Source organism: Hemibagrus wyckioides, linkage group LG03, assembly GCF_019097595.1.
Source record: "Hemibagrus wyckioides isolate EC202008001 linkage group LG03, SWU_Hwy_1.0, whole genome shotgun sequence".
In the NCBI taxonomy this organism is placed as follows: domain Eukaryota; kingdom Metazoa; phylum Chordata; class Actinopteri; order Siluriformes; family Bagridae; genus Hemibagrus; species Hemibagrus wyckioides.
In genome coordinates, this window is record NC_080712.1 from 22,183,877 (window position 1) to 22,303,137 (window position 119,261).

Sequence of the window (119,261 nt, forward strand, 5' to 3'; positions counted from 1 at the left end):
CTTTTCCCTAGGAACAATTCGAAACACAAACACACATGATTTGGACCTTTACCTTTATCTCTGTTGTTCCACCGAAGATTGTGCTAACATTGTGACTCGTATTTCATCTGGTATATTTTGTTTTTTTTATCTGAACAGCAAAATTTCTGGGGTGTTTTTTTTTTTTAAAGTCAACTTTGTTTCGAGACAAAAAAAAATAAATAAATCGCTAGAAATATATTTTCCTGACTACCAAAAGGTGGCAACGTCTCAGCAAAGCAGGCTTCGTTTCAAACCACCCTTAAACATCCCTTACTCACTTTCTCTACTCCCCTTTTGCTTACTTCTGCTGTCGTCACAGAAACTCTAACAGACTACTTTTTTTTGTAGTACATGGTTTAATAATGCGGTTTCTGAGTTGTTTACCGCTAGCATGCATTAGAAATAATAATAAAAAAAAAAAAACAATACTGCACGCCCTTTATACTGGGTTGTTCCAGGTACAAGACTACAAGAAGTGAACGAGTAGTTTTGGAGACGGAATCGGACGTGACTCATTTCCCTTAACACAGGAAGAAGACGCGTTGACATAGAGCTGCTGTTTGCGGTTGTTCATACGTTAGCGTCCTGATATTATTTTACAAAAAAAAAAAATACAAAAATAAAAGAAAGTAGAGTGTAAGTTGCAGTTTGACTAAACTAGCATGCGAAATCTAGCTTGCAAACTTAACGCTTTATCTGTGAGAGCGCAGGCCATGTAGAGTGTGATGATAGGCTGTAGCTGAAGGCTTTTAGCTTTCACTGTTCTTCCGCCACGCATGGCACAAATGTCTTATTTTAATCATTGTTAAGGCTTAAAATAATCCAAACCGAATCACGGATCACTGTTCATGTGAATAAAGAGACCATTAGCTGGATTTATTCATTCGGAAAGCCAGTGACAAGCAAGTTAAATCGCTTTATTTCAAGTTAGCATGAAATAAATACTAGGCAAAGGGACTGGATGAAGTTTTTCGGCTCCACATTAACACATAGACATTGCTGTGTTCGGTTCATGAGGTGACACACAGAGTCCCTCATTCAATTAGGTCGAGACAATGCTGCGATTAGAGGACGTGGCTAATGTGTTGCTCAGGGTGCCCAGTCTGTTAGTCCTGGATTTGCTTTACAAATGCGACATCGAGAGCTTCACACATCACATCAGGGCGAGCAGCGAGGACATGCTCTTCAAATACAAATACCTCCTCTGGAACATTTACTACTTAGGTACAGTTTATACTCTTAGTGCAAATGGTTATTGGACTTACCCAGACTGATACACAGCCTACAGACACGGCCTTCACGTGCTCTATGTCCGCAGGTCACTTTGTGAGCACCGTGGTGCTGTTACTGCCTCTCGGTCACATAGTTCAACTTTACCTGCATGTCCTCACTGCGCTTCTGCTCTACATGGGACATCAGATGTCCAGGTGAGCACACCTATTACACACCAGCAAGCAATGTTCAGTCACATTTACGTTCACGCATTTGGCAGGACACTATCCAAGAACATATTCACAGTTACATTTCACATATACACTGATCAGGCATAACATTATGACCATAATATTTTGTCGGTCCCCCTTTTAAAGCCCTGACCCGTCGAGGCATGGACTCTACTAGATCCCTGAAGGTGTGCTGTGGTATCAGGCACCACAATGTTAGCAGCAGATCCTTTAAGTCCTATAAGTTGCGAGACTTACAGGACTTAAAAGATACTTACAGGTCTTAAAGGACTTAGAGGACCTTTTGATAAGGATACGTTTGATAGATATTGCCCACTGCAGACCAGGAACACCCCACAAGAGCTGCAGTTTGGGAAATGCTCAGATCCAGTCATCTAGCCATGGAAAGCAACACAGACACACGCGCACCCGGCCATCCACATGATGTAAAAGAAAACGTTATTTATCAGACAAGGCCGCCCACTTCTATTGCTCCCTAGTCCAGTTCTGATGCTCACATGCCCAGTGTTGGTGCTTTTGGGGGTGCAAAGGGTCAGCATGGGCACCCTGACTGGTCTGCGGCTATGCAGCCCCATTCGCAACAAACTGTGATGCACTGTCTATTCTGACACCTTTTTATCAGAACCAGCATTAACTTCTTCAGCAATTTGAGCAACAGTAGCTCCATGCTGGTTCACCACTGTTCCTTGCTTTGGACCACTTTTGATAGATTCTGACCAGTGCAGACCGGGAACACCCCACAAGAGCTGCAGTTTTGGAGTTTTGGCCCTTGTCAAACGCTTGCCCTTTTTTTTTTTTTTTGCTTCTAACACATCAACTTTGAGGACAAAATGTTCACTTGCTACCTAATATATCCCACCCACTAACAGGTGCCATGATGAGAAGATAATCAGCGTTATTCACTTCACCTGTCACTGCTCATAATGTTATGCCTGATCAGTGTATCAGCATTCAAGAAAACTAATGTGTCTTTTACCGTATCAGCTTCCACATGCGGCCACTCAGTTCACTCAAGTGAAGTTTGCTCTTGTTTACCTGCAGCTAGCAGGTGTGGTCATCTGAGCTTCACCCCGTACCCTGATCTGCGATCCTTAACTGATTTTAAACAGCAAGAGCTTACAAATTGCCCACTATTCTTTGGAAATGTATGTGCTAAGATTTCCAATCAGATAAGTGCTAAGTTTAGAAATTGGTTTTGTTTTCCTCAACAACTTCTTCAGTCTACACTTGTATGTTCACAACCTATCAGCATTCCTTACTTTTTTTATATAAATGATGTGCTGCTTTCCATTAAATTGCCTTCAGTGGGTTATAGAGGGGCATTCATCTGTTCAAACAAGTCTCTGTTTATTTACTTCTTTTTTTTTTGTATTAACAGGGAATATGTTGTGGGTGAGAGTCAATACAGGTATGATGGAACACTCTTCCTGCATCCACCAGCCTTGACCCGTTTTGTGAGGGCACTTACATGTAGGTACAAAACCTCCACCCAAATCATGTAATTAAAAAAAATTAAATTAAATTATTAATTTAAAAAATAAATTTAAATCCTGGTCAAAAAATAAACATAGCCTTACATCACATTTCCAATAAGATTATCATATTGCACTTTTGCTTTCTTAGAAAAGCAGTTTCACTTTGTATATAAATTTAATAGCATTTAATCTAATTCCTATTAGTCTTTTTTAATTAACATTGAATTGGTGTCACTATGGCTGAGTTTGCTACCTGCTTACTTTGCTATTCTTAGTACCTACCTAGTTTTTCTTTGAATAAAGTTAAGAATAAAGCCTTCTGCTGAGTGACAGTTTCCTGTTTTTATCTTTGACATGAAGGTGCATGCAAAGCAGAACCCACAACTATTAATTTATTTTTTAGATAGCTGTCTACCAGAAATTGCTTTTCTCAAGAAATTCAAAATTAATGACTAGAATGTAATCGACGTGTTTGCTATAATCACAAGAAAAGGTCACATTCTCATAGGTCTCACTGGATCTTCTGTGGAGAGCACTAATTAAGACAGGTTGATGAACAATCCATTATCCTAACCTTTTCCGGTTCATTTTGACGCCAAACCAGATTGCACTGATTTTTATTTTCATTCCAGGGTGATGCTGAATAGCTGTAATTAGATTGCAGTTATATGTATATGCATCAAGTACAGGAGTGAATAAATTGTGGACATTATTTTGCGAGGGCCAGGATAGCACACTATATTTTTAACAGACATTTTGTATATGTAAAAGATGGGGATTATTATTATTATAAGTTATTATAAGTTATTATTATTATAAGTAGTATTCATTTTGTTGTTTGTACCCGTATGCTTATATATTTACAGGTCAGATTATTGTTGCCACTCTGTGTGCATTCCTCATGCGCACTCGCCGTGTATGGCTGTTCTCAGCACACTTGCTCCCACTGTTTGGACGGGTGTGTTTAGTTTCTCAAAACAATGCCCTGACACTCACTACTGTTTCCATGGGGATAACTGCAGCAGAGGTTGCCGTCTTCCTCCTCATGAATCTGTTTGTGCCATATAGATTGGCCAGGGCCACTTATCAGCAAATAGCACAAATAGAGGTAAACCTACATGTTTTTGCACTCATGAATCTTTTTAACTGTCTGCTACAAACAAACCAGCAAACTGCTATAAAGTAAATCACACATCTGTATACAGTGTACTCTCAAATTCTCCCCTGCGTCTGTTGTCTGCAGGTGACTGATTTGTACCGGCTGTTAGCAGTGGGCATGTCTTTCTGGCATCATTTTGCTGTGCCTATGTTATTCAGTGCATTCTGGTTTGTACTATTTGGAGTTCAGCTTGTCTCCAATGTTGGCAGCTCCTCTGCCATCCAAGAGGGGCTGCTGCTCTACCTCCTCACCAGGTAAACACTCAACAAAGGTCACTGTACTCAATATTGCCATTTATTTAGTTGGTGTTTAAGGTTGGTGAACAAGTTGAACCAGAACAATAAGCATTGATTTTTTTTTCTTCATTTATATTTTTCTGTTTATTTATGATATTACCCACTGACTTTTGTATTCTGGAAAAATATTTTTGCGCTCAACTGCAGTTACAGCTAATTGGAATTATTCTCTTGTAATTTTGATTCTGCTTTGAACAGTAACCCAATTCAGACAGTTTGCACATTTGTTTGACAAATTGCTCGTTTGTTAAATTTGTGCTGCTGTTTTTGTGTGTGTGTGTGTCTGTGTGCAAGTGTGTCTGAGTGCTGTGCTAGTCCTTATTCTCTACTGGGTTTGACATTTGTGGTTTCTTATTTGGCATTGGGCCTCCTGAATCTCTGCAAATTCTGCCTGGGAGGATTCACAGCACTGCAGAACCACAATGTCATGCACAGGTATGTGTGCAAATACATGTTTATTCTAGTGAAAATGTAGTGAATATAGGTAAAATGTTTTATTGATAAGATATGTATGTGTGCACATGTGTATATGTTGCAGGGGTGTTACAGAAGGTGTGACTCTGTTGTTGTTGGCACTGCAGACTGGCTTGTTGGACTTGCCAGCATTGCAGCGCTGCTTCCTCCTCTTTATCATACTCTTCATCGTCCTCACTTCCACACTTCAGAGCATGAGTGAGATCACTGAGCCCATCGTGCTAGGACTTGGGGCCAGTAGAAACAGGTAAGATGTGGATCCCCCTTATGGTAATTTTTGTAACACTGTTAACAGGTCTGAAAGTCACTCAGGCCACTTACAAACTCAGTGGGAAATAAGCATAGTCAGGCAAAGCATTAATTATAATACTTATTTAAATTCCTGTGGGGATTTTGTCATTCTTAAGATGGCTGTAAAAGGTTGTATGTGGAACAAAGCAATCCATGTATACGTTGATCTAAACCTCTGGGTCCACAGGTGTGTGTGGAAGCATGTGCGGGGCCTGAGCATGTGTGTGTTCCTGCTGCTGTTTCCTGGCTTCATGGCATTTAAGATATCCCAGTTCTTCCACATGGATTTCTGGCTTCTCATCCTGGTTTCCAGCTGTATGCTTACATCACTGCAGGTATCACTGATCCTGAAAATGCTAACAATACACTTCTTTTGCTTTTTCAGAGTATTGGAAATGATTAAAAACCACCAGGCACCGATGAGGTCTGATTTGATGAGCCTAATTTGTGATTTTGTATGTGTTCCAGGTCACAGGGACCCTACTAATCTACTGTCTGTTCATGTTGGAGGTGTGGCGTGGTGCAGCCCTGCCCAGCCTCGATGAGGTGGTGTATTACGTGAACGCCATGTGCAGGGCACTGGAGTTTGCTGTGGCACTGTGTGTGGTTGCGTACGGGGCATGGGAGTCACTGTGGGGTGAGTGGAGCTGGATAGGGGCATCAGTTATCATCATCCACTCCTACTGCAACGTGTGGCTACGTGCCCAGGCTGGATGGAAGAGCTTCTTGCTTAGGCAGGAAGCTGCACGAAAGATCAACTCGCTCCCACGGGCAAGTGCTGAACAGCTGCAGGAACACAGTGATGTCTGTGCCATATGTTTCCAGGTCAGCATTGGGTTTGGATTGTCAATATAATGACATGAATATAATGATATAATAGACCAGTGAGAAGCTGATTTTTGATACTGTTGCAAAATTGTCCCACAGAACAATTTTAGCAATCCTGAGCTGATACAAAATGTCAGCCTTTTATAAGAAATTATAGAAAAATCACACTACAACTATACAAATGTCATCAATTGCTAAGTTATCAATCATAATGTGCACGTTCAACTATCAAGGAAGTACATGGTTTATGTTTGCCTAAAGGCAAGCTAAACCTGAACTGGTTAAACAGGTACTGAATTTTCCTCACATTTTCTTGGGTTCCAACAACACAGTAAAAACAATGCTTACTGAGCCGTATTTTATGAGTTGCAATTTGTGAAACAGATTCTCATAACATTAAAATGGTAATAACCCACTTCAATTATTGTGGCTGTGCTCCAAGAAAAGTTTAAAAGAATGACCATGGCTAAGCCGTTTGTAGTGTTGTTACCAACTAAAGTGATGAAGTTTTAGTTAAAAACTAATGGATGCTCATGAGAGTTTTTTAGTTGTTATTTAAATGACCCTGGCAACACACAGATTTACTTATAAACACAATAAAAGTTTAAGTACAAAGTAAATTGTGTTGTAGGCTCTATACACCAATCAGCCAAAACATTATGAGTAGTCACAGGTGAAGTGAATAACACTGTTGTTGGGTGTTCCTGGTCTGCAGTGGTCAGTATCTATCAAAAGTGGTCCAAGGATGGAACAGTAGTGAACCGGCGACAGGGTCACGGTCGGCCAAGACTCATTGAGTGGGGAGTGAAGGCTGGCCCATGTGATCCGATCCAACAGACGAACTACTGTTGCTCAGACTGCTGAAGAAGTTAATGCTGGTTCTGATAGAAAGGTGGTCATAATGTTATGCCTGGTCGGTGTATGTGTGACCTGACCAATTCACCCACATGTGCGTGTTGAACATCCTATTCCAAATTACAGAATACCCTCCACTCTTCTGAGAAAACCTTATTTAAGATTTTGGAATATGGCTGAAAGGCGCTTGTGCTTATTTACCCATAAGATCCTTAGTGAGGTTGGGCATGTAGTCACCATTCTGGTTCATCTCAAAAGTGATCAATACGGTTAATCATATAATACATATTGTGCAGGAAACTCAATTTCTTCTGGACCAACCTTGGCAGATCACTCCATTATGGAGACACATTTGTGTGTGTAAGGTGTCCACATACCTTGGCCATATAGTGTATACAGTCATTACATGTTGAAATTGTGAATTGCAACAAAAATAAAAAGAAAGGCTGAAAGGACTGCTATGGCATGTAAGTGCTCTGGTATAGGCACTGCAGTTTTATTGCTACCTTAGGTAAGAGTGCTTGTATTTGTGTTTGTATATTATACTATTTTACAGAATCAAAATTAAATCTCTAACAGTATGTGAACGTTTTCTTTATTTGGTGCTCTTTATGATCATGCTACTGTAGAACACTTGATCATTTTAGCTCTATAAAAAGGGACACTTCAGAGTTCTCAATGTGGCAGGCATATAGAGCCTATAGAGGGTCTAGAATCTAGACCATAGTCTTTATGTCCTATAATGCACAATGCTCACAGTGAATACTTTTGTATAAGGATGATGTCTGTATTTTGTTACCTAAATATGTTTTTATTATGTATTTCTGCTGTTAGGATATTGAGATTTCAACGGAAACATCTACAATAGTTACTTTTTCAACAATTTTTCCAAAACATCTTGCATACCAGTTCAAGTATTCATTATCCTTATTGTTATCCTTATTGTTTTGCAGGATATGACTTCTGCTGTGATCACCTACTGTGGTCATTTTTTCCATGGAAACTGTCTTAGAAAGTGGCTATATGTTCAGGAAACTTGCCCTATGTGTCACACTCCTATCAAACCATCCACATCCATCCCAACACCTGCTGCTGGTGATGCCCAGCCAAACCCCGTACAGACCCAACCCCACCCACCACAGCAAGAGCCAGCTGCTGAAGGGGAGCAAGCTCCAGTGCAAGATGAATTCCATTTACCAGATAAGCAATCTGTGTCTGAGGCACTATCCAAAAGACAGGGTCTATTAAACTGTGGTGCCAGTGGAGACTCTGCTGGTCCTAGCTGCTCATTAGGATCAGGTCCCTGCACCGAGAGGGACTGGGAATCTGAGCAGAGGACTAACCAGCCCAGAGAGGCCAATTCAGCTCTGGACTCAGACAGAGAACCATGACTGTGCCACTCGGTCTTTCAGTGGTATTTATGGAGCCAAAAAAAAACAAGGAAAATTGGATCACTAGAACACAATAGAGAGCCAGTAGGTCACTGCCTCTCTGAAATCTGAGTAACAAAGACAACAACCCAGTTTTCTGGTGGAATGAAGCTACTTCTAATCCTCTCAAGCATGTGTTGGTATCTTCTTATCACAGCACTTCTTCAGGCAATACAAAATGTCATGTTTGTTATGGCTACAATTTTGTTGCAAATGTTGTGAGGATGATTGTCCTTTAAAGAAGGGTAAAAATGAAGTTGACATTATTTTTGCTGTCTCTTTTTAAAGCAATGTATAATGACTGGAGAATTGAGCTTATCCTGCTTTCCTTAAAAAAAATCATTTGTCCTATTTCAATACAAATCACAAATCTTCTATATGTTGGGGTCAAAAATGCAGGAAATGTTAGAGAAAAGCTCTGTGTAGAGCACATAAATATCAGACAGTTCATCAAAGTTCTGTTTCACTCAGCCATCCTTTTCACCATGTCACTTTGTGCAAAGCATCCTGAAATCAAGTATATATTTTTGTTTATTAAATAGTTGTTTAATTATTGCAACCTTTTGAACTATGACATTTATCAACAAATTACCTTTCAACTTGAACTCTAAGAGATTTCATGCACCTGTCATAATCTTGGGCCTGGATTCTATTTCTGTGACTGCATATCTGTAAGCATGCTCACACACGTTTACGGGAACTGGAGCAAAGAACTGATTGTCTGACATTCTGATGGTCTATGTGAATATATCCTGAAGCTGCCAACCTAAACTTACATGATTTTATGCATTGTACTGCAACCACATGATGGGCTGATTAGTTTGAATGAGTAGGATATACAGTCAGTCTTCAGTACATAGATATAAACCAGTCCTTACACGTGCAGCACTCCTTTCTGCCAGGAGTGCTATGAATCACCTGAATGTCTTGTCATGAGGAACTAACACATCATAAGACAACTGGAAAGGTTAAAGTTGGTCTGAGGATCATTGAATCTAGCTTCATGCCCATGAGCTGTGTGGCCTATTTGAAATAGTCCTTAATACAAAACCTAAAGTCCAGAAGGGGTGGAGCTGGATCTGACCCAATTCCTATATACAATACCGGGAACAACATAATTACAAACTACACACATCCAGGCTGAAACACACCATATTGTCCCCTCCCCTTGGATACTATAGAGAAACTGGAAAACATACAAGTCTATGTTCACAATGTTGTTGTATACATGTTCAAGATGATGATTTACAACTTGAAACGTATAATTGCTACATAGCTCAGATGCAATGAGCACTGCACCAACAGAGCTCCTTGGACCAATTATCCTCCCTAGTTGCCTGTAACTACAGCCGTCTTCCAGTTCAATAAAGTGGTAAAAACATTATAAACATTTCTGATTCTGACACCCAACAGCACAATACATTATTTTAGGAAAAAATGCTGTCATGTTCTTAAAAATCAGTATAGTCTCCTGCTATGTGTTTGCAACCGGGAGGCACGGCTGATATCAGAGTGATGGGGATCTATGGTGAATATCATGAAATGTGGGAAATTCCGTCTCGAAATGAAAGGAATGAGGGGTCCATTATGTGAAGGGAAAGCTGACTCTGATCTGAGTATTAGTGGAAATCCAGCTTACATCCTGTGGTATGGAGAGGAAAAAATGACTCGCCCCTGTTAAAGTTGGAGAGATTTGGAATACTGAGAGGAGAAGAAGGTAAGGGAAAAATCATCTTCTAGGGAAAATAAGAGGAAGGCACCACTTACAGATCAGAGGGGGAAAATAACCCAGTGTAAGAAATGTGTTCATTCTGTCTAGGCTCTATCAGCATTTTTGTGACATAATAAACATATATATACACACGTACAATGGACATAAGAGGTCTAAAATGACAGGTTTTTTGTAATGTAAAGAAACCCTAACCCAAGGTATGTTGTTGAAGTATCTGTTGATTTTATTACACTACTTAGTATTTTTGGGTAAGAGTCTACTGGCATGGCACATTTTGACCTAGCAATAATTTCAAACTCTTTCTGGCAAAAATATTCTAGTTCCATTAGATTATAAAAGCACAGCACATTTCAGATCATCCCACAATTTTAGTTGGACTCAGGTCTGGACTCTGGCTAGAGCTTTCAAAACCATTGATCTTCTTATAGTTAAGAAGCTGTTCCTTTATTGATTTAGATGTATGCTTTGAGTCATTGTCGTGCTGAAACATGAAATTCCTTTTCTTTTCTTTTCTTTTTTTTTAGCTTCCTAGCAGACACGTTTTGCTCTAAAATCAGCTGCTATTTGTAGCTATTCATAATTCCCTTGATAAAAGCCACAGTTCTGGATGATGAAAAGCCCTAATGCATGATGTTGCCACCACCATGCTGCACCAGGGGCATTTTTTCTCTTTGGTGATGTGCTTTATTTTTTGCATGAAACATACCTTCTGGAATTGGTCTTATGAGCATAGCACATTTTGCCACATGGTGTGGGGTGATTTAATTGAGTTTGTATGTTTTGTGTGAGAAAGGGCTTTCATCTGGCTTCCCTACCCCATAGTCCACACCTGTGAGGAATATGAGAGGCTGTTGTCACTATCTGTACTTGTCAGATAATTTCTGCAGCTCCTTCAGTGTTGCCGTAGGTCTTTTTGGCAGCCTCCCTGGTAAATTTTTATCCTTTTGAAGGAACTCCCTGTTTTTATTGATGTCACTGTGGTGCTCCATGATCTCTATTGTTGATGACGGTCTTTACAGTGTTCTATGGTACATCTAATGTTTTGGAAATTCTTTTGTACCTCTCTCCTGGTTGATACTTTTCAAAAAGTGAGATGGCTCTACTATAACGATGACATTTGAAGTTCCTTTCAATTTGCTTTTGCTGAATAGTTCCATAACCTGCTCAGATCTTATGGGAATTCGACAATGGGCATACATATTTGTTTCTTAATATTAGTCAAGTCAAGAAGTTTTTATTATCATTTCAATTTATTTGTTTGACAATGGACATTGTCTCAAAGTGGCTTTACAGAAATATAGAAACATACAATAGAAATTATAAAGTTAATATTATTATTTAAAGTTAGGTTACTATTTATCCCTAACATTTATCCCTAATGAGCAATCCCTGAGCTGATATAAGGAAGAATCCTTGAGAGGAACCAGACTTAGAAGAGAACCCAGTTGGGTGAGCCTTGGCCACCCATGACCCTGTCACCGGTTCACCACTGTTCCTTCCTTTGACCACTTTTGATAGATACTGACCACTGCAGACCGGGAACACCCCATAAGAGCTGCAGTGTTGGAGTTTTGGCCCTTGTCAAACTCACTCAATTCTTATGCTTGCCCATTTTTTTTTTGCTTCTAACACATCAGCTTTGAGGACAAAATGTTCACTTGCTGCCTAATATATCCCACCCACTAACAGGTGGTATGATGAGGAGATAATCAGAGTTATTCACGGCACCTCTCAGTGCTCATAATGTTATGCCTGATCAGTGTATAATAATGTATGTCTGAGATGAATGCTGTACTGTTCATATCCTGTGCACTAGGTGGCAGCAAAACATTAACGTCCTCCTTTTATGCGTCATTAAATCGGAAGACTGGTCACTGGAAAGGACATCATACCGCTTGTGAAATTACTTTTAAGTAACTGACTAAAGCCGGATTATTATGTATGTTAAATGTTATATCAGACTATTGTTTACATAGCCTATTTTTATTTCGCTGTATTTAGAAGTTGTTAAGCAACTTCAAGTAAATACATGAAGCTTGGTAGTTCGCTAAATTTCAGGTTAGCTTTCAGCATAGACTACATACAGACTGTTATTTTGTTTCCTACCTGTATTCTGGCAAATTCCGCCTAACACGTGTTTTCGATTGGCTGTTTATCGTTGAGTGTGAAACACTAGCCAATAGCAGAGCAAAATACAGGCCTGTTCGAGCCAATCAACCACTGCGAAAGTGGTGGAATACGGGTGTGGAAAGTAATGCAGTAAGACTCGGTGAGCATAGCAACAGTCCGCCAAAAGTTCAGCGCGCTAACAGCTATTTGGTGCGGCGGCTTTGGAGTGGAGCTCCGCTATAAACCACTAGGGCAGTGGTAAGATGGCGCTTAAACGAATCCAAAAGGTAAGCGCAGAACACGCTAAAGCTTTTACTGAAGCGTTTTGTTACATTAAAAACAATGCGGTTAATTTGACTCAGGGAACCTATTAACAAGTGCAGGCTAGTGCCTGAGTGATTTAGCTCGAGAATTTACATACACAGCTACATATAAGAGATATAAACTTGTCTATGGTGAGTGTCCACTCGGTGTACACATTTATATAAAAGTATATACATTAAAACAGGCCTGTGAAGAGAAACGGATAAGCCAGCTGTTCGCTATTTTTGTATATAACAGGTCAGCAGCGCGTGGAGAGCACACACACCTGTCAGTGCACGAGACTGCACACACTGCAGGCCTGCTGGAGATTTCATTTACACTCTCAGAGTTTGTTAGATAAAGGTTTAACACTACTCAAGAGTGTGTAAGCTGTGTGTGTGTTCTCGTTAAACCTTGATCCACTCACACACACACACACACACAGCCGCTGGAATCTCCATGTTGAAAATAGTCATGTCCCTTCAGCTCCAGCTCGGATTAAAATAGTAAGAAGATCATCTTTCCTCATTCACTCCGTGTTCATCATAGCGCGTGATGTCGAAAAGTATTAAGTATATATATAAGTAATATTAAAACTCCATGTGTTTTAGTTTAACGCTTGATTGAGTAATATTTTGAGACTTGGTGGCATTTGGTGAAGAGTGAAAACATATCACTGAGTTGTTTTTAGTCCAAGAATGTCAGTGCATTTGCGCAATGCTCTAACATGTAGAGTTGAATAGTTATGGGTTTCAGCCAGGGTTGCCAGGTCTGTAAAAATATACAAAGGCTTAATAAAATAAGCACAATAGCAAAACTCAAAACGTTTACCTTTCCAAAATGTATCTTTACATTTTGTAAATGCTTTTTAATGTTTAAATTTACAAACTATATCAAACAATAGATTTTAATGAAATTAGTATAAACAGCTAATTAGTCGTTTCATGTGAACAATTATTTTAGAAATTGTCATAAGTAAAAGCAAGTAAATCAGTAGTCCAGTTCATTTACTCAAACTGATCCTTAGACTTATGCTTAGGAATAACAATCATAGTATGAAATAGAAGAGACCAGCTGTGTGTGTGTGTGTGCGCGCGCGCTGGTGCAGGTGCTAATATTTTCTACTGTATACAGTATTCCTAAACTAGAATATATTTCTCTTTTGTGCATATCTTTATTATATGTTTACTATGGAAAATAAGTTTTCACTTCGATCATTAACATCATCCACCTCGTTCTCCGTCTCATCATCCAAGGTTAAAGTCACTTGTGGCATTTAAATAAAAAACAAAGAAAAAGGTTTATTGTCATTGTCACAGACAGCAAAATTGCAGTCGTATCTCTAAGAAGTGACGTTAAAACCCTGATCTCTGTTCACCTTGGTGGGAAAGTGAGCACTGATCCGTCTGTTCACTGCTTTGATGAAGTGCAGGTCCATCATTGAGTTGACTTATTGCTTGTAATCTCCTTTTACAACCGTGTTTTAAAAAAGTTTTTAAAAATGACATTTGGACAAATAAAAACTGTGTACAGAGTTAAGTATGTTAATGGCAGAAATACACAATTTTGGTAAAAAAAAAAATAAAAATTGAACACCAGAAATTCAAGTGTCCCAGTTGCATGGGGAATCCTTCCATCTGGCAACACTAATATCAGCAATCTAACTCAGTGACCTCTAACTCCAATCCTATATACTTCAGGTATCTTGCCACCCACCAGCAAAAATAAACGTTGCACTACTGGCTCTCCACTGGAGACAGACATGCATGTGGACTTGCTTAGGCTCTATCCTACCCCTCTCAATCCCACGTGACCCCCAGTAGCTAAATATACACTGATGCTAACACACACACAGGGCTCATATTGCTACAATCATACCACAATTATCATGATGACAGCATGTGTCTTTAGTGATCTTATTGGATCTTAGTAATGCATTATTGGATGGCCATAAATTGTGTACAATGTACATCTCTCTCTTTCTCTCCCTCTCTCTGTCTGTCTCTCTCTCTTTTGTGTATTTTCCACCTCTATGTCCCTTCTTCTTTTGTAGGAACTGACTGATTTGGCGCGTGATCCTCCAGCACAGTGTTCAGCAGGTCCAGTTGGAGATGATGGTGAGTTCCCAAGCAGCAAACATGTCCATATTTCTAGCAGCTCCATCAGTTTAACAGAAAAATGTCTTTTCTTTTGTTTCAGTATTCCACTGGCAAGCTACAATCATGGGTCCTGTAAGTATACCTACATCTAATTCTATAAAAAAAGCCTTCTGTGGGGTTTAAAAATAATTTTGATAACAGGCGGTTCAGTAAGAAATTAAAAACAGAAGCTGAACTCTTTTGCTTGATTTCTAAATGCAGAGCATGATCAGTCACTTAAACTGAAGATATGATTAGTCCCAATTTCTCTCTGTTATCATTGTTTGTCAGTGACTGCCATTTTGATCTGAAGTGAAGGTTTGAAACGAGTATTTGCAGAATAAAAGTGGGCATTTCTTAAATTATAATTGCCAAATCAAAAGCCATTGATAGAACAGAAGACACAAAGATATAATGTTGGATGCCATGTGAAAAAATAGTTTCTTTTGACTCTTAGATTTGACTCCTGCAATGGATACAACTCTTATGCTCTTAGCTTTTTCCATAAAAGAGGTTACAGTTGAGATATTTTTATTTTTACCACACCTTGTTTATTGCGCTTATCAGATGGAGCATCTTGAGTAATTATTTTTTCTAATCTTGAACTGTATAGACATTCTGTTTGTGTAATTTATAAAAGGCAGATTCTTGTATGTTGCACAATTCAGCTGCAATAAGGAACACACTTCATGACTACATCATGACTAAGTATGATATGCAGCTATTACTGTTTCGATGGGTGGCAAGAAGAAAGATTTGGTGAGGCTTTTTTTTTTTTAGGCAGTACTACACAGAACATTTATTCAGTGCATTGCTTCAATGATGTGCATTATAAATACGTAGGTTTATTGTGACACAGTCCAACATCTGTATGATTAAGGAATGTCCACTTTTGTTTTGCAAAGATCACATTTTTTTAAGGGCTTAGTAAGTCAAGTCAAGAGTAAAACATAAGTCATGCAGCTATGTGGACATCATTGACCTAAATTTTTAGGAATAGCACAACTAAAATTCTGATATTGGTTAAAAAAAAAGAAGTAGAAGTTCTATTAGATATTAATTTAAAAAAATTGATTTATTTGTTTGGTTGAAAACAATTACTTAGAGCATTTACATTTTGATTCTTTAAAATATGAACACAACATTTTGTAGACTATATAATATAGTAAAATGTCTGTGTTCTTTTGTTGGAGCTATATTGAATCCTTATTTCAGCCATTAATATAAATAACCTGACCTGTTTGGACCTAGAACGAGAGTCCCTATCAGGGTGGTGTTTTCTTCCTGACTATACACTTCCCAACAGACTACCCCTTCAAACCACCAAAGGTAAAACTCAGACATTCTGGTTGTATGTTCAGTATGCATGTCTAATATTGCGATGTGCTGACATTAAGTTATTGGTCTTACCTGATTTCCTGTTCTTTTTATCAGGTTGCATTCACCACGAGAATCTACCACCCAAATATTAACAGTAACGGCAGCATCTGTCTGGATATCCTCAGGTCCCAGTGGTCTCCTGCACTTACAATTTCTAAAGGTACAAATGTAAAGATATGATTACAGGTTAGATATAAACTGTAGGATTATTGGCACTTTTCTTGAAAAGTGATGAGGCAAAAAGACATGGCTTCTTTTATGTAACCCTTTCGAACAGGTTGTTATTGAGGAGATATCCTGGAGTTGATTAGAGACCTGAACTATCAACTATAACTAGGCTAAAACCTAGTCGGCACCTGAACATCAAAGATCCATTCCAGATTTTACTCCACTTTGTTGTCATAATAACCTCCACTCTTCAGGGAAGGCTTTCCACTAGATTCATGGCTTTGGGGCTTTGTAGCCATTCTGCATCAAAAGATCATTAATGAGCAGAGGGCTGCTGAAGCACAGTCTTTACACCAGTTTATCCCAAAGGTGTTCAGTGGTGTTGAGGTCAGGGCTCTGTCCAGACCACTTAAGATCTTCCTATCCAACCCTAAGCCATTTCTTTGTGGATCTCACTTTGTGCACAGAGGGAAGTCTCATGCCAGAACATGTTTCGGCCTCTTAGTTCCAGTGAAGAGAATTTGTAATTCTACCAAGATATCATTCACGATTGTATGATTTTGAATTTGTACACAGTTTGAAGGAGACATATGTATGTGATGTTCAGGTGTCTACAAACTTTTGGTCATAGAGTAGGTGCAGTAGTTTTTGTCTGTATCCTTGTGTGGCAATAATTCAGGAACTGGCAAGAAATTTTATATAATATACACACACGAGTTTTGAGGTGCTTTATAGTGACTATTTCTTGTTTCTTTTGGTAGTTCTCTTGTCCATCTGCTCACTCTTGTGTGATCCAAACCCAGATGATCCTCTTGTACCAGAGATTGCACGAATCTACAAAACGGACACAGAAAAGTATGTACTCTTTTTTTTTGTACACTCATAATGAGACTCACTGACAAAAATAACACATGCAGTCTTGTTACCCACCTCTGTGGAGTACTAGATTCTGATTGGCCATTCAAGTTATTGGTCAATCGAGGTCTGTTATTTCTGGTATTATTAAATCACAGAACATTGAGTCTGTTGTAATTGCCGATTATTGTCATTGTGCCATATCCTTTATCACACACAAAAGTTCGATTTTTCTTGTGTCACTTTCACATAAAATGAAAAATCCTGTGTAGCGTTAAATAGTTGCTTATTCAGTTCTGCTGAACAATTTTACTTCTCGAAAGTTTCATGTCAAATAATTTCAGATACCTTTCATTTTTACATTGTGTATTCTGTTTCAAGTAAATGATGACGTGGACTGAAGCGAAATAATAACCGGTTATAATACTTTGAGTCCCTGTAGTCTCTTGAGGATTGTTTAGCGGAAATGTTCATCTGTCTGTAAATTTTTGCTTATACAAAACACTGCCTTGGCAGGTACAATAAAATGGCAAGGGAATGGACAGAGAAATATGCCATGTTGTAGGTGAGGGGTAAGAGCCTGTGCATTTTGAGGAGATATATAAAGATAAAAGAGAGTGGTGTGCTGCGTTGATACTGCTTCCTGTATGGCACTGCATGAATGTGTGGACAATGCTAATACAGTTTAATGCAAATCATTTAGTCTGAGCTGAAAACCAATACCACTATGCCTGGTCACTTCCTATTAGCTCTTATAATTATTTATTATGACTATAAACCTGTAAGAATGGTCTTGTGTTCAGTAAGCTAACTCATTGACTCAATATTTACAATTTTCATTTTGTGTTATGTAATTAATGTTTGTAATATTATTCATGCAAATTACTTGGTGCCTAACTGCCAGTGGCATACACTATATTGCCAAAAGTTTTGGGACACCCCTCCAAACATTGAATCATTGAATTCAGGAGCGTACCAAGACATTTTGGAAAATTTAGTGCTCCTAACAAGTTTGGGGATGACTCCTTCCTGTTTCAACATGACTGCACACTAGTGCACAAAGCAAGGTCCATAAAGACATGGATGAGCGAGGTTGGTGTGGAGGAACTTGACTGTCCTGACCTCAACCTGATAGAAAACCTTTGAGATGAATTAGAGCGGAGACTGAGAGCCAGGCCTTCTCGTCGAGCATCAGTGCCTGACCTCACAAATGCGCTTCTAGAGGAATGGTAAAAAAATTCCCATAAACACACTCCTAAACCTTGTGGAAAGCCTTCCCAGAAGAGTTTAAGCTGTTATAGCTGCAAATGGCGGGCCAACTCCATATTAAATTCATGTTGAGATCAGGATTCTGTGCAGGCAAGTCAAGTTCCTCCACACCAAACACTCATCCATGTCTTTATGGACCTTGCTTTGTCATGTTGGAACAGGAATGGGTCATCCCCAAAGTGTTCACACAAAGCTGGGAGCATGAAATTGTCCAAATATACTGAAGCATTAAGAGTTTCTTTCACTGGAACTAAGGGGTCAAGCCCAAACCCTGAAAAACAACAACAGCTGAATTCAATGATCTGGAGGAGTGTCCCAAAACATTTGGCAATATAGTGTATTGTAAAATCCAATTTAAGAATTGCTTGTGATTGTAGCAGGTTGTTTTTCATTTTGTAAAAGGTTTGGCTTAACACAGATTGTTTACAGTGCAGAATATGAGATTTAATGTTTAAAGACAAACAGCTGCTTTCTTCTGCTTTTGCCTGTTGGATACCTAGACACAAGCAAAATCAACTGCATGAGATTACAGCAGGGCAGTTAAAAGGATTTGCCATTTTACTTGTTACCAAACTAATTGACAAACACCATGATGTGCACAAACAAATATTCTTTTTTTCTATAGTGTTTCTATAATATTGAGGGAATATAAACAGCACTTACTTGTAACTTGCACTTACTACCATAATAATTTGCCAATATGCTTTCAGTGTTTTTTATCAGGTAAGCATAATCCTTGTTGTGCATTATGCAGTTTGGAATATGAAAATAGTTTTTAAAAAATGGAAAAGATGCTCCAGCGTTTAAGAGAATTCAGTATGTCAAATTTGCTTTCACAGGTATCAGTTTAGACACAATTTCTATGCCAAATTTACCCTGTATGATTTGACTAACTGGTATATGTTAATAAAGTATATACAGAATATATGAATACATTTCTTACCTGTAAAAAATTGTGAAAGGACAATTTTCTACCTTTTTTTTAACAGAAAAAGACATGAAAATAAATTAATTTTCTGTTAAAAGTTAGCTGATGGTTTATATCATTTGTGAGGAATTTGGAGGAACCACTTGGATTTATATCGGATCAACATGGTGTACCTTAAAAACTGTTAAAGTACAGCTAACATTCAGGCTGATTATTCTGAACATTGTGGCACAGAATTTATCATGATTTTGTTCTTTTTGCAGATACAACAGAATAGCACGGGAATGGACACAGAAGTATGCCATGTGATGTTGGCAGGACACATTTACAAACTGTCGTTAATGCTCTTGTGTTTGGTCACTGTCTTAAGGCCATTTCATCAAGTATGTCTCTTATGGAGAAACAGTCTGCAGTTGTTTGCTCAAACAAGACTACAACATGACCTGCAGGAGTTGCCATTTTCTAATACCATGTGGACCTCATACATCAAGTGGAGTCTTTTTCTCTGCTTCCTGCTTTTTTGCCTTGTGGTCAGTACATCAGCTGTTTACTCTGACCTCTTGCCTCATGCAATCTTTGTAAGAGCACAGTGCTGGCCTGATCAGGCAGAGGACTGTAGGCTGTGTTACTGCTTCTTCCAGCCTGCGCTGCATGTCATCACAGAGTAAAGCTCGGTTGTGGCACAGCACTGGGATTATCAGATGCCTTCTTTTGTTTTGCTCATTCTACAAATCTGAGATCCTTTTTTGGCCCAAGCTTTAACATCTGTGGCAATGAAATGCACCTCAGTCAACTAGTTTAAATGTCCTGCTTTTCATTTTTTCCCTTAAATAAAGTTACATAATTCATTTGTGTTTTTGTTCCATGTTTGTGAACTCAACTATGAAACATAATGTGATTTATTTTTAATTTTCCCTTTACCATCAGATTGAATCTGTACCTTTTATCGGTTTTATCAAATAACTGTTCCTCAGCTTGGGTTTGGTAAATTCCTCCTATATCAGCAGTAGTTATTCCATAGATATTGACTAGAAGGATAAATTGAGCTGACAGTTGTGTTTCTGCTGTTCAGCTTTTTCCACTTGGTTGATTTGTAGTCATTACACCAGTACTGTATTTATACAATGTACCTAACAGTTATTTTTATAGTTATATTTTATGCACCACTATAGCATCTGATATTTTGTAGAGTTTGACAGCTAATGTGCTATGTACAGAATACACAGTATGTCTCAGAATTGATTAATTTAACAGTATAAATCTTTTAAATATTGTGGTCTTGTGTGAACAGCAGTATCTTTCAGCCGTTTGCTGTCACAATGACTGCAGCCAGAAAGTACTGTACTTTGTACTACTGTTTTATTAATGAAAATTCCCAATAGTAATCATGTAGTGATGCTGACTGTCAAGCGAAACTCCAAGAGGTCCTTGCACCGCAAATTTTATGCAAGTATGGACACATTCAGTCATTTGCACAACAAAACATTTACGGAAAGAGCTTTAAGTGCGTAATATAAATTCTGTATCATCAGCAGACTCATGGAGCAGCACCAGTTCATGTCCATTCAGCTCCCATTCTGAAACTGGAACAGTTTGGTCATTAAATCATTTGTCATCAGATATGTCAACAATAAACGAATGGCAAATACTGAGAATGACAAAAAAAAAGTAAATAATTTATATTTATTCCAACAATCTAGTATGTACGTTTTAGTTTGTTTTTATTTATCCAACTTGTAAAGACTGTCCATGCTGTCTGCGTAATTCGAGCGCATCCACCACGTTCAAAAGGCTCCAATACGTAAACATCACGCGGATCATAATTTGACCGTGTACATTTCTGCACTCGCGCTTTTAAACACTTTTATATTATTTTCACACCGTAACTATGAAATGCTGCGACTTTATTTGTCTCCCTGTTTGAAGAACGGGTAAAACACACGCAAAACTGGAGTGTTATTCGGCTCTGCGCAGTCGTTCATCAGTCAGCTGACTGCGCGTGTGATTTTTAACATGAACCGGGAAGTTCTGGGCCGTTGCAAGTGCTAAGACTTTTAAATCCTAATTATTGTACAAGTAAAGTCTCGGGACTCGCTATAAACGTTATCATGATATCGCGTGGTTAGCATTAGTATCAGACATGAACCATGTGGAACAAGTCTGGACCTGTGTATATGTTTGGCTGCGTTTTGATATCATTTCCTGCAGTGTTTCTGTGCATGGTCAGCTCTCTCAGTGTGGGAGTGTATGAGTTAGTTCTGGACGGAACATGGCACTTACACAACTCTAATGGATCCCTGTCACTCAAGGCACAAGTACCCGGATGTGTCCATACAACACTGCAGCAACAGCATCTTATTGAGGTAATGATGCACCAGTGAGCCTACATTTATATAATCAGTTTAGGTGTTGCTTTAGCTGTATGAAACATATTATTGAACCCTAAAATGATTTGCATAAAACTGGTGGAACACATACAGCAAGTCAGTATGACAAAATGCTGCTCAAATACAAGCAGAGTTTACTGATCAGATCAGTCTAAGCTTGGTCTAATATTATAATGTGCATTGATTGGCAGCCCCCCTTGTCCAACCAACCAGTCTGCCAAAGCAGAATCTGAGTTTTACTAAACGATAAAACTGTCAGTTTAGAAACCCAAGACAATGTAATCTGCATGTAGTCAAGGCCTTGGTGTCATGAAGGATCAGGGGCCATATGCTCCAAATATTATTACTGTGATATGAAACAGTCTTACTTTAGGCTTTAAATGCAGACTTTTTTCTTTTTTTTACTGTATACAGAAAAGGCCATAGTGGTAACTTAGTGGCTAAGATGTTGGACTACTGATTGGAAGGTTGTGAGTTCATATCCCAGGTCCACAAAGCTGCCTCTGCTGGGCCCTTAAGCAAGCCCCTTGAACCTCAATTGTTTAGTTGTATAAATTACCTTAAGTTTATTGCATTTGTGGCATTTAGCCCTTATCCAGAGCGACTATTTATAAGGTATACATATTTATAAGGTAATTTTCCGCTGCTTCTCTTTTATGGCTAGAATAAATGGGTTGAAGGAAATGACTCCATCATATTTTTGAGGGCCTTGTCCTATACATAGTCCTGTCGATCATCAATTTCTCAAGTAAAATGTACAAAATTAATCAAAAGCATGTGTGCATAATTGCAGTTAAAATTGCTTGTTAAAAAGATTTGTTAGTGGGCATTTAAATAGTTATGCAGGATACATCTTTGTGATTTGTTTTATGCTGATACTGCGCTACTTAATTTTTTATTTATTATTGTAAAGCCTGCTGTGCTGAAAGTCTAGTCTGTTCTACCCAGACTGTTTGTTTGATGCTTAAGAAATAATCATATACTACTTTAAATGCCTTGTAGGATCCATACTATCGGTTTAATGACCTGGTCTACAGATGGATCTCTCTAGATAACTGGACATACACCACTTCGTTCTCTGTCCCTGACCATGTGAAGTATGTTACATTAATGTACTATTAGCCAGCTCAGTATTAACTGAATACAATGCTACCAGTTTTTGATTACTTTTATGTCTCATATTCCGTTCTTCAACAGAGAGAGTAGGAGAGCTGTTCTCATATTTGAAGGTGTGGACACAATCTCCACTATATCTCTAAATGGAGACGTCATCGGAAAGACAGACAACATGTTCCAGAGATATGTAAGTAAAAACGTACTCTCATACAAATCCTCCAAACACTGAATCCTCTCCTATCAATTGTTTTCAATTTAACACCCTGATAAGATGAGTACCTGATATTTTAAAATACTGACACATCAAACAAGTGACTGAACAGTACAATATTTGTACATTTGTTCCCAGGACTTTGAGGTTGCTGGACTACTTAAGGATGTTAATGTTCTGGAAGTGCGGCTCATGTCAGCCGTGACCTACGCAGCAGAAAGAAGTAAAGCTCACACTTCATACAAAGTCCCCCCGGAATGTCCTCCTGCTGTACAGAAAGGAGAATGTCATGTAAACTTTATTCGGAAGGTATTATATATTAAAACTTAATGTATAATCGTAACTCATAGTAGTTTGTCCATTACAGTAAGACACAACTTTGTTGATTTTGTGTGTTTTCAGGCACAGAGCTCATTTAGTTGGGATTGGGGGCCATCTTTCCCCACTCTTGGCATCTGGAAGGGTGTTCGTCTCCAGTCATTTGATACCCTTAGACTGTTGAGCTTTATCACCATTCCAAAATATGGTACAGGGATCTTTTTGTTAAAAATGTTTGACCACAATTTTCTGTTTAAATCCAAACTACACTACAAACTCGTAAACTGAGACCTTGAAATCAGTGTGGTGTTATTTGGGCAAATATAGTACTCGTAATCATAGTCCATAGCACGAGTCACATTACAGGCTGGCAGGGAAACACACATATGAATGCGACTTCACCCTGGCACAAGGAAACGCAAGGGCTTAAACACTCAAACCAATCAGTCACTTAACATGGAACAGGATCAACACCATGGGTGTAATCAAGACTCACATCAAAACAAGTAGAACTTTACACCAGTGATGTTGACAGGGATTCCTCTACTGTCGAGCCATTCTTGTTATTAACTTGTATGAAATACACTTTAAATATGAAGGAAAAACTATTTCAGTCATTTGACATTAATGTGACCTTGATCCTTTCTGGATCAATTCCAGAATCTAACTAGTTTATCTGCTAGTAATGATAATTTCACATAAAACATTCAATAAATCATATCATGGGATATTGAACTAACAAGAATCTTAGCAGTCAGACAACGCATGCAAATGAGGCATATCTCATGCATAGAACAGGAATATGTTTGACAAATTTGATCTTGAAATATCAAGTTACTTTAATCAGCTGACACAGCTTTTTGTGTTTATTTACTATGTATACTTGCATAGAAAACTTACTCAAATGTTGTATATAAATTTACTCAAAGGCTACTTTCATCCAATTATCCAATCTAACTCATAAAATCATGCAGGAACAGGTCAAGAGTTTCAGTTAATCTTCATATTAAATATCAGAAATGGGGAAATGTGAGCTCAGTGACTTTGGCATGGTTGTTGTACCAGATTAGGTGGTTTGTGTATTTCAGAAACTGCTAATCCCCTGGGATTTTCACATAAAACAAATCACATTTTCCTCCATTCTGGTGTTTGATATGAACATGAAATGCTCTTGAATTGGCTTCTGCATGATTTTATGCATTTTGCTGGTGACCCATGACTGGCTGATTGGAATTGCAGTGTTTCTTTAAAGTAAGTTCTCTCTATCTCTTTCTGTCTCTCTGTCTCTGTCTCTAGACTCTGTCCTATCATGCTGGACTGTGGAAGTAGAGTTGTTCTTTGATGCTACAGAAGCGTCAGTGGGAGTCGTCCATGTGTCTATGCCACAGTTAAAGTCGGAGGAGAAATTTTCTTTTTCTCTCACACCTGAACAAAGCAACATATCTGTACTGCTTCACATCAACAAGGTAAGCAAATAACTTTTATATTAATTAAATCTGTATCATATTTGGATAAGCAAATGAGCAGCGGATTATATTGTGTAAAATCAAAGTATTTCAATAAAATGTAATGCAAAATCTGTTTGAAGAATGTTACAGTTGATCTGTGGTGGCCCTTTGGACATGGACAACAAGCTCTAAAGGATCTTTTCATAGATATCAGTATGGAGGGTGGAGAGAAATTTCACGCACAGAGACTGGTAAAAAGATCATAATCACAAGTTTTCATCCCTTTCACTCAAGTTTTTTCACTCACTTTGGTTTCTCAGTACAGGTTGGTTTCCGTACTGTGGAGTTGATACAGGAACCTATTCCTGCTTCTCCTGGCCTCAGCTTCTACTTCCGTATCAATGGGCAACCGATTTTCCTGAAGGGCTCAAACTGGATCCCGGCTCACGCCTTCCAGGACCAGATTACTGCAGTCAAGTGAGACTTTTCACACTTTTATAATCCAGTCTCACTCAAGAATCCATCTTATCATGCTATATTCCCTATGATAATCTATTTAGTAGATATGAGATATGCCCAGCTAACATCCAAATGCATACGAGCTCTTTTATTCTAACCTTCAGATTATTTATTTCTTTGTTTGTTAGTTTGACTCAACTGCTCGTCTCTGCACAGATGGCAAACATGAATGTTTTGAGAGTGTGGGGAGGTGGAATCTATGAACAAGATCTCTTCTATGTTCTATGCGATCAGCTAGGCATCATGGTACTCATTCTTGCATTATGTTCGAAATCTACTCTGCTTGTTCCTTGTTATTTGAGATTCGTCTCTGTTTGAGGTTTTGGTTCTATGTCTGGTTTTAGGTTTGGCAAGACTTCATGTTTGCATGCGCACTATATCCTACAGACCAAGATTTCATTGAGTCGCTGCGAGAGGAGGTCGTTCAGCAGGTAGATACACACTCACATACATCCGAAAACACAGCAATCCTTAAACCTTCAAATTTGCTTAATTAATGGACTCATATGGTGTGGCTCAGGTAAGACGGCTCAAGTCCCACCCCTCTGTGGTCATCTGGAGTGGAAACAATGAGAATGAGGCAGCTATAGCAACCAATTGGTTTTTTATTCCTCCCGCTGAGAAGCTGCTCTATGTCAAGGACTACGTTAAATTATATGTGGAGAATATCAGAAAGATCGTACTGCAGGTGAGGAGTGTGTGAATATTTTTGAGTTTCTAGTTTTGTTAAGACGACTGCAATAAGTCTCATTTTGAGTAGAATGCTTTTTCATTAAAATATGATAAATATGAAAACACGTACACTACCAGTCAAAAGTTTGGACACATCTTCTAATTCCATGTTTATTTCTTTCTACATTGTAAAACAATGCTGAAGGCGGCCGAAATACACAATAACGTCGTTTGAACAGTTGATATTGAGATATGTCTGCTACTGATACTCTGTAAAGCCTTCATAATGGCTCTAATCTGAGGTGCTGTTAATTGGTGATTTCTGAGGCTGGTCACTCTAAATGAACTTCTCCTCTGCAGCAGAGGTAAGTTTTGGTCTTGCTTTACTGGGATGGTCTTCATGTGAGCCAGTTTCATCATGGTGCTTGATGGGTTTTGCAAATGCACTTGACAATACTGTTCTTGCAAGAACTATTGCAGAACACCTGACCTTCATGTCTTAAAATAACAACTGACTGTTTTTTGTTGTCATTACATATGGATTACTTAAGTCCATGTGTGTTATTTCATAGTTTTGAAATCTCCAGTATTGTTCTAGAATGTAGAAAATAAATCCCTAAACAAAAAACATTGAATTAAAAGGTGTGTCCAAACTTTTGACTGGTAGTGTACCTAAAAACATGCCCTGCATGATCAGCAGTTTGAAAAACAAGCAGTTGGCTGTTGCTTCATGGGCCTCACACTTTCCTGTTGAGATCTGGCATATGATGGAGAAGGGTAGGTGAGCAAAGTTGAACCTGTGATTTGTTTTCTATGTAGTTCACTAGAGCTTCTAACAAGACAAAAATTGTGAATAATGATTCAATAGCGTAACATTTCATTTTAGGAGGACAGCACAAGACCTTTTCTGGTGTCTAGCCCAACCAATGGTGTGGAGTCTGAGAAAGAAGGCTGGGTAGCCCAGAACCCATACGACACTCATTATGGAGATGTCCACTTCTATAGCTACCTCACTGACTGTTGGGACTGGAGGAAATTTCCCCGCGCACGCTTTGCCTCGGAGTACGGCTTTCAGTCCTGGCCCTCACTGTCCACCCTCAGTAAGGTAAAGCTTCTGTGTACACACAGAAGACACTGGAGACACTGTGTGCCTGTGCATGTATGTACTCAGTAATGCAGTAATGTATGTGTTAACAGGTGTCAGTTGCTACAGACTGGGATTACAACAGCGAGTTCTCACAACATCGACAGCATCATGAGTCTGGAAATCTGCAGATGCTTCAGCAAGCATCATTACATTACATCCTTCCTAACAGCACAGACCTAAGGCAAAGATACCGAGACACTATATATCTCACCCAGGTCACAATACAAAACACATAATGCATTTCACTCCCGGTGGGTTTATATAATAATTTAAATAATATAATATAATAAAAAATAATATATATTTGGTCTGTGCAGGTCATGCAGGCCCAGTGTGTAAAAGTGCAGACAGAATTCTACCGGCACAGTCAGAGTGATATTGTTGAGGGTGAAGGACACACCATGGGTACCCTCTACTGGCAGCTGAATGATATTTGGCAGGCACCCTCCTGGTCCTCTATAGGTCAGTGTGGCACACACACACCACACTTATTATATACATATATGGAAAATATGTATAATTAATCATATTAAATGTATAACAATAGAAAGGATAACAATTACGCATACATATTCATAAAATAAGGGCACAATATTGGTTGGTGTTTTATATGAAAAATAATATATATATATGTGGTGTGTGTCTTTTGTAGAGTTTGGTGGAAAATGGAAAATGTTGCACTATTTTGCCGTCCGTTTCTTCAGTCCTCTCATATCAGTGGGGGTTGAGGATAAAGGAGATTTGCTGATCTATGCTGTCTCTGATAGGAGCACAAATTACACTCTGAAAGCTACTGTAAGATCCCTTTCTTTCTTAATCTCTGTGACTTTAAATCAAATGAAAACATTACATTTTTAACATATCGATCAACAATTTTTTCTCTCCTTGAATCTGGGAATGTCCATGTTGGCTGCCTGAAGGTGAAATTGTACCAGTGGAACAGTTTTACTCCGCAGTGTTCTCTGCAGTCTGATCAGGCAATGGTGAAAGGAGGTGGGGTCACAAAAGTGTTTCAGTCTCCGATCTCCACGGTGCTAAAGAACTGTGGAAATTGTACTCTGAAATCATGCATCATCACATTTGTCCTCAGTGGCCCAGATGGTATAACAAGTCCCTCCAACCACCTGTTCCTCAGCTCACCAAAAGATGCTGAGGGCCTTCAAAAACCCAACATCACGGTGAGGATCACACTGAACCTGTTACACTCAATGTCAAAATGTTACCTACATGATTCTTCACACACACAGATTTAAATCTTTATCCACACCTTGTTTGTGTATGCAGTTCACTGCGGACGATACTGGGAAGAGGATCATGGTGAATCTCTATTGCTCGTCACCTGCGCTGTTTGTATGGCTGGATGTGGACGACATTCCTGGCGTCTTTGATGCAAATGGTTTCTTGATGATATCTGAGAAATACACTGTTTATTTCACAAAATGGGGAGCCACAACTGTTCAGGAGTTCACTACCAAGCTTCGCATTACCTCCCTACGAGACATCTACTGAGTGTGTGTTGTGTTGGTGTGATTTAGAGGACACTTATGCAGTGTGTGTGGGTTTCCTCCGGGTCCTTTGGTTTCTTCCGACCTCCAAAAATATGCCACTAAAAAATACCTCTAGGTGTGAATGTGTGTGTGTGCATAGTGGCGTATGAAATACTGCCATCTCATTAGTAGTGTAATGTTGTCTTGCACTTGCACCTTGACTGTTTCTGGGACAGGCTCCAGATCCACTGATAATAAATAAATGATTCTAAACAAAAATATTCTCCAACATTCAGTGATTTTAGCTTCCTAAATGGGCCTGTAACTGTTTCTTTAACCATGTTTGTTTTATTTGCATGTTTCTTGATTTTGTATGTTTTGTTATTCATATTAATAAAAATACCACACAAGCACACATAATTACTTTAATCTTCTTCTTTTGGCTGCTCCCTTTAGGGGTCACCACAGCGGATCATATTTCTCCATCTCAATCTGTCCTCTGCATCTCCCTCTGTCACATCAACCCCTTGCATGTCTTCCATCACCACATCCATAAACTTCCTCCTTAGCCTTCCTCTTCTCCTCTTTTCCTGGTGGTTCCATGTCTACCTTTCTCAGCTCCATCATATCCGCCAGCTCTCTCCCTTTACCAGTCATAGTGCCAACATTTAGAGTTCCAACTCTTACCTCCACACTCCTACCCTGGAATTGCCTTCTCTCTCTCCTTCTTCTACTTCTCCAGACAGTAGTGCAGTTTACACTAGTATCCTGCTGACCAACAGTACCCGGGCCTAGACTGATCCAGTATGGTAATCTGGTTTATGATCCACATATTTGGCACAGGTTTTACGCCGGATGGCCTTACTGACGCAACCCTCCTTATCTATCCATGCTTTGGACTAGGACACATTGGTATGTGCAACCCCAGTGGCTGGGTTACATACTTTAATAAATGGCTTTTGAAGGGCAGTGTTAAGGTATTTCGAAGCACAGGGAGTAATTTACCTGTAAATCCTGCATGCCCAATAGAGTTGGCCCATTCATTCTGTCAGCACGGAGCATGTTACATGAGAGAGGTAGGCAACAGAGTAACAAAGAGTCCTTTGACATAGTCCAGCCGAACTATAGCAACCGCCATGAAGATTTACGGGGTAAAGGAGAGCAGATGGGCCACGAGTCACTGATCTTTGAACGTCTCCCAATATTGGCATCGCTGACAGGATCCGAGAGGGGAGCGCCCGAGGTGTAAAACTCATTTATTGTCGCTCATTTCGAAGGAGAGCTCAGACTTTGTTCTACCTCAGAGATAACAGAGAGGGAGCTGCTTAAATTCCTGGATTGATACCAAACCACCAGACTTCGTAGATACGGAGAACTACTGGATTTTGTTTTCAAGTTTCAAGCCTTGGAGTCGGCTGTTTTTTACTGAGCGCGCTTTAAGACTCACCAAACAAACAGATACAAAACAAACCCAGAAAATGGGTGAACGCTTTCTTCGAGACGTTTTGAGCTTTTACGGTGAAAACAGTTCGCTCTCGACGACAAACCTGGAGAACTTTTTAAACCTCATCACCTCCCGCCGAGCGCCAGCATCCATAGACAGCCAGGCGAATCCGCTTAGGAATGCTGAGGTAAGACTGTTACAGTCTCTATCTGTATATCTACATTATTTATTACTCCCAGCTTATTTCCATATACAAGAATATTTACTTCTTTTTTTAAAGATTCTCTTTGACTAATTTTACAAAGTTGTACAGTGTTTATCTGCCCCAGATCTCCTGGATGCCTTTGGGCTCTCTAATGTGTCTGAGCTGACTGTAGATCAGCTAGAGCTCATATGTCCAGCTGTTATTACTCAGGTTCTTCTCCCTTCCTGTCCTTACACGACCTCCTCGGCCATAACCACAGACCCCCAAGGTGAGTAAAACCATCTATAATTTTACATTTCTCACAGTGCACTATCATCATCAGTGTTTTCTTTACTGTCCCATATAGCAACATGCCCATTTGTCCTCTGCTTCTTAATGGCTACCATTTCAGGACTGTGAGAATGTGGTCATTTTTTTCCTAATACTTACTGTTTTACTCATACATTTCATTCAGTGAGGCATGCATGAACATTTTAAAGACCACCATGATTCTTATACATTGTTTCAGTCTCTGAATAACAGTTAGGAGTTATTTTTTTATCGTTGGAATACGTTTAGATTGACATTGCTATTGTTGGCATACATTTACTAGAATTTTTTTTTTATCACATCTAACACCTTTTCACCTGAGAGTAGAGTACATGTGATATGTACCTGTGGAATTTCCATCACCTTCTCAGTTCTCACTAAATAGAGGGACCTCTCTGTCCTGTAACCAATTCATATGGAGATTTCCAAGTCTCTAGTGGATTTTTGTGCCAGGATGGTCATCTAATGTCAATTTTTGAACAAGCTTTAGAGAAATCCCATGTAGTGATTCCAGTTTGTGCTTTAGATCATTTCTCTAATCTGTATGTATCTTTCTTCAGTTTGGGGCTATAGTTTCTTGGCTGTGACGATAATTAACTTGGCTTCTCTACTGGGGTTACTCTTAGTTCCCCTCACTAAGAAATCCTACTTCCCAAAAGTGCTAACCTACTTCATTGGGGTGGCCATAGGAACGTTATTCTCCAACGCTGTACTGCAACTTATCCCAGAGGTAAGAGATAAGCAGAAGAATAATCAAAGTTTAGTCGAAGAGTTAATAATTAGTTACAGTAAAAGAATCAATATAGACACTGGGTCAAATGGGGAATGGGGAATAAAATTGATCCAGACCACTGTATTGTATGCTATAACTTGAACATCCATGTCTCTTTTTTTTTTAAATAATTAAATAGGCTCTAGGATTTGACCCGAAAGTTGATAACTACGTGTCACATGCGATTGGGATTTTTGGAGGGTTCTACCTGCTGTACTTTACAGAAAGAGTCTTAAAAATAGCACTGAAAGCAGATCCTGAGGTAAGAGTCCAACTACCTCTGGACTGAATAGCGCTTATTAGAAGAAGACTAAGATCTCACTATGCTATATGTTTCTATCTTTACGCAGCACAACCACTTCCCTTCACTGCAAACAAATGATGTAACCATCACCAGCTTCAGCAATGACATTATCATAAACAACATGACAAGTGACGTCATCACAAGTAACGCCAACCACGAGGTCCTACCAAACAGCCCAAGTGAGAAACCAAGCCAGCCAACCATGAACCTAGCTAATGAACAGGTAACCCTGACAGTTTATCATCACACACCTTACCATGAACAAATATTGGATTTTATAGATGTTAGACCCAATTTCCTCATTCCTTCATAAATGGCTCAGAATATCTTAACCTGAGTATTGGATGCTGGCACACAAGAAATGTATTATTTTATGCCCTACATTTTCCATATACTTTACCTTGTGTCTATAAAGCTGGCCTGTGGTGTATTAATACATCAGGTTGGTATTATCCGACTAATAGTTTAGTGAATAATGATATATAATGATTAAGAGAACACAGTGTTTACTCTTAGCTTTGACATTCTTTCTTAGTTTGGATATTTTATATATTTTTTTTCTTTTATTTAAATATGTCTTTATGATTTTTTTTTTGCTTTGTACTTGTGCTTTGTGTCTCATCTTGTGTCATAACCCTATGATAAATAGTATGACAATTATTAAACTATTACTATAAAAATAATGCATTTTAGTTACATAGCACCATACATTTAAAATGGACCTTAAAAGATCTTGCAGTGAAAACAGAAACAAAAAAATACAGAGGAATAAGAAAACAGGCAAATAATAAAAATGCAGTAAATACTAACAAAAATATAAATTACGTGTGGAAAAAATGGAATAAACATACATAAAAATAATGTATTAAAGTGATCTAAAAGTAAGATTACAGTAAAAGGAAAGGCATTAATAAACTCTTGTTAAATGCTAGAGTGTAAAAAATATTTTTAAAATTCAAAAAATAATAACTCAGTGGTAGATATTGCCAAGTGGGTGTTTTTTAGCCCCTGATAAGTTTGTTACAGATATTTGGTGCATTAAAAAAATAGTTTCACCACTGCTTTTAAGTTTTACATGTGGTATGTGGAGAAGGCACTAGCACTAGATAATCTCAAGAATTTGGAACACAGCTATCAGGAATCCCTGAATATCTGACAAACTATGTGCCAAATTGCATCCTGAGATTATATGAAATATGAAACCTGAAAGGAGTGTTGAAATAGCTTTTTGTTGCTATGCACCAAAGATATAGAAGCATTAAGATTAAAAAAAAAATCGTAGTAAAATCATATAATCAATTCAAAAGGAAATGTTCAGTCAAATGGAGTTAAGCTAAAACTTAATCTTGATTTCTTGCATATGTGAATATCCTTGCTGAAATATTGGGCACTTTTCGTAACCAGAAATAGAAACTTGCCTGTGCTGTAATGCAGGGGTAATGTTATTAATGTAGTAAAGTTTAGTCTGAATCACACCAAGCTTTCTAACTTCATCTTTTGTTTGTACAGCCAGATTTGCATGTCTGATGTACTGTACATCATTTTTCTTTTTGTTTCCCTCATTTCCATCATGAATTAATTTAGTTTTTTGTGATACGTCTAGCTGAAAATGCTGAACAAACACATTATCAGGTTATCACAAGTAATGACATTTATTGCCTTAGATAGCTGTGTATTATTGTGAAATCTGAATTGCATCTTAATAATCTGATCCAGCTGCAACATAAAAATAAAAAAAAGTGTCAGAAATACAAGCACTATAGTATGTCAGAGAATATGATTATGATCTAAAACAAAATAATGTCTTCTTGTTAAATTGATAAATCTATGTTCTACACTATATAGCAAAAAATTAGTGAACACCTGACCATCACACCCATATGAGGTTCTTCTCCAGACTGTTACCACAATGTTGGAATAGTGAAGTTGTATGTCTCTGTGTGCTGAAGTTTTACAATTTCCCTTCACTGGAACTAAGGGTCCCGTACCTGTTCTAACAAGACAATGCTCCTGTGCACAAAGCGAGTGTCATGAAGACATGGTTTAGATTAGTCCTGACCTCAACCTGACTGAACACCTTTGGGCTGAACTGAAATGTTAATTCTGTACCAGGACTCTCCAATCTACATCACTGCTAGGGAAGTGGTAGCTCAGTGGTTACGGTGTTGGATAACTGGTTAGAATGTTGAGAATTTGAATCCGATGACCACCAAGATATCACTCCTGGGCCCCTGAGCAAGGCCCTCACTAATGCTCTTGTGGGTCTAGTGAAAATCCTTCCCAGAAGATTAGAGGTTATAACCTCAAAGGGGAAATTTGTTTATGTTACAACCATAACTACTGTCAGAAAAAATTAAGCCCCACCTTTTGATTTGAGAATCCGACTGTACTCTTGTATAAATCCGGTGTTGAAGACATTATCTGCATCTCAGCATTTATTACTTTCAGTACTGCTGTTTCTATTGCTATAGTTTGCTGAATTAATCTGTAGACAAACCAGAATTTTCCATGACATTTGTTTTTCATTTAAGTTACCGAGCCAAGTATTGTTCTCAGAAATGGAAAATTAAAGATACAGTCAAATGCATAAGTATTTGAACATTGTCAAAGTTGGAATTTTTCTAGCTATATACCACAGTAGATTGAATTTGATTTCAGAGTGCAGAGATTTAAGCTTTAATTTGAGGGTATTTTTGGGTAAATGATGGAGAAATTACAGCAGTTTATATATGTGGCTCCTCCCCCTTTCTAAGGGACCAAAAGTAATTGGACAACGGTGTGTTATTCCTTCCTTATTTCATATACAAGCAAATAAATTATCTAGCGTTGATTTCAAGTGTGGTATTTGCATTTGGTATCTTGGTGATAACTCAACATATGAAGTCCAAAGAGCTGTCACTGCTAGTGAATCAAGCCATCGTTAGGCTGAAAGAATCCAAGCTAACCCATCAGTGAGACTGCAAAAACATTACACATGGACTACTGTTGAAATAGGATTTAAAATAGATAAGAATTCAGCAGCATGACAATTTTAACAAGTTCTACTTCCCTAATCTTTTTTAAATTCTCTATAGTGCTTTGGTATTTTGGAGTATTTTCTCTTGTATGTTAGTTATTCAGTAATCCACAATTATTACACAATGTGTATCTGTAAAATAATCATTAGTTGATTTAGGCTATTGATAATTGGGGGAAAATGTGCACTGTGTTTATAGGAATTTACACATTTTTCTCAATGCATTTCCCTGGTATCAAAATATTTTACCATCTTCCTGTATTCCTGTTATTTCTTGTGGTAATAGATGTCCTTTAATGCCTGTACAGTACTTCACAATTGCTTATGTTTAGGAGCCATGCATGCTAGTGGGATGTCGCTGGCTGCGAGGGGAACCGGTGTCGAACATAAAAACAGTGGCTTGGATGATCACTCTGAGTGATGGATTGCATAATTTTATAGATGGACTGGCCATTGGAGCCTCATTCACCGTCTCTCTTCTCACTGGCTTCAGTACCTCTATAGCTATTGTCTGTGAGGAGTTTCCCCACGAGCTGGGTAAGACCAAAGTCCTTGTATTGTCCTGAATACCTTTTATTTTAGCAGGTTATGTTTAGCAAATGACAAATACTGTGTCTGATTCCAACTGGCCTAGTTACTCTCTCTTTCTCTTTGTCTCTCTACCCTCTTGTTGCCTGTCTCTAGGTGACTTTGTGATTCTCTTGAACTCTGGTATGAGTGTCCCTCAGGCTGTGTTTTTTAACATGCTCTCTGCTATATGCTGTTATCTCGGCTTGGTGCTGGGAATCTTGCTGGGCAGCAGCTTCGCTCCAAATGCCATCTTTGCCATTGCTGGTGGAATGTTTCTTTACATTGCTCTGGCAGACATGGTAAGGCCTAAACAGTATCACATCTTAAAATAAACTGACAGATTTTCTATAATGCAGTATTATTATGTATTTTAACCTGCACTTTTTAGTTTCCAGAGATGAATGAAATAATGAGCGCACATGCCAGAGGCCGCAAAGGAAAGCTCTTATTCTTTCTGTTCCAAAATGGTGGCCTGCTAACCGGCTTTTCCATTATCCTTCTCATCACTATGTTTGCTGGAGACATCAATCTGGGATAAACTGAATGAAAAGGATTGAAGTGAACGAAAAATATCAGTTCAGGCCACACAAGCATGGACCAAAGGGTTGATACCACAAACGGAAAAGAAAAGATGTATCATTTTAAAAACTCTTCACATGAAATCTATTCATACTGTTTAACACAATAATGCATCTGAAGTAAAACTGTAGTACTAGGGGGAAAAAGAAATTCTAAATTATTGTTAGTGATTTATTTCTGTACAGAGGCATCACACAAAAAGATGCTTCTATTTAATGTTCGTTGCTGAGCCTCTGAAAGGTTTTCTTCACTGTCGCTAGGTTTACAGACCTGACTTGTGGGTACATAAAAAAATCTAAACTATTTTTGGAAACTTTCCCAGGCAGTTACTTCTAGTGATACATGACCAGGCCAGAGAGCAGAGACAGGCCACTGATGTGAATGGGGCATTGCATAAAGCACATCATGGCAACTTGCAATTAAAAAAAAAAAAGATTATTGACCTATAATTTCGTTACAATGACTCCTGTCCATATATACAGTCCTGTGGAAAAGTATTCGTCCCCTCATTCCTGATTACCTCAGTTTTTGCTTTTTTTCCCCTCCACACTATAGGAGGGACATGAGAAACACAAAACACTGATAGGAAGGACATGAGAAACACAAAACATTGATTACTGACCATTTCAATTATTGGAAAAGAAAATGATAAGCAACATCTATAAGAAACATGTGAAAAAAAGTGTTCCTGAATGTAGTATCCCTTGACAGAATTGCTTTAATCTGTTTAAGGTCAGATGAAGATTTAATGAATCAAAATCAGCATTTGTCAGTTCATTTCTGGGGATTGTTTGCAAGATGGCTGTACAATGGACTAGAAGCACTTTGACTTGCCTCAGATGAATTATACAATATATTGATATTGTTGGATGTGCCATTAACAAGCATGACAAAGGCTTGATGAGTCCAAACTCAAATTCAAATTTTATTGGTCACATACGAAATCATACACAGTATGACATGTAGTGAAATGCTTTTTACGACTGTCTTACACAAAAAGAAAGAGTAAAAAAAAAGAAAAATTAAAAATTTAAAGTGTGGACAATGTGGAAAGTCAAGTGTCAGATCAGATATGCATATGCAAATATATGTCTATATATATATATATATATATATATATATATATATATATATATATATATATATATATATATATATATACACTATATTGCCAAAAGTATTCGCTCACCTGCCTTGACTCACATATGAACTTAAGTGACATCCCATTCCTAATCCATAGGGTTCAATATGACGTCGGTCCACCCTTTGCAGCTATAACAGCTTCAACTCTTCTGGGAAGGCTGTCCACAAGGTTTAGGAGTGTGTTTATGGGAATTTTTGACCATTCTTCCAGAAGCGCATTTGTGAGGTCACACACTGATGTTGGACGAGAAGGCCTGGCTCTCAGCCTCCGCTCTAATTCATCCCAAAGGTGTTCTATCGGGTTGAGGTCAGGACTCTGTGCAGGCCAGTCAAGTTCATCCACACCAGACTGTCATCCATGTCTTTATGGACCTTGCTTTGTGCACTGGTGTACAGTCATGTTGGAAGAGGAAGGGGCCAGCTCCAAACTGTTCCCACAAAGTTGGGAGCATGGAATTGTCCAAAATGTCTTGGTATGCTGAAGCATTCAGAGTTCCTTTCACTGGAACAAAGGGGCCAGCTCCTGAAAACAACCCCACACCATAATCCCCCCTCCACCAAACTTTACACTTGGCACAATGCAGTCAGACAAGTACCGTTCTCCTGGCAACCGCCAAACCCAGACTCGTCCATCAGATTGCCAGATGGAGAAGCGCGATTCGTCACTCCAGAGAACGCGTCTCCACTGCTCTAGAGTCCAGTGGCGGCGTGCTTTACACCACTGCATCCGACGCTTTGCATTGCACTTGGTGATGTATGGCTTGGATGCAGCTGCTCGGCCATGGAAACCCATTCCATGAAGCTCTCTGCGCACTGTTCTTGAGCTAATCTGAAGGCCACATGAAGTTTGGAGGTCTGTAGCGATTGACTCTGCAGAAAGTTGGCGACCTCTTCGCACTATGCGCCTCAGCATCCGCTGACCCCGCTCCGTCAGTTTACGTGGCCTACCACTTCGTGGCTGAGTTGCTGTCGTTCCCAAACACTTCCACGTTCTTATAATACAGCTGACAGTTGACTGTGGAATATTTAGGAGCGAGGAAATTTCACGACTGGATTTGTTGCACAGGTGGCATCCTATCACAGTTCCACGCTGGAATTCACTGAGCTCCTGAGAGCGACCCATTCTTTCACAAATGTTTGTAAAAACAGTCTGCATGCCTAGGTGCTTGATTTTATACACCTGTGGCCATGGAAGTGATTGGAACACCTGATTCTGATTATTTGGATGGGTGAGCGAATACTTTTGGCAATATAGTGTGTATATATATATATATATATATATATATATATATATATATATATAATAAAAATAATATAATAAAAATATTAACAAAAAAATAGTAGTATAATATATATGTATACAAATATAAAACTGCTTTATAAAAACTAAATAAAATAAAAAACAAATATAAAACAAAAATATAATACAGTACAATGGTTAACTTTGAAATGGTGTCGCAAAAGAATACAGTATGTACAGTGTGCATATGTTATATAAATATATATGTAGATGTCTATAGGCAAGTATAAATGTCCAATTGAACAGGGAGTAAAGTGACAGTGCAGTGTGCACACAAAGATGTACAGGAAAGATGTACAGTGAGAGTGTATTGTGTGTACAGAATAGTGCAGAGTACAAAGTAGTGCAATTATTGCATATGCAGCAATCAGCTGAAGTAGAATGTCATGTCGTGTGTGAGTATGTCCAGAAAGTCCAGATTCTAGGTGTTCTGGTTGAGGGCCCGAATGGCCTGCGGGAAGAAGCTTCTCCTCATTCTCTCTGTGTTCGCCTTCAAGGAACGGAAACGTTTCCCTGACCGCAACAGAGAGAAGAGTCCATTGTTGGGATGGCTGAGGTCCTTCATAATCTTCCTGGCTTTGGTCCAGCACCGCTTGTTGTATATGGTGTCCAGGTCAGGAAGCTTGGTGCGGATGGTACGCTCGGCTGATCGCACCACCCTCTGGAGAGCTTGCCTGTCCTGTTTGGTGCTGTTCCCAAACCAGGCTGTGATACTTCCCGTCAGGATGCTCTCAATGGTGCAGGTGTAGAATGTCTTTAGCACCTTTGAGGTGCTCGTTTATACGGCAATCATGATGATCATCATCTTGTGCAGTATATCATATAATCAACAGGAAACCATTTCTTGTTAGCTAGCTTACCTGAAGTTTAGCTAATCTAGATTGTATAGTTTACTTCCATTCCACAAACCTTAATCTTAATTGGGGACTAAGATGAAGTGAATGTTGTAGTAGTATGTTATTATCCAAAATAATGCCTTTAAAGAGCCATTCCACAGTTTTATGGCATACAAAATAGCTGCTCTGTTTTTACAGGTTGGCAGATTAGACATGAAGTATGTTACTCTGAGTGCTCAAATTATACTTTAGATTTCTCTCAATGTTAAAAGCAGCAACCAAACGTCATAAACATAGCAATTTGTTATAATACAGAGGAGACATGGTGTATTGTGGATTAGCTACATAGACATATCTTTATGAAGGACATGCAAAATTAACTACATACACTATATTGCCATAAGTTTTGGGACACCCCTCCAAATCATTGAATTCAGGGGTTGGGCTTGACCCCTTAGTTCCAGTAGAAGGAACTCTTAATACTTCAGCATACTAAGACATTTTGGACAATTTCATGCTCCCAACTTCATGCTCCCTGTTCCTATGTGACATCACATGTGTACCCGTCCCCAAAATAAGGGGATTCACAACTTTACTCTAACATACACATGTGACATATCAAAACGCTCAGCACAATGTGGAGAAATGCGTGACATGTATCCTGGTGACGTATCCACTCGCATCCAAAAGTATCTGTTCGCTTGGGGACGAGTATTGCCACGGCAAGCACCACTCACATTTTCTTCAGGAAATGTATATGTCTAGTTATTGTTATTATTATTATTATTATTATTATTATTGTTATTATTATTTCTAATACAGATGATTGTAACTGTATTTTTGATTGTTGTTGTCCTACATGTTTTTAATAAAACAAGAAAGTGCCTTGAAGCTCCAACCTAATTTCTTTTGAGCTGTAATTCCTTGTTCCTGGAAAGAAGACACAGACATTAAATGTGCTTCACACTACCAGCTAAAGCACTAGAGGCATTATTGGAATTGTATAATTGTATATGGAATGAGGGCATCCTTCCTAATCAATGGAAGAATGCAATTGTGCTTCCTCTATCTAAGCCTGGGAAAGACATAACAAAACCTAGCAGCTATAGACCCATCACTCTCACCTCTACGCTATGTAAAGTCATGGAAAAAATGATTGTCAGAGGACTGAATTACATTTTGGAGAAAAGGGAAATGTTATCATCTTTTCAAAGTGGATTTAGGAAAGGTAGATCTACAGTAGATGCTTTGATACTATTTGAAAACAAAGTTAAAAAAAAAAAAAGCCAATTGGGGAGCTAGTCGTAGTGTACTGTTATGTATGTATCAAGGTATGTATCAAGCACTGATTCGCTCCTGCTTTGACTATGGATGTATTGTATATGGGTCAGCAACCAAAACTTCACTGAAAAAATTAGATATCATACAATCCAGAGCATTAAGAATATGTTGTGGAGCAATTAAAACATCCCCTGTAGATGCAATTGGTGTAGAAATGGGCGAGATGCCTCTTGAGCTTAGAAGGACAAAACCGGCATTGACGTATTGGGTGAATCTTCAACAATCAGTAAGTACTCATCTCACTCGTAAAATACTGGAGGAGTGCTGGGAATATTCGTATGATGTAGGATGCAGCTTTGGATGGAAGTATGGGCCAAGGAGTATGGCATGGATAATAAGACCTTCTGTCCTAATGTACCACTCACTGATGCCCCACCATGGAGAGTCCCTGAACCACTTGTAGATTTGAGCCTAATAGACAAGCCCAGAGGTGGATACATTGGAAAGGAGGTTAACGCTATGCAAATAATACATTTTATTCAACATTACAAATATTTACGGATGGATCTAAGGAACCTGTTAGTCAAAAGATTGGAATAGGTAAATATATTCCAAAATTTAAAATACAAATCAGTCTGAAATTGCCAGATGATTTATCAGTATACACTGCAGAGTTAACAGCTATAATAATAGGATTACAGTGGGTTGAACAAGTCAGACCAAATAAAGTGGTAATATGTTCAGACTCTTATTCAGCTTTAATTAGCATAGCACATGCGAAATCAGACAGAGAAGATTTTTTTAACGGAAGGGTATCTATCTTTACACAGATTGAAAGAGGCCGGAATAATGGTATACTTTTGTTGGGAGCCAGCACATGTTGGGGAAGCTGGTAATGAAGTTGCTGTTAAACTAGCCGAGACGAGATGGAGGTGGATGTTAAAGGGGAAAAAGGAGGCAAAATCGATTTTGAAGAAAAAGTTAATGAATAAATGGCAAATTAGATGGGATAATAGCAGTACATGGAGATGGTGTTTTAATATTACGCAGACAGTAGGGAGGAACTGTCAAGGATGAAATAGGAAAGAAGAGGTGTGGCTGTCTAGATTAAGACTGGGTCATACAGGGCTGAAATCAACACTGGCACATATGGGTTTGCACGAAAACAGGTTATGCGATGTATCTGAAAATGTTTATCGTGTACTTTTTAGATGTGGTAAATACAGCATATATCGTGAAATATTATTTAGTCACCATGGAGTGAATGACAATTGAAGATATTGTATGAAAAGGTATGAGATATTCTATGAGATATTCTAGCTCAAATTTCAGACTCATCGCCTATGTAAACTAACTTCACATCCAGTACAGTAGGTGGCGATAATGCTCCTAAGGAGTTATTCGCCAATAAACAACAAGAAGAAGAAGAAATGTGCTTCACCTCGCCGGAGAGCGCAAAAGCTCACTAACAGAAAAAGAGAAGGAAGAAGAAAAAGAGAAAGGAAATACTGGGTCGCGCCCAAGAAAGGTTCGTGAAATAAACAAGTCCATCGGCAGACTCATTACTTTAAAAATAAATCATAATTAATAAATAAATAAATACCTTTATCCAACTCCGCGGCTGCATGTTTATGTATTGCGTGTGACTTAACTGACCTTTGAGGTAATCATTTGCACGATTAACACTCAGCCCGCCTTGACAAAGTAATTAAATAACACTGATGGCATTTAGTCAAGCGTTTAAAATATCTCGGAATAAAAGGAAAATTTAGTTTTTCATCTGTTAAAATTAAAATTTAGTTTTGTCTGAAGGTTATGGGTGTGTATGACTGGAGAAGGAGTGGAGAGTCAGCTGTGTATTTATAACAAGTCTAAATCAAGTCTGTATAGTGCTACTGAAGACACAAGGTCAAGCTAGACATTTATAGATTATCATCATGGCTGCTAAACAATTTAAAATAATGTGAAACAATTCATTTTGCTTTGCAAAGCGCTGATCGTATGTCCCAATGTAACTCTAGGTTTGTGTTTGCAGTCAAGGAGTCTGTGATCAGTGTCAACACAGTTTGTTGTTGAATACGTTAATGCTGTCAGTGATCAACTTCCTGTTTTTATGCCTGCTATTTTTAAGCTGCAACTACATACTCAGATTTTAGAGTGTAATCAGTGCTACTGTGTGTCTTTTTTGTTTGTTTTTTTAAAGATATGGCAGAAGTGCAGATTCGTCGCTATGAGGGAGATGATGATGAAGACGTGAAGGAGATCTTCACACTTGGAATGAGCGAACACGTGCCATCTTCTTGCATACATGTGCTGAAACAGCCGTCCATCCAGATGTTGCTAGCATGTGTGTTCTGTGCACTTCTTGCCAGCTCAAAGTCCATCTTGCTGCCCATCTTGGCTGTTACGCTGCTGCTGGCTGCAGGGCGCCAGGGAATCAGTTATATGTTCTCCAACTACATTCAAGTTTCCTTTAGTAAAGACCTTAACAATATACAGAAAACGTATATAAAAGCGCCCAACTCGTGCTTTTGGGTTGCCGAGTGCCAGGGTCGGGTGGTGGGAACAGTGGCGTGCCTCCCTGCCGAGCACATTGAGGGCTGCCTGGAGCTCAAGCGCATGTCAGTGAAGCACTCTCACCGTGGCAGGGGTATCGCTAAAGCTCTGTGCCGCACCGTGGCCGACTTTGCTCAGGCGCGGGGCTTTACAGGTGTGGTACTCTATACTTCAGTTGTCCAGACAGATGCTCAAAAGCTTTATGAGAACATGGGTTACAAGAAGATCAGAGAGTTTGTCGTGCCAGAATTGCTTGCTAAGCTCACCAACTTCACTTTATTTGAGTACAGGCTTGACCTACAGCGAGCTGAAAAATAAATGAAAAAAAATGTGATGAGCCATTCACTTTTTCTATTTGTGTATTTCAGTTAAAGTAAACACTAAAAATACTTGAATGTGGAAGGAGATGGTTGTAAGATTTTATGTTTATAGAATCATTCCAGGGTGAAGATGAAAATACATGAAATGATGGAACTTCTGTCTACAGTTAACTCAGTATAAAGACATTAATATAAATCATGACCACAGATATCCTGAGATACTTATCCCAAAGATATTCAAGTACAATTGACCTCTGTTTTTCTTCAGATTGCACTTTTCAGCTCACATTCTTCTGGTTTTGCATACAGTATAACCCATTTGAAGTGTTGATTAAGTGTTGTTTAAGTACTGATTGAGTGTTTTATAGTCTTACAGGATTTCAGTTGATAGATTATAGTTCTTTTAAGGACAGAGTCACCAGCAGGCACAGTCTATTAGGTACTGTATTTAGGTCTGTAAAGGCATCTGTACTCATTATAAGGAAATAACATTTTAACCATTCACTGTATGTCATTTAAAAAGTAATAAACAGCAGTAACAGATTTCTGTGCTAATCTTCACGTAATTATTGCACTGACCTCTTAGCATGCAGTCGAACATGCATTAAATAAAGCATAATCTGCCTGTAATTAAAACCTTTTTATTCAACAAAAACTTGCTTTGTGGTTGTGTAATTACCATAGACATGGATGAGGAGGAGCTGTTTGGATAATTCCTTTTTACAGATGAATCTAGGACCCATAGAAAAAGAGGAAAAAGCTCATGTGATATCGTACAGGAAGTTTCATATTTTTCTCTCACATCAGCAGTTGCGAGTGTGTTATGTCGTCATCTACTGATGCATCTAAATATAAATTGCTCAATTATTGATTAGTAAACACAGACTCTGTTAAACTGAGTAAAGGTAATATTTTATCCAGGTTGTGATGACATGTATTGCATCATTTAGGTATTTTCAGTGCCTTATTTTCTCACAGATATCGTAAGGACCATTCCAAATGATTCTTAAAACAGATCACTCAGATTATACCGACTCTGTAGTTCTCCTGAGTATACAGCAGTACTAGACAGTATTAACTCATTAATTTATTGCGTGTGACTTAACCCACCTTTGTATTTATCATTAGCACAGTTAACGCTCAGCCCGTCTTGTCTTATTTTCCCACAGATATAAGAACAATTCCAAATGAAACTTGAAACAGATCACTCAGATTATACTGCTGCTCTGTAGTTCTCCTGAGTAAACAGCAGTACTAGACAGTATAAACTCTTTGTGTATGCAGCAATGTGGCTATTCATTCTTACTTGTTCTCTGTCTCAGATGTGGTATCAGACCCGGGAGAATCAAGACTTGGACTATGTTTCTGTGAGGGAGTTGTACTCAACAGGATTCAGAGAGCATGAAGGAGCTGTGTGTGTCCTAACCCTGAATCAGCACTGGGTTCAGACTGTGCTGCTTGTACTATTTATTCTCTTCCTATTCCTGTTCAGCTCTCTCCTGGCCTCTGTTCTGTGTTTTGGTGGACTTCTGCTGGCTGGTAGGTTTACTGTATCCTGTCTTTTTGAATATGGAGTACAGCTCGGGTTCAGTGAAGACCTGCAGGACATTTGAGCATCCTACATGCACCATGGTCAGGTCAGCTGCTTCTGTGTATCTGGCCTCCTTACTGGGAACAGTGGCAATATTACCCTGTGTGACAGAGCTTGGAGCATGGGAGTTGAAACGCATCTCAGTAAAAAATGGCTTTAGGCACTGAGGCCTTGCCAAAGCACCTCTATGGTGCAGGAAGATGCTCATAAACTCTACCACAGCCTAGGTTTGTTTGGCCATCACTTTGTGCCAGGCTCATCAACTTCCTTGTGCTTAAATAAATATGCATATAAGATTAGGACTGTTTAATATAACAGTGTAAATAGCTCCAGGATGAATTAGAGTGGAGACTGTGAGCCAGGCCAAAACTGGGATGTCTGCCTTTACACGCACATGAATTTAATATAGAGTTGGCCTGCCTTTTGCAGCTATAACAGCTTCAACTCTTCTGGGAAGAAAGTTGTTGGACAGGAAGGTCTGACTCACAGTCTCCTCTCTAATTCATCCCAAAGGTGTTCCATCAGGTTGAGGTCAGGACTCTGTGCAGGCCAGTCAAGTTCCTCCTCATCCATGTCTTTACTGACCTTGCTTTGGCATTTCTACAGTTATGTGTACTTCAGGCAATTTTGAGATAAAACGCTGAAGAGGGGCTATTTTCCAAAGGTTAGCTACAGACATCCAAAAGCCAATTATATCTGCTGCATATGATACACATGTTTCTAAAATGTAGTAGCACATAGCCTGATTGATTTATAGATTTTTCAGGATATTTTTTATCTTTATCTTTTATTCTTCTTAAATTTCCACTTTTATTAAGGAGAACTGTGTCTGTTTTAGTTACATTTACTGTTAATGAAATGTATGAAACTCCCCCTCTCCCCCTCTTTCTTTCTCTCTCTGTCTCCCTCTCTTATTCTCTCTCTCTGCCCCCCCCAATATATCTCCCCCCTCCTCTCTCTCTCTCGCTCTCTCTCTCTCTTTCTCTCTCGGGCAGGACGTGATGGACATTCTACGGGACAGCGTCAAAAATGGCCAGCTCCCGCTGAGCTTCAGGCGGGCCGCCCTGTCCGTGCTGCCGAATAAGGGAGACCTGACACACCTGAAGAACTGGCACCCGGTGTCACTACTGTGCACTGACTGCAAGCTGCTCTCAAAAGCATTAGCCTCGAGATTGACTAAGGTAATGGAGCAGCTCATTCACCAGGACCAGACGTACTGTGTGCCTGATAGGTCCATATTTGATTACGTGTATTTAATTCTGATTTTTCTAGATCAGGAAAACCATTTGACCAGGTTGAGCATGAATATTTGTGGAAGGTGCTGGAAGCCTTTGGGTTCAACTCAGGTTTTATAGCCATGATCAGGGTTTTGTACAATGAAATTGAGAGTATACTGAACGTTAACGGTGGTTTATGTGCCCCTTTTAGAGTGTACAGAGGGATCAGGAAGGGAACGTGCATGTTGTACTGTCTAGAAATTGAACCTCTTTTAAATAAGTTAAGAAGTTATCTATCTGGTTTTAATATTCCACATGCTAATGCCTCAATATGTTTATCAGCTTATGCAGATGATCTGGTAGTTATAATAAACACACAGAAAGATGTTAATGTTTTAATTGATATCAGATTTTATTCGCTGCCTAGGTTTACTGGACAAAAAGCGAAGCCATTTTAGTTGGGGAATGGGGAGGTGGACAACCTTCACTACCAGGAGGCTTGGTGTGGACAAGAGATGGTTTTACAGCAAGTTTTTAAACAAAAACTGAAAAGGCTCTGTAGAACACGTAAAGGGCAGACTGAGCAGGTGGAAACGGCTGGTCCCAAAGATGTCCTACAGGGGACAAACATTGGTCATCAACACCCTCTGGCATAAGCTGGCATGCGTGGATGCTCCACCGAACCTACTAGCGAACATCCAGGCTCTGCTGGTGGACTTATTCTGGGACAGTCTCCACTGGATTGTACGGGGTGTTCTCCATCTGCCCAAAGAACTGGACCCAGAGACTTAATATGGAGAGCAGCAGCCAGTGGATTTTATACACACAGTTTAAGGACAGGGGCTGGACAGAGCTTTGTTTTTAATGGACACAAAAATGCTGGACATTTCTGGATTACCAGATTTTTACCGTGGATCACAATTTTTTTTAAAAATTTGGATTTTTTTAAGAAACAGAACAAGGGCTGCAGAACGCTACACTGGCTGCTGGAGGAGCCTCTGGTGTACAGTGGGTGACTGGACATCTCCAGTGTGACTGTCCCTGCAGTGTCCAGGAATCTCATCTCCTCAGGGATTGTGACATTCTGGGAGCTTGTGAACATCGTGGGGTCAGACTTGTCGAGGGCAGAGGACCCGGCAGCACGTATGGGTCTGCGGTCCCTGCGTGTTGTCAATCAACTCCTACACCGCTGGAGATCTGCACTAACATCAGAGGAGCATGTTCAGCTGATAGACTACTAACACACAAAGACTGTTCCTGCAGAGGACAGACCTTTTCTCCTGACCTCGACGGGTATGCAGGCTCCCTCCTGGAGTGCTGGGGCGAAGGGAAGATGGACTTTGGGTCAGTGTTGGGGAAGCTGCTCTACAGAGACTGTGTTAAGAAAAAGCTGAGTGGGAGGGTAGACACCCCATGGAGAAGTGCACTTGGTTTTAATAATGATGTTAAGCCAGAGTGGAGGGCACTGTACAAAGCACCGTTAACCAAAAAAGCTGCCGACCTCCAGTGGAGGATTTTACATTGTATTATCTCTGTGAACTCTTTTATCTCCATTTTAAACCCTGATATTGAACATGATTGTCCATTCTGTTCACAGAGAGAAACTGTTTTCATGCTTTTATTTAGTGCTCCAGGTTACAGTCACTGTTTGTGTTTTTACGGAGCATTTAATGGTCTTTTATTCTTGGTTTTAAATATGTCAGAAAACGCAGGTTCAGGTGGCAACTGATCTACTTTATCTTTCGTCAGGCATAAATGGCGATATACCTGAGCAGAAAAAACAAAATTGCACAGAACACTGACTGTGAGGCCACAAGGATTTTCAAAAGACTGATAAAATCAAGAATTTTAATTGATGTGTTTAAATCTGTGTGGTGTTATGAGAATGCTCTTTGCTGCAGATGGAAAACATAGCTTTGCACCAGAGCTAAATTAATAACCTATTTTTATCCTAATTTATTGAAACTATTTTAATATTTTAAAATATTGGTTATGATTGGTCTTTAAAGGTACAGCACTAATACGAGTACACACAGATGAAATAACTTTGGAAAATTTCATTTAATCTTTTTTTCTGACTCCTCCCATCATTGCTACTAAAAAGTAGTTCCTTAAATTCATTACATTTTCTCTCTCACACAGGTATTATCTCTTTTACAGCTTCTATGTGAAGCAGTGTCATGTAGATCCTTTATTATTATTATTATTATTATTATTATTAATAAACAAAAATCTATATTATACTTGCACCTCTTATTTCAGTCCTAATTTATGCTGGCACTACTGTATGTATTATACTGTGTGTAGGGTGGAATCATCAGAGACTTGACATGAGCAAAACAGTCAATTACCATACTAGTATTTATAGTGCTGAGAATTCCTTTTTCAATTGACAGGACAGCCAAATGATTGAGTTTGTTCTGGCCCATTGTTCACCTAAGTCATGTATGTATTTTAAATACTTAAATACTGCATTAGTTAAATAATGGAAAGTTAGTACCGTAGAAAGGAAATGCAAACTGGTTAAGCAAACACTCCTGTCTACCCGACCACAGCATTTTACTGTCTTTTCTACCATATTCAGAGTGGACGCAACCTGCTGCAATCACGTGTGAGAATGAACATAAGTGTAAACACACTGAGATTCACATGGTATCATGTATTTAGTATTACATTCATTCTGTACACCAGATTATTATTAGTTCAGACTGTTGGCTAGAATGTGTTTACTTGTGAGAGGAAAACAGTGTCATTACTTCTGTACACCAGAGTTTGAACTAAAAGTATATTTCTACAATGTAATTGTACGTAAAACCAATGAGAAATGCTTATAGTGTTTTATAAGAAAGAGACACTTGAGACACATGAATGCTGAACAAAATAAAGACATTTATTGATCAATTAGAATAATAAACTGTACATTAAAAAAGTCTTAGTATGTTTCATACCACAATGAATAATCAAACTACAAGGTGCGCATTATCTTAATAGATTTTAGTGTAATTATTGTAGTTATTCCTAATAATAAATGGATTAAAAAGAGAAAGTTCTTCTTTTAAAGGTTGGTGTGATTTTGAAGGAAATACTGATATTTATCATTAATGTTAACAAATGACACATTGCTGTGGTTGAGAAACCGTTGTGGTATAAGCTGATTAACACACTCATAACTAATGTTTTATATTAATTATATATTAACTTATATATTAATTATATTAACTTTATGAAAAAAAATTAAATATATATTATATACATATTTACAATAGTACATAAATATTTGCACCGATACTTCACACTAAAATTTATAGCCTGCATATTTTATTCATAGAAATTTAATTTAAATAAATTATACAAACTACATGTCCTTAATAAACAACATCCTACAGTAAAAGGTCTATATATTTAACACTAACTAGATGTACACAAACAAACAGACATCAGAAATTCAGAAACAGACAGTTATTAAAAATAATTGCTATACCTAAATGAAGAAATTTTTAATGCTACAACAATTACATTCAAATCACAGTCATAAAAATGCTAGTGATGGTAGTAAGAATTACCTGGATACCTGGCAAACACGGCGAGAGTTTAAAGTCCTAAAGTGACCGTATTAATTAGTCTGGACATTAACGACATAGGCTTGTAAAGGGGATCTGTTAAAGAACATCAGTACAAGTGTGAGATCCCGTGATGGACTATTGGATCTATTTTGGAGGTTATCATGTGGGGATCAAAATTAGAGAACATTTTATAAATACTTGATTTTTCTCTGAAATATTGTTCATCTTCATCGCTCAAAATGTAAAGGAATATTAGTTGTGAATATACCACTGTTCTACTGGCATGTTTTAGAGAATTGTCAAGGCACTTTAGCAAAAACCTTTATGTTGTGGAAAACACAGTGATCAGAGGTGAAAGATGATTACAATTAAGATTACAATTAATCTTCTTTAGTGCTACGATGCTTACTGTTCTCTGATTTTGATCACTGTGTTTTCCACAACATAAAGGTTTCTGTGAAGTGCCTTGGTTCTTTTATAAAACATGGCAGTAGGTCAGTCGCACACCCACAGCTAATATTCCTTCACATTTTCAGATGAACAAAATTTCAGAAAAAATAAAGTGTTTAGAAATTCTCTAATTTTGATCTCCACTCTGCAGTAACTGCTACACAGACATCTCTCAAATGTAACTGAGATCTGACATCTACAAGGGGAGACAGATGAAGGGGAGCAATGATTTTGTGACAAGAGAACGGACGAGAAGGTATCAAGCTGATTCTTACCACCCCACACGGTTCAAGGGATAAAATGATTTACTTAAACAGATAAAAAAAAAGACTAATGCTGAAGCCTAGAAGATGAAATACTTACCATAAATACTTACCACATATACCACACATCTTAAAATGAGTATGTAGTGATGTCCATGAAGTCTTCCTCCTCCTACTCTGGAATTACACGGAGCCTTCTGCTAGGAGGGGCTTCTGCAATGTTGTGCTCTTCATCCCGCTTCCTCCTCATCCCCTGGCACTGGAGAGAGAACGTCACAGAGCCTCCATCTGACGACTGGCCAAACATGGTGACGTTCGTGTTGAAATGCACAGACGGACGCGAGTACGGTGTTTGACGCCTCCTGCGGGAAGAATAACTGGAAACTATGCGCTGCTGCCGGTGGCAATAAACACTTTGTGCATAAGTACATGATTCATAAGCAAATGGTCCAAAAGCACTTGGTGGATTAGCGCTTGGTCCAAAAGCAAATGGTCCATAAGTGCTTGGTGGATTAGCACTTGGTGCAAAAGCAAATGGTCCATAAGCGCTTGGTGGATTAGCGCTTGGTGCAAAAGCAAATGGTCCATAAGCGCTTGGTGGATTAGCGCTTGGTTCGAAAGCAAATGGTCCATAAGCGCTTGGTGGATTAGCGCTTGGTTCGAAAGCAAATGGTCCATAAGCGCTTGGTGGATTAGCGCTTGGTTCGAAAGCAAATGGTCCATAAGCGCTTGGTGGATTAGCGCTTGGTGCAAAAGCAAATGGTCCATAAGCGCTTGGTGGATTAGCGCTTGGTTCGAAAGCAAATGGTCCATAAGCGCTTGGTGGATTAGCGCTTGGTTCGAAAGCAAATGGTCCATAAGCGCTTGGTGGATTAGCGCTTGGTGCAAAAGCAAATGGTCCATAAGCGCTTGGTGGATTAGCGCTTGGTGCGAAAGCAAATGGTCCATAAGCGCTTGGTGGATTAGCGCTTGGTTCGAAAGCAAATGGTCCATAAGCGCTTGGTGGATTAGCGCTTGGTTCGAAAGCAAATGGTCCATAAGCGCTTGGTGGATTAGCGCTTGGTGCAAAAGCAAATGGTCCATAAGCGCTTGGTGGATTAGCGCTTGGTTCGAAAGCAAATGGTCCATAAGCGCTTGGTGGATTAGCGCTTGGTTCGAAAGCAAATGGTCCATAAGCGCTTGGTGGATTAGCGCTTGGTGCAAAAGCAAATGGTTCATAAGCGCTTGGTGGATTAGCGCTTGGTGCAAAAGCAAATGGTCCATAAGCGCTTGGTGGATTAGCGCTTGGTGCAAAAGAACTTGGTACATAAGCACTTGGTGGATTAGCGCTTGGTGCAAAAGAACTTGGTACATAAGCACTTGGTGCATAAACACTTGGTGGACTAGCATTTGGTGCATAAGCATTTGGTTCATATGCACTAGGTGGAAAAACACCAAGCTTATACAGCAGGCTCCACTCCCACGGGGGAACATCAGGCCAGAAGTGGGTAGCAGGCGATTCCGTTGTTTCACAGCGGTCCTCTTCGCAGTGCTGCTTCTCAGTAAACTGTTTGCAGAGCTGAACAATGTCGCTCACAGACAGGTATTCAGCTGCCGCCAACAGATCCTTCACGTTTCTTCGCGTGATATTGATCTGCTTCGAGTAGGCATACTGGATGATGGACCTCATGATGTTCACAGACACATTATGGACGGTGTACACCAAGAATTCAGTGGGGCCCTTCGAGAACAGTTCACTGAAATATAAAAAAAAGACAAAAACTATGAGTTACTCCAATATGTATGAATTAAAACAAACAAAGTTCAGGCTCTCAGGTCGAGTCTTTTTATTGGGACAAACGCGTAGTGAGTAAACAGGAATCGGCGATTTATCCGTATTGATCTCCAGCATTATTAAAGTTGGCAAAAGTTCATAATTATAATTATGACAGCGACAAGCACAAGAAATGACACTCCTAACATTAGCATAAGCTCAAAATCAGCGATAAAACACGAGCTAAGAAACAGTTAGCGAGGGTAATCTGTAGAAAGCAGTTTTTCTCTGGGGTGATTTTTTAACCTTACCTGAAAAATGTGGGGCTCAAATCCAACATCGCCTGCTGGTGAACCGGGAAATAAACGCCTCCAGCCTCGATGATCACGTCGCAAGGCTCCTCGCTGTAGTGGTGGTAGTTCATCCTCGTCTTCGTTGGTAATCCTCAGGAGAAATGAAGTCCGCGATCTCTTCTTGTATTTGTTGTATAGTCCTCAGGAGAAATGAAGTCCACGATCTCTTCTCTTGTAAGTCGCTGAATGCCGTTGGTTTGTAAGTCGCTGAATGCCGTTGGTTTGTAAGTCGCTGAATGCCGTTGGTTTGAAAGTCGCTGAATGACGTTGTTACTGTTTAAATTTGTATTGGTTTAAATTTCACAGCGTTTTTTTTTCGTGACGCTGAGGCCTGATGACGCTGTCACCCTAATGACGTCAACGTTAAGCAAACAACCTGAAAGACACTTTTAAGTATTAAGCACTGACCATTGATTTATTGTTGGATTTCTTGCCTATCATGATCTATATCGGACGTTCGAGCAAACAGAGACATATTAACCCTCCTGTTAGGATCACTACACAGCCTTATTGCACGAACATGTACATCTTTATAATTAGGCACTTATATTTTAAACAGATACTTGGTTATAGACATATTAATATCTGAGTTGGAATTAACCCCATTCGTTTCATTTTTTTCCCATAGTCACCTTTTTTTTTTAAATGAATAATTCTGAATAATAATAGGGGAATACAAATTCGTACAAAGACATAATATTACAGTAAATCCACATTTTCCATCAAAGATCACTTATACATCTGATGCATTAGATCTGGAAGAGAACCAGATATAGGCTTATAAATCTTCTCATTTTTAATAAGGTGAAGTAGTTTAGGAGAAATACAGTGAATTAGTTTTATATATTCACTTGAAGATACATTTAATCCAAAATGACTAAGAAATTCTGTGTAATTATATAAATCACCTAAATGATTTAATAGGTCTGTAACAAAAATTAAACCTTTGTTAAACCAATCACTCCAGAAAATGGTCTTGTTCTTGAATAATATATATTGATTGTTCCAAATAACACATTAATGGGGAGAGAAATTATGTTTATAAACCAATTTCCATGCATCCAAAGCCTGTTTGTGAAAATTAGATAACTTAATAGTGAGTTTCGTACACTTGAAATCACAGGCAAGTAAAAAATGAAGACCGCCACTTTTTTTAAAGATAATATTGGGGATAGAGAAGCATGGAAAACTATTCTCACAAAGACAGTGCTTGATCCTTCCCATAGTGACCTGTCCATTGCATTATTAACTCTCTCTATACATTATAGTGTACTGTTATTATACATCATAGTGTACTGTTATTATACAGTATAGTGTACTGTTATTATACAGTATAGTGTACTGTTATTATATATCATAGTGTACTGTTATTATACAGTATAGTGTACTGTTATTATACAGTATAGTGTACTGTTATTATACATCATAGTGTACTGTTATTATACAGTATCGTGTACTGTTATTATACAGTATAGTGTACTGTTATTATATATCATAGTGTACTGTTATTATACAGTATAGTGTACTGTTATTATTCATCATAGTGTACTGTTATTATACAGTATAGTGTACTGTTATTATAGTGTTATTATTTATAGATTTACAATCTAAGAGGGCTGGTAATTGTATGGAATTGCATGTTGTTCGTTTTAATTCGTTTAAATTTTTTAAATTATTGTATATTATGATTCAATTATTATTCCATTCAACATGCTGAATTTAACTTTCACAGATTTTCAACTACTGAAACCTCAAAAATCTCATAAGGCCATGGCAGTTTTTCAGCACAGGTGTGTGGCCCTCTGCAGCTGGCGACAGACCTGCTCCTCATCAGAGGGTATGTATAGAAAAGACATGAAGCCATACCATGTAATCTATAGGTTGTGTGCCAACTGACAGTGTTTTTTTTAATGTCACAGATAAGTAAATAAGTCCAGTGCAGACCTGTGGACACTCATCACTTTTTTCAGATTCTCCCACTCAAGTTATGGAGGAGAATTTGGTATGTAAATATCTCAGTATATTATATCTGAAATATCTCACCTAAACTCTTTACCCATTGCTTAAATTTTACTGCCATATATGTAGACTCTTAATGTATATTTTTTTCATCATGTTGTTTTAGGCATATACAGGTTTTGCACCAACTAATAATGACCGGATCAGTCGTATGGCCTATTCTGCTGTCTCTCAGACCAAAAGCCACTTGCCATAACTGCTAATCTTTGGGTCTCCAAGCCTATAAACCCATTTGATAGAGCTAGAGAATAACTAAACCTCCTTCTTCAACCAGGTTCATCATCGCTCAACCACTTCAGAAGTGACACGACCTAAACAGTGACAGTATTTCTTCAGGAGTCAGTAAATGATTAAATAAAAAATAATAATAAAAAATAATAATAAATGTTTAATAAATAAAAAATTATTTATTATAAATTATTATAATTATTATTATTATTATTAATTATATTATATTACATATATTATAATATATTAATATTAATATTAATAATAATAAATTAATAATAATAAACTACCCCAGATAGAACAGTATCTTTGGTCGTCTCGCTCATAACATCTCAAGGCACATGATAGAAGAATGCTTGTAGGACTCTCAGGAGCTTCAACATCGTCAATTTTCATATCTCATGCACTTCTAGTCAGATACTTCAATATGATCACAATCAATGGGTCTGATATGCAGACGGGAAAAAAGTAAGACGTGAGAGTAGTAATTAAAAAGCAAAGAGATCAGATTCGCATGTTAGATCGAGTACAGCAGTACAGCAGACTCAGCAGTACGTTATTATAAATATTTCAAACCTAACCTAACCCCCAGAGGGCGCCCTTTCACAAACACATCATCTGCCTAGGATAAACCCCGGTCCCTTGAGAACTTCTTATCCTGAACATTTTAGTGCTCTAACACAACCACTTCACTTTAAGAGAACTGTTAATTAGATCATTAATTCTTTCATGTTAATTAGATCATTTAGAGCCAAAACTGTTCAGGATAGAGGATGGGAATTTTTGCCCTAGGCAATGACTGTTGTTGTTGCTCTAAATATATAAATTATTATGATAAAAAAATACTTAGGGTCTTACTATTTATACACTAATTACAATTAAAATGTGTGGGTGTGGAAACTTCCCTTTAATAGCCATTTAAACCTCTCTGTGTCAACCTGTGTGTTTATATTGTGGCCAAACATTCAAGGATATGTAAACTTTTGTGATTTATGAATTAATGACTTCATGTGACCACTATCCTTAAATCAGAAAAAAAAAATCTTTTGCATTAACAATCATATTGTAGCGTCTCCAGGTCGGCTCACTTGCTCATGGGGTCAGTTGCATCCTTCTCAAAAACTCAATTAACAATTACGCAGCTCACAACTGACCTATTTCGCTTATAGTTATTTCATTTTGACTCAACCGACATGCTGTAACACATAAGAGCCAGGCTCCAGGATGTCTGATGGCTCTGGATAACCAATGACCCCCCAACGAGACTGGAGACAAAGGAGGAATCCTGCCTCCATGAATGTTGGAGTTCTGCAGACCATCAGTACTGATAGCCCAGCCTCACACCCCTGGAACTCCCCATCAACTTGTGACCTTAACATGCAAATCACCCTGCGCCTAGCAGTTTTATGGCCGTTAAAAGTCAACAAGAATTCCCTAATCTAAACCGAAGCAATGCATTGACCAGTGGATGACCCCCGCCAAAGTTCTGACTGAAGACACACACGCACACACACACACACACCCAAAGCGTCTGGAAACGCTCATCCTGACCCCCACACGCACACACATAAGGAGAGTTCCTTGAATCAAGTTTCAATAAAACAATAGTAAAACCCTACCTGACCCATATCTAACACACCTGTATATGTATTCCCCTTTTGCCTTTATATTTTTATGGTTGTATTACCACTCATGACCTGTTGTTCTGTGTTTTCATGAAATAGAACATAAGATAAGATAAGACTTTTAAAATTTTATAAGATAAGAATGTATGTTTTAATTGCCTATACCCAGTTTCCTCTCCTCTCATACTGTCTCTTTCCAGTCTACTATCAAAATGATCCTCTTTTACTTTTATAAGCAATAGTGTATGCCATATGGTCATTCAAGTACATAACATGAGCCTACTATATTTTAATTGAAACTTTATCCATTCCCCGACTTCACCATAAAGTATGCAAATGAGTGACCGAGCGGAGACAAAGAAACTCTTTCCCTCCAAAAGTTTCAGGTGTTGAATTGGTCACTCTGAAAAACTGGGCGCGACCAAGGGATCAATAAAAACCCTAAGCATCCATCTATCGTCGCTCAGCTTTTTGCTCGGCTCAGCTCGGCTCGGCCCCGCGGGGGCCAACCCCCTCTCCGCTCTGCAGTCGTGCGCCTTTTCTTCCCGGCACGACCCCTTCTATCGCCCGACTCGACTCCGATCTCTCTCCGGGACAAGACTTTCACTTTCTTCTGAGACTTTGCCGGCAGCTTCAATTGAAGAACTTTTGTTTGCACCACCGAAACCTTTTTCGTTTCCAGCAGAATCTCTCGCTTGCTCCGAGGACTTTGAATCTCCGAACCTCCTTGATCCACTACATCAGGACGCTTATCAACGAACCAATGGAAGTAAAAGTTACTAATTATTTTAGATCCGCAATTTTAAGCTGAAGCCCCTTTATTAAGGCGAATCCTAATTACCTTGACGATTCTCACACGGTTGTAATCAAAACTCGATTTGAAACTTGCCATATTTGATCTCTTCTCTCGCTCTCTCTCTCTCTCTCTCTCTCGTTCTGGTTTCCTCAGTATTCCCTTCCTTACTCTCAATCTCTCTTTACCTCCTTATCCCCTCCCTATAATCCTTATCCCGTCTTTTATGTATGTGTGTCGTAGTTAGTATGTGTTGTGTGTTTCTGTTTTATTAAATGCATTTTATTCACGAGTGATTGTCTCTGTGCTTTGCTCACAATTTCGGGGTCCCTCAACATTGCTCTTGCTACGTGCTAAATTACAGCTAGTACTTTATAAAGTAGTTATTCTTTCGTGGCCAGGAAGATAACTTTCCCTGGAATTAATACATAATTATACTGTCTGTTCGGTGGATGAACAAATCAAATAATTGTGTTATTGATTCTCTGACAGTTAGTTCTAACCCCCCATTTGAATATTTATACTTAATTATAACCAGTTATAATTACAATTAAATATTTAAATTTTGAGCTAAATTTCGTTACAATATTTTCCAAATAAACGGCAATGTTTAACAATTTCTTTCAGGGTATACAAACTTTTGAGCACAACTGATAAATGTGTATTATATGTAATGTGTAAATATGTAAGTGTATATATATATATATATATATATATATATATATATATATATATATATATATATATAGGGTTAGGGTTATATATACTCTCTAGCAGGAAAAAAAGTGAAAATGGAGAATAAACAAACCTGGAAGATTGTTTTGAACACAGGACTGAGGTCATGAAATTCTTGGGTGTGTGCCTAAATTATAACACTCAGAAAGACCTTTTTTCAGCAGATCCTCTGTTCCACTGAATAATCCATGACTATTCATGAATATGTAAGACCTATTGACACCCGGTTTTTACACAGCAAAAATATGTGCAACATTTTTTATTCATTTCAGCCACTCAGCTGGTAGAAGCCACACTGAAATGAACCAACCATGGTGCAACAAAACATGCCAGAGTCTTTAAAATAAACTCAAAAGACAAAACAACAGGTTTCAAGCCTTTTTGTGCCACTCATCAAAACAGTTCCTTGTCAGCTGCAAACAGAGTGAAACATCACGTCTTGCATTTTCAAGGAGTGTTTTGCTTCCTGCCATCCATTCTGCAGAGCACACAAGTCCTATGGCCATATGATTCTACTTTACTGGCATCTGGGTTCACAGGGTTTGCTGGAACTGGAACATGGTAGCTGTTTTGGGTTGCATGTTGAGTGGAAGCACTGCACAGCTGTACAATAAGCTCCTCCATGAAGCACTTATGGGTCAGAGGCTTCTGATGAGTAACTGTAGACAGTTCTTTGTGTAAAATGTAGGCATTACTAGCAGCAATGTCCAGGAAATGTAGAAACAGTTTTCTGTACCATTTCATGGTATTATGTTGCACAGAATAGTACTGAATGAGCTGAACAGAAAGGTCACCTCCCATGTACCTGTTGTACTGAGAGATTGGAGAAGGGCAAGGAAAAGTCATGGTAGACCAGATGCCATCTCTGGACTTCACTCTTCTCTGTACCATGTCCCCAGTGAAGGCTTTGTGGACTGTGGAGCAGACAGACACCTCTCGTGTGTCCATCCACTTCACAAAAAGCAATGAACCATCTCTGATCCATCTGAATGCTCCTGTCAGACTTCTTTGTTAGGGCATTAGTTGTTGTTCGTGGACACTCCTTCCTTTGGTCTCTGTATGTCCCACAAGCACCAACATTCAGCCTGAACAAGTGAAGGTGAAGAAATTGTCCATGTACAAATGGTACCCAGATCCCAAAAAGGGACGATTTACCAGCGACATAACAGAGTCATATGAAAATCCTTGTCCAGAAGGAAAGTTATTCTTTCCTGTGTATACAGCAAAATCCACTGTGTATCCGTTACTAGAGTCTGCAAGGACAAACAACTTGTATCCCCACTTTGTTGGTTTTGCCTTCACGTGCTGGGTCATTCCTGTCCTTGCCTTGCTTGCTACCATCCTTTCATCCACTGACAGGTTCCTTCAAGGATGGTAGAACGCTTTGCATGCATGCTGGATTGCAGTCATGAGAGGCTTCACCCGGAACAGTTTGTCGTGCGCCGATGTTCCTCGCTTCCTGTCGTTTTCAAGGTCCTCATCAGGATCACTCGTGTACATTCCATGAAATTGTCCTGTATCTGTCTCTGCTCATTACTGTTGCTGGGAAGGCTTGGGAAAAAATTGTGCTTTGTCTCCAGTAGTCCCTTATTTGATCCAGCTTCACCATAGCCATGTAAAAAACAAGTCCGATGTATTTGTAGAATCCTCCACAGTCATATCTGTCCATTTGTATTTCCTCCCCTGCGCAATATGACAGGCTGCACGCTTGTTGGTGTTCTTGCATATTGTTTTTACAGATTCTTTGCTGACGAACATCTTGAATAAGTCCAGTGGTGTGTGGCGGTCCATTGAACTTAGCTGCACTCCTGGTGGCCGGGTGGTCTTTAACATCATGTCAAGAGGATCCATGTCAGTATGTTCTTCAGAGTTCCAGGACAGAATAGAAGGCTGAGGTGGTTGTGGAGTGAGGAAGCTGCTGCATTTCTTTGCAGGGGGTGGAGCTCCACGTCTACATCTTGGAGTTGCATCCCTGTAAATGGAATAAAAATTATATAGTTAAATGTTATGACGAGAATGCAGCCATTTGCAGACACACATCTATCTAATGGTTGGAAATTTCACAAGAGCAGACCAACAAAACAGAACAGCCATGCTAATGCACTGAATAACAGTGGGGCTAATAGCTGGCAGGTTCACAAGAACATTTTACATTTGCAAAAAGAACATTTGCTAAAAGGCATATTCACAACCACATTCCAGCCATTCACAGACAACCTGCATTGTGCTAATTTCTTGGTGATCCGAGTATATGATGAATGGAATACAGCTGCTCACATCGGCGCGCGCTTTCACTTTTATTTAGCGTTTATTTAGCGAGTATATATTTGTGCTATGTTGTTTTCCTGTGGAACTATTATTGATTTTACATTTTGTCAGCTTAGCAAAACAACATAGCACAAATATATACTCGCTAAATAAACGCTGCCTTTTGCAAAGTGAAAGCAGCTTTATTTCAGTCATAAATTCACAACCACATTCCAGACATTCACGGTCAAATAATTATTCGATGCTGGACACAAACAGCAAAAAAAAGCATGATGATCACTATTATTTGAAATTGCACACACCTTGGGGTTTCATGATCCAACTCTGCAGACGGTCCAAGCTTCGGACCAGATGCGTCTTCGCCACTGTAATCGCGAAACAAACACGCCGTTATTGTCTGGCCACAGCAAGTGGAAGTTTGCAAAACATATGCAATGCAAAATCGCATTTTTATGAGGAATCTGAATGTATAGGTGCGAACAGCTGAGACATCAATAGGAGTCCTGGGGAAACCTGGTGTCACCTGAGCCGGGTGTCAATAGGTCTTACATATTCATGAATAGTCATGGATTATTCAGTGGAACAGAGGCTCTGCTGACAAAAAGTTAGGCACATCAGTCACTTTACCCCAAATATAAGGTCTTTCTGAGTGTTATAATTTAGGCACACACCCAAGAATTTCATGACCTCAGTCCCTCAAAACAATCTGCCAGGTTTGTTTATTCTCCATTTTCACTGTTTTCCTGCTAGAGGTCAAAATTGTATTTCTCTTTTTGTCATGGACTACTGGACATATATATATATATATATATATATATATATGTATATAAAAGGGAAGTTTCCACACCCACACATTTTAATTGTAATTAGTCATAATCATAATCATAATAATTTATATATTTAGAGCAACAACAACAGTCATTGCCTAGGGCAAAAATTCCCATCCTCTATCCTGAACAGTTTTGGCTCTAAATGATCTAATTAACATGAAAGAATTAATGATCTAATTAACAGTTCTCTTAAAGTGAAATGGTTGTGTTAGAGCACTAAAATGTTCAGGATAAGAAGTTCTCAAGGGACCGGGGTTTATCCTAGGCAGATGATGTGTTTGTGAAAGGGCGCCCTCTGGGGGTTAGGTTAGGTTTGAAATATTTATAATAACGTACTGCTGAGTCTGCTGTACTGCTGTACTCGATCTAACATGCGAATCTGATCTCTTTGCTTTTTAATTACTACTCTCACGTCTTACTTTTTTCCCGTCTGCATATCAGACCCATTGATTGTGATCATATTGAAGTATCTGACTAGAAGTGCATGAGATATGAAAATTGACGATGTTGAAGCTCCTGAGAGTCCTACAAGCATTCTTCTATCATGTGCCTTGAGATGTTATGAGCGAGACGACCAAAGATACTGTTCTATCTGGGGTAGTTTATTATTATTAATTTATTATTATTAATATTAATATTAATATTAATATTAATTATTATATATATGTAATATAATATAATTAATAATAATAATAATAATTATAATAATTTATAATAAATAATTTTTTATTTATTAAACATTTATTATTATTTTTTATTATTATTTTTTATTTAATCATTTACTGACTCCTGAAGAAATACTGTCACTGTTTAGGTCGTGTCACTTCTGAAGTGGTTGAGCGATGATGAACCTGGTTGAAGAAGGAGGTTTAGTTATTCTCTAGCTCTATCAAATGGGTTTATAGGCTTGGAGACCCAAAGATTAGCAGTTATGGCAAGTGGCTTTTGGTCTGAGAGACAGCAGAATAGGCCATACGACTGATCCGGTCATTATTAGTTGGTGCAAAACCTGTATAAACTGTCTATTAGGCAACCACTTGTGCTTTATACATACAGAGGAGCTTATTTTAACATGCTTAAATTTTTATATGAACAGAAATTGATAATTGATTGATGCTCATGTGCCCATTGTTGACACTTTCAGCGATTTCTGATCCAGTCATCTAGCCGTCACCATTTGGCCCTTCATAAAACTCGCTCAAATCCTTACACTTGCCCATTATCAAAGTTGAGGACAAAATGTTCACTTGCTGCCTAATATATCCCACCCACTAACAGGTGCCATGATGAGGAGATAATCAGTGTTATTCACTCAGTGCTCATAATGTTATGGCTGATCTGTGTGTAAGCCGTTAAAGCTAGCGGCGTGTGACATCATTGGAGGTTTGGCACAAGGATCTGCTTTAGGGTTGACACGGCATTGTGTCTGGAGCTACACCAGTATATACTGTAAAATACACACCGCACTAATGCTCAAACCATCCCTGAACCACTGCATCGTGAGAACATCCCACAGTACCTGCTGTTTTGGAGATTCTAGCAATTAAGCCCTACTCATGCCTATTTTACATGTCTTTAACACATTAACAGTGATCACTAACAGTGATCACTGTACCTCTGTGTCCCGCATCTCTGACGGGTAATTTTCTATATTCATTGAGCAAATGTGCATCTCTCAGTTTTTTCTCAGTCTGCTCTTGGTCCAGCAGAACGAAAAGACGTGAATGAAGCAGTGTGGAGATGAAAAAAAAATTCGATGTGCTACATGTAACAATGACAGCAGCAATAATGATTCAAATAATAATAATAATAATAATAATAATAATAATAATAATAATAATAATAATAAACAGAAGAAGAAGAAGAAGAAAGATGGGACTTTTTGGAGACAGAATTGTTATCTTTTTTTCTTTAGTCCTCAGTTATCAGGTATTTTCTGTAGCTACTGTAGATGGAGTGAGCAGGGAACCCACAGATGTCCAAGTTGTTGGATGACTCCATGAGTCACGGTGTGCAGATAAAGACCCATTTATCAGAATATCTATGGTCTATAAGTGTCAGCAAGATTTCAGGGCATCTCCTCCTAAAAACAAGCAGAAATTAACGTGCAAACTTAATGCATAATTTTTACATATACTTTCATTAGAAACTCTGTACAGAACAAACTCTGCTCCTGATGTGTGTGTGGATCCTACTGGACAAAGCCATGTCTTGAAGGAACACACATACTTGCCAAATGGCCACCTACTTCAATAATGCACAAGGATGACATGGAGAATAGAAGGATAAATGTATAAAGGAAGAAAGAGAGAGATGAAGTATGGATAAGAGATATGGCTGTGAGAATGGGGAGTTCCTGTCTTTGTGGTTTGTAAAAAATTAAACCCAAAACATATATTATATTATATTATGTTACATTACATTACATTATATTATACTGCAGAGAGAAGCTAAATCACTTCCCAATCATGGCTGTAGTACTTCCTGTTTATGACAGATGGTAAGAGATGATAAGAAAAGGTTCTGATTTTAAATGACTTAATGTACACGTCTAGTTACATTTTTTACATGGCCATGGTGTGAAAAATATTAAAAAGAATTTTAAAAGCTCATTTTATTTTAACTCCTTGATAGGAGACAAACACAGGCACAGTTGCAGCAAAGTGACTCTGAGGATGATGAACCTGTGTCTAGTCAGCATCAGGATGTGCAAGATGGAGGTGATGAGAATGAGGTGGCTGTGAGGAGCTCATCCCCACCTGGATGGAGCCCATCCCCACCCAGGAGGAACCCATCCCCACCCATGAGGGTCCTTTTACCCATGTGGGACCAATCACCTGCATTGAGCCCATCTCCACCCATTGGGAACCCTTCCCCACCTGCATGGAGCCCATCCCCACCCAGGAGGAACCCATCCCCACCTGTAAGGAGCCCATCCCCATTAAGGACATCATCCCCTCTAGGAAGTCCTTCAAGGATCCCACACCATTCTATTGTTGTGTTGCAAGACATAGTGTCTGGCCAACCTTACGTTCCAGCATCCGTGACCTTTTAGGTTCTGCACCAGTGAATAAGGAGGAGGGATGAAGAGGAAGACGATCAAGTAGTCCCTTCTGGTGAGAACCATCAGACTAAGAAATGATGAAGTAAAAACTAACCCTTAACTGACATGCATATAGTTTTGTCTAAAGGTTTTTTTTCGGGGTTGAGTTTACAGTGAGATAAGTGGGTCATGTGACTGTCTACATTTGCAGCTAAAATGTAAATACAGAGAATGTATGTACTGTTATAGGAAGATTACTGTAATATAACTTGTGTACATAATTTAGAGTGATGTTTTTCTGCTGTACTATTAAACTAAAGGTTTCTGCTTCCGTTTATGAGTTGTGCAGATGTTTCTCATTGTTTATATCTTTGATACGTTCCAGCGTATCCTGTTCTAGGCCAGCGGATAAGGAGGAGGGATGAAGATGAAGACGATGAAGTAATCCCTTCTAGTAGAAGACAGCGTGTGGATCCTGATTGGGAGGTGCAGGTAGTCACAAGGCCCATCCAATTACACGTTAAAGTGATTCCTGCACTAAGCAGAGATCTTTGAGCTAACCCCATATGTATCACCTCATTGTCATCACCCCATATTCATCCTATGGTAAGTATCAGTGGTAGGAATCTGACCCCAACCCTAACCCTAACCCTAGACCTCTAGTCTTCAGCTTTAGTCTGTTTTTAAATTTGTAGTAAATATTTCACTACCAGACTCCAGCAGTAGTCTTTTATTTATGTAAATTATTAAGCTTTTAATCATGTGAGCTGGTAAAAATCAGCTTGATACCTCCTCGTCTGTTCTGTTGTCTCGAGGTCATCGTTCATCCTTCTTCCTCTCGCCTTGTAGATATATTAGCCCAAGTAGACTTTGTACAACATAAAGACTAAATTTACACAAATGAACCAGTTCAAATGTTCACATACCCCTGATTCTCAATATTGTGTGTGATTACCTGGATGAATAACTACTGTTTTTATGATGATCATCCAGGTAATAACACACATTATTCAGAATCAAACATATGTAAACTTTCAGACTGGTTCATTTGTGTAAATTCAGTTAATATTTTGTGTTGTGGACAAATGTAAACATGTGTCATGTGAAATAACTTCAGGGCAAAAAGTAAACAAAAACAATCTGCATTTTATAAGATACTGCTTATTTCTAATTGATTAACATTTTGCAGATTCAGCAAGGGGTTGTAAACTTAAAATTAAAAAATTAGAGATAGACTCAAGAGTTCATATCTGTTATCTTTTTTAGAGATCCCTCCTTATGAGCCCGTACCTATGATCTTATTCCGCTCATTTTATTACTTTAGGTCACTTTATGACTTTAAATTCTCTGCGTTTTTGAGCAGGTATCCAGGGGATTCTTACCACCATCACTAGCATCTAAAGCATTTCATGACTGTGACTTTAACATAATTCTAGTAAAATAATAATGATAAAAAAAACATAGGGTAAAGTAGTTATAGTAATTATGTTAGTTTATACATTATGTCTGGTGTTAAATGTACAGGCTTGTTATTATAGTATGTTGTATATTTAGGACATATGTTTTAGTATTTATTATAGAATTGATATTAAACCATTTTTATATTTATAAATGTGTAGGTTGTGCATATTACTGCAAGCATTTATGTTGTTGTAAATATGTATATATGAAATATTTAAGATTAAGATTTTAAGATCAAGTTGTAAAGAAGTAGTGCATCCCCTAACCCCCGTCTAAACTGTCATATCTTTAGAATATATTAATATCTTTAATAAATGTACAGTTTATTATAATTTCATGTTTGGTCTTTAAGTAATCAATAAATGTTTTTTATTTTTCTTCAACATTCATGTGTCAAGTGTCTTTCTTATAACACACTATAAGCATTTCTCATTGGATTCACATTGAATTACAATGTAGAAATAAACCTTCAGAAACCTTGGTGTTTTCTCTCATAAGCAAATACATTCAAGCCAACAGTCTGAACATGTTACATCTGTATAATTAATAATCTGGTGTTGCTGTAACACATCGTAAACTAATAACAGGTTAATCTTAAGGTGCAATTCTACTATTACAGGTTTAAATTCCATCTCACAAGCGACTTGGACTATTGGATAGACTGTGGGATTATTGATGAGTTTACTGATGAGACCCAGGAACTAATGCAGTGTGAGGAAGAAACTTCAAAGTAGCATCAACTCTGAATATGGAGGAAAAGATATCAGAGAGATAGACAGGAGGGTTTTGATTTCCTTTCTGTTAATACATTGTAAGAAAGTTTCCTTCATTTATGGTATAAACACCTGTACTGTTAAAAAGAACAATATTGCTTAGTTCTATATCAGGATTTTTGTTGAACTACAGCCACTTTACTGTGAAATACTGACAAAACCTATAAAAGTATTTTCTTCTCATAAACAATCATTTAAAAAAGCAACTTGCTAAAGTGTGTGTGTGTGTGTGTATAAGAGTGTCACCATAATATTCACAATACACAATATTCAAATAACTAATAATCAACTTAATTTATCTCACCTCAAGATAACACCTCAAAAAAAAAAATCCCAAAAAAAGGTGAGCTTGAACCTGGAGAAGAATAAAGCTCATGGCAGTGGACAACTTTCTTGAGAAAAATGCAACAGGGTGGAACTTTTCTCCAAAATGAAGAGAGGACGTCCCCTGCCCCTGCTGCTGAAGTGTCCATGATGAAGAGCATCAGAGTGTTTTAGGATGGGGCCAAGGTGAGGAGTTCAAATGCTTGTGGACTTCAAATGCTATTTTTTAGGTTTATATACGTGATAATACAAAATGATCTCTAAACAAAGCTGATATAAAGTACCTCTGACATTTCTAAAGATCCCTCCAATTAAATAAAATAACAGCTCACACATGATTCCTAGTCATTCATTAAATGCAAAACATTAAGCTTGACAGTTTTTAAAATCCCTACATCTGTTGGAAAAATGCTGTTGACTTTTACCTGCTGATATTTGGTAGGTTGTTTTGAAAGATTTTATAGTTCTATACACATATGTATAAAGAGCCATATGATATGAGCCAGAGGAGTGAAAATTGCAAAGAAGAATGTTTTATTTATTTATTTATTTATTTATTTATTTATTTTTACAATATGACAAAGATCAAAATATGAGCTAATAACAGTGCTCCAGTCCTGTAAAAGTCAAGCTTAATCTATAAATAAGGCATTTATTCTTTGACACTGAACTTTTTTCACCATCCTGAAATGTGAAACAGGTTGAAATATAATATGAAGTTATTCACAGATTACACACCTGATGTGGACTACACCATGGTTTGTACTGAAACAAGCCTCAGACCATAGGTCTCCTGAGGACCAGGGTTGGGTTCTTTGACCTGCTTCCAGACTTAAAAGCTGCTTTTGTCCAGACAGATGCTCAAAAGCTACATGAGAACATGGGTTACAGGAAGGTCCAAGAGTTTGTCGTGCCAGAGTTGCATAAAGTGATGGAACCTCTGTGTACAGTTAACTCAGCATTCAGACATTAACATAAATCATGACCACAGATATCCTGAGATACTTATCCCAAAGATATTCAAGTACATGTGACACTTTTCAGCTCACATTCTTCTGGTTTTACATACAGTATAACCCATTTGAAGTGTTTAAGTACTGATTGAGTGTTTTATAGTCTTACAGGATTTCAGTTGATAGATTATAATTCTTTTTAGGACAGAGTCTCCAGCAGGCACAGTCTGTTAGGTACTGTATTTAGGTCTTGTAAGGAAATACCGTTTTAACCATTCACTGTATGTCATTTAAAAAGTAATAAACAGCAGTAACAGATTTCTGTGCTAATCTTCATGTAATTATTGCACTGACCTCTTAGTATGCAGTCGAACATGCATTAAATAAAGCATCTGCCTGTAATTGAAACCTTTTTATTCAACAAAAACTTGCTTTGTGGTTGTGTAATTACCATAGACATGGCTTAGGAAGAGCTGTTTTATTGGATAATTCCTTTTTTACAAATGAATCTAGGACCCATAGTAAAAGAGGAAAAAGCTCATGTGATATCGTACAGGAAGTTTCATATTTTTTCAGCCGTTGCAAGTGTGTTATGTCATCTTCTACTGATGCACATGAATCAATTGCTCGATTATTGATTAGTAAACACAGACTCTGCTTAACTAACATTTTATCCAGGTTGTGATGACATGTATTGCATCATTTAGGTGTTTTGAGTGCCTTATTTTCTCACAGATATCGTAAGGACCATTCCAAATGAATCTTAAAACAGATCACTCAGATTATACTGCTCTGTAGTTCTCCTGAGTATACAGCAGTACTAGACAGTATTAACTCATATTAATGTATTGCGTGTGACTTAACCCACCTTTGTACTGATCATTAGCACAGTTAACACTCAGCCCATCTTGTCTAATTTTCCCACAGACATAAGAACAATTCCAAATGAAACTTGAAACAGATCACTCAGATTATACTGCTGCTCTGTAGTTCTCCTGAGTAAACAGCAGTACTAGACAGTATTAACTCTTTGTGTATGCAGCAATGTGGCTATTCGTTCTTACTTGTTCTCTGTCTCAGATCAGATAATCAGATAAAGACACATCCATGTCTTTATGGACCTTGCTTTGTGCACTGGTGCACAGTCATGTTGGAACAGGAAGAGGTCATCCCCAAACTGTCTCCCAAACTTGGGAGCATGAAATTGTCCAAAATGTCTTGGTATGCTGAAGCATTAAGAGTTCCTTTCACTGGAACTAAGGGGTCAAGCCCAACTCCTGAAAAACAACACCTGAATTCAATAATTTCGAGGGGTGTCCCAAAACTTTTGGCAATATAGTGTATAAGATGACTTTGGGTAGCAGGCTTACTATCGATATCTAGTAAAATACACTTAGCTGGCTGTAGAATAATCTTCCTCGAACTCTCGACATTATCCTTGGGGCTGACCACACAGAGTTTATTTTAAAGGCTGTGCAGGAGGAGACGCCTTATTTGTTCATTTCAGCCAGTGCAGGCTGTGAAGAGGCGCAGTACCGGAAGTAGCCAGACGAGCGGTCACATCTCTGCGGGATGGGAATGAACACAGAGCTACAGCGGCACGCATATAACCTGGTCTAAATCAGAGGGGTAAGTTGGACACCACGCTCCAGATAATAAAAACAATATTGGACAACATTTACTGCCTCGGACCTCCGGTTTGTATATCTGTTTTTTGTTGTTTTTGTTGCGGTCGAATGTAAATTTCACAGGTTTTTTAATCCTGAAATCCTAACAAATATTAAAAAAAGTTTATTTAACAAAATTCTGGCTCATCATCACAGAAACAGTGGGCTTATTAGGTGTTTAGCTCCACATTCCGCGTGCAGGTCCAGTTCGGTCCAGTACAAAGAGACATATGCGCTGGCTGGCGAGGATATTGTAAGTAATACAGTCTATATTGTAAGTAATACAGTATATATATTCATAAAGTGTTATTTTTCCCTGACCACAAGGGTGGTAAAGTAGTTACTAAGAGTGGCTAAGAGTACTTAAGGTGACAGGTGCATCCTCAGAGTCCTTTATTCACAGGAAACTGCAGAACCACTACATCTGAAACAAAATATATTAATAACGTTGACGTCAATTTTAAATGACGTTTCTTTTTTATGCTTATTTATTCTAAATATTAATATGTAAAATGTTTACGTTTCTCGGCATGTAAAGCCTTTAATTGCCTGAAGAGGGCATAGAAACACAAGATATCGCTGTTATTGTGGGTGGAGGTGGAGGGGGGTCAAAACAAAACAAATAATCAGCTAGAAATCATATCATATTTAATCATTCATTCATCTACAGTAACTTTGTCCTGGTCAGGGTTGCAGTAAAGCTGGATACTATTTCTGGGAAAACTGGGTGGAAACTGGTGACACACCCTGAATGGGATGCAAGACACCATGCAAACACACACACACACACACACACAAGCTAAGGCACAGATCATTTACTTTCCTCACACAATACAACAGACAATGTACATTTCCCCTCAGATGTACTCATAAGGTGCTGAAGATAGCAGGTCTAATACTGTATGTACAGCTTATTTTGAATAAATATCTTGAAGCAAATACTTCAGTGACTGCTATGAATTGTTCAGTAAACACACTGGAAATAATAGGAAAGGTATATATGTACTCTAGCTGCACTCTAGATATATGGATTGTAGCTCCGGACTGACTGATATATCCTCAAATAGATTTAGTGAAATTTACTTTCCCAGAAGAAAATACATACAGACGTTTTTAAGGCAAATCATTAAGTACACCCCCACAATGTCATGCCCTTGTACTGTAGAATTTATTGTTTATTCAAAGTTTTTTTCTGTGAATGTATGAAGAGTCCTGCAGCTTGTCTGAACAGAGTGATCCCATAGTAGTATTATAGCACTAGTGACTGAAAAGTTGTTTTAAATCAAAGGATTTCTAAAGACTCACCAAGCTGAGACACTGTGCAAGGCCTTCAAGTCTCATTTGTAATAGCTTTGGATAAAAATGGCCACCAAATAAACACATTGTCCATATTGTCAGTTTGTTTCCATGCCTAATTATTACACCTTTAGAGAAAAATAGATCTTCAAGGGTTAATGGTTTATTTGATAAATGGTTGAATTACAACACTTTCTGATGTTTTCTTGATGCCTGAAAATTCTGAAGACTTTAACAAAACAGAACACAAATTCAGAAACATGTTGATATGAAGTCAAAGCAGAATGCTAGGTCCTTATTGAACATCACATGCTCATTGCTGATTGGACACAGCCTATGACCATTACAATGAAGAAGACTTACACTTTTTCAGCGCAACATAAGGCTTAATGCAAAGTTGTGTATTGCTTTCATCTAAATACCTGGCTTCCTTTAGTTGGGGTTTCAGCATTCACATACTAATAATTATGCTGTCCAATTATAAATATGACCACATATGGAAAATTACAACATATGAATGCCCTGGTTAAAAATATGCAAAAATTAGGATTTTACTATAGACATCTTCGACCTTTATGTTTTAGTCTCTTAAACTGATGCATGCTTTAGCCAAGGTCTTTCAGGAAGGACTTACCTTTTCTATTTCTGTAAGATGTAGATTTAAACAGGTGCTTATTAAAGAAGAACCTCAACAGTGTGCATCTAATTTTTCTACTACACTTTTTAACATTTTCCTCTACTTTTTTTTTTACATGTCCCTCATGTCTTCTTAGCTCATCTGATCAGTCCTCTTTCTACTTTTCCCTTCAATGGGTCTGTCTGTAGTTCCTGTCATTAGGATGTCTGCCTAGATGAATGACCCACTTAGCTGGAGATCTGTCCAGGGAATATAACAGACACAGCCAAGGTACATTAGTAACCACACGGATGTACATTTTGTTCAACGGTAACTGTGGTGTAATTTTGCTGGATACTGCATATGTAATGAGACAGTGGAGGATCCAATCAGTCTATGAATTAGTCTGTCTTTCACATCAATCTTTCACCTGCTCCTAGTTGTTTCAGTGCAGAATTTTTAAAAGAAAAGCTATAAATGCTGCATTGCAGTTTTAGCTCATAATGTGTGCTAATCCTTCTGTGCGTGTATGTGTGTATGTGTCTGTGGCACTCTCGTCAGCTGAGGTTGCACACTGCTCTGTCTCTTTGGCTTTTTGTTAAGAGCTGCGTCACATTGAAGCAGGCCTGCAGCAGAAGAGAAAGGCTGAATAGGGAGGCCACCTTCCTCCAGCTCGCTGCCTTAAAGTGACCTTTCCTATTGAACACGTTCACGTTTATTGACGTTAACAGCATGGGAAAAAGAACAACTAAGAGCTGACTTCTTTGTGATTGAATTGGTGGAGTGAAATGATCCCACTTGGATCACAGAGCATGGTTAGGTGTCCAGTTTCGGTTACAGAACTAATAACTGTCCTAATACCACAGGAGAATGAATCATATGGTATGAAATGCAGTCGTGAAGTCTTACTGTAGAGTAACACAACTGGAATGCTTTATCGGTGATGGTTTATTAGAGATATGGGTTAAGATTTGTAAACTTTGAATCATAGTGCTGCCAAATGTATACAATGGAATGAATATGTGACAAATTGGGCTACAGTTTTAGGACTTTTGAGAAGCAAGTAGAAGAGTTATGGCAATGAGAGATAATGTGTTATATATGTTTTATCACTGTGCAATAACATAGTTATACCTGACCCTTCATATAAGAGATTGTATTGCTTCCCAAATTTTGGCGATGACTGCAATGTAACCAATGATATCAATGATATTAAATCAGTGACTAAATGGTCTGTTTATAATATACAGAAGATACTCTTAATGGTGTCCTCTTAACTCTAAACTGTGGTTCTGCTTAAGCTGATATAAATATTTTATTACAATATTTATTTTATTACATGGGATATCTTTGTGTATGGGTTTAAATGCTCGAATGTGTGAATGCTTATTTCTGATGATTCACTTGTGCTTATTAGTACCTCCACGCATGCTTTTATAAGCATGTGTAAGCTTCTGTGTAATGGAGGGCTTTAGGACCCAGCACTGGATTTTTTTGGCTCTCTCACAGAAAGCACAGGCAATAGCGCAGTAGCATTGCTCTCCACACGCACTCCCCCACCAGCACCGGATACACACTATACATCCATATACACTGTTCTCCCTGATAGACAAGTCCTCTTAGACAGCTCCCATTCACACACACACACACACACATTTAGCTTTCAAGGCAGTATGCACTGATTGTCTGTTCATCAGTGAGCATCAAGCAGTGGTGCTGGCCTTCTCCTGGATCAGGCTTCGTTCTGCTGGACCAAGAGCAGACTGCAAGTTTCATCCAGCCATCATACAGATGGAGAGAAGACAGAGTGATGTGTGATGGAAGACAGAGGAGGTAGGGAGTGTGACAGGGAGACAGAGAGGTAGAGACCATATTGCTGTCTAGAGAAGAGCAGGGAGTCATCAACAATACTGGAGCGGCATGTCTCAAATGAAGAGGTACACTTACAGCAGGGTGAGTCACAAACAGGTAAATAATTATACAGATACCTTTACCTTGTGTCTGTTATTTATTTTCTGTGCACCTTAAAGAAGGACATGTCTTTGTGTAATGTCAAATGATACTGGATATTGATGGTTCCATGTGGCTGAGTGGCTTTGTATTTGGGGGAAGAGTAACATCAGATTGGGACTGTGCTCTCCTAAGTAGTATAGCGTGACCGGAAGTGTACTGAAATGACACATGATGATGTCACTCAGTGAGCTCATTTTTGGGATGTATAGATAATTAATATATTATTGAATTCAGGACTCAGTTAGAATGTGTGTATGTGTATCTGTCATTTCTTTATTTTAGGTCGTCATAATTATTATTATAATATGAGATTTTCTACAGTTGTAGAAAATGCTTTGTTATAAGCCTTTTGTTTTAAGAAAACACAGTATCTAACACTTTATCCAATTGTCCTATTTTCAGCAAATACAGAACAGCTAATTTGATGTTTTTACAGTGTCTAAAATTATGGAGTTCTGCTGGGTACATCAAATGATGAGTTTACTGTTTTAGTACAAGTGTGTGTGTGTGTTTCCTGAACCATTGTTGATAATCACATATTACATCCAAGAATAAAAGAACACACGCACACACACACAAAGTTTTCCAATGCTGCAGCCCTGTAAAAATATGTAACAGTCTGTCAGGGTGGCTTGGTCAAAAAGGTATGATTTGAAGCATTTGTTTGCTCCCAGTGAGGCCTGTGCACATATACAGTCCTGTTTATTCCATGATACAGAGACTCATAAGCACGCACACACACATGCACACACACACAGTACGGTCACTGAAACAAGACAAATCATACATGAAAATGCACTTCTTTGTTTAACTGTATTTAAATATTTATTACAAGACACCAACTTGCTTAGTCATTAAAACAGTTCACACTTTCTCTCTCCTTTTAGTCACCTCCAGTATTTGCTGAGTCACCATCATAACCCATTGGTCCATCTCCTGGAGGAGTTTTTAGTTTCAAACTCTTCCTGTCTCTGCCTATTACTGTGAAGGTCCCCCTTGTGCTACCAAAACTGGTATCAAGATGTCATCAGCAGATCCTTTATGTCCTGTTAGTTTTGAGGTGGGGCCTTCATGGATCTGATTTTTGTCTAGCACATCCCACAGATGCTCAAATAGATTTAGAATTTACAGACCAAGTGCCTGAACAGTTTTTGCAGTGTGTCATGGTGTACTGTCCTATTCAAAGACAACACTGCCATTAGGGAATACCGTTGCCATGAAGGGGTGTCCTTATCTACATGTCTACAGCAATGTTTGGGTACGTGCAATGGGCCAATGTACCATCCACATGAATGCCAGGACCCAGAAAAATTGCCCAGAGCATCACACTGAAACCACTGGTTTGCCTTCTTCTCATAGTGCATCCTAGGGCCATCTCTTCCCCAGTTAAGTGATTCACATACTCCCGGCTGTCCAAATGATGTAAAAGATAGCAGGATTCATCATACCAGGCCACATTCTTCAACTGTTCCATGGTCCAGTTCTAATGCTTATGTGACCATGGTCAGAAAGGTCAGCTTGAGCTCTCTGACCAGTCTGCAGCTACATAGCCCCATATGCAGCAAGCTGCAATGTACTGTGTGTTCTGACATCTTTCAATCATAGCAAATTTTTTCAGCAATTTGTGCTATAGAAGCTCTTCTGTGGAATTGGACCATATGGGATAATCTTTACTTCCCAACTCTCTAAGCACATCAGTGAGACTTGGGAGTCCATGACCTTGTCGCTGGTTCACTGGTTGTCCTTCCTTGGACCACTTTTGGTTTATAATAACCACTGCAACAAGCAACGAGACCTGCTGTTTAGGAATTACTTTGACTCTGTCATCTAGTCATCACAATTCAGACCTTGTCAAAATACTCAAAGTTGCCATTTTAAGATCCTTCCTCTTACCCATTTTTCTGCTTCTAAAATATCAACTGACTCTTCACTTGCTGCCTAATTTATCCCACCCCTTGATAAGTGCCATTATAAAGTCATAATCAATCTTATTCACTTCAGCTGACAGTGTCTTTAATGTTATGTCCACTATTTTTGAACGTCTCTTTTGCTCATGCTTTTGGCGCAACAAAAGAGGAGTATCTAACTAAACAGAGAATGAATATGGAGCATGTCTCTGAAGAACTGCATCCCTGCTAGTTGTGTCTCTGTGTGCTGTGAAATGAATGCAGGTATTTGGACTACTTTCTCTGAGGCGAGCAATGAGGAGCTGGAGGATTTGTTCTGTCTGAGTTATAGTTTGAACTGAAATTTAAATTCAGAATGTAAGTGATTTATCAGTTCTGCATTGCAGTGCTGGTTAGTAATACCCACACTACTTCATTCTTCTCTTCCAATGGGCAGAGCAGTATTTTGCAGATCAAATATTAAAGAAAAAAAATCTATAATACTTCACCCTGTATTAATTGTATTATACATTATTTTTCTCTCTCTCTGCCTGTCTCTCAGACTACTAGTAGTGGCAGCAGCAGGATGAGTTCAGATGGAGGAGGACGGCCAGTGAAGGTGGGCTCTATAGTGGAGGTCATTGGCAAGGGTCATCGTGGCACCGTGGCCTACATCGGCAATACTCTCTTTGCCTCGGGGAAATGGGTTGGAGTCATCCTGGAGGAGGCCAGAGGCAAGAACGATGGCACTGTGCAAGGCAAGCGTTACTTCACCTGCCTTGAGAACCACGGGATATTTGTGCGGCAGTCACAGGTAAACATATTGCTTATTATAAGAATTGTCGTTGGAAACTACGCACCTTTTATTCTATCCTTTTTTTCCATAACTTCTATCCTTTCCATAACTTCTATCCTTTTATTCTAATGTAGATCCAGTTGGTAGAGGATGGAGCAGACACAACATCGCCTGATACTCCTGAAGCTGCCACGACTAAAGTGCCTAAGCGAGGTGAGCTTCTCTTTATGGCCATTTATAGGAATCCAGTGTATACATGTGTTTAATAATAATATATATATATATATATATATATATATATATATATATATATATATATATACACTATATTGCCAAAAGTATTCGCTCACCCATCCAAATAATCAGAATCAGGTGTTCCAATCACTTCCATGGCCACAGGTGTATAAAATCAAGCACCTAGGCATGCAGACTGTTTTTACAAACATTTGTGAAAGAATGGGTCGCTCTCAGGAGCTCAGTGAATTCCAGCGTGGAACTGTGATAGGATGCCACCTGTGCAACAAATCCAGTCGTGAAATTTCCTCGCTCCTAAATATTCCACAGTCAACTGTCAGCTGTATTATAAGAACGTGGAAGTGTTTGGGAACGACAGCAACTCAGCCACGAAGTGGTAGGCCACGTAAACTGACGGAGCGGGGTCAGCGGATGCTGAGGCGCATAGTGCGAAGAGGTCGCCAACTTTCTGCAGAGTCAATCGCTACAGACTTCCAAACTTCATGTGGCCTTCAGATTAGCTCAAGAACAGTGCGCAGAGAGCTTCATGGAATGGGTTTCCATGGCCGAGCAGCTGCATCCAAGCCATACATCACCAAGTGCAATGCAAAGCGTCGGATGCAGTGGTGTAAAGCACGCCGCCACTGGACTCTAGAGCAGTGGAGACGCGTTCTCTGGAGTGACGAATCGTGCTTCTCCATCTGGCAATCTGATGGACGAGTCTGGGTTTGGCGGTTGCCAGGAGAACGGTACTTGTCTGACTGCATTGTGCCAAGTGTAAAGTTTGGTGGAGGGGGGATTATGGTGTGGGGTTGTTTTTCAGGAGCTGGGCTTGGCCCCTTAGTTCCAGTGAAAGGAACTCTGAATGCTTCAGCATACCAAGACATTTTGGACAATTCCATGCTCCCAACTTTGTGGGAAGAGTTTGGAGCTGGCCCCTTCCTCTTCCAACATGACTGTGCACCAGTGCACAAAGCAAGGTCCATAAAGACATGGATGACAGTCTGGTGTGGATGAACTTGACTGGCCTGCACAGAGTCCTGACCTCAACCCGATAGAACACCTTTGGGATGAATTAGAGCGGAGACTGAGAGCCAGGCCTTCTCATCCAACATCAGTTTGTGATCTCACAAATGCGCTTCTGGAAGAATGATCAAAAATTCCCATAAACACACTCCTAAACCTTGTGGACAGCCTTCCCAGAAGAGCTGAAGCTGTTATAGCTGCAAAGGGTGGACCGACGTCATATTGAACCCTATGGATTAGGAATGGGATGTCACTTAAGTTCATATGTGAGTCAAGGCAGGTGAGCGAATACTTTTGGCAATATAGTGTATATATATATATATATATATATATATATATATATATATATATATATATTAAAGTTAAAGTCTTGTTGGATTATATTTACAAATATGACCTTCACAGATTTTTTTTGTCTTTATGTCTTTCCTTGTCCACAGAGATTCTGGAGGCTCCCAAGTCTAATAAAGTGGTGAGTGCCAGGTCTTACCAAACAAACAAACACTATGTAAATGAAAGACATTTTGGGTTTGAGTTCAGAAGAATATGAGCTGCTAGATCAGAATTTCAACTTTCACTTCCTTATATTTACATCTAGATGTGTTGAACAATATAAAACATGGCACTTTGAGTTTGATCAAAATTATTGGAACATCTGCCAGACAGGTGTTTCATATTACCCACCTGTGTCCTGTTAGATTGAGAGTTTAGACAGTGAATATCTGTTCTTGGTTTTCTGGAACTAACCTGTGCTGATTACATTTGTTGTTAAAAAGGATAAATCAACATGATGACCAGAGAGCTGTCTATGGGAGAAAAGTGAGACATTTTTAAGCTGTGAGAAGAGGGAAATTTAAATCAGGGAAAATCCATCAGAGCCATTGCACACACACTGGGCATTGCTAATACAACAATTTGAAATGTCTTGAAAAAGAAAGAAACCATTGGTTTTTACTAAATACCAGACAGCAAACAGGTCAGACTAAAAAGTGAAGGAAAGACCAAAGTGTGGAGAAAGAAAGGATCTGCTCCTGGTACAAAATCACCTGATGTAATGTCATAGCTTGGGCTTGCATGACTGATTGATGATGTAATTCATAATGGTAGAGTCGGGATAAATTCAGAAGACTACAGAAACATTCTGTCTGAGAAATTCATCCAATCTAATTATGAGGAACTTCATCATGCAGCAAGACAATGACCCAAAACACAAACACAACACAACAAAAGAGGGAAACGGGGGGAAAAATGGAAGGGTTTTAATTGGCCATGTCAGTCGCCAGACCTTGAGCAACATTTTCTCTTTAAAGAGTAGAGCGTAGGGTAAAATTCCCTAAACAAACAGCACCTGCAGTACAAGCATTATAGTCTGTGATGTCAATGGGTCACCGTCTTTGCAAGCAAGAGGTATAAAACCAAATATTAAGTGTTAGGTGTATAGCAAAAACCAAACAATTGGCATTGCTGTTCCAATACTTTTGAAGGAATTGTGTATGTGTGCTATTCCTAAGTGTTTCCTGATCATTTTTTCTGTGTCAATTTAATGGGCTAAAGTGTCTATGGGCTACATCGAAAATGGACAATTGTTACCTTTTGTATCCACCAGAGGGGGTTATTGTTACAGATTGTATTGGAAAAATCCTCATCTCTCAGTCAGCTGCCATTCAATTATCTTTGTACATGTTTCTTTTTTAGTGTAAATATTATTGCAGTTTTTCATAAATGCTTACACATTGAAATGTTGAAATCACTGGATTTCTCAATAATGAGATTTAATTCTTTTGCCTTAAGCCACTGGCCCAAAACTCAAAACACATTTTTACTATAACTCTGTCATTACACACTCCATACACACCCTTTATTTTGCATATAAATTATTATACATACATTATTTTAATGTGCTTCAACTTTAAACACAGATTTAATGATGAAGTCATTCGAATTATTTGTACTTATACAGAGATCATTGCACTATATAGAAAGTATAATAGAACGTCTGATGCTTTCTTTTAGCACAATGTATAGCTATAACCTCCTGTCCAAGGTTGTGTATTGGAAAAGGTTAGAAGAAATAGAGGATAAGGAAGGAGATTAAACTCGCAGTAGAAGGAGAGATGTATTGTGTGGAAAAATAGGACAAAAACCTTTATTCTTTCATAAGGAGACAAATGCAATTTATGTACACAGATTGACCATGTCATCATCCATATTTTGCATGATAGCATGTGCATGAAACACAACATGTTCTGGCCAATAAGAAATTAAAGGAAAGGTCCAGCGTAATTTTCTTTATAAACTGACAGATATTGTTTATTTGATTGCCATCCTAATTCATTCTTTCATTCATTTAAATGTGAAATACATCAGAAACAATTCTCCACAACAATGCCATTAGCATACACACTTTAACCGCTTGCTATTGGTTGATCAGTGCAGTGTGTCTACTATACAATTTCATGTGTGTAATTCACCTTATAAGTGTATTTTTTAGATGAGGCTTAGGTTTATACCCTGCTGTACAGTGGTGTGCAAAATATCTAGTTTTGAGACACATGTTGAGGAATTTAGAAGCAATGACACTGTTTCTGAAACACGTGTAAGCAGTTGAGAAAAACTGCAGTGTATGAAAGTTATTTAATAGGTATTTTTTTAAAGTTATTTTTTTGGGACGGTGGTAGCTCAAGTGGTTAAGGTTCTGGGTCTGGGTCATTGATCGGAAGAATGGGGTTCAAGCCCCAGCACTGCCAATCTGCCACCGTTGGGCCCTTGAGCAAGGCCCTTAACCCACCCTGCTCCTGGGGCACTGCATCATGGCTGACCCTGCGCTCTCACCCCAACCTCCAGGGATAGGATATGCAAAGAAAGAATTTCACTGTGCAGTAATGTGACAAATAAACACAACTTAGCTTAATTGTTTATCCCTCATATACACTCAACTTAAGAAATATTGGCACTCTTCAAAAGATCATGCAAAAGCAATTTGTCTTTGAAAAATAAATAATTTAATACATTTCTTACTTTAAATACAAAATCACTGTTTTGTAATGACTATTCGAGCTCTTTTGAAAAATTGTGGTTCAAGTTGAAGACAGAAGCAAATCTAAGAATTAGCAGCCTGAAATGCTGGCAGAAGAAATTAGTCAGATATGAAACTTGTAGGTTGCTGTGGTTTTAACTGACACTGTTCTTTCCAAAGAAAACCAAGATCATTAACACTTAAAAAAAAAAAAAAACATGTGAACACATTAAGAGACTCCAAAATTGTTAGTAGGCTTTATTGGTAGGCTTGGTTCAAGCAATAAAGGCTTTTTTTTTTTTTTAGAAACACCATTATACAACATCTTTGTGTTAAAAAAATAAATTAAAACCATGCTGTGTCACTGTATGTCTAAACTCAGGGTATTACTGTGTTATTTCTAATGATCATGAAGGACATGAATATTTCTGGAGCTGACTGTATTCCATCTGAAATTCAAGCAGTACACACATTCATGTACTCTCTGCTGGTCTCTCACTAACTCTTTTCCATATTATAAAGAGAGAAAGAGTGTGAGAGAGACGGGGGGGGTCAGTGTGGTATGTGTATGTGTGTACATTCCACTTGCTCGGACACTCTGATCGATTGACCTTTGACTTCTCACGTCTTCCTCCTTCCTCTGAGCATGCAGCGAGGAGCCAAACCCAAAAAGGTGCTGCATGTTTTTCTAAACTCCCTTATAGTCGACCGTCCCACACACACCACCGCTTCACCCAGGGCCGCTGCATGCTGTCAAACCCTGCTATACACACACCCAGTGTAACTGTGTGTGTTTGTACTCCTTGTCAGTCTGGTCTTGTTTGCTGGTCCTGTGCAGTCCGACCGGAAGAGTTTGTGATAAGCTGCATAGTTGTATAAGCATTCGGCATGTGTGTGTAGAAGCTCCTTTGTATGCAGATAGACAGAGAGAGAAGTGACTGCAGTTCAACACATGCCATATTACTGCATGTGTGTTTATGTGGGCATTATAATCACAGAATGCAAAGTATCACCATGTCTGGAGTCGTCATTACAGAATCTTGATTGTATCAGCATTTAGTCTTGAGCCAGTGTCTAGGTTTCAGTCCTTTAATGGACATAGGAGTCCTTCATCTTATAAAATATTATTAAAAAGTATAAAGGACAAAAGTAAAACTACACTTCTCAGCCCACATCTGCCCTTTTATAAATGAGCATGTGTCTACCTGGCTGCTTGTGCTTTCTGAAGCAGTTTAGCACAGAGCTCAGTCTGTACTTCATGCTGCAGACTGCCACGGGTCATCGCTGAAATATCGAGCTCCCACAATCAAAGCTGCAAAGCCTCTTCTTATTAACATCAACATTCACTTGGTATTTCAGACCAGAGGCTGCTTGTGTGCTGTACCAGACAATAGTATGTGTATTAAAAATGTAGACATAACAGAGCTAAGATGGTCTCTCTTTTGGGTAGCATCAGATATCCACTAATAAGCAATATAATGTAGTATCTAAAATATAAATATTATATAGAGTATATTTACAGTATACTGTATACACACTGTTCCTTCTGATGTAAATTTGAAAAACCTCACAATAATATTTAAAGAGTAATGGATGAGCAGACTTTCAGTGATATTTGAGCTACCACTTAGGGAGGTCATACTCCTGTCACAGCTCTCTTGGGCTTTTGTTCACTTTGTTTCATGACTGAATGGTGTTCAATTACTGATGTTTCAGCAATACAGGTTCTAGCAGTAACTAGAACTCTGTATTTCTTTTATATTTGCTAGCATTACGCATTTATATAGCAGTAAATCCTTTTCATTAATTTTTCATTGATGTCAGATATGTTTCCATAATGTATATATATTTACAGAAGTCATAAACAACCCAGTGGATGAATATCCAACATTGTAAACGGGTCCCTAATAGTCAAGTGGCAGAATCCCGTGCTCTCATCGCTGTCGGTCAGGTTCAACCCAGATTGTGAGTGGTTAGCTCTCAGTGCTGGTCTCAAGCCTGGATAAAAAGGGAAGGTTGAATGAGGAAGGGCAGCTGGCGTAAAACCGGTGCCGATAATCAAATACATGCATCTGATGATCCTCTCTGGCAACCCTGAACAGGGAGCAGGCGAAGGACAACGACTCCATTACATAGAATTTGAAATATAATATAAACACGTATGATGTGGTTAAAGTACTGAATGTCAGATCAATTAGGTTCTAAGAATGTAACACTGTTCATGCACAAGCAACCTAACAAGAAAGAGATAGAGAGATAGAGAAAGAGCAAGAGTTCTCTGTGAGTGTCACTCACCAAGTGAACACCTAGATGAAGAATAACCTTTTCCCATTACACAAGTGACATTCATTGTAGTGGAATAGTGTTACTTGTCTTTAATGCAATGTAATGGCCTAAACGGTGTATATATAGTATATACACTATATTGCCAAAAGTATTGGGACACCCCTCCAAATCATTAAATTCAGATGTTTCAATCACTTCCATAGCCACAGGTGTATAAAAGCAAGCACCTACGCATGCAGGCTGCTTCTACGAACATTTGTGAAAGAATAGACCGCTCTCAGGAGCTTAGTGAATTTAAACATGGTAGCGTGATGGGTTGCCACTTGTGCAATAAGTCCATTCGTGACATTTCCTCAATACTGAATATTCCACAGTCAACTGTTTTATAGTGGTATTATATGGAAGCAATTGGGAATCAAAGTGGAAATCACAGAGCAGGGTCAGCGCATACAGTCTCCAGAAGTCTGCAACTTTCTGCAGAGTCAATAGCTACAGACCTCCAGACGCATTAACAATGGGATGTTATTAAAGTTCATGTGCATGTTAAGGCAGACGTCCCAAAACCTTTGGCCATATAGTGTATCTGACATACTGAAACAAATAGAAACTGAAAATGGCTGGCAGTGCCTCTGCAGAGATTTCTTATCAAAGACACTGAAAGTCGGCTAATGTCTGTGGGTTACAAACTCCACATAGTCAATATACTGAAAAAGATTTGTACCAAGAACCTAAACACAATCGTCTGATTTAAGACTTATGTTCATGATTTACAATGTATTTGGCACTAATACGCCAGGTTAGTGTGGTTTAAAGTTTATAGCCACTTATTTAGAGTTTAATATCAACTCCAGTGTTCGGAAGTCCAGAAACCAACCAACAAACAGTTACTGTTATCAAATCCACTGTAAGTTATTTTTCTATGAAGCACTGAAGTACATGCTGTAAAAGGCAGAGTAGAAGTGAATAAGATACACAAAGGTTTAGAATAAAACTTTTTTTTTTTTTTTTGGATGAACAGATGTAGGAAAGCAAAATCCTTCTAACGTCATCTAATTATCACACCATCTTTCTGCACTCTGCAGAGCCGTAATCTGATCTATCAATCTGTCTCTAAACTGCGGTGCTCTTCTCTTCTCTTCTTTCGATGTCTGTGGGATCGATATTCGGATGTGTCTGCATCTGCTCACACTAAGTGCACAAATTCAGACACAAATGGAATGCCGTAGGATCCCAGAACATTGGTAAAGAAAAAAAAGTGAAGCTAAAATTGTGGCCTCTGTGTACACCACACCTGTACAATGTAATGTAATTAACCCATGGAGAGATACCAGTGAAATGTTGCTAGGATACAGGGCAGACTTCCATTAGTTCCCCCTTCCCCTCACCCGCCCTTCTCTCTCTCACTCTCTCTCTCTCTCTCTCTCTCTCTCTCTCTTTCTCTCTCTCTCTTTCTCTCTCCCCTCTTGTTCCTCTCTCTAACACTCAGGAGGGAGGGAGGCTTGTGATGTAATGTGATGGCGAGGCAGCTGTAGGCACAAAAGAGCAACAGAGAGAGGGAGGGAGAGAGGAGGAGACTAAGGGAGAGGCGAGGAAGAGAGAGAGAGAGAGAGAGAGATGGATGCTGAGGGAGAGAGCGATGGCTGCTCTGCAGAAAGATGACAATGCTGTAATCAGAGAGACGAGTCGAGTAGTAGAGATGAAACTCTGACTGCTGGTGAAAACAAATCGAGGATTTGGATACTGCAGCAAAGGGAGAGAGAACAGGATTTAGCAGTTCTGATTACCTGCAGCACCGTTTGTGTTTGCGTGTGTCTGTGTGTGTGTTTGAGTCTGGACCCAGCTTGCCTGCTACTGTGTGTTTGTGGCTTTGCTACAGGTTTGGCCTGCTTTTCCCACTCTGTCTCTCTGTTAATGTGACTGAAACCCTTTCTGTATTTCTACTCTCTTTTTGCCCCGTGTGTGTGTGTGTGTGTGTACACACATTTGTTTGTGTGTTGTGTGTGTTTATCCTCTTCACTTGCCAATATGATGAGACAGACGCCTGCTCCTCGTAAGGTACACAGCATCCGATTTGCTCTAATACCATATTCCTGTGTTTTTCTTTATCTGTACTATAAAAATAAGAATGCGCATGAAGGGAGTGATTGTGTGTATGTGTGTGTGTGTGTGTGTGTGGTTCAAGGGGTTGGGGGGTGTGAGAGAATGAGTAAGTGCAGATCAAGTTGTTAGTGCAGCAGTACAAGTAAAAGGCTTCACTTGTGAATGAGATTGTGTTAAGGATTAGCGATTAGCCACAGGATGATGATATACAACTATCAAACTAATTACTATGATTATGATTATAATTTATAAGACAAATAAGACTAAGAATATTTATAATACCATTTTATTTTATTGACTGAAAGAGTGATTAACCTTTTTGTAAATAAGATATGGGCAAAGAGTTCTATGAGTTGAACTGTGTGTGTGTGTGTGTGTGTGTGTGTGTAGTTAGGTACAGAGGAGTTTTGTTTGTGCAGGAACTGTGGTGTGCTCAGTGTAACAGTGCTGTTGTGAAAAGGCTTGTGTGTGTGTGTGTGTGTGTTTGACCTTGGTGGTGCCAGTCAGCTGTGCTGATTTTCCTAATTAGAGAATAAAAATGTTGTAACTAAGCTTTTGTTCCAGAATTGTTCTTGAGAAATGTGTGTGCTAATGCTAGAACTGTTATATAAAGAATACACACACACACATACACAACCTGCTTCTTGTCTTTTTCAATAATCCTGACACCTGTATTCTCTCTTCAAATCTCTTTCTAAATGCTGTGTGTGTGTGTGTGTGCTCGCTCCTCAGACTACGGCCAGGAGGCCAAAGGTGAGTTTTAATTCACAACAAGGTTTACACTAATCAGCTTGTGTTAGTTTAACATGTTAGAAAGTGTCAGTGAGACAGTGTGATATTTCTCACCTGTAATTAGTCTCGTGTGGGATGAGTGAAGCTTTATGTTGAGTACTCACGTTTTTATGTGTGTTTCAAACCACTTGTATGGTTTAAACTATTTCTTTTATTTCAATAAAAGGTAATAGCTTTATCATTTCTTTGGATTTTGTTGTGTGCATTCTGTTTTTAAATACCGTATCTCAAGAACAGAAGTACAAACAAACATATACATTTCTGTTATTTTTAAGAAACATGGGCCAATATATATATATATATATATATATATATATATATATATATATATATATATATATATATATATATATATATGAGTTCATGTGTACTAAGAATATAAACTTGGCACCATATGATACCCAACCTATGCTTTGTGTGTGTGTGTATGTGTGTATATGTGTATCAGGCACGTGCAGGTGTTGGAGTGAAGGTGGGTTCTGGTTCAGCTTCAGCAGGAGAGATGAGCAGCAGTGAGCCCAGCACACCTGCTCAGACCCCACTGGCTGCTCCTGTTATCCCCTCCCCTGTTGGGACACTTCCTTCCCCTGGAGCTCCACCCATCCCTGCCCCCAGTAAGGTGGGACACACCAGTCTTTTGCTATCTTTCTAGGATTCGGGTTCTACATCATTTTTACTGGTGTGTTTATGCACGTCATAATGTGTAAATATTTCAACCAAAGGTCTTTCATTATTCATTGAGTGCTTATGATTTTTCACACTACACTGAGACAGTGCTGTCTAGATTCATGTCAGTTTTCTTCTGTGGTTTTGTTTTTGCAGTTCAGGATTAAGGCAATAAAGGGTTTATATTAAATTTAACTGTTTATTTTCATGAATTGTGTGTATGGTTCAGTGTAATACTCCTATACTGTGTATCGACCACAGGAGGACATGAGACACTGAGCTGTATGTGCTTATATATAAAAGAACCGGCAGCATTACCTAACTCAACTAATTTGATAAATTTAGCCAGCTAAGTAATGCATTTATCAAATGATATCTTTCCTGATTAGTCACTATTTAAGTTTACTTATAAGGTATCCAATAATAAGTGAGTTATATAAGCGGATAAACACCCTAGCAAACTGGCAACTATAATACTTTTCTTATGGAAATGCTACTTTTCTACATACTTTTTATGCAGCTTTGCTTGCAAGCTTGCTACCTTTAAGGCAACTATTTTATTAGTCTAACATGTGTTACCCAAATATTTATCCAACCACTTTAGCAAGATAGTAAACCTTAGGCTAATTGTAACATTGTGTGATTATAGCCAGCATCTAAGTTGGCTAGCATGGCAATTAGCTCTCACCTGCTCAGATTGGTGGCTGTTGTGCAATACAGGGTTTGCCAACTAGCATGTGGGTATATGGTAATGGGGAATTGGGTGTAATTTTATAATTCTGCCTTGATACAACATATTACAACATAAAGTGTCTCAGCTCCTGTAAATGTTTTCTTTTCCGACACAGAATTCTCTCAGTGCCTTTTAACTAAGAGGTATGTGTGTGTGTGATCAGGAAGAGGAGGCTCTACGGGCACAGGTGAAAGATCTGGAAGAGAAGCTGGAGACTCTGCGGATGAAGCGGGCAGAGGATAAGGTCAAGCTAAAGGAGCTGGAGAAGCATAAGATCCAGCTGGAGCAGCTACAGGAGTGGAAGAGCAAGATGCAGGAGCAGCAAAATGAGCTACAGAAACAACTCAAAGAGGCCAAAAAGGTACACACACTCACACACACACACACACACACTCACACACACACACGCACACACATACACACGCAAAGAGCCAAATCAGTGTCTTTATATATGAAGTGAAGACAAGCTTGTGGCGCCATGTTAAAAAGGTAATGCAGGTCCTGTTAACCTAATAATTGAGGAGATGCATTACAACACACACACATCTTGACTGACCTCTCACACAATCAATAAGATGTCAGATATTATCTAATACTGATTTTATCTAATGTCTTTATGGTAGGAAGCAAAAGAGGCTTTAGAAGCCAAGGAGCATTATATGGAGGAGATGGCAGACACTGCAGATGCTATAGAGATGGCCACCTTAGATAAAGAGATGGCAGAGGAAAGGGCGGAGTCTCTGCAGCAGGAGGTGGACGCACTTAAAGAGAAGGTGGAAGAACTAACCATGGATCTGGAGATCCTCAAACATGAGATAGAGGAGAAAGGTATGAGTACGTACATACACTTACACACAAATGCACTGCTTCATTATTTCTCTTTATTACTCTTTAACATACACACACACACACACACACACAAAGAGCACTAGTAGAAACTAGCTCATTCACCATGGCTCATGACTTGCAGGCTCTGATGGTGCAGCATCTAGTTATCATGTGAAACAACTGGAGGAACAAAATGCCCGTCTGAAGGAGGCCTTGGTCAGGTGTGTTGTAATGTAGTCACAGGGTCTGTAGCAAAGCCTGCCTTGGCAGCTGTTTGGTTCCAGATATTCATCTGCTTGTGTATGTGTGTCAGGATGCGCGACCTGTCAGCCTCTGAGAAACAGGAGCACTTGAAGCTGCAGAAACAGATGGAGAAGAAGAACTTTGAGCTGGAGGCAATGAGGATGCAGAAAGAGAAAATGCAAGAGGAAATGAAGATGGCAGAGAAGACCATAGACGAGCTGAAAGAGCAGGTGCACTGAGCTTCCAACAACATTTACGTTTAAAATAATGGCATTTGGCAGAGCAATTTACATTTTATCTCTGTTTTCCACTGAGCAATTGAGGGTTAAGGGCCTTGTTCAGTGGACCTGGGATTTGAACTCACATTAGTGTATCACATCAGTGTACTCCAATCAGTAGTCCAATGCCTTAACTACGCTACCACATTTACCTAGAGAACTCTGGAACATATGTAGGACTGTAACTCCACCATATAGGCTGAACATGTTCACCAATGCTAATGAGACTTGATCATATAAATCATATGAAGTACATAATTTGATGGAACTAATTAAGACAATTCTGAAGCTCCAAAATCAATGAGACGATCACGAGGTTTTATAATTGTCAAAGTGAATTCTTCAGCTGAAATAACTGGAGAAACAACAGTAGGCTTGTGGAAGGAGAAATATAAAGGATGGCATGTTGATTTAAGTTTGTGTATGTATGTGTGTTGTAGGTGGATGCAGCTCTTGGAGCAGAAGAGATGGTGGAAACTCTTACTGAACGAAATCTGGACCTGGAAGAGAAAGTGCGAGAGCTCAGAGAGGCTGTTACTGACCTGGTGAGAAGACGCATTTCTACTGAGGGAAAAGATAGAGTTTATCTATCAGTCCGTTAGTTAACATCCTGAAGAATTACTTACAATAAACACACACACACACTGTGGTAGTATGGACTAAATCTGTCTTAGTATCTTAGTATCTGTTGGTGAGAGTCACAAGTTCATCATATACAGCATGCTAACTAACAAAATGTCTAATTAATAGAAAGGAAGTAATTGATAATTTGATAAAATGTTAAACACGTATTGAACATCTGTAAACACCAGTCCTGTTTTAGAAACCTGCTGACATGTCACCACATTGCTACTTCTCCATTTTTCTCCTTGATGAGTTTTGGCTTTAAAAAATTCTAACATGAATTTAATATTATTGTATATTAACAAAAATGAGTAATATTATTCCTATCAGAAATGCTGGCAACCCCTGCTGTGTGTATTTATGCATAGTAAGCTGTATCTCTTTCTCAGCTGTGTGTCTAAATGTGCATGTGCTTGTCTGTGTATCTACATTGTAGGAGGCCATTAATGAGATGAATGACGAGCTGCAGGAGAACGCCAGAGAGACGGAGCTGGAGTTGAGGGAGCAGCTGGATCTGAGCGCAGCCAGTGTGCGAGAGGCAGACAAACGTGTGGAAGCGGCGCAAGAGACTGTGGCAGATTACCAACACACCATTCAGAAATACAGAGAGCTGACCGCACACCTGCAGGTACTGCTGCCCATCACACTACAGTATCAGCACTCACGTCTTTTATTAAAAGTGAATACCTCAGCATATCAGTTTAAGTCTGCCTTAGTTTATGTGTGTTTTTTTTGGTGTATGTGTGTAGGAAGTGAACAGAGAGCTGATGAGCCAACAGGAGGCCACCGCTGAGCCACAGCAGCAGCAGCCTGCCGAGATCTTCGACTTCAAGATCAAGTTTGCAGAAACCAAAGCATATGCCAAGGTTCAACACATACACGTACGGCACACTCAGAAACTGTCTTCCAGGAACAACTGTACTATTGTTTGCCTGTGTGTGTGTGTGTGTGTGTGTGTGTTTTATCCCAGGCCATTGAGATGGAGTTGCGTAAGATGGAAGTGACTCAGGCGAACAGACAGGTGGCTCTTCTCACCTCCTTCATGCCCGAATCCTTCCTAAGACACGGAGGAGATCATGACTGCATCCTAGTCCTGCTGCTTATTCCTAGACTCATCTGTAAGGTACTCTATGAGTGTGTGTGTGTGTGTGTGTTATTGTGGTTTACTATTGTGTGTTTTAAGGCCCTAGGTATTATGAAGGTTTTATTAATGACTCGATGGTGGAGATTACTATAAAATACTGTAAGAGTGGTTATGATTTATAGAATTTTTATTCAGTTAGTATAGATATAATCGACTGGTCACTTTAATTGAACAGATTTAAAATGACGGTGGTCACATTAATACAAATAAACCAAATCCGAATAACGTCAGCTTAATTAAATTGCAGTTTTAATAAAACTAGGAAGCAGTATTTATACATGATATAAATGTTTTAAATTTAAAAGCTAAGACAACTAGTTTTGGTTTTGTGGGTAGAAAGTTCAGGAGTAAAAAAGCTCTAATGGCTTCATTAAATGATTAGCTTATGTATTATTATATGGTACACATTTGCCAAATGTGCCTAATAATTTACTTGCTGGTTCATCTTCAGAATAAATCTCTGCTGCTTTTTATATAAGGGATGGGCATTTTACTTTCTTTTTATATATATACACTTAAAGTGATCCCTTTTTGGGAGAGAGAAGCCCCGTTTTAAGGTATTGTGTGTGTGTGTGTGTGTTACAGGCAGAGCTGATCAGTAAGCAGGCGCAGGAGAAGTTTGATCTTACTGAGAACTGCTCTCAGAGGCCGGGGATGAGAGGGGCCATGGGCGAACAGCTCAGCTTTGCTGCTGGACTTGTTTACTCTCTGAGTCTGCTTCAGGCAACACTGCACAAATATGAATAGTGCGTACACACACTTAAACTGTCCTGTTAAGGTAATAGAACAGCAGTAATGTTTGTGCTGAATGTACTTTTTCTCTCTCTGTAGTGCCCTTAATCAGTGTAATGTGGAGGTATATAAACGTGTGGGTTCCCTATACTCTGAGATGTGTGTGCACGAGCGTTCTTTGGACTTCCTCATTGATTTACTGCACAAGGATCAACTGGATGAAACTGTGAATGTGGAGCCACTTACTAAGGCCATTAAATATTATCAGGTATTTCACTCTTTCACACACACATACACACACATGCACACACACAGTACAAATGTCTTGCTCTTCATGTTGCTTGATGCTCAGACTGTCTTAGTTAAATGTATGTAGGTTAAATCAATGACAGACATTATTTTTAGTGTTTAGTAAATACTACACTTACTGTTGCAGAATTATCATATCATAGACAGAGATACTCAGTATGGTACAAAATGATGTTCTGTTTTGTGTCTGCAGCACCTTTATAGCATTCATTTAGCCGAACAAGCAGAGAACTGCACCATGCAGCTGGCTGACCATATAAAAGTAAGACACACACACAAACAGAATTTCCAATTTAGACTAATAGCCCTCCTTCACTTTGAGCGCTGCTCACAAGCCTCAGCAAAAACTTAGACTAAAAGTATTGTAGGAGAAAGTAGGAGAAGTTCTATCACATAGATAGACATGAAATGCTGTTTGAATACAAAATCAAGCAGATGTGCTTTTTCTATGGTGAATGTCTTTCTACACTGTTTGCGAGGACACTAGGTAGGGCATTCAACTTAATTACTTTAAGTCCTATGTAGGGCACAGACAGAGTGAAGCCAGATGAGATCTGCCCTATTTAAAAGATGGCAGATTTGTACTTGGCCCACAGGTCATCTGCAGGGTTGCCAGTACGATCCTGAGCTTGTCTTATTTTATGCTGTTTCACATGTTTCCTATGTGTCTGTCTGGGGATCCTCCAGGTTCTCTGTTTTCCTTCACCCAAAAAATATAGCTATGGGTGAACTTTATACATGTGTGTGTAGCACCCTGTGATGAACTAGAACCCTGTGATGAACTGGTATCCTATCCAGTGTGTATTCACACCTCATACACCCTTTTCCTAGCTATTGTGCCTTCCTCTGCCACTCTTGTTTCCTTCCCCAGTCCAAAGACATGTTTTAGACTGATTGGCATCTCTAAATCATCATTGTGAAGGTGTGTGTGAGTGAGTGTGTGATTGTGCCGTGATGTGTAGGCACCTCATCCAGGATGTCCCCTGCCTTGTACCCTGAGTGCCCTGGGATAGACTGCAGGCTCCCTGTGACGTTGTGTAGGATAAAAAATGAATAAATGGATGAATGGATGTTTTTTAGCGCACCAATCATAACCAAACATAAGCCTGTGCCTCCACATAAGTGGTCATTTTTTATCTTTAGCTCTGAACAGACCGAAAATGTAACATGTCTGAGTTTGCGTTCATTTTGTACATATTATTGTTACATACACTATATTGCCAAAAGTATTCGCTCACCTGCCTTGACTCGCATATGAACTTAAGTGACATCCCATTCCTAATCCATAGGGTTCAATATGACGTCGGTCCACCCTTTGCAGCTATAACAGCTTCAACTCTTCTGGGAAGGCTGTCCACAAGGTTTAGGAGTGTGTTTATGGGAATTTTTCATTCTTCCAGAAGCGCATTTGTGAGGTCACACACTGATGTTGGACGAGAAGGCCTGGTTCTCAGTCTCCGCTCTAATTCATCCCAAAGGTGTTCTATCGGGTTGAGGTCAGGACTCTGTGCAGGCCAGTCAAGTTCATCCACACCAGACTCTGTCATCCATGTCTTTATGGACCTTGCTTTGTGCACTGGTGCACAGTCATGTTGGAAGAGGAAGGGGCCAGCTCCAAACTGTTCCCACAAAGTTGGGAGCATGGAATTGTCCAAAATGTCTTGTTATGCTGAAGCATTCAGAGTTCCTTTCACTGGAACTAAGGGGCCAAGCCCAGCTCCTGAAAAACAACCCCACACCATAATCCCCCCTCCACCAAACTTTACACTTGGCACAATGCAGTCAGACAAGTACCGTTCTCCTGGCAACCGCCAAACCCAGACTCGTCCATCAGATTGCCAGATGGAGAAGCGCGATTCGTCACTCCAGAGAACGCGTCTCCACTGCTCTAGTGTCCAGTGGCGGCGTGCTTTACACCACTGCATCCGACGCTTTGCATTGCACTTGGTGATGTATGGGTTGGATGCAGCTGCTCGGCCATGGAAACCCATTCCACGAAGCTCTCTGCGCACTGTTCTTGAGCTAATCTGAAGGCCACTTGAAGTTTGGAGGTCTGTAGCGATTGACTCTGCAGAAAGTTGGCGACCTCTTCGCACTATGCGCCTCAGTATCCGCTGACCCCGCTCCGTCAGTTTACGTGGCCTACCACTTCGTGGCTGAGTTGCTGTCGTTCCCAAACACTTCCACGTTCTTATAATACAGCTGACAGTTGACTGTGGAATATTTAGGAGCGAGGAAATTTCACGACTGGATTTGTTGCACAGGTGGCATCCTATCACAGTTCCACGCTGGAATTCACTGAGCTCCTGAGAGCGACCCATTCTTTCACAAATGTTTGTAAAAACAGTCTGTATGCCTAGGTGCTTGATTTTATACACCTGTCGCCATGGAAGTGATTGGAACACCTGATTCTGATTATTTGGATGGGTGAGCGAATACTTTTGGCAATATAGTGTATGAATCTCTTACCTCATTGACACCACAAGCAGAACATCAGCTTGCTTAAGTCTCATAATTAAAAGATCATTAAAGATTTAATGAGGACAATCAAAAAATTCTATGCTAACAGTACCCCTAGTCGTATTCTGAACTTCTTTTTTTTTATGGAATTCATCAAATTGAGAAGATTCTTTATCTAAACAAACATTGTTTGGTTTTTCTTCTCAAAACCATTTGCTCGAACAATAACGTTTGGTTATTGTTAGCGCGACGAAATTCAGTTCTATTCTTCAGAAGGCTCTTTGATATTGAGACTAGTTGATGTGTTATGTAACAGACTAAAAAAACTATGTGGAGTAGGATATGAAAACATAATTGCATGGAGTCACACACACACACTCAAGCACACACATACACAAAGATATTTCTTAAGGCTACAGCTGTGATCTTTTTTGTAATAGCACAGAATTATTTGCTCCTACCACCGCACTCTCATATCCCTGTGTCTCTGCAGTTTACCCAGAGTGCTCTGGACTGCATGGCGGTGGAGGTGGGTCGTCTGCGCGCCTTCCTGCATGCTGGAGAAGGAGAAACACCATTTTCTATACTGCTTAAAGATCTGGACACTTCTTGTAGTGACATTCGCCAGTTCTGCAAAAAGATCCGCCGCCGCATGCCAGGCACTGATGCTCCAGGCATCCCTGCTGCTCTCAGCTTTGGGCCTCAGGTTTATACACACACACGTGTGAACATACACACATATTTTTGCTGACACACTCACACACACGCTTAAATTTCTCATGTATAAACTAGAATTTCAGACCTGCTTTAATGCATGTTTATGACTAAAACCTAAAGTGGACAGGCATGGCTGATGACACAGTGTGTGTGTGTGTGTGTGGGCAGGTGAGTGAGACGCTGGCAGAAAGCAGAAGGCAGCTGGCTTGGGTGAATGCTGTGCTGCAGGAGGTGGCTGCAGCAGGCGCTCAGCTCATCGCACCACTCGGTGAACACGAGGGTCTGCCAGTGCTTAAACTGGAGGACATGGCCTTCAAAGCAGCTGAACAGGTGAGTGCTTGTGTGTCTGTGTGTGTGCAGCATGGATAAATGAGAGGGAAAAAGACAGAGAGAGAGAGAGAGAGAGAGAAAGTGTGTGTGTTAGTGTGATTATAATTTTAACTTTGAAATTCATTGCACACTGTTTAATTAGTTATCTGTATGGTTTTATTTCATTTGTATTTGATTGTAGATATTTCAATTTCATTTGAAGCTTGCATAAAGTCAGTTCCATGGACAGACTGAGGAATTACACTATTTTTGGCTGTGATCTTGAAAGAGAAGTTAATATCTACATACTGTACATTGTCAGCTTAACTTAATATCTGGCCTTAAACATGTTCCAGGGAAGACAACAAAAGAAATTCACTCATAACCGTGATTTAATTTGTAGTTTTGTTTGATTTTTTATGTATTTTGTTCGATTTTTGGATGCATTCTACTGAAATTTCCAAAAATATTCGTCTACACTCTTTCTCTTGTCAACCTAATGTGCTCATTGAGGGAGCCATTAAACTATCTGTGTACATCTTTACAATAGTGTGTTCCCAGAGTGGACCATTTACCACCCAGGATCCCTTTATTAGAGGTCATTCCCCATTTGATTGTGTTCCGTTCTCGTACTCAGATCTACGGCTCCCAGGGTATAAATCTCTACGAGTGTCTGCGCCAGTCCTGTAGCGTCGTCATCGCAACCATGAATAAGATGGCCACAGCTATGCAGGAGGGAGAATACGACTCGGAGAAGCCACAGACTGGGGTGAGTTCCATACGACAGCTTTATTTCTGCAGAACTATTTGTCATTACAGCAAGACTCTGTTACAGCTATGTGCTTTAGCCTGACATTTGGAAAAGAAAGAATCAGAATCAGATTCACTTTCATTTGTCAAGTAACCTGGGATTACATGGACAAGGAATTTGTCTTGGTGTACTGGTGCATAGTAGTAATGAAGTAAAGAAGCATAAATGTAAACAAACTATCATGAAAACGATGAGTTTAAAGATAAATTAAATAAATAATTAAAAAAAAAAAAAAAATAGAAACATTAACTGTATAATAGTGCACAATGTTTGAAAGTGGACTAGAGCAAATGCTACCTTGCCAGTACAAATAAGAAATAACTGCACATTAGTACAGGATGTGCAAAAATGGAACAGTGCAAATGCTCACAGTTTGAGGTAAGAAGGTGCAGGTGCAGTATATAGCAGTCTGAGATGCCAAAAGGAGCCGTAAGGGGAATCATAAACCCATTTAGATGTTTCCTCTGCAACGTTTAAAGATCTACAGTGTGTTTCTATGTGTGTGTGTGTGTGTGTGTGTGTGTGTGTGTGGTAGATGGCTCCAGTAGAGGTGCGAGCAGCTGCACTGAGGGCAGAGATCACAGACGCCGAAGGACTCGGCTTAAAATTGGAAGACAGAGAGACTGTCATCAAAGAGCTCAAGAAATCCCTCAAAATAAAGGTAGCCAGACAATTTGAAGAGATTGCAGTACATCCACATCCCCATACCTCTGCTGCATACACATATGTAGATTATTAATGAAATGGATAATCGATGTTGAAACTCATGGTGCAGGGCGAAGAGCTGAGTGAGGCCAACGTGCGGCTGAGTCTTCTAGAGAAGAAGCTGGACAGTGCTTCAAAGGATGCAGATGAACGGGTGGAAAAAATCCAGACCATTCTGGATGAGACCCAGGCACTCCTAAAGAAGAAGGAGAAGTAAGAGAATAATTATTAGAATAAGCTGATGACCTTTTACACAATACCGTGGTTTGTTCTCACCGATTAATAATCTTTAATTGAGCAAATGTACTTTGTGTCACCAATCTGTGTGTGTAGGGAATTTGAAGAGACCATGGATGCTCTGCAGGCTGACATAGACCAACTTGAGGCAGAGAAGACGGAGCTGAGACAGCGGATAAACAGCCAATCGAAGATGACCATCGAGGGACTCAGAGGAAGTCCCGCCTCTGGCATTGCATCCATTGTGACTGGTGGCATCACAACTGGTGAGATTGATGAAAATGAAAATGATTCTGTTCATGTGTCCAGAGTTAGCAACATCTAACAGGTTTTCTCAGACTGCTGCACATTTTTCTGCTTTTCCCTTTCATACCCCCTCTCCTTTACTGAATCTAATTTGTCTCTTCTCGTCTCTCTTCATTCCCACTGCAGATGATCAGAAAGGTAAACTGCAGACAGTCCTTGCTACTCTGTGATCTACACTGTGTGTCACACTATTATGCAAAAAAAAAGGGTTTGTTGGGTTCCTTTCATGACGCTTTAAGGGAGTTTTCCTACAAATTTGGCAAATACTATTTAAACCAAGTGTGAGAATTGAATAGATCTTTAGATTCAATAGATCTAATAGATTTAATAGATCTGCCATTGTTGTGGTATATAAGCAAAGCTATCATTAATGAATGAAAGATTTAAATACAGAATAGAAGACAACAATCATTACAACTTACACTCCTCAACGATCACCGTAGTGTAAAGGAGTATGCGTCAGATTCAACAAGGAATATTTTAGATAAGGTGAGAATGAAAGTTTTTTCATATTTCAACAGCAGAATAGTATTTAATGAGGTTGGTACCAGCAAAGTTCATCAAGGTGCAGGATACTCCACCATTTTGCAGTCTAAAGCCAGGTATTTGACCTCCAGTGAATCCATTCATGAAGAGAATTGGATGAATTGGATTTCAAAAAATGGAATAGTTTACTGACAAGAGCTGAACAACTCTTGATAGACCTGATGGATGGAGCAAGGGTTGGATCAGACTGATATACCAGCAAGAAGGTGGTGTGATGGTGATGATCTGAGCTGCTTTCATTGGTGGTGAGCTAGTTTGTTCCCAAGCGAGTTTTTAAAGGTATAAAGTTGACTTCTTTTTACATTTTTTAAAACTACTTTGTGCCAAAATTAAGTCTTATAACAAATGTAATAGGTATTATAACAAAATGTGACCTTGATGCACCAAAGCTCTATAATCTCCATCTGCCGCTCAAGTACTAAACAAAAGTGTTCTACAAAAATGGCCATCTGATGAAGTGACCAGCATTTTCACTTCTTTTGAATATCAATGAGATCCTAAAGGAGCATCAGGTTTATGCCAAAATATCAGATATGATTTAAATAATATCAGGTTTGTTAAAAAAAAACTGCAGTATGCTATTTCATCATCCTCAGAAATTCAGAATCTAACCAAGTCAGTGGATCAAAGAATCATCTCAGTCAGTTACATCTGCAAAGAAGCTCAAATAGAAACCACATCAGCATCTTCATCAGTTCTAAATAAACATTGGTAAAACTTCCAGTTTATAAAACAGCTTTTATGAAACTATTGTGAGAAAGTACAAATGCCGCATTCCCATATTTAAGCTGAAAAAATGGAAATGTGGTGCAGTACATACTCTTTATTCAAGTCAAATAATAAGAGTTTTGCATAATAGCTCGACACACATTGTACACACACTCTGACCTCCCTAAAATCTCTGGCTCTCAGCATGGCCCTCATGAGAGTGTTCTACATGCAGTGCATGGAACTGACAGAAATATGCACAATTATTGCAAAATGTCTAAGCTGATAGCTGTATTACATTAAAAAGACAAAGGCTCTCTAGTAATCTGGTCTGTGTGTGTGTGTGTAGGTGCTATAGGCATGTGTGCTGCAGGAGGTGTGCAGGTGATAGATTCTCCACTGCTGTCACAACAGATTGAAGCTCAGAGACTCAGCATAAAGCGTCTGAAGAACGAAAACAACATCCTGAAGGTCTTGTGTACACACACACACACACACACACACATTTCACTTCTCAGACTTTTTACAAACCCTAGCCTGGTCTCAAATTTGGTTACAATGCCAGTAGTACTGGAAATTATAATTAAACCAAAGGCCTAATGGTCTTTGAGGCTCCCAAGTAGCTCAACACAAAACTTTTTACCCTGTTGTTGGGGTAACTGGATAAAATTGGACGTGATCTCTGGGTGGGATGGGTCAGTTCCAGCAATATTAGCAATATTACAGCAATATTAGCCAATCATGGGTGTTTGTAAGCTCATGTATGAGGAAGAGGACATGTAGCGCTTTCCTCCAAGTGTGTTACGCTTCCTGTGAGGAAGCACATATTATCCTTCTCTCTCCCCAGTTGGTAGCTGGTGTTGGGCTTGTGGGTGGAAATTGGCAGATGACCAAATTGGGGAGAAAACTGAGAATAAAAAAAAAAAAATGAGCTTGGTGAGGTTGCCAGATAATGAGTACTAATATTATAATACAATTTTCTACTGTAATAATAATATGCTCCTATTAAATTCCAATTCACTTTGATTTTCAAGCATCTCTTGAAACCAAAAAGAATTTTGTTATAACAACAGAGTGATTTCTCTTTGAGCTACTTTTCTTCTATAAAAAATAACAGGTAATATAGTGAGTATTATAATATTATAACGTTATAGTACATTATATTATTACAGCCTTACACTGACTGAATTTTCCACTACAATGTATTTCTTCCAGTTATTGTTAAAGTTGCCCTGGTTGAGGTCAGAAACATTCCTGGGCAAAATTTCAGACTATATACACATCACTGCTTCATCAGTCCTGATTCGGTCTCCACGGACATGTTTGTGTATCTAGGCAGAGAAGATGCGTGCTCAGTTAGCCTCGCTTCCTCCACTGAATGTGTCCAAGCTGACCTGGCGTGAGGGTTGTAGACCGGAGGTCCTGTCCAGCGCGCTCTATCGCAAAACAGACCAACTCCTGGAAACACTGCTGCAGATGAGTGCCAATGTCAAAGTCGTAGACATCACTGGAAAGTCTCCAGGTTAGAGAAGTTGAACTGCTTGTTACGATTACATTTCTACACAGATATATTCATTACTATTAATATAGGAGAGGTTTGTATTGATATATTTGTGTACAGTGACTCCCAGTGCCCAGCTCCTGGAGCAGACAGCAAGGCTACAGTCTCTCAGTGAGACCCTCGACAGGCTAAAGGTAAAAGCAGGGTCAGAGCCCAAGTGTAAATCTTTCCAGTTAAATGTGATTGGCTTAAACTGAACCCAGTCATTCACTGTCCTTTAGGATGAAGTGACGGAGCATGTGGTGTCTCAGAGACCTGGTGCTCAGGTTTCATCTGACTTCGCTACTTTCCCCTGCACCTCCTTCGTTAAGGTAAAAACACAATGACCTTCCTGTAATAAGGTTGCTGGTTAAGAGCCACCTTCAGACATTTAAAAGTCCACCAACGTGGTCCAATCTTTACATTTACATACATTCTGAGATGATCTGTGTTGCGTTCTTAACTAGAACCTTATTAAACTAGGTTTATCTGTTAAATGTTTCAAATATTACACAAAATAAAATGGAAAAAAAGAATTACACATCATCCTTCACTGCTGAAGGTTTTATTTATTTTTAATTGTTTTTCAACCAAAATGCCAGAACCTTATTCTACTCTGGTCACAAAAGCCGCTTTAGCAACAAACCAACAACAAACCCTCAGACTCGCCTCACTTCTGCATTTCTCACGCCTCCACATTTCTTTGTCCCTCCCAGGCTAAGGAGGAGAGGATGAGAGATGAAGTGTTGGTTGGACGTGTGATGGTTCCTTGTGCTCGAGGGCAGGAGCAGGTTCATCGGCTCGTGCTGTCCCAGTACCAGCTGCAGAGAGTGCATCGCCTGCTTCAGACTTAAACACAACCTTCAGCAAGAACGAGCCCTGCCGCCGCTTCCTGAGAAACCCGCTCCGATTTCACTAGAAGCATCTGGACTTTACCATCGCAAGAACCGGATGAATCGCGGTTTGCAGTGACTGGTGGGGGAAAGTGTCTTTGCCTTGGACATCATCGCAGCCTGAGAAGCACATGCTTCTACTGAGGCAGAAGGCAGCAGCTTAGAAAAAATAACTCTTATTCACTTAGTTGATGCCCGGCGATATAAGTAGTAGTTAGAAAATCTGAATAGAATGCTGTTTGAAGGCGGTTAAAGTCCTTTTTAAACTGGTAAATTAAATGGCAGTAACAAAAAGAGCAAATCATTTTGATGGCTGCTGCCTTTTGCCTTAGCAGGACAATATAGTTTACTAGATGGGTGGGTTTTTTCTTTTGTTTTTGGCTGCAGTCTAAAAGCTAAACTGTTCCTTTCAACTTTTAAGTATATTTAAATATTTTAAATGGACACAAGTGCACCATTTTCCCAACAGCAACGTTTATCATTGAGCATCATTTGACACCCCTGATTCAACACTTCAGCACTCTTTGGCTAATTTGCACTCTTCAGTGAGCTCATTTTTGTACGGCTGACCGCTGCTGTGATCACAAGATATTTTCGAAAAAGGTTGAAAAACTCTGACGTTGCAAGTCTTCAAGGACAAATACAAGCAGTCATGATGATGAGCTATAAAATTATAGTGTTCAGAATTAGTCATCTGTACCCAGTGGCCTGTTGTATAAATTTACTACAATCATAACAGATCAAAACAAGGAATCTTCAGATTTAAGGCTGCAATATTAATCGTCTCTTGTCCTTTTTCATCATTCACTGGCATTAGACATGGCAGAAAGCAGAAAATAAAAGCCTACCTTATACGTGTATTATGGGAAATTCGTTTGGGCTTTTAAAAAAATGTAAACCAATTTCAGTACGTCATTACAAACCGTCACAAACACTGATTCAGATATTTCATGTATCTCTTACTGATGGGTTTAAATAGCAGGTTGCACAGGATGAGAGTGAGATTTAAACAATGTAAGACCTAATTAGACTTAACATTTAAACCAAAGCTGTTTAAAATGCGCTACTCTATGCTGTGTGAGCATTTTGTGTTGAACAGGGAATTTAGAGAAGAGAAACTCTGAGCTTGCAGCCCAGATACGACCCAGACATTCACACTTATTAGAAAGATGACAAGGTCAGTGATGATTTCGAGTGGACGAGGGGGCGGCTGGCAGAGGACAAACCACACAGTATTTGCTCAAAAGTCAATATTTCAAGTGGTCTTAAGTAATCAATGTTGTCTTAAGTTATTAACCTATTTATTGTGTAAAAATGCCTAATGTTGCTTACATTGACATCATTGTGAAAAATGTGTTTGACAGCTGAATAAAGCACATCTAATAGATGCTACAAAAATCAACTGCTGCATTTCATATGTTGTCGTTTTGATAGAGTTTGGATTAACAGTGAGACCCTTTTAAACCTCAAAAACCACAATAACCCATGAAAAGCTACATTATTTTAATCAGATTTGTCTTTCTTTCCTCATTTTCCTGGAGAAAAGCAGGGTGTCAGGGATCATTCAGAACAGCTGCCGGTTCAGGAAAGACGGATGAGTGGGATGAGTACAGTGAAAACAAACATTTGATCTTTTCCAAGAAACCTTCTTCATGTCACCTATAAATTCTCTCATGCTGCTTGAGTTTAAATAGCAGTGTCCTTGGTGTCGAATGCAATAGTGTGTAATCCCTCCAGGATTCTTTGATACTGCGATCTCTGTCAAATTCTGCGATATTTGGAGAAGACTGCAATTATTCAAAATTAGGGCAGATTTTCCACAGATTTGGGTAGAGGCATGTCATGTGATGTCAACACAAATCCAGCCAAATCCTTCTATGATTCATGTGCATCATACATGAGTACAGCTATCATAGAGAGTAATTACAACTCTCTCATTCAGTGTCTTTATGGACCTTGCTTTGTGCACTGGTGCACAGTCATGTTGGAACAGGAAGGGATCATCCCCAAACTGTTCCCACAAAGTTGGGAGCATGAAATTGTCCAAAATGTCTTGGTATGCTGAAGCATTAAGAGTTCCTTTCACCGGAACTAAGGGGTCAAGCCCAACTCCTGAATTCAATCATATTTGGAGAGGTGTCCCAAAACTACATTGTATGTGCCTTCATTAATAGTTTGAAAGAAGAATCCTGTGCTTGCAATTTCACTAATTTAAGTCTGCTGAGAGACTGATTTTGAGATCGTTTACGATAGAAATGGATACAGCACTAGGATACCCAAAACATTGCTGTTGATGGTCTCTCTCTTGGATAACCTAAAGATTAAGCTTACTGAAGACAGTTTATATCTACAGCATAGAGTTGAAAAGTACAGTGAAAGAGTAATGAGTCATATCTGGGGCCACATAAAAGAGGATACCTTCCCTTTTAAGTCTGGTTTCTATCAAGGTTTCTTCCTCATGTTGTCTCAGGGAGATTTCCCTTCCCACTGTCATGTCTGGCTTGCTCTTTAGGCACTGAAATCTAGATTCGGAAATCTAGATTCGGAAACATTTCTGAAACTTCTAGGAAGAACAACAGAACCACACCTAGGGATTATTCAGTAAGTGCTTTATCCTGCTCTGTGTCATGATGGATCTAAACACCAATTCATTGCAAAACACCTTTTATTAAACACAATGCAGCAATTCACATGACATTTTAACCAGACATTGGTATTAACTCTCACAGATATAGAAGTCAAACATGACAAGGCAAGGAAAAAAAGTATTGAACACACTAAGAAAAAGAAGTACACCAAGACATTGTTGATAGGTTAGAAAAAGGAGTATCTTATAATGGGTAGAGATCAAGAGATTTCCCAAGACCTTCGCAACAACATTGCTGTGCTAAATAACTCCCGCATCGATCATAAAAATGACTAATAATATGATTTTGTTTATCTGTGTAGATTTCTTGAGGTAGTACCAATGTCTGGTCAAGATTTCATAAGAACTCCGGCATTGAAACTGTGTTTAATGAAAAAAAATATATAAATTCATGTGTAAGTGAATACTTATTACCCCCATGTATATGTATTTACATTTTGTTTATACCCAGAGGCAATTAAGGGCAGTTCATGCAGCATGTTTCTTGAAAATGGAAAGAGGAAAAACATGCAAAACTCCACACAGACAGTGACCTGAGCTCAGGTTCGAACTGGAGACTCTGGACCTGTGATGCACCAATCCTACCTACTGCACTACTAGTACTAATGCCCCACATTTCTCTATTTACCACATGGAACAACAAAGCAGCATCTGTCCACCTCACCACTCTTCTCATCTGTGGACACTCAGATGAGCCTATAGACATGGCTATGGAATCTGCCACACTGGCTGCTGTCTCTCTAGGCAGAATAACTAACATTGTGTTAATGGTGAGTGGAACACAGGAGTGGCAACTGCTGGTGGTTTGCTCATAGCATTTACACAATCAGCTACGGGCTATGTGCTCAAGGGACTATGTAGGCAGTGCAAATAGCCAGCATCCTGCTCTTCCTCTGGTTCTCCATTTTTCTCCTCCCATTCACCTTCGTGATGTTTTAATGGGTTGAATACTGCCCACCGCATGTGAAACGATATTCTCTTAAGTTTGTGCAGCCACTTTGCTCTGTTTTAATAACAAAAGGAAAGACAACAGATGTGGGAAGAGTGGTAGCTCAGTGATTGACATGTTGGACTACTGTTTCTAAGTTCAAAATCCAGCTCTGCCAATCTGCCACTGCTGGGTGCTTGAGCAAGACCCTTAAACTCTCAAGTGTTGTGTAAATGAGATAAACATAAGTCACTCCAGATAAGCTGGATAAGGGCATCTGCCATATGCCATAAATGTAAATGAAAGGCACTGTGAAGAAGGACTCTAGAAATCATATTTCTTTCTTCAAAGTATTATTAAATATTTTACGTTATAAACACTTCTTTTTTTTGGAGCCTAATGATGTGTTACATTTCAAGCATTTGATTAACAGGTTTTGATATGTCAAAAGCTAAAGTAATCCAACATGCAGATCTGATAAACCAGCAGTTCAACTGTTTTCCTTTGGTTTTTGCATTCTGCATCTTGGTGACATTCATGTAGGTTAGAAAAGAAAGCCACTGAACTGCTGCGGTCAGCTCAAAAGGTCTGAATTGACTATTCATCAGAATAAGTTTTTCTGAACCAAAAAGTTATTGTTCTCTTTAATAATCATAAAACGGAATACAAACAGCTTCTCCAATACATAGAAGACTCTAAAATCCTAAAAGGAATAAACATCTGAAGTAGGTTTTGCAGGGTACGAAGGAGTCTGCTCCTCAGAGCAGACTGACGGGTAAACTGTAGAGAAAGAGTGCAGAGCTCTCTTTGAGCAAGTAACAGTAAAAATCTTTAGGCACAATCACCAAGGTGGGTAGACATGGGATGTGTGTCAGTACAAAAGTGGGGTAGTTTGGCCCAGGTGTCAGCTTCTCTGTAAGAAGAACCTATAAATACATGGACATAAACATTACATTTTGTAATCAAAAGCTCCCTTTAAAAAAAAAAAAAAAAGATGCACTGAGGTGATGGGTGGTAGAGGAGAGAATGGCGAGTGAGAAAAATCCAGCTTTTGCAGACAGCATAAATTATTAATAAGAACAAAAAAAATACAGGTGAGTTAGGAAATGTCCTATGGAAAATGTCTTTCTGTCCTGAGTTTCCAAAACAAAACATTAGAGGCAAAAAGTATTAAAATGTTTTAAACACTGATAAAAACAACTCTGAGTGTTTTTCACTAAATCAGGCAGAAAATCCTCAGGGTCCTTGACCAAAAACAAGACAATAAAACCAATAGTGCAGGGCCCTCAACAGTTCAGTCAGAGCCATTATCTGATAGGACGGAGTTTATCTTCACTGCTGGTGGATCGCAGGTCTGTCACTGGAAGGAGTGGGCTCTGTTGGCAGCAGGAGTTTTGAGGCAGTCTGTGAGACCCGTCAGTCATGACAGTTGGACCTATCGGCGTGGCTGGTGTCGGCTGGGACGAGGTGTGGAGGCCGAGGCGGAGGCAGCAGCATCCTCGGCTTCCTCCAGCTCACCCTGCAGCTCCTGACTCACGCTGGACTGCAGTGCTGCTGGAGTCAGCCACTCTTTAGGCAGGCAGCTCTGTAGGAAGGGCACACATGAACTGAAGTAGGCCAGTCTGTTCACCCAGCGTGGAATCTCGCGTCCACACAGGATCTGCCACAGAGATAGCACACAGAAAATGGAAAGAGAACTTTAAGTAACTTTATGTATGATGTTGATAAGGTTGATACAAGGCCAGGTTACATCGACTGATTTATCAGATAATCACATAAAATTTGCAGATCTCCAAGTGTTCTCAATAAAGTGGACACTGAACATGTACATAGTATTGTGATCTACACTGATCAGGCATAACATTATGAGCACTGAGAGGTGAAGTAAATAACACTCCTCATAAATAATCTCCTCATCATGGCACCTGTTAGTGGGTGGGATATATTAGGCAGCAAGTGAACATTTTGTCCTCAAAGTTGATGTTAGAAGCAGGAAAAATGGGCAAGAGTAAGGATTTGAGCGAGTTTGACAAGGGCCAAATTGTGACGGCTAGATGACTGGATCTGAGCATCTCCAAAACTGCAGCTCTTGTGGGGTGTTCCCGGTCTGCAGTGGTCAGTATCTATCAAAAGTGGTCCAAGGAAGAAACAGTGGTGAACTGGTGACAGGGTCATGGATGGCCAAGGCACATTGATGCACGTGGGGAGTGAAGGCTGGCCCGTGTGATCAGATCCAACAGATCCAAATTGCTGAAGAAGTTAATGTTGGTTCTGATAGAAAGGAGTCAGAATACACAGTGCATGATGGGTTAGGGCTGTTTTGCCAGCAAAAGGGGCGCTAACACAATATTAGGCAGGTGGTCATAATGTTATGCCTGGTCAGTATAATAGTGCAGTTTTATGAGGAATTTTTAGTGATTTTTTTTTTTTTTTACCTCTTAGTAGAGGTAAATCATATTAGGTTAATCATATTAGCAGCAGCTTTGACACTGGCTGACTAGCTGTTCGTGGCATAAAGTGTGACATTTTTAGAAAATGTTTTTATTTCAAGACAAAATCTACATATAGCTACGTTCCAATACACCACTGACAAAAACCAAATGACATGCGTTTGATCCAAAGTGACAGCTCTTGCATGAGCATGGAGACATCACTGTCACTTTGCCTTTAATAAATTCTTTTGTAAGCTGCTACTGCCCCAAATCATTTTTGCTCAGTCAGATTGTTATAAACTGCTATAAACCCTTCATGTCATCTTTTCCCCTGCTACACATTTTCTGTCAGTAAAGAAATCTAAAGTTTATCTGCAACAGAATCAAATGTCCCCCATCCTGTTTATCGTGCTGTACAAGTTCACATAAACTGCTGCTTCGTCCATTCCGTGCTACAATAATCCTTACCTCTGACAGCGCTGAGGAAAAGTGATTGCAGTTCTTGTGCATGAGGTGGTACGCGTTACCCTTGTACTCTTTCCCTAGCTCTTCTATGATCCGCTCTATGTCCTCCTCTGTGAAGTCTGTACTCCCAAGCACGATAGCCTCTCTTATTAGAAAGGGAGACAGAATTCAAAACAACATTCCATGACATTCCGAGATGTGCATTAGGATAGCAACAAGTCTGTTACACAACTCACTTGAATTTGAATGTCTCCCCGAGCTCTGTGGCATCGCCAGGCGTTATCTCAAAAATGCCAGAAAATGGATATGGATGCCCTCCATAAGCAAACTCTGCAACAAAAGAGAACACCAAACACAGTGAGAAGAAATAACTTATTACTGATATCCAATAATTGAGATGGAACTCACCTCTGCCATAAATCTCAATCCCTGAGTGAAAGACCCCGATACCCAGAGAGGTAGTGAACTCATTGATCCAGTACTGAAAAGAACAAAGAGTGGATATAGTACATGCATAACCCATTAAGCACAATCTGACTCTGATAAACATTTATGCAAATATCGGCAAATAAACAGCTAGATGTTTGAAAGCACATTTAAAAAGCACTAACTGTCTCTGATGAGGAACGTAAACATTACCCTTCCTTTCAATGCTAGTGAAAGTATCTTGTGGTTGTACTCTAGACAGCTTTATAAGCACTTTAAACCATTATGGAAGCACTTTCACCTGACACAGGGCATGTATTTCAGTGATTTCTACATTCTGAGAATAGCTAACATACTTGAGTCATGCTTGATCTTTAACATACAATACTTTGCTTTACAAGTCTTCTTCCTAGTGGGTGTATACACTGATCAAGCATAACATTATGACCACTTGCCTAATATCGTGTTGGTCCCCCTTTTGCTGCCAAAACAACCCTGACCTGTCAAGGTATGGACTCCACTAGATCCCTGAAGGTGTGCTGTGGTATCTGGCACCTGGGAGCACCCCACAAGAGCTGCAGTTTTGGAGATGCTCTGATCCAGTCGTCTAGCCATCACAATTTGGCAAACTCGCTCAAATCCTTACTCTTGCCCATTTTTCCTGCTTCTAACGCATCAACTTTGAGGACAAAATGTTCACTTGCTGCCTAATATATCCCACCCACTAACAGGTGCCATGATGAGATAACCAGTGTTATTCACATCACCTCTCACTGCTCATTATGCATGATCGGTGTATGGAGCCTTATTAAGCACTCACTCAGATGATATGGTCAGAGACAGCGGACTTATAGAATGCTGCAGGAATGAGTCCCAGACGTTAGTGGTTTTGTAATTCCAGTTCCATCACCCAGATGTCAATGGGTTTTGTAAACTCTCAGTTCAGGTCGGAGCTTTCAATTCTGTCTCTCTACATAACAGTCAATAAGAATATTTGTACCTCCATATTTTTTGTTGTAGGATGGGTGGTGGGGAGACACTAGACCGTGTCAGGTAACATGGAAATTGTGATGCTTGATTATGGATTTTCATCAGAAGGCCATTTTTTAAAAGGTCTGTTTTGAGCACCATTGTCCTCTCTCATACAACAGTTGTGCTACACTGTACTGTACTGTTTATCCTGTGTAAGAGCACTTAACGCAAATAAAGAATAACGCCATGATGCAGAACTCTGTGTGTGAAGTGGAACACATCATTTGCACTCTTTACACTGCGTACCTTCACACATCCTGCTTCTTATTACCCTGTTCTTTGATATCTTGCCTCATGTACTTATTTCATGATTTGTCTTCAAACTATAATTACACATTATAAACTGTAAGCTCTTGTGCCTTGTCTGAAATGCTTCTCCTGCACCATTTAGTATTCTTTTGTACTTTGATTTTAATTAATAAATAAATAAATAAATAAATAAATAAATAAATAAATAATTGTTAATTAGATGCATCACACTGGCAAAAATTAAATATACAATAAAAATGAACTGAAATGAATAGAATCAAGGTATGAATTAGAGTAACATGGCTGCGAATCATTCATCACACTAGGACATTTCCTGCTAATGAATCATCTACGTTGCAGAATATTAGTTTGTCGTAACACAAGACAGACAAACTTACAAAATCACCACATCCTTAATGACCACATGCTTATGCATTCATTCCACAAGCACAAACTTGCCTTCTGACTCAGTCAGCACTCTTTCTTCAGACACATTTCTTTTCCAAGTAGCATAAAAAGGAAACGCAAGTCAGGAGCATTAAAAAACACGCAATGTCTCCCGCTGGAGTTAATTTCTACATTTTTACAACCTCTTCAAGGCCTCAGTGCATGACACTGAAGCAGCATTTCTTCAGAAGTTATATTAAGCCTGGTTCGATGAAACCCGTGACCGTTGTGGTTGTAGTTGTAGTTAGAACAGCAATGTATAAAGGTGTAAACAGTTTGTGTTATTATTTCACATATGCACTTGAAACCTTATGCTAAAATACTTAAATTAATAAATTGATAAATTACATTAACTAACTTTGCGAATTAATTAATAAGAAACAAACTATATAAAAATCTCTCATTGACAAGTTATTCAGACACTTTGAAATGCACTTAGGGTAAATTCAATAGACTGCATGTAATTTGAAAAGATACCTGTCTATAGAAGATCTAAAAATCAATCAGAGGAGAAGAGCGTTTGGTAAGAGAGGTGACCCTGAACACAATGATCACTCTGGTTGAGCTCCAGAGATCATGTGTGGATCTCCAGATTGAAGCCTCTCCTCAGTGTAAGCCAACTTGGAATTTTTCCCCCAAGGTATACTATCACCTTCAATAGAGAGCGGTCACAATTGTCCAGTTCATGATCGCTGTGATGGAGTGTGTTTATCCAATCAGACGAGAGCTTTGCGAAGGGGGGAAAAAGGGAGCAACAATGCTTAGCCAGGTTTTGTGGCAAATCTTGGTCATAGACTAATACTGGGTCTAAATTCACTTCTTTTCAAATCTTGGCAACAAAAATTCAGGTTAAAATTTGATCCAAATTGAAATTTAGGGAAAAGAATTCCAGCAAAAGCAAACAGGCCTGGAATTAATCAAAGCTAAGCCTGACCAATCTCAACTCAGCTGTTTCTAAGCATGTGGCTGGGTGTCAGAAACGTCCTCAGCTCTGGATCTCTCCCAGAACAACTAGGTACAAAGCAGAAATACGTCCTAGACAGGGCGACAAGCCGTTTCAGAGCAACACTGCTGCCATGCCTTAGTCAGTAAACGCTGTTTTTAAGCACTGCTTTAAATGACATTTTTAATAGAGAATATAATCAACAAGTGCAGTTTGTTGGCTGGTGTGTCTAAAGGTTTTCACTTGAACCAAACAGAACAAAGATCTCGTGTTGATTGTGTGGTTAGTGTGTAGACAAACAGAATAATCAGCTAAGATAAAAGAGCTTTATAACTTAGATGTGTTTTAATTCATATTAACAATCCAGACATTACACTGTACCTTGTACATTGAGATCAAATGACCGGAGCAGAGAGATATGACAGAGTCTAAAATAGTTTGGCCTCAATCAGCAATTATTGTGTGGTGTTTCTGTTACAAGAAAATACCAGCCAGATCTCTGCATGACACATGAAGTCACCCAACTGCCTCTTTACACAGGATGGTGCAACACGAAAGCACTATCCACCCTCTTCTCTATACCTGACCACATAGAGCAGACACCCATGTTGCAATGACTGACAGGAGACAAGACACGAGACAGACAGAGAGACAGGCAGGCAGAGACAACCCACATAGCATTTTTTGAGCTTGTGATCTCTCAACGACATGGTGAAAGTTTACTTTTTTTTCTAATCAGGAGCCTGGCTTTTGCTCCTATTAACAGCTTGAGAAACCTAAAAGCACTGAGAGTCTTTATACATGTACATACAGGTCCATTTGTTTTTGTTTTTTTAAAAAATACTGTTGCATTTATAGGAGTAAAAAGCTAGTCGGAGTTCACAGATATTACAGGATTGTGAAATAATTATACCTTTGCCCTCATTTACTGCAAAAGCTTCTAAAACACTGCCTTTCGTACAGAACATACCCTCAAACAGACTCACACAACACACCTTCAGCTGAAAATCATCTATTACATAAAGCACATTACGAATGTGCTTTTGCATGTGAAGTGCAAGATGCAATTCATTTTGAAAGCTATTGTATATTCTATACTGTAGTTATTATACACATTTTTACATTAAATCACACCTTGCTTGGATAGGGTTCAATCTGCGTCACTGGCTTTATTGTACCTTCTGTCATACTGTTATGACCTTCACACTTATGGGCTTTGTTATTTTAGGTGACGACACACTAAATCCATGCTGAAGACAATTCAATCAATTAATACTCATTACAATAATGTTAATGAGCTGAATAAGGAAGGACTCTCAATTGAGATTCACTTGGCAGTGCTTTGCTGTAATGGGCTGCTGATCCGCGTGGTTTACTGGATTAAATGTGTGGAAGCAACTTTCCAGCTGATAAGATGATTAAGTGAATGAGTCATGCCATGGGAAGACGGGATTTTCCTCAGGTTTGTCATATTTAAAAAATAATACAGAATTCAGCAGGCAATGACCATTGCTTTAGGCACCGTGATAGAAATATGTACCATGTCAGAAGTGCAGCTAAAAATAGTATGTGGGTGTCACACTATGCACAGTACTGAGAAACAGACGTGCGCCTGGCCAGTATGGGCAGTAATGGTGGCTCTGCAAAGTACATAAGAACAGCACATGAAGGATTACTTGGTCGAAGATACGATTTTGGTGAATAATACTTATCAAGATTATTTAGACCATTCTTCAATAATGCAGAAAGGTTACACATGATGCATAAAGGGCTGCACTAATTGAGTCGGTATCAGCTGACAGATAGGACCACTGCAATTAAATATTTAGTGACACCAAAAAATTAAAATGATAAAAATAAATGAATAAAAAGCTTAATAATATACAAGCGGACTAGTGAAAGATGATCTAATTTCATGCAAGTATCTCAGAGACAAAAGAAAGACTTCTCAGATGTTTCTTCTTAGTTAAAGTGTTGTTGAAAAATGATCAACTGATCAGTCTTGGATTTGTCTTTTATTCATGAGGAAATAGAAAGAGTTCTTATCGTAGACTCACACTACCTGACTCATTTTCTGATAAATGTCAGAATTGTGGCTGAACTATTACTAGAATGTAAAAGAGATGATGTTTTAAGTCACTTTGCCTGACCTACTCTGCTTGATATACCAGTAGATCAGAGTAAAACACATGAAAACCTTTCTGACGTATCCAAATCCTGTTGCACTTTTAACCCTGTGCCGGCCCTCAGCATGCAGGCCTGGTAACTGAGACGAGGCCAATCCTTGCACATGCACACAGACATTGTAAAATCTTAATGAGTGAGCTCAACTCTCGGCACGGAAAGCACAGACAGCTTGAGTCGTGATCCACTAGAATCAAATCTTGTATATGAAAGCCTTCATTACTTCGGCTGGAGGCAAAAGCTGATCTAAACGGTGTACAGATTCCAGGCTGTAGCTGATGCAGTATAGAATTAGACATGCTGCATACACCATGTTCAATCACATTTATTTGCCTAGTGGCTACTTGCTTATTGAGTCAAATACATGTACTGTAATGGGGCAAACTTCGCTTTCTGGCAGTTTGCACTGCTTTGGCCTCATCACTCGTAGTTGACCAGCTATCCCTGCTTATCAAAAGCAAACAAACAAACACGACAATCATTTGAAATACACCAATATGACATTCACTGTGATTACCAAGTACCCAGTTTTAGACATGCAAGGAATACATAACGAGAAGAATACTGTTATAATATTTAAAATAATCTTATTTCCACTCACAGTGCATCTTTTGTTCCTCTTACACCACACCAATTTGTACAAATGTTTATTTTATTAATGAACATCGTTTATCAATTTATAGCGACAACGTTTAACATCTATAAGTTATTACAGCTACAGTTATTCCCTCCTCAGCTCCTTTTTTTCCCCCGTCACATTACTAAACAGGAAGTGCCAAGCCCTTTCTCTTTATTTCTCGTTTCTTACTTGGTAATGAGACAAAGCTAGAAAACTAGTCTTTTGGTCTAGATCAATTTCATCTTAAATCTGCTTTATATTCAAAGTTTGAGTTTAGCTTTCACAACCTTAGAACAGACAAGCGGACAGATGCATCATGAGTGGCTACATGTTGGTGACATTTATTTATTATAGAAACAAATACACGTCTTAACACAATGGGCAATACCAATGTCAGAAAAAAGGTTGAGGTCATGTCCATATGCACTATATTGCCAAAAGTTTTGGGACACCCCTCCAAATCATTGAATTCAGGTGTTGTACTTTCAGGGGTTGGGCTTGGCCCCTTCCTGTTCCAACATGACTGCACACCAGTGCACAAAGCAAGGTCCATAAATACATGGATGAGTGAGTTTGGTGTGGAGGACCTTGACTGGCCTGCACAGAGCTCTGACCTCAACCTGATAGAACACCTTTGGGATGAATTAGAGAGGAGACTGTGAGCCAGGACAAAAATGGGACGTCTGCCTTTACATGCACATGAATGTAATATGGAGTTGGCCCGCCCTTTGCAGCTATAACAGCTTCAACTCTTCTGGGAAGGCTTTCCACAAGGTTCAGGAGTGTGTTCATGGTAATTTTTGACCATTCCTCTAGAAGAGTATTTGTGAGGTCAGGCTGATGTTAGATGAGAAGGCCTGGCTCACAGTCTAAGACATTTTGGACAGAAATTGAAATCCAAAATGTGTTGGTATGCTGAAGCATTAAGAGGTCCTTTCACTGGAACTAAGGGGTCAAGCCCAACTCCTGAAAAACAACACCTGAATTCAATGATTTGGAGGGGTATGATAAGTCGATAACATAATTATCATGGCAGGCCTAAATATTACAGAATCAATAAAGCTATAGAGAAAACTGGCTATACTCGAGCGACTTTAGTCCTGGAGCAGATCCTCTGTAGTTGCTGATCATTTGCATTTATGTTAATTATTTCGCTAAAGGCAACTCATCTGCCCAGAGACTAATTACCAGGGTAAAGACATTAGGTAAGAAAAGAGAACGTTTTCACAGTGTTTAGATAATTGTTTGAGGAACAGCTGAGGACAGAAACTGAATGGACAAAGAAGCAAGCATTTATTGTCCCTGCTTCAAATTCAACACAGATGTCCAATCTGTTCAGAGACTGTGGCACTAGTCAAATGTGGTCATGTGAAGCAGCAGTGCAAAACAAATACATAACCACTTCATGGTCTTATTTATAACTATAAACTAATGTTTTTTTAATTAAAAGCTCAGTCATATTAGTTGCTAATTTGGACATGTGTATGTAAGAAATCTGATGTAACTGGACCTTAATAGGTTTCAGATGAATACCCCAGAGCTGTGTATACAGTCCATATGAATGACATCAGATGCAAGGCTGCTGTTTTCTTTGTCCACCAAAACGCCAATAACACCATGACTGGCAAAGAGGAGGTGAGGTGAAGCAATATTTCTTAAGAAGACGGTTAAAGGAAAGAGATATTCCGGTGTCTAGTCCTATCTCACACTTTATGTTGCACAAATACATATTTCTAAAACACGCCTTAGTACTCGAGGTCTAAGTTTTGCTCAGTAACAGAGGAGAGAATACAAACACTGTGTTTACGTGCTTTGGGCAAAACACGAGGCTAAAGCACTCGGGTTGATGAAGATAAAGAAAAAGAAACAGTACTGAAGTTTAATTCTGTGTTCTAAAGTGATTTATAAAAGCGTTTATTTGAAGAAATTACTCCACATTCAACATGTTGAACATAAAACTACACAATTACACTACTGTAAGAGACCAAGCGTGGTTCACAGGTTCGAACAAACACCAGTATTTTGTTATATAACACAGATAGTTGTCTTTCTATCTACATTTGTTAGCAGACACGCTATAGAAGAAAAACAGTTTCGTCCTAACACAAGCACATCGTTTGTATAAAACAGCAGATAAAGACTGATAAGCATCTAGATAGCTCAGGATCATAGTCACTAGTCAAACTAACTTTAACTGCCTCCTCTTTATCAAAAGTGAGGTTTTGTTTTTTTTAGCTGGCTGAGACATCTAAAGCGACAGTAAATGAAAATGAAACTGTTTAGAAATCACTCACCATGTCATACACGTTCAGAATAACCGGCTCGTTGGCCATTACAGGCTTCCCTTTCTCCTAAGAACCCGTCTCCTCCGTTCAGCAAAGGCAGCTAGCCGGCTAGCTGCTGCTGTTTCAGCTGTTTGATTATTTTTCTTCTTCTTCTTCGTATTAAAAAGTCTTTCACGGCAACACTCCGTTGTGTTGAACTCGTTTGCCCCGTTGGTTTACTGAAGAATTTAAAACACAAGTGTAGGAAAGTAGCTCTAAGCCGGTTAATGTGACACCGCGCTGCTCTTCCTTACCATTAGCCACGGATAAAAAGATGAAGCTAGTGAGCTAACCGCAACGCCAACAATATCATCACCTACTGCTGCTAGCCTGTTAGCTTCATCCCCGGTGAAGACTCGAAGAAAGGAGAAACTAAGAAAAAGCTTAGGATATTCGTAAAACTTCAGCCATCAAACGAGGAAGTGACTGTTGGCGTGAGCGGAAACCTAAAGTAAGACGAGATAAGATACCATCTTAGCACCCAGTTTGAGCAACGAGTAGAGCATCAGAGCTGAGCCGCTGAAACAGTGGGGGCGGATCACTGACACAAGCGCTACATAACCCAGCCTGGCTCACTGCCTATAAACACTGCTCTCTCTCTCTCTCTCTCTCTCTCTCTCTCTCTTTCTCTCTCTGTTTATTCTTTTTTTGTTTACAATACTGATATGAATATGAACCTCACTTAGTAAGCTCGTTACAAACGGAGCCCCACAGGTGATATTCCTGCTTAGGAGATCATTTATTTCAGACATAAGGTTTAGTCACCTAAGGCGCAGTGACTACAGTATATCAAAATTCTTTCGAAGATTTAAATAAAAATGAAATCAGTCCATTTTTTAATGCAATTTTTTTTATTATAAAAAGCGTATGCTTTGCGTAGCCCTCGATGAATAGTCACGCCTTATTAGTCTGCGGTAACAGAGCTCGCATCTCGTTCCCACGTGTTATTACATTATTAGATTAGCTTGACAAAGTTTCCCGTTTTAAACTTCTTCTTCTTCTTCTTAATCTTCTTCTTCTTCTTCTTCTTCTTTTTCTCCTTCTTCTTCTTATTATTATTAATCCCCAAATTTCTACGCGCTACTCCTCCCAGTCTCTCTTCCTATTGCGAACGGAGGTGCAATAGTTTTTCTACCTGAACGGTATTACGGTTTTCCAGTTATGGGAGCTCAAAGTGGCCAAACGTTCCACTGACTACCACTAAACATTATTTAACCCCATAACATTATGACCACCTGCCTAATATTGTAATATTGTGTTGGTCCCCCTTTTGCTGCCAAAACAGCCCTGACCCGTCATGTACAGTGTATTATGACCCCATTCTCTCAGAAACAGCATTAACTTCTCCAGCAATTTGAGCAACAGTAGTTCATCTGTTGGTGGATCGGATCATACGGGCCAGCCTTCACTCCCCACATGCATCAGTGAGCCTTGGCCCATGACCGTGTCACTGGTTCACCACTGTTCCTTCCTTGGACCACTTTTGACAGATACTGACCACTGCAGACCGGGAACACCCCACTCTTCTCCAAAGAGCTGCAGTTCTGATCCAGTCGTCTAGCCATCACAATTTGGCCCTTGTTAAACTCGCTCAAATCCTTACACTTGCCCATTTTTCCTGCTTCTAACACATCAACTTTGAGGACAAAATGTTCACTTGCTACCTAATATATCCAAATCTGCCATGTAAAGTACACACTGTTCTAATGACTTACATTTGGCCTTCAGAATCTCAATGTCACACCTAAGTTTAATAACCAAATATTCTTTAATTAGCTTAAAGAAATATGTACTCTAGAGTACTTTTCTAAACTGGAATAATGGTTTTTTTTTTTTTTTTTAAAAAGTGCTAATAACTCCTCAGCAAAAGATGCCCATAATATCTTATTGTGTTATAGACATATTGACTGTAAATGTAGGGGGATGCTGGAGAACGTTTGTCATCAATTTTAAATAGAAACTTTGAATATATTCATTTTCGCTAATTATCAGCAGGTCATGCAATTGTTTTGTGAGATCTGCCGTCACTAGTCCACAAATGTAAATGATCGGATATGCCACAGAACCTATATGAAAATGATGGGGTGGGGTGGAGGAAAGCTTCACCCATCTGGTTCTAGTCAATGTTTGAGTTCTTATGTTCTGCCCTCTGTTAGATAAAGGAGATATGACCCCTCCCCCAAACCCCCCCCACCACCACCACCACAATTTCACCACTTGATATTCGGCACTTTTGACTGTCCTAGACTAGAACATGAGACTAGTTTAGGTCATTTAGTTTTCAAAGGTGGTAAGTAACAAAGAATAATTAGTTAACTAATGTATATATGTCTGTTTTGAAGTATCTGTAATTAATTTATTTAAATCTGTACTAGTTTTTCTTTTATTTGACTTTTAATTACTGCATCCACTGCATAGTGCACTTATACACTACATCTATCTATAAATATGTAAATATGCAATAAAATCATTTATCATTTAAGGTAACTTATAAAAGATCATTTATTTAAATTCCTAACAAATAAAAATATGAACAGATGTGTTAGCAAAAATAAGACCTAACGCCTATCACTGTAATCTATGTGCTGTTACATGCACTGTGTATTTATCAAATCAGTGTTTTATTGTCATATCTTACTATTAGCTTTCGACTATCTTGTTGCATCAGATCATCATGCTAGCTAGTTGAGATGAATGAGAGATTAGGAATAAAGCTGTTGTATATTAGCTGTTTACCCTGGATGCTTGGTTTCCTGCAGCACTAATTTACCATCAGTATCTAAAATCAGTGTGTGCTTAATGAGTAGGTGATATATACAGTGGATATAAAAGTCTACATCCACCTTTTATGCCATATAGCCACCAACAAAATTTAAGTGAAAAATAAATAGGATTTAGGGGGAAATAATCTGGTATGAACGCACACCTCTCCCCTAATATTTTGTTAAGGCAGCTTTAGCCTGTAATACAGCACTGTCTTTTTGGATAATAGTTTACTTTAGCACTTGAGCTTTGAAAAATGCACAAGATTAATCAAATTTTCTCCTATGCCACCTTTAAATCATTCAACAGTTTTTTGTGAAAAGATTGAGATCTGGGCTCTGACTGGACCATTGCAGAATCTTGCTGTTTTTCTTCTGAAGCCAGTTCTTTGTAGACTTGGATTTGTGCTTTAGGTCATTATTGTGCTGGAAGGTGTAATCTTTATCTTCAGCTGACTAACAGAGGGCTGCAGGTTTTGTTGTATTATGTGTACTGTTTTTGCAGCAAGCCTACACCAATCAGGCATAACATTATTAGCAGTGAGACGTGAAGTGAATAACACTGATGATCTCCTCATCATGGCACCTGTTAGTGGGTGGGATATATTAGGCAGCAAGTGAACATTTTGTCCTCAAAGTTGATGTGTTAGAAGCAGGAAAAATGGGCAAGAGTAAGGATTTGAGCGATTTTAACAAGGACCAAATTGTGATGGCTAGATGACTGGATCAGAGCATCTCCAAAACTGTAGGTCTTGTGGGGTGTTCCCAGTCTGCAGTGGTCAGTATCTATCAAAAGTGGTTAAAGAAAGGAACAGTGGTGAACCAGTGACAGGGTCATGGGCGGCCAAGGCTCACTGATGCACGTGGGGAGTGAAGGCTGTCCCATGTGAGCTACTCGCTGAAGAAGTTAGCTGCAGACCAGTCAGGGTTCCCAGGTGGTCATAATGTAATGCCTGGTAGTGTATATTCTGGAATTATACCCCAAAACATTCTACCTTGGTCTCATCAAATCATCAAACACTTTTTGTCACATAGTTTCAATATCTTTTCATCAGCAAGCTTGATTGGGTTTTTTTCTTTCCTCTTCTTCATAACCCACATCTGTGAAGAATACGAGAGAATGTTATCACATACACATAATGTTATCACAGAGAGTATCAAGAACTTCCAAGACATTCCTGAAGCTCCTTCAGTATTGCTGTAGGACTCCCTTATAAGTTAACTTCTTGTTTCATCAGTTTTGGAGGGACGTCCTGTTCTTGGTGATGTGTCTGATGGCCTTACCAGTCTTCCATGGTACATCCAATGTTTTTGAAGATCTTTCGTATCCCACTCGTGGTCTATAAATTTTAACGATAAGATCCTGTACCTTCTTTGTAATCTCTCTGTGGATTATGGCTTCAGCAGTCACTTTAAGTCTAGAAAATGTGAAAAAAGTCCTAAAGAAACACCTGATCTTTATTTGTTGTTAATCATAATCACTACACTTATGACAGGTGTATGATAATTATTTTTTTGACATGAGCTTGAAAGAGAGTGGATAATTCTGTGTACACACACATTCCCCCAGTCCACACTTATGCAACCTGCTTATTTCCCTGTAAAACATTTCTATTTGTTTTTTCACTGGAGTTTTCTTGGTCACAATATCACATTATAGGTGGATTACTTGTTATATTACAAAAACCTGCAATTTTGTATGTAGCCTTGTTATATCCACTGTAGGATATTGTAGGGTACTTGCACATGACTTTTATTTTGAAATGTAGTCCCAGTTGATGTTAGTGGATAGCATTGTCCAGGCAGAAGGAGATACATTGGCATCAGTTATATACGTATATTATTATATTTGTATACTATCACTGTTAAATTGGATGTCTGGTAATAGGTTAAAAATAGTTAGTGGGTAATAAATGGTTTATTACACTAT

At 39.1% G+C, this 119,261-nt stretch overlaps 7 protein-coding genes across 13 annotated transcripts; 6 read left to right on the forward strand and 1 right to left on the reverse strand.

Moving 5' to 3' along the window:
- The first annotated feature begins 521 nt into the window (after nt 1-521).
- zmp:0000000662 (RING finger protein 145) lies at nt 522-8,846 on the forward strand. Of its 2 annotated transcripts, XM_058386240.1 has the most exons (10): nt 522-1,245; nt 1,340-1,448; nt 2,863-2,954; nt 3,826-4,067; nt 4,203-4,372; nt 4,709-4,849; nt 4,953-5,135; nt 5,367-5,514; nt 5,648-6,004; nt 7,816-8,846. In XM_058386240.1, the coding sequence occupies exons 1-10, from the start codon at nt 1,077-1,079 to the stop codon at nt 8,251-8,253; spliced, it is 2,049 nt and encodes a 682-aa protein (XP_058242223.1). In that variant the 5' UTR covers nt 522-1,076; the 3' UTR covers nt 8,254-8,846. The 2 variants fall into 2 exon arrangements, with proteins under 2 accessions (XP_058242223.1, XP_058242225.1); XM_058386242.1 differs by lacking the exon at nt 1,340-1,448 and having other exon boundaries at nt 551-657.
- A 3,123-nt stretch (nt 8,847-11,969) lies between these two features.
- On the forward strand, nt 11,970-20,022 carry ube2d3 (ubiquitin-conjugating enzyme E2D 3). Of its 3 annotated transcripts, none has more exons than XM_058386531.1 (8): nt 11,970-12,420; nt 14,490-14,553; nt 14,636-14,667; nt 15,826-15,903; nt 16,009-16,114; nt 16,884-16,977; nt 17,494-17,549; nt 19,438-20,022. In XM_058386531.1, exons 1-7 carry the CDS (start codon nt 12,397-12,399, stop codon nt 17,540-17,542), a joined length of 447 nt encoding a protein of 148 aa, XP_058242514.1. In that variant the 5' UTR covers nt 11,970-12,396; the 3' UTR covers nt 17,543-17,549; nt 19,438-20,022. The 3 variants fall into 3 exon arrangements, with proteins under 3 accessions (XP_058242514.1, XP_058242513.1, XP_058242515.1); XM_058386530.1 differs by having other exon boundaries at nt 17,494-17,542; XM_058386532.1 differs by lacking the exon at nt 17,494-17,549.
- Nucleotides 20,023-20,962: 940 nt separating this feature from the next.
- On the forward strand, nt 20,963-28,758 carry manba (mannosidase, beta A, lysosomal). The gene is made up of 17 exons (XM_058386346.1): nt 20,963-21,537; nt 22,564-22,658; nt 22,759-22,864; nt 23,027-23,197; nt 23,291-23,414; nt 24,503-24,672; nt 24,795-24,905; nt 24,980-25,131; nt 25,302-25,419; nt 25,518-25,604; nt 25,694-25,861; nt 26,732-26,950; nt 27,043-27,207; nt 27,310-27,454; nt 27,645-27,787; nt 27,913-28,170; nt 28,277-28,758. Exons 1-17 carry the CDS (start codon nt 21,322-21,324, stop codon nt 28,499-28,501), a joined length of 2,673 nt encoding a protein of 890 aa, XP_058242329.1. The 5' UTR covers nt 20,963-21,321; the 3' UTR covers nt 28,502-28,758.
- Nucleotides 28,759-29,315: 557 nt separating this feature from the next.
- slc39a8 (solute carrier family 39 member 8) lies at nt 29,316-36,739 on the forward strand. The gene is made up of 8 exons (XM_058386347.1): nt 29,316-30,110; nt 30,237-30,396; nt 30,998-31,167; nt 31,349-31,471; nt 31,560-31,736; nt 34,862-35,066; nt 35,214-35,398; nt 35,488-36,739. The coding sequence occupies exons 1-8, from the start codon at nt 29,958-29,960 to the stop codon at nt 35,635-35,637; spliced, it is 1,323 nt and encodes a 440-aa protein (XP_058242330.1). The 5' UTR covers nt 29,316-29,957; the 3' UTR covers nt 35,638-36,739.
- Nucleotides 36,740-41,651: 4,912 nt separating this feature from the next.
- nat8 (N-acetyltransferase 8) lies at nt 41,652-43,769 on the forward strand. Its single transcript, XM_058386268.1, has 2 exons — nt 41,652-41,766; nt 42,442-43,769. The coding sequence occupies exon 2, from the start codon at nt 42,444-42,446 to the stop codon at nt 43,110-43,112; it is 669 nt and encodes a 222-aa protein (XP_058242251.1). The 5' UTR covers nt 41,652-41,766; nt 42,442-42,443; the 3' UTR covers nt 43,113-43,769.
- A 28,705-nt stretch (nt 43,770-72,474) lies between these two features.
- On the forward strand, nt 72,475-101,275 carry dctn1b (dynactin 1b). 4 transcript variants are annotated; one of them, XM_058386621.1, is made up of 30 exons: nt 72,475-72,903; nt 75,397-75,648; nt 75,765-75,843; nt 77,331-77,362; nt 80,559-80,579; nt 84,230-84,247; nt 85,025-85,045; nt 85,533-85,703; nt 86,647-86,844; nt 87,107-87,311; nt 87,454-87,532; nt 87,625-87,784; nt 88,273-88,377; nt 88,893-89,084; nt 89,206-89,322; nt 89,427-89,579; nt 90,186-90,346; nt 90,432-90,600; nt 90,835-90,903; nt 93,595-93,807; nt 93,987-94,148; nt 94,765-94,896; nt 95,474-95,599; nt 95,714-95,856; nt 95,977-96,146; nt 97,790-97,911; nt 98,776-98,962; nt 99,062-99,135; nt 99,223-99,312; nt 99,697-101,275. In XM_058386621.1, the coding sequence occupies exons 1-30, from the start codon at nt 72,856-72,858 to the stop codon at nt 99,832-99,834; spliced, it is 3,807 nt and encodes a 1,268-aa protein (XP_058242604.1). In that variant the 5' UTR covers nt 72,475-72,855; the 3' UTR covers nt 99,835-101,275. The 4 variants fall into 4 exon arrangements, with proteins under 4 accessions (XP_058242604.1, XP_058242605.1, XP_058242607.1 ...); XM_058386622.1 differs by having other exon boundaries at nt 72,475-72,888; XM_058386624.1 differs by lacking the exons at nt 80,559-80,579; nt 84,230-84,247; nt 85,025-85,045.
- Nucleotides 101,276-102,535: 1,260 nt separating this feature from the next.
- On the reverse strand, nt 102,536-115,112 carry desi2 (desumoylating isopeptidase 2). The gene is made up of 5 exons (XM_058386178.1): nt 114,540-115,112; nt 106,754-106,826; nt 106,582-106,675; nt 106,349-106,490; nt 102,536-105,108 (listed from the first exon to the last, which is right to left on the reverse strand). Exons 1-5 carry the CDS (start codon nt 114,576-114,578, stop codon nt 104,884-104,886), a joined length of 573 nt encoding a protein of 190 aa, XP_058242161.1. The 5' UTR covers nt 114,579-115,112; the 3' UTR covers nt 102,536-104,883.
- Nucleotides 115,113-119,261: the final 4,149 nt, after the last annotated feature.

Bases quoted from the DNA above. Each gene is read 5' to 3' on its own strand.
- zmp:0000000662 (XM_058386240.1), top strand. From the start codon at position 1,077: ATGCTGCGATTAGAGGACGTGGCTAATGTGTTGCTCAGGGTGCCCAGT. The intron at 4,850-4,952 runs GTATGTGTGCAA...TATATGTTGCAG, and splicing joins AACCACAATGTCATGCACAG to GGGTGTTACAGAAGGTGTGA. The intron at 5,515-5,647 runs GTATCACTGATC...TATGTGTTCCAG, and splicing joins GTATGCTTACATCACTGCAG to GTCACAGGGACCCTACTAAT.
- ube2d3 (XM_058386531.1), top strand. From the start codon at position 12,397: ATGGCGCTTAAACGAATCCAAAAG. The intron at 14,554-14,635 runs GTGAGTTCCCAA...CTTTTGTTTCAG, and splicing joins AGGTCCAGTTGGAGATGATG to TATTCCACTGGCAAGCTACA. The intron at 16,115-16,883 runs GTACAAATGTAA...TTCTTTTGGTAG, and splicing joins TGCACTTACAATTTCTAAAG to TTCTCTTGTCCATCTGCTCA.
- manba (XM_058386346.1), top strand. From the start codon at position 21,322: ATGTGGAACAAGTCTGGACCTGTGTATATGTTTGGCTGCGTTTTGATA. The intron at 25,420-25,517 runs GTACTCATTCTT...GTCTGGTTTTAG, and splicing joins GCGATCAGCTAGGCATCATG to GTTTGGCAAGACTTCATGTT. The intron at 25,862-26,731 runs GTGAGGAGTGTG...ATTTCATTTTAG, and splicing joins TCAGAAAGATCGTACTGCAG to GAGGACAGCACAAGACCTTT.
- slc39a8 (XM_058386347.1), top strand. From the start codon at position 29,958: ATGGGTGAACGCTTTCTTCGAGACGTTTTGAGCTTTTACGGTGAAAAC. The intron at 30,111-30,236 runs GTAAGACTGTTA...AAAGTTGTACAG, and splicing joins ATCCGCTTAGGAATGCTGAG to TGTTTATCTGCCCCAGATCT. The intron at 31,737-34,861 runs GTAACCCTGACA...GCTTATGTTTAG, and splicing joins TGAACCTAGCTAATGAACAG to GAGCCATGCATGCTAGTGGG.
- nat8 (XM_058386268.1), top strand. From the start codon at position 42,444: ATGGCAGAAGTGCAGATTCGTCGCTATGAGGGAGATGATGATGAAGAC.
- dctn1b (XM_058386621.1), top strand. From the start codon at position 72,856: ATGTCTCAAATGAAGAGGTACACTTACAGCAGGGTGAGTCACAAACAG. The intron at 90,601-90,834 runs GTATTTCACTCT...TTGTGTCTGCAG, and splicing joins AGGCCATTAAATATTATCAG to CACCTTTATAGCATTCATTT. The intron at 99,313-99,696 runs GTAAAAACACAA...TGTCCCTCCCAG, and splicing joins CCTGCACCTCCTTCGTTAAG to GCTAAGGAGGAGAGGATGAG.
- desi2 (XM_058386178.1), bottom strand. From the start codon at position 114,578: ATGGCCAACGAGCCGGTTATTCTGAACGTGTATGACATG. The intron at 106,491-106,581 runs GTGAGTTGTGTA...CTTTCTAATAAG, and splicing joins GGGGAGACATTCAAATTCAA to AGAGGCTATCGTGCTTGGGA. The intron at 105,109-106,348 runs GTAAGGATTATT...TCTCTGTGGCAG, and splicing joins TTTCCTCAGCGCTGTCAGAG to ATCCTGTGTGGACGCGAGAT.